This window comes from Lytechinus variegatus, chromosome 3 (genome assembly GCF_018143015.1).
Source record: "Lytechinus variegatus isolate NC3 chromosome 3, Lvar_3.0, whole genome shotgun sequence".
Lineage (NCBI taxonomy): Eukaryota > Metazoa > Echinodermata > Echinoidea > Temnopleuroida > Toxopneustidae > Lytechinus > Lytechinus variegatus.
Window position 1 is genome coordinate 12246417 of NC_054742.1, and position 127697 is coordinate 12374113.

Consider the following 127697-nt stretch of genomic DNA (forward strand, 5'->3'; position numbering starts at 1 on the left):
GAAAATCATTTACGGTATATGACAATATAGCGATCAGAAGAACATGACCTGCAACGTTGTTGCCCCATCAGATCATATGAAATGGTTTAATGTATTGATGATGTGCTGTTAGATCTAAAGACGTCAGTGCAGTACTATGAAAATGGTTTGCTCTTTATTTGCAGATTGTGCCTATTGTTGCCCGTCGGTGAGAGGAGGTCCATCTAATAATCCTAAGGTTTGTGGTTCCTTTGGTCCGCTGATGGCTAGTCACGCCAATCCGCGCCCTAAATAGTCTCTGGCATTCAGGCTCCGTAACACCAAAAATAGCAATCAATCGCTATATGGACTGACTAATCAAGATCAATATTAAACGCACATTTTGCTTCAAAACACTGATCAGAAGTGTTCTTTCACATTTGCTATTCATCACTAAGCTTTGTGTTACGGGACCCTTGTCTTCCTTACCTGTCTGCGTCGTGCTACCGATCTTACGAAGATTATTTGTAAGATATTACAATGTGTATAATTTATTCTCAATTTGTTATTGTTCCATTAAATCCTTTGGAAATGGTTGGTTCATGTTCGTGTTGTCGTAGAGGATCTTGAAAAGATTGTTTGCAGTTTCAACTATAGTCTATGTAGGATTTTAGCTAAGTATTGGTGTTGTGTTACCAGATAACGCGGGGTTGACTTAACAATGTTTTTGTGTTCTATCATAATCTTCTGAATATGTTTTGCAGTGCATCGGTTATTTACTATAATAATAATAATAACACAAATGATATTTATCAATATAATAATGATAATGATAAAGATGATGATGATAATTTTGATAAATATTGATTGTAATTATAATAATTATATAATGATAATGAAGTAGTAGTAGTAGTAGTAGTAGTAGTAGTAGTAGTAGTAGTAGTAGTAATGATATTAAATGTATTATGATAATTTTAATGAAAATATTAATATTTAATTGTCGTATCTTATGCACAAAATATTTGAAATGAAATATGAACTATAGCAATAAGTATATATGTGCAGGTCTCTCTCTCACTCTCTCCTCCCCATTTCGCCTCCCTCACCTCTTTCCAAAACACGAACTTGGTTTTGTTTTATGCTATCACTTAAAACCTTCACCTATCTCTACTCAAATTGATCTTAGTTCTAGAATTGTCTCATATAAAAGCTCATTACTTTACCAACCATTCTTACCCCGGCAATCTTATCATGATAATTATCTGTAATTGTGGCGAGAAATATTGCATTTGTAACGGTGATGATCAGGCTATTTCCTACCATAGTTTATAATCATGTCCCAGTCACCATCATCAAAGAAGATACGCTCGTTTCCTGCTCTTTGGGGAATATACGAGTTCACGGTACGATTTTTACTGTATTATCCTTTGAGTTGGTGTCTGTTCAGCAATGCCGTGACGCTTTCTCAAGGTGGTGTAATTAGGCCATACTGATTTATGCACAAAAACACACCATAATTTAGCTTTGATATCCTGCTGATTCTCTAATGAGGTATATCCCATGCGTGAGATTATGATGAGGTTTATTAACAAGACTTTAGAATGTTCATATAAGGAAGCTAATTTTTATACAGGACAAAGAAAACATGGTGGTAGTATTTTAAAGAATTAGTTAGCTGGAAAATGTTTGGTTTTAAACTTTCGAGAAATAGAATTGATAATTATTTAGCTTGCGTTATTTTAAGAGCCCTTACAAGGAATATTATTGTTAAACAAATAAAAATGTTAATAATGCTTAAAATATCTATCTGAACGTCTGTATTCAAATGCCTACTTTTTATCTTCCATGTATATTGCAACCTTTCTATTTACACTGTGAACAAAAGAAAGGGCGGGAGAGAGAACGAAAGAAAAAAGAAGTGGTAGATATTATTTGAGATGTATACTAGATGGGCTGGAAAAAGAAATAAAAAAATAAGTAAAGACACAACCGTGACAACTGCGAAAGAACGGTTGTGAACAACAAATAATTCCTTTTCATATCAATTCCTGTCGCCAATGAGTAAATATTGAAATATACAATTTTGTTGTCGACCTCCATATGTCATCCATCAACATATCAGATTACACAAAATAATCATGAATAAATATTTAATAAATTCATACGGATAATGGAACATGTAGGCAATAATGTACCCATTAATATATCAAAATATATGAAGACCTCGATCGATCAGTTTGTTTTCACTTTCAGATTCAGTTCTAACAAAATATATAGATTTCAGGATCTAGTATTCTTTGAGAGTGAAAATTTACATAGAGGAATAAAGTGTGTAAAACATTCTTACTCTCACAAGCAACCTACCGAAATCCATCTCAAGCGAATAATAAATGCACCAGTTTTAGATGTACGATAAGAACGATGAAGTTCAATAACATCTATCAAACTTTCTCAACTTTGATTCTCAAAGTCAGTTATAGTAACATGCAACTTTCTGAAGATGTTTATAATAAAGTTGATTATCCTAATTTAATTTAACCCTTTGTATGCAATTATAAGGAAAACGAATATGAACGTACAACGAGGAACGTCCCGAAATATTGAAAAATCGAACATCTTTACGGGTTTTTGGTCATAAAAAAATATGTTCCATATTAGTTTTTCATAAAAAAAGAACCGACGTAGAACACTTTCCTTAAACATTGATAGATAGACAGCATTAAAGGAAGAGAGTAAGATATAGAGAGAAGAGTCGAAATATACCTAGAAAAGGGGATGGGGGAAAGATGCCGACGAGTAAAAACAAAGGAAGTGAATTTCAGATCTTCGGGTGCATGATGGAGCAAGAAGGAAAATGGTTTTCTTGGAATGCTGAATGTAGGGGTCAGTTTGATTGTATATAAGAAAGACAAAAAGCGATTAGTGAAACAGGTATAAAGAGTGGGAATGAGTATGTGTGATGTGTGTTTGTGTGTGTATGTGAGCAAGGACACATTTTTTTGATTGCGGTAGATTTTGAAAAAGCTTTTGACTCTGTTTCTCATCAATACTTATTGAAAGCACTCAATTTGGGGGGTTTGGGGAGTCATTCTGTTCTTAGGTGAAAATACTATATAAGGATATAAGTAGTTGTGTTATGAATGTAGGGTATTCCACCTGTTACTTTAATGTAGAAAGGGGGATCAGACAAGGTGACCCAATGTCGCCCTACTTGTTTTTTTTTATTGCAATAGAATTACTGGCACATGAAATAAGAAGAGACAAAATCATTAAAGGGATCAGTTTTGGGGAGCATGAAATAAGACAGGTATTGTATACCGATGATATGAAAATTTGTTTTCAAAGACATACATGGATTCAATAAACGGTTGCATTATATTTTTAAAGAATTTGAAAAAGTCGGTGGCTTAAAGGTAAATAAGGACAAGACACATTTTATGTACATGGATAAGGAAATTGGAAAAACAAATGACCCTGTTTATTTTATTTATTTGGCAAATATGCTAGGGAGGTCAACATTTTAAGAGTTATCTTTTCAGTTGATTTTAGATTAAAAGATGATCTGAACTATAAAGAAATATTAAGTAAAATAAAAAAGCTCTTAGGTTGGTGGAAACAACAAGATTTTACTATTATGGGAAGAATACATTTATTGAAAGCATATGCATTGACAAAGTATGTTTCATCCATCCGTGTTGTCCCCTCATGGGTGCATATAAAAATCGAGAAATTATCATTTCATTTTATATGGGGAGGGAAAGATCGTATTAAAAGAAAAATTATGTATCAGAATTATAATTGTGGTGGGGTTAAAATGATAAATTTTGAAATATTTGTTAGAACGCAGCGTATAATGTGGGTACAAAGACTTTTGTATGGAGAAAGAAATCTGGGGTGGAAGTTATTTTTATTATTCCCTAAGTTCAGTTGGAGAAAGGTTAATTTTTCTATGTGATTATGAAATGAAAAAGATAAAAAGTAAGTTGAATATTCCATCTTATTATTTGGAAATGCTAGATGCTTGGCAAGAGATCGATAATTTATGACACTTCAATGGTTCTTAAAATCCAATCATTTTCAATAATAAGAATATTTGTATAGAAAATAAGATGATATTTGATAAAGATTTATTAGAACGAGTGCTAATTAAGGTGGGACATATCATTGACAATGGACATGTTAAACCAATCGCATACTTTTTTAACCTTGGTATGGGAACTGATCATTTGTTTACAATAGGTAAAATATATCATGCAATTCCAAGTGATTGGAGAAATGATTTAGGTTCGATACAATTTTGTGAGATAGACTTAATTACTTCTGTTGGGGAGGGAAATTAGCTTTAAGGAGGTACCATCAAGAAAAATATATGATTATTTTATTAAAGAATTGCAAAAGTCATATGATTTACAGATACGAGATGGACAAAATAATTATAATTATACAGAGAAAGAAATTGTTGAATGTTTTTTTAGAACAATAATAACATTATTGATTGGGAGACAGAAGGAATTTCAATTTAAGCTACTGCATGGGGCAATTTACACTAAAGTTAATTTGTTTAGAAATGGATTTGTTGAAGATAATCTCTGTTCGTACTGTAAACGGGAAACGGAAACATATTCACATATATTTTTGTCTTGCTTAAAGGTTAAACTGATATGGGAAACTATGATACAGCGATTTGAACTAGATTAAATAAAGGACTTGAATTGGCGGGATATATTTGTTGGTTTGTCAGGCAATACAAATAGAATAAAAAGTTGTAATACTATTATCTTTATGGTAAATATAAATATCATTTATATTTAGAAAGGAGGGGGTATTACCCAGTGGCGTAGCTACGGGGGGCCTGGGGGCACGTGCCCCCCCCCCCCACCCCGAGATTTGGTGTGCCCCCCCTGAAAAAATTGGCAGAGCAAAAAAAGGGAGAAAGAAAAAAACGAAAAAAGGAAAAGAAGAAGAAAGACAGAAGAAAAATTAGAGGAGGAAGACGAGTGAATGAAATAGTGTGAAGGGAAGACTTGCAAAAAAATAAAAAAAAATCTTTCATGTTACGATATAACATGTTTGCTTGCGCTTCGCGCCAAAATTGGCTGTTCGATGAGACTCATATCTTGCTCAATGAAGTCAATATACAAAACATATTTTAGCTCAGACATCGAGCTTTCATTTATTTTAATTTACAAATTTAAGTGCTCTGTAAAATGTCCATTTTATGGACTACAAATCAGCATTTTAAGCTCACGCTGCGCGGTCACATTGTTTGATTAGCCAAGTTACTATTGTCTACGTATATTCCATAATATTCCATTAAACAAATGTATTCAGAACGCCCAGATTAATAACTATATCTTATTCATGATTTATAAAATATGAATAGAGTGTCCTGATTTTAGGTCTAAAATCTCAATTTTCTTCCTCTCGGGCTTCGCGGTCGCATCAATTGTTTAGTTACATACCTATCCCATTTATTAATACAAAAAGTGTTTAGAATGACCATTTTTTAGGTCGGAATGTCAAAAAAGTTTGCTCGCGCTTCGCGCTCGCATTATTGAAATATATACCGTCTTCGTGGGTAACTGTAAGCAGTCCTTAACAGGTCCCTTTTCGATAATGCTAGAACTGTTAATAAAAATTTCTGCTCGCGCTTGGCGTTCGTAGTAGCCATCTAGTTACAAACCATCTTGTTCAGGATCACACATAACATTGCCCAAAATATTAATTTTTCAGGACAAAATACACGAAAGTTAAAAAAAATCGCTCACGCTTCGCGCTCGCACTTTTTATAAGGCTCATGAGATTATTTTATGTTTATGTTGTTTTATAAGAATAAAACTAAGAAGTGACTGATCGAGGAAAATTTCGGGCCCCGTCCCTTATTGGCGAAAGTCGGATCCGCCCTTGTGACACATACACACACACCGGAAAAATGGTGCCCCCCTGAAAAAGCAAGGACCCCCCAGGAAAAAAATCCTAGCTACGCCACTGGTATCACCAACCATTGACGATATACATAAACTTATTTTAGAATATAAGGATCAAGAAAAGAAAATAGCTATTAAAATGGGGAAATTAGGGCGGCACTTGCAAAAATGGGAAACAGTAAAATTAGGTTAAGTTTGTAAGTCTTTATTTACTTTTAATATATGTAATGCTTCTCCCGTGAGCTTGTTATATTCAAAATTGTTCATCGAATTGTTTTGTACTTATAAACATGATTTATACATAATGAGTGTGAGCAGATCTTCTTGACAGTTGTGTGTTGTGTATGTGTGCGTGTGTGTGCGCGTTTGTGTGTGTGTTGGGGCGGGGGGAAGTTTGGTGTTCAAGCATTTTTATAATAACTGATATGATTGTTTTCTTTTAAGATATATATGATTCATGATAATATCAAGTTAGTGAAAAAAGGTGAAAATATGAAATGTAAAGTATTATATGTGATTTGAAATGTTAAATTGAAATGTTATGTAATTATTTGTTCATGAAATCAGAATAAAAACAGTATTCAAAACAAAACAAAAAGTGAGTGAGCGTGATATGGGTAGAGGTGGTAGGGGAATCAGTCGTGCTTCCGACCATTCTGTAATTGCCTTTTCAAGTATTCTTTTTTATCTTAAATCTCTAAATTTATATTATACAAGCATGGAGCTAACGATGCAAGCGACAATTACTTTTTTTAAAAAGTAGCGTGCTGACCCTTGCTTTTCATTCAAACTCAGTTTCTTGCTGATGTTAATGTGAATAAGCGGTGGATGAATGAAAGGCGGGTAAAATGTGACCTTGAAGTTATAAAGCAAATTTAGAGAATTAGGTAATTTGTCTAAGAGCTTTTAATACTTATCTGCTCAATGGACAAATTTGCCAGTAATTATAACATAATCACTGAACTATGTCTAATTTATGGTCAAGGCTTGCAGTGATTGTATAAACGTTTGTTATCACTATATCACCATTTTAAAATCAAATTATTGCTATCATTATTTATTCATTCAATCATTATCATTATTACTTTCACTATTATTAATATCATCATTATTGTTATTATTATTCTAAATGTTTATAATTATTATTATCATTATTGTTGTTGTTATTATCATTATTATTATTATCATTATTATTTTATTATCATTTTTATTATCATTAAAATCATCAATTATTGGAGCATTTTATTTTTCATTTTTCATATTTTCCTGAATACACTTTTCGAACTTAATATGTATGTAAATACAATCTCTTAAATCAACACAGATGATTTTTTTGCAGTCTGAAAGGTGCCACACCTAAATAGCAGCTATTGCTTTCCTGTGGTCCCCTTTTACTAAAGATATTATTTTCTTGTTTGTACACCAATAAAATTGTCTTTGTATATTGTTTGGTAATAAATTTTCAACATTAATTTGAAATAAATTCATCGACATTTTAATTTTGTATGGTAAAATTATTCTGTGGGTCATGTCACATTCCATGTGCTTTCTTTGTGATCTTGTTTCACTGACTGAGTTATCATTGATGATAGGTTTGACATTAAAAGTACGTCAACACTCTTTTTAAGGGTGCTTTCATTCAATCAGCAGCAAAGCGTATTCGATCCATGGCCAATGCACCATTCTACAATCGACATATTATTCAAACTCATCTTGCGCTGATATTACATGCGACAGTTCGCTTCCCCTTTTTCTATTTTACCCCCATAAACTTGCTATCGGCGTTTTGATACGTGTCGGGTGAGAAACGGAGGCTTGTGCAATAAACGAACAAATTACTAACTTGTACTTTAATGGAAGTCCTGTCAAACTTAATGTCGTCATGAAAATTCATCAGAGGGTTGAGAGGATAAGAGCAACAAAGTGGTATGATAAAAATGTACGAGCGCTTGGAATCAAATTGTACTCGGGCGACATATTCGTCATTTGCTAACATCATGTACACATCAAGGTCTTATATCGAAACACCAAGGGAAAATCCACATATAATGAATTATGTAAATATTGTAAATCCCAATTCATTTTTCAATGCATTTCCATAACAGCATTTACTTTATGCAATGCATGATAAAACCTTGAAATTTTGCTCGTTCGATTTAACCACACTGCAATGATTGTGTTTTTATTCATGTTATTTAATATTTCTGAGTTCGAAGGATTATAAGCCTGGTTTCGTGTATTTTCATTTGTACTGGTAGGAGTTTATTATTGATTGTTGTTAAGTGTGGATTGCTTCTTGTAGCAGGGTTGCTGGAGGTAAAGAACAAAGTAATCGTCATTATTATTCTTTATAGTGATAATCACCCTCAGTATTATGGAATTCCTGATAATTATTGTGTTTTACAGGCAGCTATTATATAGGAATACATCTAATCTTCTCTTCACGACATATTCGATGGCAGAGACTGGACTGTTAAGGAAAACTTATTGTCGACTCTTTCGATAGCATTGACATTTAGAATGATGCACTGGTCCTCATTTTGCATTTTTGGCATTTGACATTTTTTTCACACCTTATTTCTTATATATTTCTAGATTGTTTGTTGACGTTTGGATACTTAGGTTAAGTGATGTTCTCCCATCCCCTTAATTGCCTGTTGTTGATTTGCCTATTTCATATGTTGACCATATTAACACCACCGCCGAGTTGACATACATCACCCATTACTAATTTTAAGAATGATCTGAACAAGCATGGGAAGGATAGACAGTCTTGTGGAACTCCTAATACCACTTCATTGACCATGTCTGCTCACACCAGGTAGTATGCTTTTTATAAGGTCAACAATAACTGTATCTACTCCAATTCACTTTAGGAAGGTGCTCAAATATAGGAGCCCGTCTCTAGATGAAGGTATTCAAGGTTCACTCTGAAAATTGAAGTGCTGAAATCAGCATACTTTTAAGAGCTTGTATATAGTAACTGTATCCCAGTGCAGTCAGTAAACAAGCCCAGAATGCAAGAATGTGATTGCATGATTGCATGTGTTTTATCCACGTTCAGCAGCACCAATTCCATCCTATCAGGGCATTCTCCCCTTTTTCTTTTTTCTTTTTTTTCTTCGGGGGGGGGGGGGTGGGGATATTTTAGGACGGGTTGTTTTGTCCTATACAAACTATATTTTTTTGATAACTTCGTATTTATTTTGTGAGTATTATTTATCATTTATTTATTTTTTTCTCATTTGATTACATATATCTGTATTTGTACTTTGTTATTGGTTGTGTTATCTTTTTTTGAGGGGCCACATTGTACAAGCATTGCTTTTTAGTGGGTCCCTCCATTTCCATCTTAATTTAATTTCTATTGAAAAATAGTATACTTAGTTAAAACCTCCAATGTGTTGCCCAAATTGTGTGTTTTTTCACAACGTGTGTATTATTATTTTTGTTTCTCTGCAACGGATACAAATACTTATGTTTATATATGGTATACAACTTGTTTTTGTTTGATGGAAGTGAAATAAATAGAATTGAATTGAATTGAATTTATAAAATGATTATTTTTCAATGTCAGATATCTAGAAACTGTCTGCATGAAATTGATTCTTTTGTTCTTTCTGGTTTCTTTTTTAAATCCATATAAACATTCTTATACTACAATACATGATTTGTTTTAATAAGACCCTTTTTTAAAACGAATGTCATCATATTGACTGAGTACAGGGACGGACTTAAGGGTTTTGAATAAGATTTTTTTTTTAATCCAAATCTAATTGATATGAACAAGTTGCGGAAGCCGAAACGCGTGATCGTATTGAAGACTGTATATGATCTCAGGGGAGGGGGAGAGATTCCCCAGCACAAACCAGTTTTATATTATACTCTTGCTAACAATATAAATGTGTGATGTGGTTTAAGGGGACCAAATGAATTTCTATGACGCTAAACATATTCAACCGTACCACTAGTTGCACTAGATAGAGTGTCGACTGAGTGCACTTTTTCAGAGAAATATATTTTCTTCTTTCCTAGAGAGAATTTGATAATGGCATCTTCTTTTCTCCATCCTGTCTCGCTCACAGATCAGTTTGATCCCTCCGGATTCTCCCATTTTCAAGCTTTCATGAACTCAGAATATTCAATAGTGAATTTACAGTGTGATGATTATTCAAGGTCCTGATATTCGCTTTCCGCTTGTGTGTCCCTTGATCAAGAATGACTATCATCTCACAAGGGGCATGAGCTAATGATAATCACAATGGAATGCCATCTTTTATCAAATTCAATCACTGCCGACTTAGTTGGTGCCTAATCCATGATTATACGTTTGGTTCATTGCAGAGTGAACCAAGGATATTATGAGGTTTGGTAGGTTAATATCTCCATGCTTAAACGGAAACTGTAATGGGTGATTATAAACATACCTATCTTTGGCCGAATCTCTCTTCCTCGTTTAATGGGGGTTTCGTTAGTTTTTTTTATTGTTATTAGCATTTGTGCTTTAATCATCATCATTTCTGTAATGAGTATATTGCCCATCGGCCATTAGTTTACTACAACTTTTCTGTACTATTAGCTTTACCTTTGTTGACAGGAACGAGGACAAGTGCCAACCTAAATATTTACATCTATACCTTACAGCTGAAATCCTAAAAATTTTACCTCATATTATAGAACATTAAGAAATGTTGTTTCAGAGGTACTAGATGATGGAACATTTCACTCTTTTGTTCTAAAACGAAACTACATACAAATTTATACTCCGTGTCTTTGGTAGATCAATTTCTTGAAATATGACGCCATTCAGTCGAGTCGAGGTAACGCTGTCCGATAAATATGAAAATACTTTTCAGGAGTATTTGATTCTTATTCGAAGTTGTACAAATATGATCTACTATACCAACCAATTTTCCATCAAAGTATTCGTCACAGGGATTCTCGCGTTTCATCGATCATGAGCGTCGTTAAATAAACTACGTGCTAACAAAGACCATAAGATGACGGACAATACATTCATCCTTGCGTGTGTGACTATTCAAATGTCTACAAAAGGAAGGAATTTGATTTGAATATAACTGTGTAGAAGGGTGCAGGTTTTATTTTCTATTCATTCACTCAACAGAATATTTGTTATGAATACCTTGTATGTTACCTTGGTTAGTTTAATTTGGCAGTTTTACTGTGAAAACTTTGTTGAATCCATAAAAGTACAGTGGTTGTAGGCCAAAATATAAAAACTCTTCAGAACAAGTCCCGGGACACAGTATACTGTAAATTGCTTTCATGCTGTTATCTTAAAATATTATATATGAATCTAATATGGGATCATCAATGCATTAAATTCCGCTACCAGTCAACCCCCCCCCCCCACACACACACACACAAAAGGGGTGGGAATGATGATAATGCAATCTATAATTACAACCAATCTGCCTCTCACGTCCCTGATTACAACAGTTCTCTGTTGCTTTACACTGTGGATTTTTCAAGCATACTAACTGCCTCTAGTTTAAAGGACAAGTCCACCCCACAAAATGTTGATTTAATAAAAGTAGAAAAATCTAAACAAAAAGGCATAACACTGAAAATTTCATCAAAATCGGATGTAACATAAGAGAGTTATGACCTTCTTAATTTTCGCTTAGTTTCACTAAACAGTTTTATTCATATCCTGGTCGGTGTGTAAATGATGGGATTGATGACATCACTCACTCACTCACTATTTCTTTTGTATATTATGTGATACATTAGATATTCAACCCCCCCCCCTTCCCCATTGTCTTGTGAAAAAGGAGTTTTTTTCATTACTGAACATGTGGTATTACCATTGTTTTATAATTTTATTTGTAAAAATTGAAAGGTATTTTAAAATTCACACATTAAAGCATTAAAGGGGGAGTGAACTGTGTGAGGTCTTTCATTGACTGTGTGACATAGTCTTAAAATATACATTTTCAGATATCTACTCATATTACAGAGAATAGATTGACCTATAATTGTTTTGTAAAGAGAAACTTAAATGTTTTGAGAGGAAAAGTAATTGTTTTGCTACTTGGTGACATAATTATTGCGGTATAATATTGAGAAGTTAATTAGTATGTTACCATTCAAGTGGGTCTATATTTCGAGACTACACTAGCATTAAGTGTCAGGAAACTGGCCAGGAATGAGTAGTTGAGGACTCGAGATGGCGCTATTGGTTCGTATCTGCTTTAAAAATCAAAGGAATTAGTGAGTGAGGGACATCATAGACTCTCTCATTTGAAAGCCACTGGGCTGTGCATATATAACTGTTTTTTTTAAATAAGCGAAACTTTATAGTGTCGTAACGTTCTTATTTCACATCCGATTTTGATAAAATTTCAGTGTTATACTAATTTTGTTTGAGTTTCTCTATTGATTAAAATCAACATTTTCTCGTGTGGACTTGACCTTTAATGGTAGAGTATGTATACACGTAATATACACGTAGGCTTTTACGTTTCATTCATCTACTTGTTTTGTTGGCATCCCCCCCCCCCCCCCCCCGATGATTTGGGGGTAATTTGATAATCGAGCTGCCGAATTAGAATATTGGCGATTTTGCCAAATCAACAGCCCTAATATCCAACTTAGTTCAATTCAAACTCAATTCAAGTTTCATTATTCACTGATATACTTTTTGATACTTGGACCCTTTATTGTTCTGTAAAGTTTGGATCTGATTATTTTTCTCCTGAGATATTGAAATGCTTAGGCTTGCTGGGGAAGTTTGTTTGTATCTCGAATTTCCTTGAAAAAAAAAACATATTGTGGGGACAAAATGATCTATATGTTTTGACTCCCTATTTTTATAGACCTAAAATGTAGCAGAACTGTCAACAAAAATAGGCCTTACGTTCTCCTTCCTTTTCAAATATTCATTCAGTGTATATGCCTTTAGTTTGCTTGTTCAGTCACGTTTGAACCTCGCCACACCCTTTCCCTGCCCTGTCGGTTCGCTGCCTAGCAAAGGACATTCAGCATCGATTTACCTAAAAATACGAATTCAAATTAACACCCAAGCCTTTGAAATTGAAATGGTATTGATAAAATATCACCCGTTTCTTAATTCAAGGTTACTAGGTGGTATTACGAAACCACATACCACAGAGTTATTATTTATGTCAGGTCTTTCAGAAATGATATTTCACAAATTATTTTCATCAGAGTGTAACCAAGGTCATTTCCATTTCAACTTTTGTTTGTTCTCTTCGGGAGACTATTCTTAGTTTTGAAAGAACTCATATTACAAGATTTTTTTTTCTTTTGGATTTCACTATATTTATCCCTTTTTAGTTTCATCTTGAAGATACCACTTCAAATTCATTAGTAAAGGCCACCGCACATTACGACTGGTCCGCGATCTGATTTTGGAACAAATCGCATTTCGCTCATTTTCTGAAAATGTGAATGAAAAGAATCTTTTTATTTGAGCTTAAAAATAATTGAAACAATAACACATGTGAATGATTACCAGCCTTTATTTTGGAACAAAGGCCAAATTAGTTTCAAATCGTAGACAATCGTACGATTACTATGACCTCATCAGGGACCGCGGAACGGTTTTCAAAGGGGGGGGGGGGGCTGACCATGCTAAAAATTACAATCATATGGTCATTTTTACGTTTTTGTACACGGTTCCGCGGCCCCTGCTCATTACGAATGTTAAATGCGCTTTTTTTATAAAAATGATAGTCACAGATTTAAACATTGGTATTCGTATTAGCATTATTACATTTTATTCACAAATAGGGTCGCAGACAAATCGTAAGGTGTGCGGTGGCTGGCCTAGTGCTAAATTCACACCGGTTAAACTTCGTAATTCCGAAAAACGTAAATTGCCTATACCTCGATGTTCGTTAATCCGAAAACGTAAAAGGGTTCGTTAATCCGAAAACGAAATAAGGTTCGATGTTCCGAAGGTTCGTTAATCCTAAAACGAAATAAGGTTCGTTGTTCCGAAGGGTCGTTAGTCCGAAAACGAAATAAGGTTAGTTAATCATTTAGTTTTCGGACTAACGAACCTTCGGAATTACGAACCTTCGAAAATACGGACCTTCGGAATAACGAACCTTCGGAATATCCGAACCTTCGGAATAACGAAGCTTCTGAATTATGAATGTATGCGTTCACACCCACCGCCAAGAATACTTTTGTTTCTGAATAACATGCTTTTAATCAACACAGAAAGACGTGAAAAAAGTAAATGATCTGCCGATAAATGAATACAAGTAAACATGTACCGAGGCTGGATAATTCAGAAGGGAAATTCCATTGTGATACCGATTTTTATTTTTATTTATTTAGTTATTCATTTATTTTTTGGGGATACTCATTTCTGTACTGCCTATTCTAAAGATCAGTACTTTAATTCAAAGTTAGCCAATTTACATTGCTCATGAGGAAATACAAGAGAACCGCATATACTAGAATTTGGAACAGGCATTTTAATAGCTCCATGTTAGCAAGCATTTATACTAGGTAGATTTCTTTTTAAATAGTCATTTTCTTATCTGCGCACTGAAAAGGTTGAAGCTAACAGAATTTTAAGTATTTCCATAATCAATTACTTCGATTACAACAATACCCGAAAACTATTTCGGGAAGGCCTATCATAATTTTCTTACTTCTATTAAACCACTTTACTTATGACATTATAATTTACTTGTTATATTCGCTTTCTCTGGAATATTTTCTAACCAAAAGATGAACAACTTCAGAAGCTTCAGAATAGGGCGGGAATAATTATTCTTATTGATAAGAGTCAACCCTAAATCAGCTCATCTCATCCACCATAATTGAGGTGGGAAACTCTAAAGTCTCGTCGTAAGGAGACACATGTACACATTGTTTAAAACATTCTATGGGTCAATACCCGATTTTTTATGACTGACAAATTTGTTTTTAATGAAGTATTATGTGGGCTAAAATCAAATTCAAACCTACTTCTTCCCAAACGAAGATCATATCAATGTAAACGTACATTCTGATATCGCGGATCTGTATTATACAGTGAACTACCACTCAAGCTACGCCAGCTGGACACACTTAAAGGACAATTCCACCTCAACAAAAAGTTGGTCTGAATAAAAAAAAATCAGACAAGCATAACGCTGAAAATTTCATGAGAATCTGATGTAAAATCACAAAGTTATGACATTTTAAAGATTCACATCCTGGTAAGTATGCAAATAAGGGGTCTGATGACATCATCCACTCACTATTTCTTTTGTATTTCATTACATAGAATGAAATATTCTAATTTTTTCCTCATTGTCTTGTGAAACAAAGTTTTATTTTTCCCTGAACATGTGTAATTATCATTATTTTAACATTTTGTGGTTCAAACTAGAGGGTCCATAATGTCAAATCTGTGAAAATTGAAATATTGTATAATTCGAACCATAAAACAAAAGAAATAGTGAATGAGGGACATCATCGACTCTGCCATTTGCACATCACCGAGTTGTGCATAGAATTGCTTGGAAAAATATAAGCAAAATTTGAAATTTCATAACTTTCTTATTTTACATCCAATTTTGATGAAATTTTCAGTGTTGTGCTTCTTTGATTTTTCTCTTCAAATTAATATTTTCAAGAGTGGACTTGACTTTTGATATATTCAATAAACACGTTCAGATTTTGTTTTTATTATTTTGATATTTGAAATCCGCAATCCCTCATTCACTGCCATACAACAGTCAGGAATCAGTGTAATAACAGACCTGTATTTAGTACAGTTAGGGCACTTCATGTATAGTTATGTTAATAATGCACTTCCCCATATTTTTGATGCCATATTCACTAAAAATCAATTTTATCATAACTACACTACGAGACACTCTGACGAACTTCATATACCACTTTACAGAACTTTTATACTGGCCAAAATACATTCCTATTCAACGGTCCTAAATTCTGGAACTCACTATCATTCAAAAGTAAACTCAAACTTATCCTGCTTCATTCCTAGAATTCTTCGCAACATTACTAACACTTCATTATCTTTATTGTTTTATCTTTTTTTCATCTTATATCATCTTTTGTTATTTCACCAGATCAAGCTGGTTTGTGGTCAGCCCTTCCCCATTCTGACTTTTCCTCCTTTTTAAAATAAATTACTTATGATGTTATTATCTTGTCTTGTACTGTTCCGTCTCTTTGTTTTGTCTTGTCTTCTACGTCTTGTCATTCCCTCTCTCTTTCTGCGTTTTCTTCCATTGCGCAACATATCCTTCACAGCGAAGACCTCTTTGTGTGAATAGCTTTGCATTAGTTCAGTAATTACGTTTACATCAATGTGATTTCGACCTTTTAGTTCCTTCTCTTTTTTTCTTTCCTGTATACATACGCATACATATAAATAAGTCGACTATATTTTCTTCATTTCTAAGGGGGATCCACACCTTATAAGCTTTGCTTTTTAGTGGACCCCCCCCCCCCACATTTATTGCACTATACAGTCTGGTTTTCTATCCCCTTTCCTTTCGAGGCCTCCATCATTTTCAAGCTCCAAGCTTAAGATGGAGGTCTCCCACATTTCTAGAAATATATATATGTTCAGTAATTAAAGAAAAATGTACGTATAGATATAATTTTCACAGTACAGTTGATATTTTATGATTTATGTACATTATTCATTATGTTTGAAAAAAATATTTGCCTGTTTCGTAATATTGAAAAAATTATACTTATATATACATTGCTTATGTTTTGAAATGTGGAAATAAAATAAATCAAATCAAATAAAAAAAATTCCATTTATGTTCAATATTATACTGTTTGTTTTTTTGTTTTTTGAAGTAAGAATGCTCGTCTGTAAAATTGTACTTGATTTGTATTACTTTATATTACTTTGTATTTTGTTTTGAATGGATGGAATAAAGAATTGAATTTAATTGAATTGAACAGACTATTTTTTAATCGTAATGTAGTTTCAGTTTGAAATCTTATGTTATGTAATAAATACGTTGTGTTTTTTTTAGGGCTGGGTGGGATGGGATGATTGTCTTTGCATTTTCTTTCTTGTAATGTATTCAACTAAGTATTGTGTGTATGTTTTTTTTTTGGTAATTATACAGTACGTCCCACAAAAAACAAAACCGAGATTTATCGATGATTTTTCATAACTTCATCACAGATACAATAGACAAATGACCTACCATTGTAAAGCTTAGAATCTCCATTTGACGAGGGGATACCAAAAAGTCATTTGGCGGGCTGTATCTGGGTTTCAAAAAGAAAACAACATTCTTAAAAAGTTCAATATCTGCTCTTTAATTTGATACCTCAATTACAGAAAATGGTCAAGAAATAACAAAGTTCTGGTTATTTGAAATAAGGCTTGAATTTTAATAATTTCATAAAATGAAGAGGTTCTATAGCGTTCAAACTCACTTGACACTCGTTTTGCTGACGATCAGCCATGCATTAAATATTTTGTTAACCATGCAATAGCTTCTGTGGGGAACCGGTGAAAACACCTTTATTCAATGATATTATGGTTCGAGGGAACATAATATTTTATTTTTTTGATCATCTATGTGATTAAGGAATCACATAAAAGTGCAGATATTGAACTTTTTAGGCATGTGATTTTCTTTTTGGAATTCAGATACCCCCCGCCAAATGAGTTTTTGGTATCCTTTCTTCAAATTGTTTTTGCTCACTCATGCGTGAATGGGGAATAATCTAAGTAATATCAGATGAAAGAGGAGATTTTAAGCTTTACATTGGTTGGTCATTTGTCAATTTTATTTGTGATTAAGTTATGATAAATCATCGCTTAATCTCGGTTTCTTTTTTTTCTGGGACGCACTGTATATATTTGTTTAGATGCATGTATTTACGCTGTAAAGGACCCCATGGAAGAATCGTGTTGTTCTGTTAATACAGCTGAAATGGGCCATCCTCCATATTTTATGTGATTTACATACGATTTTTTGAATTTGATAATGTATGTATTTAATTATTTTATATGGAAATAAATACAAACAAACAAACATATAAGTTTTGAGTGAACTCCGTGAAGCACAAAACAGAGGAAACAAAGCCCTTCATTTATCGATTAGGTACAATAAGTATAGCGCCATCTAATGTTCATCTATCGATCAATTCAAAAATTCATATTCACTGGAAAGTCCATTCCCAAGTGATGATCATCTAATTCCGATACACATTAAACCCCTCGCATCCACCAAAATACCATCATCACCATTAACCAGGGGCGGATCCAGCCTTCGCCAATAGGGGGGGGGGGCCGGAATTTTTTCAGCCATATTTTCCCCGATCGGCCGCTCGAATATGATTTTTGCCGGGATTTTTTGAAGGGGTAGTCCTAATGGTCACTTTTTAGCTTTATTCTTATGAAACATAAATGTATAATACCATAACCCTTATTTATATAATGCGAGCGCGAAGCGCGAACTAAATGTTTTGGAAATCTTATGTACTTTTTCCTAAAATTTTGAACATTCTGGGAAATGTTTGTCTTCCTAAAAAAAAGATGTGTATGCAAGTTAATAATTACTACGAACGTAAAGAGTGAGCAGAAATGAAGTGATGGAAAAGGTACTGTTAAGTACTTGCTTGCAATTAGCCATGAAGACGTTACACATTTTTAAAAATCAAATAATGCGAGCGCGAAGCGCGAGCCGAAATTTTTTGACATTTTTACCTAAGAAATGGAAATTCTTATCACGTTTTGTTTAACAGAATAGGTATATAATTAAACATGCGAGCACGAAGCGTGAGCAAAAAATTCGAGATTTAGACCTACTGAACAAGACACTCTATTCAAATAGTTTTGTAAATCATGAAAAGGATGAGTAAGTGGGGATCTTCCTTACATTAATAATGCGAGCGCAGAGCGCGAGCAGAAAATTTTTGTATACGTTTTGAACTGCTCGAAATTGTACCTGTTATGGACTGCTTGCATTTAGCCATGAAGACGTTACATATTTCAACATTCAAATATTGCGAGCGCGAAGCGCGAGCTGAAAAAATTGGACCTTTTTACCTGAATAATGGAAATGCTAAGCACTTTATGTAATCTTGGAAGGTATATAAACTAAACTTTATTGATGCGAGCACGAAGCGCGAGCGGAAAAATTCTGGACACTCTATTCATGTTTTGTAAATCATGAAAATGATAAGTTATTTATCCGCGAGCAGACACTAGTCTTTTTGATATTGTGATCTGAAACTGGATAATGATTTGAATAAAGAACAATCTGCGTATCTGAATTAATGTGTGTTTTAGATTTCGACCTAGAATTTGGGTATTCTAAGTACCATTCTTATCATGAAAATCAATAAAGCGAGCGCAAAGCGCGAGCTAAAAGATGATATTCCGATCTAACAAAGGGTCAATTTAAGCTCTGTATTGCAAACACTTTGTGGGAAAATTGTGAATCGCGATGGATGACAGTTATAAAAGAGCTGATGTATTTTATTATTATTACTTTGAGTTTTTACATAGGACCGGGACATTCTATAAGGGCATTTTGTCATCATAAGAAAATGATGACTATCTTCCTAAGCATGAGAGCGCGAAATCTGTTAATACTATTACTGTTAATACTTATCTTATCACTAGAGTGACGTCTTATACCAGTACCGATCTCATTCTCATTTTTTTATTGCAGAAAAAAAAAACATTTATCTTGTTACAATAGGAATGAACTTTGAGAACCACACTATAGGAATAAAATCTCTCTTAATCCTTTTTTCTCATCTTCGTACCCACCCTCCATAATTAATACTTACTATTAAACAATAATACCATAATTATTATTATTTGCCTTCACATGTCAATTTTTATAAATATATAAGGGAGATAGAATTATCTATTCTCTACCATACTTAAATCGCTCTTACCCCCATCATCACAATCATTATCCATTCCTAAATATCATCCATCATCAAGACTGCAATCATATTCACATTACCATCACCATCAGAATCAGATTTTCATCATCACTGTCATTTTCACCCCTCACCACAACCATTATCGTCAGCAGCAACATCATCTTGATGGTGGTAAAGATGATGATGAGGCAACTCACTATCATCATATCTATCCCCATCATCTCCTCCACCATCACCACTACCACCCCCACTTACCAGCAAATAGCACCCCTAGCACTACCACTGTCATCATCAATAATGATGAAGAACATGTAAAGTCCACCTCTGTCTACTAAAGGATACATCTATTAATATCACATCTGTCCCCTCAACCACTTAACACAAAGAAAATAGCTGAGTAGTTTATTCAAAAATTTTTTTTACTTCTATCGATTTTATTTCAAACAGTGAAAAAGCACCTCAAATACAAAAAATCATGAAATTTATAAACAATTATCCAATAAATTATTAATGTAAAGTACATGATTCATCATTTGTTTTAATGGCACCACGCTTGTATTTCTATTCATATAATTATGTACAATACTTAGATCCATAAATAGTCAGCATATTACCTTTCTGACTATATACATATATCTATCATCCATGCTTATAACTATTGTGATAAATTTATATCAATATTCCTTCCAAGCTAATTGTGAAAATCAAAGTTAAGTTTAAGTCACATTTGTACAGGTATTACAACTTCAAGAGCTCTAATCTTTATCATAACACCAGAAGGAAGAAAAAATATCATTTATTTATATTGAAATGGAATGCTGGCAAGTCATTAAAATCTTAGTTTAACTATGGCAAAAACAAGTTCAGGCAAATAAACTTAAAGGGGAAGTTCAACCTGAAATAAAGTTTATTGTAAAAATAGCAGGAAAAATAGTAACAAATATTGCTGAAGGTTTGAGAAAATCCAAAGCATTAAAAAGTAATTAGAATTTTAATTACACGATTTGTGACGTCATATGCGAGCAGCAGTCCTACATAGAAAATGGTAAAAAATCAATGATACGTCATTTTCTCAGAAAATTGAAAATGGTGTTTACTGTATCTTTTGTATGTCAATAGACAAATCCTTTCATACCCAAACATGAAAAGAAAACAAAAATAAGTCATCAGGAACAATTAAAAAATGAAATTCATGCATTTTATATTACATAACATATGAGGCAGCTGCTCGTTTATGACGTCACAAATCCAAAATTTATTTTCTAATAACTTTTTTAATCTTTAATCTGGATTTTCCTCAACCCTTCACCAATATATATTTTTTTTCTAGCTGCTATTTTTTCCAACAAACTTTTCTTTAGGGTGAAATTCCACTTTAAATATCTTGTGTGAACATTCTACACTCATTTTTATGAGGTTACTTACCATTTGAAAGTTATTACTCATCTATATCACTATATGACATATAAAGAATAATAACAAGGAAGAATCATATGACAAATACCATTGCAGAAGAAAGTGTAATAGATGTCGACATATAATGGGCATCCTTCTTTAAATGAAAACAATTTTTTAAATTTATTATTATTCATACTTGTTTTATCTCTATTCATGCATAAATTACCATAACAATATGGTCCAATTTTAACAATGGCCATAATCAACTTTCATTTTGTAATTTGCTTCGTTATCATTTTTCCTCAAACAAAATTTAGTGAACAAAAATTTTACTTTCATATATTTCACCTAATGTAAACTTTCTTCTGATACCCCCCCCCCAAAAAAAAAAATACTCCTTTGACTTCTATAATATGAAAAAATAAATGATATAGTCATCACTAACTACTTATATTACCAGTAAAATTGCACAAATTTGATCACAAGACAGGGTGTCTTATTAACATGGCTATTATAGTGTACTTCTTGATTGCACCATCTTGAAGTCTACAAAAATAATTAATTGATGGTTAAATATTGTGTAAGCATTGGAATATTATGAACAAGAGATGGCAGTATGCATAAATCTGAAGCAGAGCCATTAAGAAATAGTGTGATATGGTTGGTTATACACATAGCCATAGAATACCAAAGCAATGTTAGTTATAGAGTGTATTTGAGTGGGCTGGCTAAACCATTCTTATCAATATGAATATCTCTGATCCAAATTGAATTTAGAGCCTTAAGTTGCACTCACACACGCTACAGCAATACCAGTAGTTGGATTGCTTAGGTCTTTTGATGGCAGTACCTTGAACATTGTGGACCATTATACAATTGTACTATGTCATAGATACGACTAAATATTAGCCATTCTAAGTAATAAAGTAAGGGACATCCTAGAAAGCCACCAACCATCAATGACTAACAAATATTTAATAGATCTTAAAATCAACATGATTCTGAGAGGATTTCAAAGAAATAAATATCACAAATTTAGTTTTATGATTTGACAGAAAATTTCCTAATAGAATCAACAACATAGTTGATGCAAGTAGCCAAGTAGTACTGTTTTTAGCATCATAGACAGTTTAAACTCATTTAAACTCAAGAAGTAATTAGATATAAGAGAACAAACAAAGGTTCAAGCGGAAGGTAAAGGATAGATTGGAATAGAAAGATCAAAGGAAAACATGGTACTCTTTGAGCATGAATGACATACACAAGGGGTAAAGGGAAAAGAAGGTTGTAAAAAAAATAATACGATGGCAAATAAACTAATTGTTGCTGTAGTTATCGCAAAATAATTTGTGACTATTCAAATTTATTTCAACTAGATTTCAGTTAAGTATCAATAATTTTAATATATACTTATCATTACTTTGGAAACATTTGAAGATCCTGCCAAGTTTCCATAATATATAGAGAAAATTAGCCATGTGATTCAAATGTACAGTATCTAAAAATAAATGGTGATATTTTACATTTAATATTAATAGTTGTGCAAGAAAATGACATGCTACAAATTATATCAAGAACAATACATATAAAGATACTGAATGACTAATTTGTAATCTGTAATAAATGTATTAATAAATGCTTTTAATGTCATTCTAGTCACAGTTTTAGTGAGAAATCAGCTATTGTGCACTTTTGACTGCGACTGAGAAAATATTCATATACTAGTAATCATGATGATAATAGAAAACGTGACACAACAATGCATCTTGAAACATGTTTTAGTTAGAATCATGATTGATGGGTCGGTTATACCCAAACAACATCTCAATTATGATTATGCAATACTTCCTCATAGTTGGCTTTTAATGGATCATGTGTACAAAGTTGAACAAGCCCAAAGTGAGTGACATCAAAGAGATTATAATATTCAGCACAAATCATTTTGATGAAAATTGCATGAATAATCTCATGAAGGTAAGTAAATTTAAGTCATGCCTTTGTTTCTGTTTTCACTCTATTTTTTTTTTACTGAAACAAAATTTAAAAAGATGTTTCTCCTGCAGGCAGATCAATTACATGATGAAAAAAACAAATCTTGAATTCACTTTATGGATTAATGAGGCCTGATGAAACTAATGATATTGAAACACGACAATTTCTGAAAAAATGGCAAGATGAAAAAAAAACAAGTAGTTTATTATTATTGAATTGAACATTCATACAAAGAATTAATGCTGCTTAATTTGAATCTGAGTCTCACCAAGGCTAGCTCCCTCTTGTGTTCTAGTTTGGAACAGGTTTGACCTGATTTGGGCACTTATTGTCGACAGCTTAGGAAAATGTCTTGGTAAACTGATTTCATGTGTCATGAAACAATAACATGAAAAGGAAGACATACCATGAGCATGAATGCTTGTAAGCAAGCAACCAGAGGACAGACAGCTTAAAGTCCTCTCTGAGGGACCTGGTAATGAGGATAAATGCCTTACCAAAGGGCTAATATCCAAAACCCCTGCTCTACTGACTGAGCTATAGCACCTCCTCTTCATTGACTTTCCATTGGGTATTAAGACAGTAGAATGAGAGGTAGTCTCTTATTTGCTATCTATTATCAGTCCAGGTTCTCTTTCCATGAATATTAGCAGTGATAATACATTTGTTATCAATTGCAACTTCCACAACACCTTGAATGTGATCGACTGTTTGAGTGCTACCATGGTATTAGATAGTAATGACAGAGTTGTCACTAATGGTGGACTTATATCTCTATAAGGCAATGAAATATCTATCCCATTACAAAAATTGTAATCCCTGTAAGCCTTGCTGGATATACATGTATATAACTCTCATTGTAAACAGCACAAAAATATAAACTTTGGCCTTACACGGACACCCCCCCCCTTTTCCATGAAACAAGACCTTATAAAAATCTCACTCAGTTTCTTCTCAAACATTCCTCCAATGTGCTTCTACTGTCATATTTACTTGTGTTTTTATTGCTAATGATTAAAGTGCATAGAACTGCGGGCTTTTATTCTGTTTGACATAATGCATCCTTCTTCAAGGATGACAATGAAAGGTTCAGAGAACATCATTTCATGTCTTGTTAGCAGCAATGGTCTAGGAGAAGACCCTCTGAGAACCCTGACAGAATGCATTCACCCAGGATGGCAATGTGAGGCTTAGGAGAACATCACCTCAGATGCTGTCATAGTGATGTCTTGTCAGCAGCAAATGTGTAGGAGAAGCCTCTCTTGATGATATTAAGAAGGCGCTTGAGAACCCTGACAGAATGCATTCTTCTTCCAGGTTGGCCTTCAAAAACACACTCATAGAGGAGATCACTTAGCATAGAATCAACTTCATAGGGAGCATCATGAAGCAAACCACCTGCAAGATATAATAAAAACATGGATGGATCAATGTCTCTACAAAATCATCATAATCTTAAAGATAGGTATATGTAAGAAATTGTCAGCCTTGGAAATTGGAAACTTATCTTCTCTTTGTAAGCTATGTAATCAATATCAAAACTTTGAGGAACACAATAGAAATAATTTATCAATAATAGTATGTAAAACCCAATACATTTTCTTGAGACTTTTTAGTAATGATGACTTGATTGTATTAAAGCGAATATCATACAGGTACAAAAAAACTATTTTCAAATGTATGAAGACAGGAAACATCATAACAGACACCAAGCATATGCAACAATGCCTGTAAACTTTCAACAGGAAATACAATGTAGAATGAATTCTTATTTTGTACACTTAACACATCAGTTTTTTCAATGAAGGAGAGATCCATGATTCACACAATTAGTTTGACAGGATTTTCCAAATAAGGTCTTGTTGGCACCTAAGCTATCCTTAATGTATCTGGCAAAGCATGTATTTGTCTGTTAATCTGATTTTTACTAGCTTGGCACACTGTTTCTGAAGTGTTCTAATGGAAAGATATTTACGTCTTCTCGAGGTACATTTAGGTAATTCAATAATCAACTTCAAATTCTGGTAACCTCATGTAATAAAGCACATCTTTGTGTTGTGTTGAATGGAGCAAGTTACACTCATGAATAATATATGGGGAAAGCAATTGAGGGTCCAGTATAGGTGCAGGAAAAGCGATAACCAAAATAAGATATTTAGGTAAATATATATAAAAAAAGACAATGGAAAGGAAGGGATGTTGTAAAGGGATATTTGACCAGAGATGAGATGAGGAGAGTGCAAGATAGGTGACAGAGAGAGACTAGAGAGAAAGACAAAGAAACAGATGGAGAGAAAGAAATGGAGAAAAAGGGACTGAGAGTGATAAATTAATACTGTATACAAATCTGAAAACAGATGTGAATATCAATATCTAAAACTTAATTAAAGAAGACATCCTATTTACAGAATAAATGCATCCATATATAATCATCTTATATTGAACATGTTGAATGAACCCGAAGAGAATGTTGAGAAAACAGGAAAGGGATTTTCAGAAAATGGACTTAGTTCTTTAGGAAATCTCATTCTTGTCAAAATAAATCAGTGTTATACCTAAATCAGTGAATACTTCCTATTCTAGTTCAAGGTTAGAGCCAATGTTTAGATCTCAGTGGTGTTGTGAAACTCAACTTGGGGATTCAACCATAAAACATGGCATCAATCATCTAAATTCTCTAGTGATGGATATAGGGAAGGGGAGGATCATAGTGGGGTAGGGTAGGGATGAATTGATAAATAGGAGTGAAGCTCAGAAGGAGTGGAACCAAATTAGGTGGGTAGCGGGATATCATATGGACCTGTGAAATTCACAGATGGAGAACCAAATTAATAAGAGAATGTGGTGAAATAAGGGGAGTATCAGAATGTTTAGAGTTGGATTGAGGAGAAGGTAAAACAGGGAATCATTATACACCAAAAGGATGAAAATACAATAATCTATTGGCTAATTAAGTTGGGATGGAGCAAGATAAGAAAAGAAGGAACGATGTGTCAGTTTAAGATTTGTAGTTTGGTAAGGTGAAGGGAGATTCTATTCAGATTGATCAAGGAGGGGGTGGGGGGGGGGCATGTATATAGATCAGCCATGTGGGTCCAGGTGAGTACAAGAAATCAGTAATGAAGAGATATTGAAATGGAGAGTAGGCCTATGTATTGATGTCTTGGGATTAAAAAACTCTTTTCCACAGCAGTTAGGGTCAATATTATCACCAGGTTGTGATGATTTACATATCACTCATTTCTTCACACAAGATTAGAAGGAAATGTTCAACATCTTCATGTAGGCTAGGGAGGAACAGATGTACCTTTATTTGATGATCAAAGAGATTTATTGTCTAAACATGAATACCTACATATGTCCAATTCAATAAATCTATTTTCTTCTTCACAATTTGAATTTAAACTGCTTACATCTTGAGTAATTTTCCTCTTTTGTTAGCCCCTTATTATCCCACTCACTTTGAAAATTTAGTGCCATGCCATTTTATATTCATAAAACTTGTTATGATAACAAATTTGCAATAACAGTTAAAAGCTACTAAAGTCCTCCAATCTGATTGGCTGATAGTAAATTTGTTGCAGAAGTATAAATGCATTTGTTATTATAACAAGTCTTTTTTTTTAATTATGTGTATTATAACAAGTCTTTATGAATAGAGACCCAGGTTAGAACGTTCTCAAACTATCCAACCTTTTGGGGTCATATTGATGTACTTGTTGGCAGGAGACTTTAGAAGAAAAATGCCTGAACAATTATGCCTTTTCAATATCAAAACCAAATATTGTATAAATAGCCCTAATAGAGCAGGTATTTAACTAGCAATACAGAAAAATGAAAAAAAAAAATCAGTGATTAAATTAGAACTGTCAGTTTATAATATTTCAAAGAAATAAAAGTTAACTTTGCATGAGCATTTTCTAAGTTACATATGCTCATGCTTCAGACTTATTTCTTCATATTTAATGATTGTACAATGAATATGTTCTCCTCTTTTTTCTCTCCTATTTTCCATTATTACTAGTGAATGTAAAACTGCTACTTTCCATTCTAAGGACCAAACTAGCTCTCTAATCCTTGCCTTCATCCCCATTTACTCAACACTTAACAAGTGTAGTTTACATCACTCCAATGTAATATTTCATGTACAATCAAACTACCTATGATCCACAATTTTGACCAACTATCAAGTTCTCCATCCTGGATTATGAGACATTTATCCTCAGCTGTGTGGGAGATGATGGAGTAGAAATATGGAAACAGATTTTCATTTGTTTTCTTTCCATTGCAATAGGATCAGAGCACAGCAGACTGAACAATGAAGAAATTCTGCCTGACAATCTTCAATACTGGGACTAATGTCACTGTAATTTGATTCTCCCACCCATATGTATCAAGGAACTAACAATTTTCCCTCAAATTTGTTTTTCAGACACACTCACCATTCCTCTACATCAAAAGTAAAAATGTATAATAAAGACATCAAGTTATACTTTTATTTCAATGTTACTTGAAAATGAATTATACTGGTGCAAAGTGTACAGATAACAGCATAAACATCTCATGGTTTTTATAGAAAAATCATGTCTTATCTCAGACAACAAAGAGGGTTTAAAAGTTTGAAAATGATAAAAGAGATAAGGGGGTAATGTGCACTTCACCTTATCAACTGCCAATGATTCACATGCATATGAAAAGATTTATATATATGGATTTACAACTTGACAAATGAAGAGAACTTTCACACCCAGCTGGCACTGACATGACAAATAGCTGTCTAAATAGGAAGACAAATATCTCAATGGCATAAATCAACTGGCGGCAATGTCTAAAAGCAGCCTTTTCAATATGATACTCTAGGGTAGATAGTCTACTGAAGAGTTGCCATAGAAACAGAATGAGTATTCCTAACTACATGTAGCACTGAACCAAGATCATATCAGCTTGATCAGTTACTCTTGGTGTACTAAGAGGATCTATGTTTTAAAACTTTGAGAACCAGTGATTTGGGTAATATTTTTTTAGTTAAAAAAAATCATTTTGGATACCTGAAAATGGTGTAAAAACTATACAGTTTATCTATTATTATTATCATGAAGTCTTATATCCCTAGGAATTCTATTCAGTCGTGAAAAATCTGACCCCTTTTTTTTATATCATTGCAGTTCTTGTAAAGGTTATTTTGATTTCCTTGTTAGATATGTTTAAAAAAATTGTAATAATCAATTTGCTGGTTGACATACATGTATGTAATCTGTTTCATGGACAGTAGGTGTTGGTTTCTGCTCAAAAGGTATGCTTTTTCTTACTTATGAAAAATTTGCTTTCAGAAGTATGATGAAAAAAAATATATCACCTTTTATGACACTTGTTATTTATGGTACAGGAAATAGAAATTGTGTTTAAAAACATGAGGCAAAAATGACATCTTGATTTCCTTGCAAATATCAACTCATAACCGCCTCCTCATATTTTGTATGCCCCTTGTTTGATTTACCAATGAAAGCAATGTTATGAATAATTGAATCCATTTGGGATCACATAACAAATATAATTTTCTCCATTGTTATCAAACGTCTACAAATAGAGCTCTGGTGCTCAACACAATAAAAGAGAGAAGGGAAAAAATAGAAGTTTTCAAATCAAACAGAAATTTGGTGTTTGAACTTGAAGCTCCCTGGAATTGAATGAGCCAAGAAATCATGATGTAACTCTAGAGTAAAGGTTGTAATGCAATCATCATTACAATAAAAGTAATTCAAAATTAAGATAGCAAACAGAAATGAACTTCTTGCATACTCTTGCAAAAGACATTACAACTGCAAGAAGAAAATCCAATCTTTTTCATATTATGAATCCCCATGCACAATCAATATGCATGAACACATGGTCCATGGAGCTAACAGAGATAGCTCTATGCATGGTCCACTTTCATAAAATGCAGTGATATTACAAAGAATGAAAAGAACTGGATAGGATAATTCTCTATTTAGTTTTTACTGGAATCTAGGTCAGCATCAATCTCAAGGAATGATGTTTGCATGGCACACATACTACAATAGTTGTCATGGTTACAAACTTTTCCTTTGGAGTGATTTATGACACTATTGCAGCAATTTGAATGCAAGAGGAGAAAGTTACAGACAAAAAGGAAACATAAAATGAAGACTTTGCCCTAAAACCACAGACGAATTCAAAGAGGAAAAGTGACTTTTACCCACTAAGCTGAATATGTGACATAATGACAGATGGCATTTAAGAGTATTACCATGGTTACAAGCACTAAGACACGATTTAAAAGTCACTTAGCTCTAGGTTATTAAATTCTTTCAAGAAATTAATGGGTAATACGTGATAAAGCCAACAAGAATCAGGTCAAAGTGGTAAGATTATCTCAAGCCTCTACAAACATACTCTAAAATGTTCGAAAAAACTTGTCAACGTAAGTATTTTTCCCCTATCACTGGCACCATAGGGTAAATAGCCTACATAGCTTTAAGTAAATGGCTGTTTGCCTCTATTTCACTTTATTTCACAACTAACAAGAAATATCATGCTTATGAATGAATAAATGTGCATAAACTATATGCTTTTTTGATTAGCTTGAAGGGGAAGATGAACCTGATGTCATGTTAGTTTTAATAAAAACATAAAAAACGAGATATCAATTTAATGAATGTTTGGTGAAACCCCATAAAAGAAAACCAAATGTATGAACTCTTATTCTAATTTTCTAATGTCACATGCAATAAAATCTGCCAAAACTCACATTATAAAAATATAAAATACTTCCAAATTTTCTGAGAAAAATGAAAATTTATTTGATTTATATCAAATGCTAGCAAGTAAAATTTACAATTTGAGAATTTATAGCTCTATTACTCTAAATATGCATATTGATGAATAGATTTTTGGCCTATTTTAGTGTTTGCATCTAAATAAATATTGATCTGAAACTGACTAAATATAGTGTTAGATTGTCTGCCTTGAATGAGTGCACTTGTTCATCCGATATTCTACTAAAGACTGCTGGAGGATTTCAATCCTGGTATTTCTTGCAAGAGCTATGGTAAGGTGATGTCTGTCTTGCTGTCATGCAATGTACATGGTGATTTGTTCAGTTATATAAAGATTTATGTTTCAATAACATATCCATGGCTGATTTATTTCACAGATGGATCATGGATGCAAGTTCTAATGTTGTATCTGTGTTAGTGATGACAGGTATTCTACTCCTTTGTTTATATCATTTTGAGGAGAAAATTCACAGTATCCAATTTTTACCCTTGAATTACTCCTGAAAATGAAAAACTGTGTTTGGTAAGTGTGTCTCAGTCAGAATAGTATTTTCAGTCACTTTTACCTGCTGATAACTAAATGTTAACGACATATTTTTGTTTCTAATAAAGCTTATACCCTTTTTATAAACCTAGCCGCCTAAGAGTAATGCGGATAATTCAATAAAAATTGCGTTCACAAACTCCGAAAATAAGCCGCATTATTTTTACGAGCGCCCATCCTGAAAAAGGCGGATAATCGTCATGACAACTGGACACGCCCCCTCCGATGCGGTTGTGTTGGAAAAGGGTGACCTTGTGACCGCACCATGGCAATTATCCGCATTATTTTGAAATGCGTTCATAAACTCAAAATCTTGTCCCGATGCTGCTACTTTGTTATGCGGATAATAGCAGCATCAGAGTAATGCGGAAAACTCTTGTCCTCCTCCAATTTTACGACCAAATTATGCTGCTATTAGCCGCATAATTGGGTTTATGAAAGGGGTATTAGTTGGAATAGTCTATAAATGTAATGTTATCATTAGAGAAAAATACATTACTTTTTCCAATCTTGTGCCATTATACTACTGAAATGCTTAAGAATAATCAAAGTATATAAACAACTAACTTTCTATCTGCTTGACTCTTATTTTGAATTATAATGCTAGAATGTTCTCTTCTAAAAAAAAAAAAAGCGTAACATATTTACAGGATCTTGCATTCTTTGCAATCCCCTTAGGTCTAACCCTAATCGCCAGATCCTATACAGCTCTCATTTTCCATCTTTAATAATATCTTTTCACACATATCCTCGTCTCTGTGTGGGTGTCCTTTTATCTAAACCATCCTCTATGGAACATAAGAATGACTGGTTTACAAATAATATCCTGCAACAATCTTAGATTTTGAGAACCAAAAGTGCATGTGCCATTTTGATAATGCCACATGCTTTGTTTGGAAAATGAAAACCAGATGACCTATTGCGTTTATGACAACCAGCTATTAGTGTATTAATATGTTCTGAAGTAGAAAGGGAAATCAGAACCAAGAATTTTCACAAGGCATTGCATTTTTGAAGCATGGATCTTTGGTATACTTTCACTCCATAAGCTCACTAATCTGTTCGCTGATGGAAGGTGGATGTTCTTAGACCCTATTCTCATCTTCTTTCTTAAACCAATTTAGCTGAAACTTAGGGCTGAGTTGGCATTATCATGCATGCTTGTGTTATGGTTTCAAAGATTATAGAGAAACATTTGACTCTACAGGGAATCAGGTAAAAGATGGTGATGAGAACACTCATGAGAACACTCAGCAATTTTTAAACCTGATTTCTTCAAACCAGTTCAAGAAAGTAGATAAGGATGGGGTTTTATAGACAACTCACAAGGATTTTTAAATGATTTCAGAAGAATTTATCAGACATCTAAGAAGAAACAATTTAAGGAAGAGCACTTGTCTCTGTGTGATTGCGATCTGTCACAAAATAATAGGAAAATTTCAAATTTTTGTTCAAAGAACCGTAACAAACTTGTTAATATAATTAATTCAAATGAAAAAAGGTTATTTTGAGGACAGAACAGATTAAAATCATGTAATCTGTGAAAGATGAAGTAACAAACCTGGATGATGTTTTCTTGGAGTATCTAGAGGTTGAAAGAATCGTTCATATTTAGTTGTCATGAGATCAGAGAGTAAAGAATGACATGCCATCATATACATGAACTCAACATGTCTTGGGACTTCTCTACAGTGAGTATCTGGTTCCGTCTGCAGCTGCTTCACAAATGTGTTTAGGCAATCCTCGTTACAAACGTCTGTCCGATTGTTAAGATGTGGGTTCATGTCAGGTGCTGGAATGGAGAAAAATAATACAAATATTGATAAAAATATTACAAAACAAAGAATTGATAAATCCTCTTGCTCTAAAATGACTTTCTTGGGACATATTTCTTGCTAGTTTATGGTATGCTTGGTCAAACAGGAAATGGTGTCAGATCTTAACGTCATATCGGAAAAAAAAATTGTGCTGACTTATATTTGGGTAAATATATTTTTGCTATGACATTTTTATCTTCATCATCCATAACTGATATCTTTAGAATAAGTCAACGGCGTAGGCTTTCATTGCCAACCTTATCCTATTTATCTACTTATGAATAAACAATATCATAATGGACAGCCTGAATATTATTAGCTAATATAAAAAAAATAGCTTGGTCAGAACATCTTAATAGGCTTTGTAAATTAAGTGTTCTCTATGTATATTCATGATTAAGAAAGTAGGATAGTTGAAGATAAGAGTTTCAGAGGTATTAGGCAGTGCTGCACCAGCCTGAGTTTGCTTAATCTCGAGATTTTTAGCCCGATCGGATCAAGATTCAACAAACCCCATCTCCACCATCGCAAGAAGAGCGATTCCTGCTCGGGCGAGGTATTGATGCATTATGGTCTGACACCATGAAAATATAATCCTGAGTGCATCTGCACTTGCGAATTAGCGGGATAATTTGTAAAATAGCGCGATATTTTGCAAATAATCCCATGTTGACTTGGGATTGCAATATCAAGATTAATCCTGTAAAGTAAACTAGCATGATAATTGCGTCTCCATTACAAATAATCTCGAGATTGTTCAGATTGGGATAATTTGCCGGATCAGAAATAGCATGCTAAATTTGAAAACTCGGGCTGGTGCATACAGCCTTATTGATATACCATCCACTGGTGCAACCTTTATTACCTCATTATCTGGCTCAAAGAATGCTATCTAATGCATCATCTGACCTCTTCACTCTGTCATTACTACTGACATGTAGATTAATTCATTTCATCACTTCCACATCAAATTCATATTTCAATACTCTCTTTACATTAATCAATGTTGTCTGTCTGAAAACCCCCAAAACATCAGAGTATCTCCTTTCATATAATGGAATGCATGTTACATTTATCTTATTGTTTGAAAATTTCTAATCTGCTAGTGTCAATGACAAAATTATTTCCATTTTTTAAATCATTTTTCGCAATGACACACATCCATGAAAGAAATCTTTTTGATTGTCTGAAATTATTGGCCTACAATAGAATAAGAATAACAGAGATATGGTGTGAAAAAAATACAAGAGCTGTAAGTATTATCATGCACCTACTAGGTCCATGGTTGTATAGATAAACAAATCAAGGAGTGAAAGGAAGTGATTGTGATGCTACAGTGAACAAATAAAACCTAAACAAGATGTGCTTGGACAACTTTATTTTCTTCTCAAGGACCATCAATCAGCCTGAGAAAGAATGATGTCTAGTTTCCATTATTCAGACCATGTTCAGATAATATGAGTTTGAACAAAACCAAAGTAAGACAAAAACATAAGTCTGTCTGGGTGTAGATTGATGAATGTATATTCCAGCCTTGACAGATGTAATATTACACCATCCCACTCATAACATCCATTGCCATAGCGATTCACTTTGATTCAAAGTCAATTAAGTATCTGTATCAAGATCAAGTACCAAAATTTTTTGGCCTCAATGATCATGGGGAATGCAATATGCCAAACTAATGTTAAACAAAATATATTTCATTTCTCGACAGACATATAAAAAAGAAAAGCAGCTAATATCATAGATGGGGAGGGGGCACATATTGCAGTCAAAGAGGTTTCAGCATCATAACAAGAACATTGGAAGAAAATAAAGAGAATGAAAATAGTGTTTCAAACATTCATGGTTGACTTGTATAAAATCCAGGCATGTGAGTCTAGCTAAGAGTAGAAATTGATGTTTGAAAAAGATGGTAGAATTATCATAGAGCAAACTATCTTAAACATTTATATGCTTCAAATTGCTTGAGTAAGGGTGTGTATGGCTTATAAATCAGCACACTGCTAAAGTAATTCAAGTTTAAACTTTTTCTGAGCTCAATGACTTCCCTTGTGAGGGTTTTCAGTCATCATGTCATCTTGAACTTCCACACTATTAACTTGGATAAAATCACCCTGGTATCTAGATATATTCACTTTAATCAGGTAGACATCTTGCAAGAAACTTTCCTCTCATGAGGAAAAGGTAATCACTAAATAACATTCATTATAACAACAGGAAACGCATTATGAAATAGGAGGCATCAATGGATTTAACTTAATATATTTCTCAACAAATTACATGATTTATCCTAATTTCTTTTTCTATTTACAGCATCCTCAAAATCAAAGCAGAACATGAGCCAAATGAGGCTTTACAAATAAGCCAATCATGTTCAAGCAAAGTATATTGAGCCTAGCTGATGCAGAAAAGCAGAATAGAGTTATGTCTCAACAAAACTTGCAAAAGGACTATTCTTGGTCACATATGTGATCGAAATTATGATAAATCTCGACTTCAATTAGTTATTTCATGAATCTAAAAATTTTAGAGATTTATAACTAATAATGAAATTAAACTTTCAAAATCATGCTTTTGTGTTAAATCATACATGTGACCCACTTCTTTTGACCTCTGACCTTGAACCTGCATATTGAAGACAGCAAAATATATTTCCAAATGATAGCTGACTAAACATGTTAATGTTACATAACCTTTTAATCTCCAAAATTTGTAGATTTACAATGAATTTTTGTCATGCACGTGACTAATGGCCCAAAAGTAAAAACCCCATGTAAAAATTAATCTTATACTGCTGATATAGCACTCAGGTCAAAATGGGGGAAAAAAGAACAGCTTAAATATTTCAAAAAGAAATCATTGTAAGTGCCCTTTTCCATGCAAAGTACAGGAAGTTTATGGAGCCAATGTATTAAATGACATGAAGACATTTTGCATTTGATGTTGATATGAAAATCAGCTTTGTTTAGTCTGATGTCGGTTAGATCACTGACCTAAATAGACAGGTTTCTAATAAGATGCAATTTCCTTAAGGAAATGAGTTCTTGTTCATGGGGCCATCATGGCGATGAAGGCACCATTCCAGTGTTAGAAGGGAATAAGCCTATTTAGTTGAAGACTCATGGATCTTTAACAAATTTTACAAAGCTGTTGAGATGTAGGCCTATATTAGGCACCACAACATCTAAAACTCTAAATGAAATGATCAATGCATTAGCAGGACCAGCTGAGCTGGACCCCTGAGAGACTTCTGTATATGTATTAGGGTGCGTTTATTCGACACTTTTTTACCCTAGAATCATGATTAGAATCATGATTCAAATCACGATTCTGCAGAATCACAGTTGCGTTTAGTCGAAAGTGGAAATAAACGTCTTTCAAATCACAAACATGAAACACGGAAAAAGGGGCGTTTTGAAAGATGTTTCTGTAGAATCACGAACGAAAAAGGTCGTATGAACGATATCGTGATTTGAATCATGATTCTATGACATCATTGTGTCGTGCTTCTTCCGGGTTCGACTCAAAGGCGCGCGCTGTGTTTTGTGCAGGTTAATTTTCGTGGAGCAGTATTGCCAGTGTAGTACCGGTATATGCCAATTGTCACGTGCATTTAGGAATTATCATTCTGTGTATTGTACCCCCGGGGTTGTACTGTAGCATCGTTTGTATATTTCATTGTTTTCATCAATCTTGTCTTCAAGTTCCAAAGGCAACTATACTTCCTGTGTCAAACTGCGCACTGTGATGCGCACTGGATTGGCCCGAATTCAGGGAGAAACAGCGTTAGAGAGATGGTCGTATAAACGCTAATTCTGTCGGATCGTGATTCATGTTGCTGTTTTGAATCATGATTCAAATCGTGATTCAAATCATGATTCTGGGTTGAGGTCGCATAAACGCTGCCTCAATTATAACACAAAACAGTTGCAATGAAACAAAGAAAACATGGGAGCCATACTAAAAAACCCCAGACTACCCTCCTTACTATCAAAATGTTTATGCTGAGTTTTATACGTTAAATAGTAGTGTTCCCAAGTGCACTTGGTGATTAAAGCAGTCAAGTCCAATGGTATGGACCATGAGTCTCAAATTATAAACAGGCATCTGACTTTAAGCAGATGGGTTGGTAACACCTAACTTATCTCAAGGGTATTACTTGCTAGGATTTACTATCATCAAGCATTCTTCATTCTTCCTGAATACTTACAAAAGTCCTCTATCAAATGAAATGTCTTCTCGCATTCCAAAAATGCCTTTTTTAGTAAAGTAAGTTATGTTGTCCGAATATCAGATATCTCTATTGTTGTCAGAAGTATTTTTGTTATTTTCCTTAAACATTAAATATTTCAAAGTAAACAGAAAAACAGTAGAATTTTTACTTCACAACTTGGTTCTACTTTAAATTAGAAAGAAGATAAAATGAAACACCAGCTGCATGGTCTGCATCACAGTGCTCACTATATAAATACATCATTCACAAGATCACTTGATAAAAAATACCTGAAATAATAGAATTGCAAATGGTGACTGCTTCAATGGTTATAATAAATAACAAAAATATGTATGATTCCAGAAGAAAACATATCAAACTCTCAGATCTTACGATGAAAACACACGAACAGTGTGAACAAAATAAAGTTATTTGTCAGCATGTGTAACAAACACTTCTATCAATACAGCTGATCAAAAAGCTCAAGCTATTACTAACAGATGACGGGGAGAGATAGGATTTATAAAAACCTCTCTTTATATGAGCCAAAGTGTTGACAACACGATTCTAATCTAAGAATACATGTTTTTAGATTCTTTCTGGCCAGTTCAGAATTATGATTTAAACCATAGATGAAATAGCTACAGCATGGTGCTTGCTTGAAATATCCCAGAAGACTTGGGCTTATATGGAAGGGTAACCCTATTTGTAATCCTATTTCCAAATCTTATCACAAAGGTCTGGAAGATTGAAAGAATATTTTTTTCTGTATATCGAAATCAGAAACATTCTGGTAACACTAAAGACTGTGAGAGATTCCATGGATGGAGACATACTCGAAGAAGAGAGCCTTCACTCTAGGATTCCTAATCTACCCCCTTCTACTCAAATATTCTCTTGATTTGCAGGTTGCAAATTCATGTTAAGTTAAATCACAGAATCCTAGGTCATTTAGGTACTGACTAAATTTGTTGTGACCTTTTATTCATCCCATCTGCCCTTGTATCCATGTTACAAATTACTGTCGGCATAAACACTTCATTAGATACAGCTGCTTAGCCTTCAATCAAGACCTTGCTTTAAATCTCAAACTTCAATTGGTCCCTTGGATCCCATCAAGGCTCAGGATTGTACTTGAATTTCCGGCTACCTTAGAAATATGGCCACCACATGTCAATGAAAGCTATCTACACCATATACAAAGTACTCAAAGTCACAGCTAATACTGGCTGTTTGTAGTGTAAGATACAGTGAGGGAAAATGTAGCAAATGTCAAACATACAAGTTGACATGTTATAAATATGTTTTTAAGCCTCTTGAAATTACAGACAGAAATAACAAGGGATACATCATAATGGCAGACAATGGATTGGTTCATGCTTTTGATAAGGCAAATGAGCTAATGAATCTAAAAAAGAAAAATTCACTGACTACTATCATTCAGTAACATTCATAGAAATCTCAATGCATTCCACCTTTTAGAAGTGTATAACACTGTATGTTTTCTTCAGTGTTAAAATGTTCCAACAGACTACATGGCCACAATCAAACATAGAAAATATAATACAGCCAAACTGTTGGCATGTTCTCATGGGAATATCAGTCACAGATTAAAGGTGTGTCCTTCTCGGAATCTTGTTCAGGTGTATCCAAGCCTTAATGTCAAGAGACAGGGTCAAAACAAGGTGTCTGTGACACATTACCAGGGTCCTTTCAAACTAAACATGTCACAGGATTTATCCTACAGAGGTGTTACTTCCTCCTCATCTTAAGTTAGGTCAGATTTGAAAAGCTCCATACATCACCCTTCAGATAGGCTTTACATACATGTATACACTTGATCAAGGGCCAGTTTAGTTGATTCTTGTGGAGCGGTAACAAGTTAGGTCACACAGAGATGACAATTATATTTGTTTGGAAGAATCAGATTTTCACTTCAGTAATACAATTTGTATTCACTACAGCCCAAGATGATGAAAGACCAGGACACAGTTGTTTAATATTGTCTACTAATGGAAGTGTAGAAGATATTAACTTAATATCAAATATAAAATGAAACATATATATATACATTTTAATTTATATTTAATATTAAGGTAATGTACAAGCCTTGAAGCTATAATGTGAACCTATCTACCCCTCATAACTTTGGGTCTGCCAATGTCCATTCACTTTGTTTTCATTCAGATAACTGATAGACATAATGGATCTGGGATAAACATTGGAGTGATAAGATCCACTCAAACTTCTCCCTAAGGATGGCCTCCCACTGTTACAAACTCACGAAATAGCATGCTCTATGATTTTATATTTAAGCTTTGAATATAGAATGGGTGACTTGACAATTAATGTGTAGGTTTAATACAATTATAGGAAAAAAAATCTTATTTAGGCTTGTAGAAAACTTCCTTTGAACCATGGTTAGAGACTTAAATAAATATATGAGATTATGAATATAACAAGGGACCTTTTTGATAATGAAACATGTTTTGATATAGCATATTTCAATTGGTTTCAGAACAGTTTGATTTCTCTACCTTTCCCATATGATCACCATACATCTATCTACTTCTGTACTGCGTTGGACATCTCAATAACAGATGGGTCAATGTCTTCCATTTCAATTGGTCTTTAAAAGCACGACTGTCCACTAAACCAAGGTATCATTGGATCTTATCAGACAAACTAAACAAGATAATTTCTGAATACCATTCTTAGTGGATATCACCTCTCCTGAAACCATTTAGATCTATTCATTCAATATTTGTTGAGCAGTTGTTATCTTGTGAAAAAGTAAATGATGAGTACTGTGTTCATGATCAAAGCAAAATGTTGCCTTTCTTCTTCCTGTGTTTTAGAATGTAAATAAATATTATGTCATCTTGATTGAAGATGGTTGATCATTAACTGTGAAACACTGCTCTTGTTGTCAAATGTAAAAAAAAACCATGATGAAGACACAATATATACTACACGTTTTGTAAACTACAATGAATCGGTTGCATCTGAATAATATGTAATGCATGATGAACATCAAGATAATTTTGTGTGGATTTTATTTTGCAAGAATATAACCAGCGATGAATTCGTTCCACAAATATGAATGAGAGTCAACGTTAAAAAAAAAAGAATTTCCTCACTGTTGCAGGAATCTAACAATTTGTACATTCAGTCAGGTGTTTTCATTTTAAAATGTTTTTTCACTTTAAAGTTATAACATAAATAGGTATATGAATTTCTGGCAAACAAGCTCCCAGTAATATTGACACAATATATCTGCCACTGGTATTAAACTTTGCTGGTAAGAATTAAACAGTACTTACTTGTAGAGGTCTGATCCTTATCGACAATCACTATACCGCTAAGGTTCACGACCTTCAGCTGACCTTCGGAGGTCAACACAAAGTTTTCATAAGTAAAGTCTAGAAGTAAGACAAGCCACTTGTCACTAGAATTATGAAAGTCTTCGATCATTTTGAGAATCTTGAGAGAGATGTCAACCCTGTGTTTCCATGATGCCTTGAGGTAGCTGACGAGAGGTTTACCGCTAGGTTCGGTCAATATGACTCTGCCACATTCTCCAAGGTACTCACTGAAGTACGGTTGAAGAGGTGGAATATGCCTGAAAAACTGAACATAATCAACAAGAAAAAATATATTTACATCTACTGAAGATAGAATAGTGACTATTTTCTGTAAAAAAAGGCTTACCACATAAGCAATACATCACAGAAGTTTGTATACTGAAATTGTATTTCCCAATTCGGTCGTCAATATGACACATAAATGATTATGTTTTCATAAACCTTTCCTTATCTCTATTCTGATTTCCTGCATTTTGATATCCACATAATGAAATTACATATTTAAGCCTTGGAATTAGGATAGCGATACAATCAATTGCATTTTCATTATAGGTACAACTGATTGTACTATTACTCGGCCCTAGAATTATGTGCTATCCTCAATTCGAGGTAATCCAAATTTCAGCACTATACCTTGAGTAAAGCTGGTTCTGGATCAAGAGCTAAAGTTGCAGCAAGAATGGCCATCTCTGTTGATGCGATTCCTGTTCTCCATCTACTCACTCCATAAAGTTGTTTTAAATCATCATAGAAATCTGGACTTGCACAGGTAGTTGCACTGTCAAAGATACAAAATATATGGATCTATTGAAGGAATGTAGTTTTGTCAATTTCACTTCTGGAGCTTGCTAAGCATTAAAATAGTCATGTTAGTATGACACATTGGGGCTTTTTTGGGGGTTAAGTATTTCAGTTAATGAATGGTAACTAGCATGGATCAGATTTCAGAGCCTGTTTTTCTTATCTTGGATTCCTGTACTGGATCTTATAACATTTGCTTCAGCAACTAATGCTCTGATGGAAAATATGCACATCAAGCTACTCATAATCTAATCTTTACTCTACATGTAGTACTAATCAATGATAGAAAAACCCTATCACAACCCTGAACCAATGTCTTCATAGTTTTCAAGCAAGTGCAACTGTCACAGGACTCATGTCATGTCTCCAAAAACTTGCTCCCGTTGCACCAAAAATATATAAGCAATTTCACCATTAAAGAAAACTTTCATGAAGTTGGTTGTTGATAATGGTTAGAATAGTTACCACGTTAAGTTTTAACAGGTCGTTATTCTACAGAATATGATTTTTTGAAACCTACCTATCATGACCTCTGCCTACATCAAAACGAAGGCAGTGGATGGTGAGAAAAAAAAGAAAAAGAAGGAAAAATAGAATGCCACAGATAAAATGTATTCATGAGAGCATGATTGTAACACCTACTCAATGACAAATGAATAAAAAGATATTATTTAAAGAAACCAGGAAAAATCAATCATATTCAAACTTTTAATACACCCACCCAAACAAACTATAATGACTCTAGTATATAAAAAGTATCTCAATGACCTCCAGAGAGTGACAAAGTATACAGCAAGTGAACACTTATTTAGAGAACCACGATTCTACCCTTTTTACGTCTATGAGAAATATGGAACAGTATACACATCAAATATTGACATGCTAAGAAAGAGTTCACAAGTTCACCTCACCCCTCTTCAAATTTAGGCAGAAACCTTCTTATCTTATTGTTTGATTTGAGAAAATACCAGAGACCACTCGAAGGACTATATGCAATTTATATGTAGAATGTAGATCATGCTTTACCCTCAAACTAATGTTACTACATGGATAGAGCAAAGCAACCTCATTACAAGATGAAAGAACACAGAGACGAACACCTAACCTCAATTTCAGTTTTTGGTTGATGGAAAATGGAACGGGATATATCAACTCATTTTTCAAGCTTTCCACATAATTCAAGCAACAAAAGAATATCAACAAGGGACAGAATGAACTTGAACCATGAAAAGAAATCTGACCCACAATCTTAACAAACCAAACATCCATCAACCTTGAACAGTCCTAAAAAAGAAGGGGTGGGGCTAAGCATAACTATTCATCAAATGAACAATAACTAGTCAGGGTACTATGAGAATCAAATCTTATGCAAGAACGCTCTCTAAAAAACTTTATTTCAACCTTTTGAAGTGTTGTCAAATTTCCTCTTTTGTTTGCTGTCTTTTTGAAATCAGTAAAAATGGGCTTGTTTGACTGAGAGTAAAGGGTGTTAAAGTGCATGAAACTTATATTATGAGAGCAGTGTTATAATCACACATTGCAAACACTCTTCAAGAAAAATACTTCCCATTTAAAGGTTTAAAATCAGTATTTCATTATAGTCATGGTCATAGGCAGTGGGGTTGGGGCAGGGAGGCAGTTGACCCCTTCACACAGAAATTTTGCAAACGTACATTTTTTATCTGAAATATTTTATAAAAAATCCCTCAAAGTCCCTTAATATCACTTTAGAAAGAGCATAAGCTCAGTTGCTTTGCTCCCTTGCTTTAGAGTTTCTTTAAAAAAAAACAAGTGTCTTGCACCCCCCCCCCCCCCCTTTGAGAAAACTCTGCATATAGTCATTTCTATATCATCTAGTCTTTCCTTTTATTTATTTGCTTCATAATGTTCATCTATCAACAAATTTTGTGAGAATTTATTTACAACAGCTAAAACCAATAAGAATAAAAGAATGGTGAGAAAATACTCAGGTAAAAACACAAAAACAAATCAAAATCGGGTCTATATTGAATTTTTCAATAAAGAAAACAAATTTTGTTTTTATATTTTGTTTCATATGGGGATCAACATAAACATCATTTTATAACAGTTAACATAATTCATCAGTTTTTGAAGTGGAAAGTTGCTCAGTCACAAACAAAATTGAGTATAATTCCCTGATTCAGCTGCTCAAGAGTGATAGGCACCGCTTTTCCATCAGTGCTTATGGCAATACTACAAACATGAAGTATTAACTCATATTTTTATTTTTCAAATCTTCAAAAGCAATTTGAGAATGGTGCACTTGTCACTCAATTAACTCTTTTCTAAGAATCCTATGTTTCAAATGGTTGAATTTAAAAAATATCTTTATATTCAGATGATCTTTGTAGGTTTGCATGGTGGAGTTTATAACGTGGAGAGGGTTTACGGTTCACCATGTGTAATATGAAGACGGACGGTCAACTTGCCCGAAACGTCAAGTAACCTCTCCTCACTTCAACCTGCTACTACTCAAACCATCGGTACTGAAGCCATATTCAGCTCATCTCATCTGGTTTACAGTCCTTTTCAGGACTTCTCTCACTTTCAGTTCTCTTTTCATCCTATCTCTTCTTTCCATTTCAATCTTTCTGCCTGAAATTTCTTCCCTTCTTGATATTACACACAGTGAACCATAAACCTTCTCCATGTTATCTTTAAATTCTTCTTTTAAATTTCCCCATGATTATGGAAAAAGGATTGCATCAAAAGCTAATTAGGGAGTTCGAAAAGTAATGTTCAACAAATTTGCTTCGGAGCAAAGAATCATAATGGATAATTCTGAAATGGAGAGAGTAGATCAATATACCTACCTTGAGCAACACGTCAAAATGGATCATGAACAACTGGAAGAAGTTAAAAGGAGGACAAGAGCTGGATAAATCGCTTTGGGGAATTTCAATGACGTTATGAAGAGCAATATGCCAATTTGCCTTAAAAGAAAAGTCTTTAATCAATGTGTTATACCGGCAATGACCTATGGTTCTGAAACCTGGTCTGTAACAAAGAAAATGGAACAGAAATTAAAAACCACTCAACATGACAGGAAAACCATACAATGGATTAGGAACCAGACTATAGTAATAGACATAAAGCGATTAAAACATTGAAATGGAGATGGGCTGGCCACCTTGCAAAATAACATGATAAAAGGTAGATCAAACGCATCACAGAATGGAGACCATGGCTAGGATCACAAAATCGGGGTAGACAAAAATTGAGATGGAGTGATAAGCTCACAAAATTCATTGGCATAAATTGGATTGCATCGGCATAAATTGGATTGCATCGGCACAAGACAAGCACCTTTTGCACCAACTTGAGGCCTTCGCCTTGCAGTGGGCTGAACATGGCTGATATGATGATGGTGAAAACATACAAAATTTTATTGTAGATAACAGGGCTCTATTACATTGTATAAAAGTAAACAAATGTCTTTCTATCTTTAACTTTTCTTTGACTTGGAACTTGTTTCTGTAACAGCTCCTGGCAGGCAGAGCAAATGCGCTTTGGCACATCACTTAATCAGGAACCAATTTCAGGTCATCTGTTACCCATCAACATCTTCTCATTTCAAACCCTGCTTGGCGTCATGGTTTGCAAATTCAGGGCAATGTCCAGAGGTGCAACAAACTTCTTCTGTATGAACTTCACGGTATTTTGCTTTGATGTAGTTGTAAAGCTTTTTTTGTTGTTTCGAACAAGTAATAGGGGAGGAGAGGGGTTGTTGATTACTGTATCATGAAATGGAATCACATAAAACCATGTCATCATTGTTTGAAATTATATACTGAAATCATTCTTTGACAGAAAGTACTAATCATCAAAAGATAGTTTGCTGGATTAATCTCGAGATTGCAATCCTAAGTCAACTTGGGATAATTTGAGCGGTATTTATGAAATATCACACTAATTCGCAGGTGAAGAGGCACTCTAGATTCGATTTGGGATTTATCATTCAAAGTGTCAAACCATAATGCATTGATGCCTTTCACGTTAATAACGCTCTGTATGGTAAAATCATCCATATTCATGAGCCGAGGGATAGTCTGGGGTTGAGGCATTAACCCCGGCTGAGCAGATAGTATGGGGCTAAAAAAGACAGTGTAAATTAAAAAAAAGGATAGTCCGGGGTTAAGGATAGTATGGGGTACAGGAAATGCAGTGTGAAAAGCATATTAATGTGTTACTATTAATGGTTTTATCTGTTTAATACGGATTTTTTATGTTTATTGACTTGAAGTTGTGAACAAATCAAATTTCCAATATAGTATGGATAAATAAAGACGAACTTGAACTTGCCTCGCTAGAGCACGAATTGCTCTACTTGCGCTGGTGGAGATGGGGTTTCTTGAATCTCAAAATTAATCATGAAGAGGGCTGATCTGGCTAAAATCTTGAGACTGAGCAAACTCGGGCTGGTGCAGCACCGCCTAATATGAAAGGGGCTATCTTTGTTTTACCAATTCAGCATGATTGTGTCCTTATTTCACCTAGATCACTCATCAAATCTCTGTAGATGTAAGCTATAAAGACTCTACATGTATAATGACATCAATTATATCATGTAACTTACTAAATGACCACACCTGTAGCAGACCAACCTAGTCCCTCAACGGATATTCAATCTGTCTTTACCTGGCAAAGAACAAAACTAGTTATTTTCATATCTAATACAATTTTTGTACAGGACTTTAAACAGCCTGACCCTCACTGGCAAGTAAGTATTAGGGATTACAAATTGTTCTCCAACTGATCGGATATGACCTACAAATTATGGCAGAAGGCTCATAAAACCTTAAGTTTGCTAGACTTAATAAAATGTTTTCCAAGAGATTTTCTCATTAGTGTAGAATGATGATAGAAGCATAAATACTTAATGCTTATAAAGTTGTATTGTCATTAAAGTTATTTGTGCTGAAAGTGAGTATGAAAAACAATATTTTCATTGATTTTCAACATCGTTATAAGCATTTTTCAATTCAAAAGAAAAAATATGTACGTATGATTTTTTGAATGAAATTAAATGAATAGGCTTAATTCTACCTCATTAGATCAAATGTAATAGGCAAAAGAGAATTGATACATTTTAATCCTAAGAAATTTGCACTTTGTTAATGAGCTGACTCAGAAATGTATCATCCAAATTTCAAAATACTAGCATCAAATCAAAAACAAGAAATGAACTTATACAAGCGTACTTGAAGCAATATCAATGCCATGGGACAATGAACTATTATTACAGGAAGTTTAAAATGAAATGATACAGGGAAGAGGGGAGGAGGGGTATGTGAATGAGGCTGGAGTTCTGTTTTGTACTATACATAATCCATTAAGTGGAAAAATTGGAGGTTAGCCCATACTTGTCATCAGCAAATCAAATGGAACATCCTCATAATTGAAGACATCTTTCAGAGTAACCTGGATGATAATTATGGCTTTCCTTAAAACTGATAAGAGATGGATTAGTAAGGGATATTACAGTCACTTTCAGGGAAAGCCTGTTGCATTGGGGAAGGTCACAAATTGGAAATAAATTGACTAGACTTTTAAGAAGAAAACAAGTATGTCACTCCTGTCCTTCTTGATTGTCATTTTCTCTGTTTATGGGTTCTAACAGCAGAGAACTGTGGTATTCAAAATACCCATGGGAATCAGTAAATGAGTCACTAATCCTATCAATGCTCAATTATGTCACATTTTACAATCACTCCAGCAGATTACAAACAAAAATCACATTACTATTGGAATATAAATTTTCCTTCATGAAAGAAAACACATAAAACTTAATAATTGATATATTTTTTGCATTTGAAATACAGAAGTCATCAATTATTTTGTAACATCTTCCTGGCTTAACAAAGAATTAATGTATAATTCGTCAGCATAGATGCTATTTGTTCAAATCTGATTTACTACTTATAGGACGATTGCAATAGATTGTGAAATTGTCATTTTTTTGTAGTATTAATATTCTTAGAAGTATCATTCTTTATTATGTATCTTTAGAATTAGCATTCTTTATTATGTACCTTTTCTTGTACACTTTCATGTTACAGTAGTTGCAGGAGCAAGAACCTACTGTAAATCTAAACAGTCATATGTTCTTTACACTCAATAAATTATCTTGGAAATTTATTTGGAAATGTGGAGAGAAAAAGATTACTTTAAATTCATTCATTTATAAATCAATTATAAAATACAATTACAAAAGAGTAAACATTTTCTTAAATTTTAGTTAAATTGGTATTTATTAATATTTCAAATATTTTTTCTAGAGGTTTAATTTCTTTTACCCGATATGAAAGCATCCAGAGGGATAACTGATTTTGCTCGTCTCAGTAGGACCTGGTATTGGTGGCCTACCTGTATCGTCTAAAAACACAGTCGTGCCTTGAATTGATTTTGAACCTGGGTTACTATAATTTCATGGGACAATACTGCTCCACCTACAAACCATCACTCAAATCAGGTATTACCATGCAAAATTGTTTCTCTTTTTAAAATGAATTTCACATATTCTGCTTCTGTCAACACATTCCAGTGACCTGATCATGATATGATACAGTTCATGATAACAATCCCTTGTGTTAATAAGGGAGGGGAGAAAATAAAACAGGATGTATTTCTTCACAGGGAAGAAAATTTTACATCTCTTAATTCAAAGCATATTCTAACCCCCCCCCCATTAAAAAAAAAGAAATTTGATTTGTTTTTTAGTATAAAATAAAGTTTTAATGGTCTGAGGATGATATGATTCCTATTCTATGGCCCATGGACATCAACCTATTAGCCTACTTATTAAAGTTTATCAGTGCTCTAGATCTTTATGCATAACATCAAGTAATATATGAATGTTATAGAAACTGGAGTATTCATATGGATATCAAAGCATGCTAGGGAAATGCTATCTGACAAAAATACCCCATAGACTCAAGTTTGGTTTTCTCAAATATCTCAGAAAATTTGTTCAGAATTCCAGTGGAAATCACTGAAACATTTTTTAAAACTTTGTAAACTGACTAATACTATCATAAGCTTTTCACACTGCACTTTTTTCCTAAGACCCCCCAGCCCCACCAATATCCCAGGGTTAAGCTTATAGCCCACTTTGGTTTTACACTACATTTTAGCAAAATGGTACCCCTTTCAGTAACTCGCTGGCCCGGGCCAGGCCCGGGCTAAGTCGTAAAATTTTGAGATTATGAATGGCGCGGGCCAAAATAGCCCACGCCAGGCCCGGGCTATTTTGGTGCTGCTTTTATCAGCACCAGACCAGCGCCAGGCCTGCACCAGGCGCCGACCAAAGAGTTTATGAACGGATAGCAGCACCAGGCCCCGGCCAAAATTCCTCACACGGTCAAAGGTCACACAATTCTGGCCGCGCCTCCGCATCGCGTGTACATCAAATTTACCGCGCGAATATTCAGCGAATACGGAGTACTTCCGCTCTGTATATGGCGTGTTCAGTTACCGTGACAGTTTGCCCTTACGTGCCCGAGTTTTTGAATGGGAGATCGTAAAAGTGGCGCGGCTCTGCTATAGTTACTGAAAGCATTTTTATCGCTTGGTGCGGACTACTTTAGCGTGGGCCTGGTACGGACCAAAAAATCATGAGTTACTGAAAACGGTATGGGCTAGCTTGGTCTGGCCCTGCTTAAGAGCAGGGTCAGCTAGATTATTGTGGTGCAAAGAGATGCAGTGTGAAACGAAACCGGGCTAAGCATTAGCCAATCACGTGAGTCAAAATTGCATGTTAATCACACGCTGTGTGACAAAATCATCAATATTCAAAAGCTGTGCAATAGTCCGGGGGTTAAGCCAGGTGTTGAGGAAAGTATGGGGTTAAGAAAATGCCGTGTGAAAAGCACATCAGAGTACAATGCCTCATGCCTTAACTAATTTTGCTCCTTTCCCTACAGATGCAATATGGTTTATTATTCTATAAGGTGTTTTCAATCTCATTTTTTAACAACAGTGTAGACTATCTCTTAACTTCCCCCAAATAAAATTTTAATCAGAGTAAACAGGCAATCTAAGCCAAAATATTTTTCATATGAAGTACCATTACTTATATCATCTTCCCTCATCATAATGAAATATTTTGTGAATTTGCAAGATACAATGTTGATTATACAGCGTTCTGAGTGCATTGAAGGGTCCCGTCTTACAAAGAGTTACGAATGATCCAATCAATCTATAAACTGTATGGAAATCCATCAATGTCATAATTTTTTGTTCAGAAAAAATTTGCACAAAGTCCTTTGCAAACAAAGAGAAGCACACTAAATTTTCAAGAAAACAATGAATGTATGAGTACATACAGCATAGCTAGGAAATATTTTGAACAATCATGCATTTTAGATGTTAACATTGCTGGCTTTCCAGGGGTCCGTTGCAGAAAGAGTTGCGTTTAAAAGCAAGTAAAAAAAAATCACTCGCAAGTCAAAAAAAAATATGCGCTGTTGAAAATCAAGTTGCGCATGGTTTTAAGAGTTGCGATTGATTGCAACTCTTTCTGCAACGGGCCCCTGATGCGGATGATTGGATCAATCGCAAATCTTTGTAAGACAGGACCAAGGATTTGAACGCAGATCATCAAAGTTTCTTCCTCTTCTCCCCTTTAAATGTTAAATTGCCAAGGTGACAAAAATTTATAGTAATCCTATGAATGAATATTGCTGAAATATATAGGTCACATGAGGATTGATCAAAATCATAGCTGAAACAGCTCTCTCATAAACCAAGGATGATTCACCAACAACCAGGGACTCATAAAATGCAGAGTTAGGCAAAGGATAATACAGAACTGTTAAGGGGCCCAGTTGAAAAAAAAATAGTTCAAATTTACTTTACAAATCACTCTAGATTTTCTACGAATTATGATGCTTGAATTCAGTGGGGGGGGGTAAGTATTTTCTGTTCAAAACAAAGCATGTGTTCTCAAGCCATCTACAATTTCATACAAAAATTAGAATTGTAAATGTACTATATTTTCTGTAAGATTTCAAAAAGAAGTATAATTGTGCAAATATAAGTGGAAGAGCCGTGGCGTAGTGGTTCTGACTCTCGCCTTGTAAACAGAGGGTCGTGTGTTCGAATCCCACCGCGGTCTAGCATCCTTTGGCAAGGTGTTAATTCACACTTTGCCACTCTCGACCCAGGTGCTAAATGGGTACCCGGTAGGATGCAAAAGATATTGTATGTTTGAATTTGCCAGCACCCCGATAAATGCAAGGACTGCTCCCCAGGGAGTGGAAATCGTGCACTTTTCGTGCGGGACTGAAATGAATCCAATGACCTGGGTAAATATGCTGTAACGCGCTTTGAACCATTCTGGGAAAAGCACTATATAAAAATTGGCTATTATTATTATAATTTATTATCATAATAATGAGAAACTGGCCCCTGATCTCCATGTTCATATGCATACTCATTCCCTGCCATCAATCTAACAATACAGCCAATATCTATCACTCAATCTTCTAATCATGTTCTTATACAGGAAATGATTGTGCAGATCATGTTACATTCTTTGAAGATTGCATGGATAATGTAGGTATCTCTTTACATTTTAATATGTTCATCTATTTCTTTATTGAGTCATCCAAATCAAACACTGTATAAGCTGTTATTTTTGGGATGTCACAAATTGCTGATCGGCTGTGGGTTTAATAACCCTTTTAGTAAATGGTGCCAATGTCCCAACAGCAAAACTTTGCTATTGCAAACATCCTGTTTGGTGAATATGGAGATAAGCACCTACATGTACAAGCAAATAAGGTTGAAAAGGTACAGTTAGTTATTCAAAAAATTAATTCTCAAAAAAAATCAGAGCCTAAATTATTTCCTGACATATGTTTATCAATATTTATTCACTCACTGCAATATTATAATGCATTTTCCATAAAATAATTTGATTTTATTGTCATCTGGTTGACTCTATACACATGTATTGGCAGCTATTTGCATACTCATTAATATTCATGTCGCATAATTATAGGTTTTGATGGTGCAAGATTTTCTTCACAAAATAAAACATTTTTGCACTGAAACCAACATTTAAAAAATGAATCTAACAAAACACAACTTCCAAATATTACTCTTACAGATCAAACTGTGACATGATGAATTTTCAGATCTAAGGTACAAAAAATTGAAATTGAAGCCTCTTTCATCACACTTTGTAACTGTTTTTTACAGGGACATATTTATTTACAAAACACACGTCAGCATGGGTGTTAGATGAGCATACTTTTACACCATTGTTACTTCTGAAATACTGTGAAAATGTTCGGTACATCTTCTTGATTGTGAATTCAACAACCAGCAAAAATGTCGGACCCCTGCGATTCAGAAAAATTATCTTACATAAAAAAGCATCCATGAACCATGAATGAGAAATAGTACATGTTTTCTATCCAAGAACTCTTGAAAAAAATAAATACTTTTTTAACATCCTCAGTTCCTCCCAAGTGATTAGAATGTAAAATTTTTAGAATAGCTTCAACTAAAAGCGTTAAAATGACTAAATAAAATAGGAAGGGACAGATTACCAAAGATTCTGATGCTCATATTGTGATTATAATCCCAAGATCTGATTAGCAGGGATTGGGATAAAATCAAATAAATGGATTGAAGGACACTTCTATTATACTGATATGTCGATATTAAGGTGACATTATATAGACAAAGTAACTACTGTTCTCATCATCTCAGTACATCTAAGAGAGTTTGACCAATTTCATTCAATTCATTGTGTCAGACCAACATATAATCTTTCTATAAACTGATAAAAGCAAGATTTCAGTTTGTAAGTGTAAGTACAGGGGGAGGGTCTTCCTCTTGTTTAAAAGCAGATCCTCCTCTATCTTCTCCTCTTAGTGACAGGGCCAAAGAAAGAGATAATAAAATGAAAGAGATAATAAAATGAAATCAGATAACCTCTATCTCCTGCACAAAGTCTTAGAATTTATACAGATTACATCAACCATTTATCTTATACAGATAAAAATCTAGTGTTATATGTTGTATCACAATTTTTTTAACAATGTAGCTCTGGAAACTTTTAACAAACTACATGATGTATCAGTGATTACACAGAAATAGAAAATAGAAAGAGGGGAAAAGTAGTAGAGGAAACATGAATTGTGATACAAATCCTCTATCATTTTACCAGCCAAAGGTCCCATCCATTTTGCCTGAATTACTGGCACTTCACAAAATAATGATAAGGAGAAGGAAACCATTTTTTATATGTTCTGATTTCAATGAAGATTCCCATGATTCAAGAGAAGTAAACTACTTACTACAAGGAGAGACATGTTAGTAAACAGACTGGTTCAGTGCTAAAAAAAATTGGTAAGAACTTGGTGATCATGGGAATTACATTTCTTAATACTATAACTTTGTCATTACAGTAATTACCATGGAAATGGGATCTACAGCCAATAAAAATGTTTCCATGGAAGTTAACATATAAATGGTAACAATATGCCTGTGGTGTTTACTTGAGCTATGCTAATTCAATTATAGCATTTGTCATTTTATTTAAAAGGAACATTAACTTCTTGTTTTAATCTTGTTTTTCTCACATGGAATGAAATGCCCAAATATCAAGACTTCTCTTAAATGTATCAAGTTGATTCCTTTGAAATAATGAGGAATTCTATAACTGATTTATTGGATTCAATATGCAATGAACCAATAAACTAATTTTAAAGAAATGAAAATAAAGAGGAGCATTTTATGGGGGTGAAACAGTCACCAAATATGACAAAGGTAATAGATTGTGGTTGCAATACCCAATTGGGCATCAAATTGTGTATGATGCTGCAATAAACAGGATTTGAAAGCTTACATGTAGATGTTAGATTATTTTCTAACATCAAATTAAAACCAAAAGCTGGTGATGGAAAACTAAGCTCTACACCAATGAAAAACAAGGGAAAAGAAATAACTCACAGGCGAGTCACAGCAGACTTTTACAAGGCAAGATCACCATTTTAATTTTGTTAATGTGGGGAGGAGACACAATTTTCCCTTTACTTTTTGTATGAAACATCAATTGCTTCAACAAGAAAATTACTCACTTTCTGCATATTTGATCCAGAATAGCATGGGTCATTGCCCTGGCAGACACATTACCTGGGGATAACAATCCTAATGCAACAACAATCCTTTCAAATAGGTCGGCACTCCAAAAGGATCTTCATTATTTGCTAATCACAGCCCTTGTTCACACACTCTCAACAATCACGCCTCTTTACGATTCAATTTGTCTGACTCTTGATTACTCATTGGAGACTTTGGGCTGGATGTATTTACTCTTGTGAAAAACAACATTAGCTGCATGAATTATGCCTATAATAGATTTCCATTTGAAATAGCTTTAAAGTCAGATAGGTATTTTTTTCTTCGAAGTTATATAGATCAATACTAAAGAAGACGTCTCAACCCCCCATGTCAAGATGGTTGGTGCAGATACAATTTGGAAACCAAGATAAACATATTTAGAGCACTCAGGTTCTATACGGTTACATGACTAAAATACCATGAATTATTGTTTTAATGAATCACAATGACCAAAATAATTTTGCATTAAGGCATTTATAAATTATTCAGTCTGATAATGTTCTGAAAATCAATTTTCTGAAAATATGGCATTATGTGAAATATATATCACATGACATATGAGGAAGCAGCTCACATGTGATCTCACAAAATCAAAACTGTAAAAAATTAATAACCTGTTCTTTAATAGATTTTCTCAAGCATTATAATTGACATGTTTCACTCGTATTCTGTTTTTAATAGAAAACAACATCAATGTGAGCTTTCTCTTTAAATGTAGGCTATATGTCTGCATTTTTAGCTGCATTTTGTTAAGTTTGAATTATATATTTTCTTAAATCTAATTTTGACAGATGTAGGCCAAATGTCAGGTCTTTACCATGAAATACAATAGAGTAGAAAGTTTTTTTATTAGAAAGACCAATAGCTTAACATGATCAGGTTACATGGGTCCCTCAAACATCTTCTTGTATGAATGTGACTGTTCGTGTGAAAATCATGTATTTGGATGTTGATCTGTTCATAAATATGTTACCAAAGGGTAAATAAGTCAACCAATCAATGCATTAATCTCATTAATAAATGATGATCAATTCTCATACAAATGTATTGTGGGGAGTGGTATACTTCATCCACTCTTAGTATTATGGAAAATAATTCAATATGTGAAGAATTCTGTCTCAACAATAAGCTTTTCAATTAATCAAGCATGCAAATAACAATACTGACACCAGTAGTTTACTGACAGTAGAATGAATTTTTTGTCCATCTAAAATGAATAGAATACCTTCAGGGTATTCGGCATCAATTCATAACATGCATTGATTTTTCAAGTATAGAGTACCGGGTTGATGAGAATTCATCAATTTCTTCTGTGTGTGGTTTTTGTCCATTTTCTTACTGTCAAATTGGCATCAAAATCTGAAATTGATCACCTGAAAACATCAAGTATTTTTAAAGATTGAAGTGAAAGACATATTAAATGTATTTGAATCTAAATGATTGATAATCAATTGACATGTAATTTTTCTAATACATGTATAAGACTTAGAAAGAACTTTTTCATTGAACTTTGCTTTAGGTTCAGCAGTTTTTGTCACAGATACACAAAGGTCACTGATAATCATGTAGGCCTAATAATCAATCAAAGAGATAATTGAAGATATTGCCCTCAACTAACTAGGGGAAAATCAGAATTTATTTATCAAAATAATATACTCCTTGGTCATACTATAAGAAAATGGGTCACCCAAATGAATTCCCTATCCCCCTTGTCTTATTCACACTTTATTTTATCCTCAATATTTTTACAGATAGTTCTCTATTTCGGGGGGGGGGGGGGGGAGGGGTCCCGAGTTTGGGGCACTCAACTATAAAAATCCTAGTATGTACACATGTGCAAACAGACTTTTTCATAACACTCTCAAACAGGTGAAATGATACACTATTCAAACATTTCCATGTGCACTGTATAAACATCATTTAAGATTTAAAGCATCTTGTATAAGACCATTACTGTAACAACTAGTGTTTGAACTTTTTTTAACAGCAATTTAGAAGGTTAAACAATGGTTCAACTGACAGGCTTAAACAAAAAGCTTGAAATTTTAAACAGCAATTTCACAGTGTACCTTTTTTTCTTTGAATTTTTTTCTTTGAAAAAAAACAAAACAGGGGAATAGAACATGCCGCCTATATGATTGAATATATTTTCCAAATAAACCTTATCCTCATTTTTTGTGTGCCTCTCTGTTTAAAACATAATCCTTTTTCTCGTTTTGGGGGGCGTTTTTAAACCTTACACATACCAAGAATGTGTCTGATCCAGAGGACATATGTTTCTGCATTTTTCTGGTCATGCATGTCTACGACTAATCATCTTTTCCCTGGTGGATGTAAAGTCAATGTCCCAATGCAGCTGGATCATTCCTTATGAGACTACCATGATGAGTGAATTTATGGAGCAGCAAATCACAGGAAACACTGTGAAATTGAAACTGGCTTTGTGGTAAACAATGACCTACACTCTTCATGACCAAGGTTCTAAAATGGAAACACAAATCTATCATAATGATTCACTGAATTTCTTCTGTAAGAAAAAAACATGATCTGTTGCTGCATGATATAACAAATAAGTGGCATTAAAAAAATAGTCACGACAGAAGCCAATTACCTGTACTACTCAGGGACTACTCATCCATGAAACACTGTATTACTGTGTGGAGTAAGTGGGAATTTGTGTCATAAAAATCTTATTAGTTTTTAGAAATCATTATTGTATTCCTTCAGCATAATATTACTAATCTATAAAAAAATGTATATATATGACCAACTTTTCCTAATCTCCATGCATTACCAAGTGATGCTATCAGTTACTTTGCTTTCCTTTCAAATTTTCAGAGTGAACATGATCCCCAAAACTCAGCTCCCTCCATTTCTCTTTCTTGCCTCATATTATCATAGAAAAAATTTGTGCATTGTAACTGATCTTAAATTATTTTGCAGATTTCTTAAACAATTGCCACTTTAACTTGGTAAAGGTAGATGACCCTCTAAGGAAACACTTCTCATACAACTAGGATGATTCTGATTATAAAGGACATCAGTTTACCTCTCCACAAAGCAGAGTAAAACACTCCAGTGATATGAAAGGACTGAAGTTGTCATGACTTTATTACCACCATAGACCACAAAACCACATAATATAAAGAGGTTACACAGATTCATTTGAAGGGGAATGATACCGTTGGAACATGTGGACTTGTGTGGATAAAGACAGATCAGACAAATAATATGAAAGTTATTTGCGATCACCAATGCTATGGAGATCCTCCTAAAGCAATGCGACAAAGATGCGTGATGTCTTATGGTAATACTTGATACAGACTCTTTATCCATAAATCATCTGAAAATTTGTATTACCATGGACCTATGGTATTACATGCCCTCCTATAAACAGAATACATGATCTACTGATAGATGTGATAAAAGAGGGAGTTTAATACCCCTTTCATAAACCCAATTATGCGGCTAATAGGAGCATAATTTGGTCGTAAAACTGGAGGAGGACCAGAGTTATCCGCATTATTTTGATGCTGCTATTATCCGCATAATAGCAGCATCAGGACAAGATTTTGAGTTTATGAACGCATTTCCAAATAATGCAGATAATTGCCATGGTGCGGTCACAAGGTCACCCTTTTCCAACACAACCGCATCGGAAGGGGCGTATCCAGTTGTCATGACGATTATCTGCCTTTTTCAGGACGGGCGCTCGTAAAAATAATGCGGCTTATTTTCGGAGTTTGTGAACGCAATTTTTATTGAATTATCCGCATTACTCTTAGGCAGCTAATTGGAGGATGGATTTATGAAAAGGGTATAAAGTACTGGGAGAGTTGTTTACAAGTGACATCAGTCACACATCTTTGCTGCATTACCAATAGGAGGATCTCCATAGCATTAGTGATCACAATATTAAAATGCTCACAACTATCTCACTATTTGTTCAAACTTTCGTTAATCCATTTCTTTGATTTTTCTGTTTTCACACAAGCTATCTTATTTCAAAGGTTTTATTTTCCTTTAATCTGCGGTAGCTAGGGTCCCCATTCAGCCCAGACAATATGATATCCAGGTAAGTGAACCACAACCCCACCCCCAATTATGATGGCTGACCCTAATACCCCTTTCATAAACCTATACTCCAATAAGCCGCCTAAGAGTAATGCGGATAATTCAATAAAATTGCGTTCATAAACTCCGAAAATATAAATCCGCACTATTTTTACGAGTGCCCATCCTGAAAAAGGAGGATAATCGTAATGGCAACCGCACACACCCCCTCCGATGCGGTTGCGTTGGAAAAGGGTGACCTTGTGACCGGTCCATGGCAATTATCCGCATTAATTTCGAAACGCGTTCATAAATTCAAAATCTGGTCCCGATGCTGCTATTATGCGGATAATAGCAGCATCAAAATAATGAAGATAACTCTGGTCCTCCTCCGATTTTACGACCAAATTATGCTGCTATTAGCCGCATAATTGGGTTTATGAAAGGGGTATTAGATGTTAGCATCATGGACCCTACGTTAGCCTGAACACCCTTTGTGAACCAATGTCCCATTATGTTCAAATGCATCATTATCCTAAATGAGCAATATGAAATAAAAATGCTTCATCTTGTTTTGCAGGGAGCAGATGAAAGGTAGATTTAGTAAATATAAAATTTATAATTTGTAATAAGTACATATGCTAATAATTTCTTTTACAAGATTTGTGTCATGTCTATCCTTGTTTTCAATAAACTTAATTGTATATATTACAGGCAGCCTTCAACCCCCATATCATAACCCCCATAACCAAATGATGCCAATTCCTTAAAATGTCAAAAACATGGACTTGGGCTAAAGTTTGCTACATTTTAGTTTTATTACAACAACATGGCCTAAGCTCAAGATGCATGTCTATTGCCAAAACAAATATGAAAAATATTATGATGAAAATGGTAATAAGCTTAGCACACAATTGAGCAATCCATTTATCTGAACTACATGTAGACAATGTGACTAAGCTAACTTCCTTCCCTAATTCACTTAGAATCCTTTTAAGTATAGCCTACCACTCACTCTGTTCTATTATGGTCGATTGTCATGGTATGATCTTCACAGACAATTCCATCAATAATATCATATCAATCAATATATAGCGTCAACAAAGTGAATTACTTTTATATTCCATTCAGGGCAAAAGATGTTTAATATCAAGTAACAATATGGGAGAACAAATAGATGTCTGTCACACAAAAGTCTACTGTCCTTTGTAACTTACACTTAAGAAATTCTAATACTAGGCCAATGTAAACAATAGATTGATCTCCTGATAAAGAAAGCATTTTTTGTGTGTTTTCAAATAATTTTTTAAGAGGTATCTCATACCTCTTCTGAATAGACTCAAGATTACTGAAAATGGTCAATAAAAGTTTCAATGGTGGAGTGAAAATGCAGGAATTTGACATAAAAATGTTGATGTGACCTTGGAATGTTCACCAAGACAGTCATTCTGTATGAGCCATGTTCTATTATTTCAATAACAGGTCTATATAGCATCCTCATTTCCATCTGATAATCATTGAATGGGTCATCATGATATTTGACTCAAGTACTATAACATCATGGGTGGCAATGCTAGCAACTCCTAAAAAATATGAGTCAATTTTACTTGGAAAGTTTCACTGCATGGGATGGTTTGTGATATCAACAAATGATTCCAGGTCAAGATAAGTACATTCCATTCTGTTTTTAGAACTTTTAGGAATAAAAGGCACTTTCAACTTGAAAGCAAACCAGTTTATAAAAGTGGCAGTAACATGAAAGAAAAAAGAAAGTTTGGAAGATATACATGTCTGATTTGAGTAAATTTCCATCTAAAATCATAGAATTCTTACTGAATGAGAGTTATCTACTGTAAGAGCTATAAAATATACAATAAATCAACAAAAATAATCAACAAAACATCTATGCCTTACAGCTAAACTTAGTAGAGCATTGCTTACATACAATAGCTGAATAATGATATGATAGCCCCCATCACCCAAAAATTAATAATAAATAAATCCATGTGTAAATAAAATAAATGAATAAAATCTCATTACATGTATATCAATAGATGCCTATGTCTCTCTCAAATGTCCATATTCTATAATTATATATTGATATGTTTATTTTTCTGAAAAATTGTATAATTATCTATCATTTACTTTTCCATGAATTCAGAGGTACCAGGTTCAGTAATTTATTTGCTGGAATACTTTTACTGTCTACTTTTGCCCACAATCCAGTTGTGGTTACGGCTACAACATGACTAAAAGAAAAAATTACCACCCAAAATAATTTGTAAAAAGTATTTGTAAATTTGTGTACAACAAAATGATTCTGGTAGAAAATATGTATCTGCTAAGAAATAACAAAAGAAAATAATTATTCATGTCATAGCTAAATATCAATTTCATGTTTTTCTTTCATGTCCTGTTGTTGTTTTTGTTATTTCTTCCTAACGGAATGGTGTTTTTTTTTAAATTCTATTACTAGTCATTAGCCTGCTTTTTTCAATACCATATTGGCAATCTTACTGGTGCATGAAATGGGACACAAAGCTTCCATAATCCAATGCAGCCTTTTTTTCTTTCTCTTCTTTTTAACACCTTTCTTTTTAACTAAAATCCTCTTAAATTGGAACCAGACATAAATGCCTTCTGCACCATTCCATATTTTTTACATGAATGACAGGTCCTAATTGGTCGACAATAACCCGGGTGGTTTAACCCATCCAAATTGGGGTCAATGGGCCTATTGAAGGGGGACTTGGACCACTTATGGAGGGCCTCATGGGAAAGGGTCCACCTAAGGTAAACAAGGACTGGTTGCGGCTTTCTCAGAAGCTACATGTACTCTGCACCATTGGTATGCTCACTAAGCTAAGTGAATTTACCAGAGATTCCCTTTTTACTTCAATGAATTGACAATTTAAGGAAAATACAAACACCTGCAATGGACAGTTTTCCATATAAATAGACTATGATAATAAAGCGATAATTTGGGTGGTATCGATCAAGATGCAAACCAAATATCCAGCCAGACTTTTGATATTGTTGCCTGTATTTAGGTCCCTCATGAAGAAAGAACCTATGAAGTGTTGTAAATGGTTGCAGGATCAGTATCTTGAAGATGGAAATTAATAAAAGAGTATAAAGGTCTAGAAAGTAGGGAACATCTGTACAGGAATGGACAAATGCTTAATAATAGCAAATCTCTTGTTCTCTTCATGTACCCACATGTATCCAATCAGAAGGTAGCCAAACCTCTCATTGATCAATAAAAATATGAATTAAAGGATCAGAATCTTCCCTTGTCACATTTGTCCCTTAGACCAAGCTACAACACAAAACAAACAGCAAACATCATATTCCATTGCTTCATACCCTCAATTTGGAACAGCCTTAAAGCCTGTGTTTTGGTAAAGGGTCAATAATGTGATTGATAATCGAATATCATCTAATATGACAGTCTTACTGAAGCGTAGAGACCGTTAGATATTTTTACAACTGCACTTCTCTGAGAAAATTTCAAATATTCAAATCTTGGATATATAGCGCCCTCTCTCGGCGATGCTTGTTTTAAATTTAAAAAAATGGGCATTAAGGCACTTATCTTATAAATTAAGTGATTAGATATCCAAAAGTTACAGACAAAGAACATATCTTGAAAGTTTCAGCCCATTCCATGATTTGGAATAGGATTTAATTGAAAGACAAAAACACACAGATATTTTAATTTGATCGGGTGACCCGATCAAGTTAAATTTCCATGTAAAATATCGCAAAATTTATCATGTAAAACACATTTTCATTTCATACCCTCCACATCATAACTGTTATTGGGCATATCCATTCATATTAGCTAGCAATGAATTGGAATAGTGATAGGTGCATTTTGGTGGATTTACCAAAACTATACACAAGCTTTAACTTGCCTAACATACTGGTAGATTGTACTGGCCGCCCTCTGACTGAGCCAAACAACACTGAGTCACTGAATTTTTCATTCAAGTTCAAGACAAAAGCTTGTCCTCTATGAGGGATGTTTTGTCAATAAAGTGACACAGATGGGTCTCCTATCGCTCACTGAACTATATTCAATGCATACGTTATTCTTGAATCATTATTATTCATAAATAGAATATGGTTCCCATGCATGAAACATCATCTATAAGTTATACTGCCTGATAAAAGTCATTTTACAATCAGGGTATACTTCCTTTATAAAAAGGCATCATAAAATTATATATATGTGGACTGTACATGTAATTTCAAATCTACCTTCTGGGAATCATTTAAGTGACTAGCAAAGAGGAAAGAAAATTATTGAAAGATATATCTATTGCTTGAAAGCATTCATGCCTTCTTAGCATTCAGGTGAAAAAAAAAGAAAAATCAACACTATTAATAGGTAAAATTGACCAAATCTGGTATTTTACAAGTTGTAGGCCAAAATTGCTATCTCAATTTGTATATTTTTCAAATTGTTGGTCTATACATCTCTAACATTAGCAATCATCAGGTAGTGTTCAGCAATCAGAATTATTTACAGGAGATTATCTGAAATTCCCAAAGCAACTGACAATTATTTCTAGTGACTTTTAACCAAGTTAACATAGGGTGCAAATTCTGTCCAAAAGTGCCTTCTTCGAATGTGGTATATTTACTTAGTTAGACATTACTGGATTGATAATGTTTTTACTTGTATATATGCAACAAACTTGTTCACTTTGCCCACATCCACTTATTTTTCAGACAGTACATGTTCCAATCTTGTCAAATGCATTAGACATTGGACCACATACATGATGCACTCAAATTTGCTTATTTTCCACTTGCTAGGTAGGTCCTACATTTATTACATGGTTGTGAGATTGCAACTACCCATTTAATGTATATAAACCAAAGATGGGCAGTGATCGGGGGGGGGGGGGGGGGGTCCCTCTCCTGACTGTCATCAAGGAGAAGTTCACTCTAATTCAAATATGTTATTTGGTGGTAGTTGTCATTCCAAGAAAAGACAAGTTTAAAAATACAAAACTTTGATATTCTTATGATACTAACCTAATTGCAATAAGATGATTTTCATAAACTTCTTGGTGAAGTTTGTGTACCCTGTTGAGAGCAAAACCCTTCGACATCCAGCTATTGGTAGCTGCAGCATTGACCTCACATGACTTCTTTACATCCACCTGAGACTGGTTACAAATGATCTTCTCCAATCTCTGAAACATCTCTCTTGAGACCAACCTCTTCCCAACAATCCTCCGGTCTCCCCATGTACCTTTGATGGCATGAGGCTCACTCAAGTTCACACTTCCAACATGGAAGGAGATATTACCAGCATAGATCTGGTCACAATTGGTGGTTCCATAACATAACGGACACTTCTCCTCTTCCAGCAGTGATGGAAACATATTCTCAAACTGGAGTTTTGTTGTCATGGCAACTGTTACATTTCTAATTCCCTGAAATGCATCTTGTTTCAGGGAAGTCTCATCACCTAACCTTGGGTGTCCTTTGATATCATCTGCTGTTCTGATATCTTGTAAGGTTCTTCTGGTATCTTTACTATCAAAACCAATCTCTTCCTTTCCCTGTTTGCTGGCATGAAGCAAGTTTCTCTTATGATCTCCTTTGGATGGAACAAAAGTTCTGAACTTTCCATTAGTACTGGGCAAGGCAATGTTAGTGAACTTCATAGAGTCCTCATCATCTCTCAAAATATTGAAACCTGTCAGCTGAATTGTGAAGATAGTAAAGAGAATAGAGCTCCCTACAATGAGGATCTTCTTGCGTAACTTTGGACCCATCTTGAGCACTTTCTTTTTTTTTCATCAAATCAAAGCACTTCAATTATATTTCACTTCCAGCTGTCAATCCATAATCTTCATCTTATGTAGCCTGGAGAAAAAATAAAAATAAAACAAGAGTTAAATAACTACTATACATTTTTACATGTACTTCAATCACAGTTGAATGAAATTTGTCAATAATAGAAGCAAAGAAATTCTCAAGAAGTTCTGATATTACCAGAGAGCAAATATAATGCCCTGTGATAATCTATTCTTTCATACTTCCCCTCTTTGATAATCAAATATTGATTTTACCTTGTCGAACACCAAATGATCAAAACATCTTTGTAAAGACTTACTGCCGGAAATATGTCATGTAAATACATTTTCAAAATCAGTTCACCCATGAAATATCTTTGGCGTTATATTTTTTTCAAAGAGTGGTTTAATTAGAGTTCAGTCATTTTCAAGGTGGAATTTAAACTTTTAAAAGAATACTGGAAACACCCCAAGATGATCTTACAATGTGCAAGTTCAAGCGAACAAAATAAGCTACATGTAATAGTAAACATTTACTTCCATGGAAGGAAGCTGAATTTGTGCTAATACATGAGATCTACTAAGTTTCAGAGCAAGGTCACTGCTAAATCATTACTTATGTGATTAATGTACATAATTTTCCATAGCTAAAACTCCACATGACCCCGTTCTCATTACGCTTTCTAAAACTAGTTTACTGGAAACCGGTTCAGGAAACCAGTTTGGGGAATAGCTTTGCTAGCGTTCCCATTTGATCACCCGAAAGTGGTTTTCACAATCACTTCACGTAAAGCGATCTTGTTGCTATGGGATCACTGTCAGTAAGGCGACACGTTCCACATGAAATTCCTAACCGTATCATAGGCATTCTACACACAGTGTGTAGAGAAGCGCGCTCAAAATGTGCGAAGATCGCTTCCCGAAGAATGGTTGTGTCCTCAATTACTCTAAAACCAGTTTAACAAGGCGAAGCGATCTTGAAAACTACACTGCGAGGTGGTTTTATGAACCGCTTTGGAAGATCGCTTCCAAGATTGCTTTGACCATTCTCATTACTTGTTAAAATGGTTTCCATTCAACTAGTTTTAGGAAGGTAGTAAGAAAGGTGTTTATCATACCCCTTACATAAACCCAATTATGCGGCTAATAGCAGCATAATTTGGTCGTAAAATCAGAGGAGGACCAACGTTATCCGCATTATTATGATGCTGCTATTATCCGCATAATAGCAGCATCGGGACCAGATTTTGGCTTTATGAACGCATTTTCAAATAATGCGGATAATTGCCATGGTGCGGTCACAAGGTCACACTTTTCCAACACAACCGCATCGGAGGGGGCGTGTCCAGTTGTCATGATGATTATCTGCCTTTTTTTAGGACTGGCGCTCGTAAAAATAGTGCGGATTATTTTCGGAGTTTGTGAACGCAATTTTTATTGAATTATCCGCATTACTCTTAGGCGGCTAATTGGAGGATGGGTTTATGAAAAGGGTATCACAGTTTCTCAGATATTTAACTTGGACCGTGCACCCATTGCACCCATTCTGTCACCACCAGACTGTGAAATCTTCTGGAGAAATAAATAAAATATTTCAAACTTCCCAATTCAGTGAGGAAGTGAGAAGATGCTCCAGCCAGGGACCTAGATGAACGGATTCAACATGGACATTCAATCAGCAGACATGATGTGCTCCACTTAAAATACCAGAAGTATCTGAGCTGGTATAGGGTTGGAAGCAAGGGATGAAGGAAGCGTAAGATAATTTGATGACAGATAACTAAGTAACATAAGTTGGAGCAAACTCAGAATAGGATGGGTATCCCTTACTAAAAAAAATCTATGCATTGACTTTGAATGAAGTCCTGAATTTTAAAATTGCCTTCAAAATCTGTGGTTCTAATCTTGTTAGTGGTTTGTAAACCATCAATAGCACGAATAACATACAAAACATCAAAGTAGGAGCGAAACACATCATTATTTGTTAATTGTTGCATATAGGCCTAATGAAACACTCTACAAACTTCAACTTTTCAGCTTGTCTATTTTCCATTTCAGCTTTATAAAGCAGCATAATTTACACACTTTTTACACATCTTTGAATAAATGCAAGTATAAGAGTGACTCACTGATGCTTTCAAGGGAGCTGAACCAAGAAAAAAAATCACAAAGAAGCACCTATCAAGAGACATAGGATACCAAAGCTGATTATCTCACCTAAGATCCATCCGTTTCTTTGAGGAAGGGTAAAGTAAGTGCAAAAGGGTTGACCATCTCTATTCTTCTTTTAACCAACCAACCTGAGTAAGGCAGCTTACTACATATATAGTCAATAGATTGCTTTTGTTAAGATTGTTCTCTTTTATTCTATTACTGACCCTTCCTCTAGGGCTCCTAACCACAGAGTGCAACCAACCTTCCTATCAGCTCAATTCTAATAAGTCTTAATCTCAAGCAGTAGCAAAGATTCAAGAGATGTTGACACAAGGAATAGAATTTCATATGGAGATATATGCTGTTTACTTTTTTCTATAAGATTCTATAAAGCACTTTCCATCTTAATAAGAAGTGCAAGGTGCTTCAGAGCAAATTAGAGAAGAAAAAAAATATACATTACAGGTTGAAAATTTTAATAAATAACAAATTAATTTCCGGGGACTACGTTTGACAACCTCATATATCTGCAACATTGGATCAGAAGCTACATTGCAGTGAATGATGATTTGAGTTTTTATTTTCGATTGGGGGGGGGGGTGCCCTGAGCACACTCTCTGCACCTGCCTCATCAATATTCTTGCTCCAAAAGACTGATTTACCAATAATACACTGATGTTCTGTCAAGTAGGCCAAAGAAGGATGGACCTACCATCTCTGACAAGCCACAATCGAAACAAATGGAAATCTTATGCGTGGTGACAACCTAACAATAAGTTATAATACTGCATACCACATCCTGTCAAAAGTTTTCACCATCCTTTGTCTTTTGTATGTTAGCATGGCAAACAAGGAATTCCACCAGACAATATCATAACAAAACTGACCAAAGCACAGACTACATGTATAACAACCACGAATAAACTGTTATTTGATTACATAAATGAAACAAAATGAAACATAATAATGCAGATATGTTTTCATTTCATACTCGCTGCATAACATGGATTCTTACATAAAATAACCAAGTACTTGTAATAAATGTGTACGTGATATAATCATGTGTGCTTGGTACAAATTGCCGAGCCTACAGAATCATGGGAATACATTGAAATGAACAGTGATAACAAAGCACATACTAATTTAACACTAGCAAGTCCTATTTGGCAAATCAAATATCATCAAGCAAAAATTCAATGGGGACAGAGAAAATTTTATCACCTGTGTACTCTTGCTCTAAAAAGCCATCATAAAACACTCCAAAGCAGTTTGGACAAAAGGTGATTCAATATGTAGATTTAGACTTGGAGCTTAGTACAGTAAGACAAACAGCACTATCTTTATACATACTTAAAATAAGAATAAAGAAAAAAGTCTAGATTATCCCTTCTTTTCAAAGGATTCTTAAAATAGAAATGATGCCTTCAAAATCACTTATTTGAATGAACTGTATTAAAAGTAATTCTCAAATGCTTTATGTACTTAAGTACACAAAAAGAAAATTTTTTTCAATGAACAAAGATACCAACTTCATCATTACATTATTACGAATAGAAATTGACTAAGGCTTCCATGGACAGACATGATCAAACCAATAAATCTGGTTTACATACATTGATTATTCTGGGAACAAATCATTGTCAAAACAGACTACATACAAAAGAGACACAAATAGGTAAACAAGCGAGGATAACAATTTCTTTCATGTGTAATGGTCCTTTTCATATTTTGAAAACTATTCTTCGGTCCACCTTAAATCTATTCAATATGACAGACAAATATATGCAAGCGCATGATAAGCCAAGCAAGTTCAACCTGCTACATTGTAGATATATACATGTAATAACATATGATGCTCGATATCTTTATATGAATATTTAAATTATGCACATGTAGGTAACATCTTCAAAAGTTCATCAAGGCTTTGTAATGTACATGATTGTGTTCAATCACACTATTGTGCAGTCACATTTTCCCTATAGCAGCTGTACGGTGAGTGGATAACGGCCATTTTAATATTTTGTACCAGCTACATTACAATGAACAAAACTGCTGTTTCCTTCTTGTAGGGACACCGGAGGGGAAAATGGGACTGCAGCATTACCAGAAACCCATACAGAATTGTACATTCATGTTCTTACCAATCTTTATGAATTATATTTGTTGTGGGGATTAAAAAAAAATACAAATACCTGAATACTTTATTATATTATATGATATATCTTACCTATTTTCTTTCTTTCTTCTCAAATTCTATATGTTTGGCTCTTCTTTCTCTAATGATTTTTTTTTCATTTGTTTCTCATTGGCATGTTTCAATAATCCCTTGCTCTAGCTTCACTTAATCCATTACCTATTTCTGCTTCAATGTCTTCTACTCCAAACCAATACAAAAAAATGTCTGAGCTAGTGAAAGATGATATAAAGCTGATTTCCAAATCATTCCTCACTACTGCACAGACTTCCTGAAAGTATTATCCATCACAAAAGAACACAATCCTCTAAAATAACACACATCACAAAAGCTTTAGGCGATCAAACTTGCCGACACAAAGACTACTGGTACTAACTAATGATACAGAAATAATCCTTTCATTGAGCAGACATCAAGATTGAATACCACTAGAGCCAGAAAAACATGGATTAGTGATAGCCTCTTCAAAAAATTCATTCTTTTCTTTGTGACTTTTTTTACCTGGAAACTACTGCATGTAACGGTTCAGTTGCACCAATGTAACTTAACCATAATGTATTTATATATGACAAGGTATTAAAGTTATGGATCATTATCTATTATATCCCTTACTTAAGATTGTTGTATTGAGAGTGTACACAAGGAGAAAAACAATAGTTTTACTACGATAAACGTTTGCCGTGATATAGTTCATTTTCCTTGCTGACGTCACGCATAGTCCAGTTTTTCCCTAGGGAAAAAGTGAACTATACGTTTTTTTGACCCCCCCTACCTCGCGATACGCGAGGTGTGCGGTGCGATGCATGCGAGCAGAGCGCTACTCAGCCAAACGGTACTCTCCACTGCATGCCACGGGAAACTTTCGGCGAGCTGCACTAACCAGGTGCGCTCGCTGAACAGACGATCCATTATTATTTTGTCAACTTCTCGACGATTGTTCTATATCAACTTATTAAAAATCGTTTCGCTGTAAATGGTATAAGTGGAAGGGATATAAAACAAATATACAATGACATATTCTCGGAACCGGCTAAAAGTATTCGCACTCAGGAACATCACATAGTACTATTCTCCCTCGGGCCGATGGCCCTCGGGAGAATAGTACTATGTGATGTTCCTTCGATGCGAATAGTTTTAGCCAGATCCTCGAGTGTCATTGCATATTTGTATAATATTCAAGGATCACTCTGTGTTATCAAATTTTCAAATCATAAATAGGATGAAATTTCAGTTTTCAGTCAAGCTGACAAACATTTGTAAGGTCATCAACCAATACTTTAACAAAAGCTTGTGGTGCCAGATTGATCCTGCCATTCAGCTACTGAAGTTGCTGTATGGATCAACAAAGATCGGTTTCAACTTTCATGCCCAAACTACCTTAACATAATACATGTAAATGGTATGATCCAAATTCAGCATATATCTAATGCTCAGTTCAATGAATGCTTCCCAAAAGAATAAATTTTCTGGTTGCATTGATCATTTAAAAAATCTTTCCTAGTACTACCTGATATAAAAACCAAAGTGTTAATCAATATTTCAATATTGCTGAAGACAATCAATGTTGTTAAAATAATGACTTTTTATCTGTTGGATCAAATGTTATAACTCTAGTTACCAAATTAACAAAATATTATCATTCTTTAATGTGGTCGGTCATTCATATGCCCTTTGAAATGCAGATCAAACATTTGAGCCTTTATGTTTTAAAGTCTACCAATACATATTGCAAACGTATTATTACACATGCTATTGCCGGGGGAATGCCGGCCCCAGACCCCCAGACAGAGTCAGATCGCTTGAGTTGCACGGTCTCTGAGCTCTGCTACGTTATATGGAAACAAATTTAGACCTAAATAGAATTTAATTTGAAAAGTAAGTTATCACGTACCGGTACTGAAATGTTTTCTTAGTTAAATCATGCTTTTTACTATTTCATCCTATAAACGCGCTGTTTTAACTACCATTACAATGGAAGCGTCACTGTAGTCCCAAACGTACGCATACGTGCTGTTTTGACCACGTATTCAGTGTTGCCATTTGGGGATCTCCATCCCCAAATTTTCAATATTTGGGGATTTTGAGAAGCCTTTGGGGATGAAAAAAATTATTTGGGATTAAAAGAAATTTGGGGATTTTTCATGCAGTTTAGGGGATTTTTGAAGGTTTTGATGAAAAGCACCGATTCGTTATTTTTCAGTAATATGATGCTAAAATACATGAGATATATCACTCTCTTATGCTAAAATATGTAGATCATCCGCAATTCAACCGATGAATTCATTTTACATTGAACTTCATTGGTTGAAAATATGCGGTAAATGGTACGTGGGGTTGCCAATCTACTTTGAATCGAAACCTAAAAAAAAAGAAAAAAATCTGCTGTGTGTTGTATGAACACATCAACTAATTTGGGGCAATATCCATGATAAATATCCTCACTTTTTCATAAATTATTGTGATTTAAATAATTTGGGGATTTAGGTTCCAATTTGGGGATTTTTCGAGTGCCATTTGGGGATTTTATTCAGCTCGGACCGAGTACTGGCAACATCACGGTATTCAGCGTTCGCGGGACACGGCTTTTGACTATCGTCACGTATAGGCCGCACCCCGACTTTGCTTCTTTTTCTCATCAAAAAATAGTGCTGCCTATACTATAGACGCTGGCAAATACGGTAGTTCATGATTAAAATGCGATACCAAAGACAGTCCTTTCAAAGACCCTCTCGTGCATTTGCCCCCTGAATGGGTATTATTCCATAGTACTTTGCAAGGTTCCTTCGCGAGAGATGTACGTACAGTACAGCGGCACGTTCGTGCCCGCGGCCAGAGATTTACTTGACGGAGTGCGTCATAGAGACAGTCGATGGTCAGTCAAAATCCAGCACTGGTGCGTCATATTTTTTCGTCCAGGCACAGTCATCGTAAGAAAAGGTCCGTCACAGTCGAGACACACAGGTGCGTCATGGTACATGAAAATCCGACTCACATCTGACAAGTGACGCACCATCCCCGGGGGGTCGAGGGGTGCGTCTTACAATTGATAGGTGTATTAGAGTCAAAGCCTGTCAAAAGTAAAGGTTGACTTTAATATGAGAATCATATTGTAGTATCCATCATGTCATATTCTATGAATGGATACATTTTCTTTGTCTCATTTTATATTGAGAAACTCCTAGTCCTACCAGTAATTACATGTATTAAAAATTTGTAGAATCATCTCAGTTTAATGGTATGTCATATTGTAGTATTTTACATAAAATATAAATATTTTTACCAGTGCTGAATCACTTTAAAAATGCAGAACAAATCATTAATTTAAAAAAAGCAAGAAGAAAATAAGTATAATTATAAACACATTTAGAAATTCAAAGAGTTTTCTACATTTTTAAATGACAAATCAATTTTTGTCATCAAAACATGAAAACACCAAAATAAAAACTAAGTAAAAATATTAGTTTGATGATATACCTGATGGTTCAGCATTCTTTCTTTGAAAAGAGATGTATCAAAAGTTGGCCAAATTGAAGGAAAGACAGCTAGAATCCCAAGATTATTTCCACAAAGTCCAGTGTGATTATTTATCCTGGCTCAAACTGTCTGTAACAGCCCACACCAACCAAGTGACAGACATTATACACAAATTGGTAGCCAGCTTCATGTTTCTCCCCGTTTCAAGCATACCCTTTCAATACACACCACAGAGTATATATGGCAGGTGCACATGCCTACTGGGCTGAATGAAGCTTTCCTATTGGTTCTTAGTCACACACTCAGAGAGCAGATTTGACCAATAGGGGTGAGATTGGGAGTGTCCTCTTCTTTTCTGTGCATGCAGTCCTGAGCCAGAAACCTTCACACAAATACAACAGAACTGGTGACAATTTATTGTGGTAAATACACCAAAATGTTCATTGGCAATGGCTTAGCGAGTAAGAAATGTTCACCAGTCCCTCTTAACTTACAAACAGCTTTATGAAACGCCCACCTGGGAAGGACTCATTGGCATACCACATGGCCTCGCATGGCCTCTGGCCTCGCAAAGTTCCATGATCAGGAGAAAAATAACAAAAGGAAACAAGAGTAAATGTGAAGAGGGTGATAATATATTGTGGTATCATTTGTTGAATATTATATCACAATTACAACAAACTGTAAATAACATTTGAAAAAGGCCCCACAGCAAAAAAAAATCAATATTTTGATACATGTATGGTCAAAGAAACTGAGATATATGGAAATAAACATCCTATTCCTACTTCACCCCTACAGCCTATAGAAATATTTATTCTGAAAATAGTATATATTTCTCTTGTCTTTCCTTGGGAGGTAGGCACAACAAAGGGAAGGTCATATGGAGTGAATATAAGCAGTCCATGATATGAGCTAAAAGGTAACTTTCAATCAACAAATAAAAGGTGTAAGATAATCCACCTAATGGTGTAAACCATCTATTGTTTGACCTCTAATCATGGTCAGTTGTAAGCTCCAAAGGAAGTCACATTAATGGACCTACTAGGTCCATGCATGTATACAACATATCTGTAGTATGTTCATAAAAATGTTTGTTCTCTCTATACTACAGGAAGGCCAATGCACAATGCAATATATAGTCATAATGAATTTTATTTCTATTCACAAAAGCAATATGTAACTTTGCCCTCACAGTACATTGAATCTATTGGGACCATAAAAATAGGTTCAAATTAAAAGAAATGTATTAACACACGTTTTCAATAATCTGCTCTGAAAATGCCTTGACTTTAGGTGAATATTCAACTTATTTAAGGTTGACTTATAAATGCAAGTTAATGACTATTTCTAGAAATGGAAGATACTGGGATCTTTGAGATAATGAGGTTTACTCCAGGTTGACAATTACACAATTTATAAAATGGAATCAAATTAAACAAAATATGGGTATTTCACTAAAATCAGATGAATATGAAACATTTTTGTATAATAGCTGCATGCACAAAGTCATTGGAGATGAAATGGGTGAGCTGACAATATCCCACCCCCACTTCCTTTTTTTTCTAATTTCATCACACAAAATCTAAACATTTTCAATGCTTCAAAATTGTGAATGAAATTATCTCCAGTGTAACTAGAGGCCTTTTCACACATGAATCTTGAATATACAGTGCGTCCCAGAAAAAACGAAACCAAGATTTAGCGATGATTTATCATAACTTAATCATAAATAAAATAGACAATTGACCTACCAATGTAAAGCTTAGAATCTCCTCTTTCATCTGATATTACTTAGATGATTCCTCATTCATTCATGAGTGAGCAAAAACGATTTGAAGCAAGGATACCAAAAACTCATTTGGCGGGGGGTATCTGAATTTCAAAAAGAAAATCACATGACTAAAAAGTTCAATATCTGCTCTTTTCTTTGATACCTTAATCACAGAAAATGGTCAAGAAGTAAAAAAGTTATGATCCCTCGAAACGATGCTTGTATTTCCATAATTTCATTAAATAAACATGTTTTCACCGGTTTCCCACAGAAGCTATCGCATGGTAACAAAAGACTTAATGCATGGCTGATCGTCAACAAAACGGAATGTCGAGTGAGTTTGAACGCTAGCCTGTAAAACCTCTTCATTTTATGAAATTATTGAAATTCAAGCCTTATTTCAAATAACCAGAACTTTATTATTTTTTGACCATTTTCTGTAATTGAGGTATCAAATTACAGAGCAGATATTGAAGTTTTTAGTCATGTGGTTTTCTTTTTAAAACCCAGATACGGCCCACCAAATGAGTTTTTGGTATCCTTTCTTCAAATTGTTTTTGCTCACTCATGCGTGAATGAGGAATTATCTAAGTAATATCAGACGAAAGAGGAGAGTCTAAGCTTTACATTGGTAGGTCATTTGTCTATTTTATTTATGATAAATCATCGCTAAATCTTGGTTTCGTTTTTTGTGGGACGCACTGCATGATTGCAATTCATCTTGAGAATCATTTATTTATTATTTATTTAAAAACAGGGAAGCCCATTCAACAAAGTGTTGGTCTCCCATGGGGCTGTGTGACAGTGTACATATAGCATAACATATTATGCCAATTCATTTACAAAGCATCATCATAAGAGAGCCATAAATAAATAAGTACATGTGAAGAAAATAAGAAAATATACAATTAACAATATAAGTACAATTATTTAAAAAGCAACGTAAAAGTAATAAGACGTGAATTGCTACAATTACAATGAGCCAAAATCTGTAAATCATCAGACCTTTTCACACGCTCACTCAAAAACTGTGATTTGAATTTGAATTCCCAAGTGAAGGCGGTATGTGTCCTTGGTCAATCAAATCACTGCATCACAAATACAAACTACGATGAGTGAATGCATGACAATTACAAGTATACATGTATTATCTATGGAAGTGCTTGAAAGGTCATGTAAGCTCCGCCCTCGAAAGATGATTTGGAGGTCAAGCCTTTCACATGCAAAAAAACCTCTGGAGTAGAATTTGAATTTGTGATTGTGATTAGCGTTCATGATTCTTATGTTCTAGTTTGGTTTTACAAATGCTAGATATTTGTCATTAGCTTTATTTTTCACTGGAATCATCATTCAAATTATGACTTTTTTTTACTGTGTGAAAGTGTGGAAAATAAGTTGCAGAAATTACAAGTAAAACTAGTAATCAATCCTATTTTTACATTCTTGGAGAATAAACTTGTTGTAATTTTTTTTAAACAAAAGAACAAGAAAGGGAATGATACCATCAATGCACTGATTGCATGATGACATGTAAGCCATTTTCTGTTTGCGTGAAACAATGAAAAAAAAATGAAAATTTTGCTACCTGATTCCTAAGTAATTTTCAATGTTTTGCTTATTTAATTTACAATATACATCTAAACCATATGGTATGGTAGGCCTGAGGTACACATTTAATAATAGCTTTCCAGGTTGCTTATGAATGCCTTGCTGCAGTATGATCATTATGATTATGAACATGACAAAGGATTTAGGATAAAGAGAAGGTTGTTTGAAGAATAATATCAGTTATTTCTGCTCAAGTAAAGAAACACATTAAATGACCTTGCTCTATCAAAGAAAAGGATTCATGATTCTGTTAGCTCAGTTCATAAAATATATCAACTGGTTCTTTCATATGCAATAAAAAAAGTCCAACTTCTGTCAAAAAATAAGCCTAAGAATACAAATTCCTCAGGATTGTTTGATTTCATATGATGAATAATGGCTAAAGGCACTAGGTATACAAAGGAATATATTCACTAAAGCACAATGCTACCTGTAAAATAATTTTCTTTGGCTTCAAAACATGTTATTTCTCAATGTTATTGATAACAAATGATGACAAATAGCTAACAAAACAATGAAGATTTACTACCTGAACTCTGCCTTTGTAAAGAAGATAGATCATGGTCATAAATTTAGGGTTTCTGGTGGCAGATTGTCGGCAGATTGGAAATGATCCTAGAAAAAATATAATTAGGCCTATATAATGTCCTCACCTTGAATTACTAGCGAGTGATTTTTTCTTCATGACTTCACGAGACTGGTAGTAGCCGTACGTATCATTGATGAGGGCAATAATGATTTGTAAAACTGTAAATGTATCTCTGAAGGAAATAACCCAAGGTGGCAGGCAATTTTGGCCCTATTCAACCTAGATTACCCCTGAATATCTTTTAAAGGGATGCTCCAGGCTGAGAATATGATTTAAACAGATAAAGAAAACTCAGACAAACAAAACAGGACATGCATATAATTATTTTCACAAAATATTGCTAAATTTTAAAATTTTATAACTTCATTATTTGATATCCGATTTTGCTTTGTGAATTTTACTCTATTTATTTAGATATATTTTCAGAGCGGAGTACCCCTTAAAATGAATTATTTCAGTATTCCACCAAAACTGGTGCGTTGGCTCAGTTGGTAGAGCGTACGTCTCACAACCGGGAGGTCGGGGTTCAAACCCCGGCCGCGTCAGACCAAAAGACGTTAAAAGATGGGAGTTGCTGCTACCCTGTTTGGCGTTCAACAATTAAGGGATAGAGCCTCGTCGATCTGGCGCTGCACAGCGGCTGCCGGCCTACGATCAATTGGGCAAAACAAATTTTCAGAGTATTTCATTTCTGGTGTCTATTTCGAACAATAAAATATGGATTTTAAGATTTTAAGATTTTTAAGAAAAAGCATGTTCAAGAATTTTCATTCTACAATCATTTCTGTACTTCACATTTGCTATAGACCTAGTAGGAAAGTCAAATAAACATGTTGGTACAGCTACAACACGTTGCTCAAAGATCAATGTAATATGAAATCCCAGAGCTTAAAGAAGTAATAAATGTAGTAAAATGTGTGACAAAATTCATATTATTAATGACATTAAATTTACATGTAGGCCTACAGGTCTACATTTAAAAGAACCACCTTGCTGAGCTAGGGGATAGTGCACATGCTCTACTATGTATTATTATCATTCAACATATTAAATAGTGTCATAATACATGTACATCTAAAATAAGCTAATAGGAATAGAGGTTATAAGGGAACTAGGAAATTGTATAATTGAGAAAGAGAATAGACGTAGTGAGTGACGGCTCATAAATTCCTGATGGATGACTCTGTCATCTTCTACATCCTCTTTCTATGAACTCCAGTGAACTGAGAGGAATTCTACAGCAGCATCCAAACCATCTCCGCTGGATGTATGGACAGACTTGTGAAAATAGTCACGTCATGGGTCTATGGTTACATGGTTAGCAAGTATATCCAGGGTAAAATCATCAAAACTTCAACTTTTCATGGGTGGTCTCGGAAAAGAATGGTTTTGAGATGGTTATATCTGTCAAGAGACATTTAGATATGACCCCCCCCCCCCTCTGCATGCATAATAAAAACATAGTTAATAGCTCTATGCTTAGACTTTGCAATAGCATTATAAAGCAGCTTATAGAACTCTTAGTATATGTCTTAAAACCATTGAATGTCTATAAAGTAAATAACTTAGACTCCTTTTGTCCTTCATATGAATTAAATCTAATATGCCTGCATAGAAAAGCAAGAAACTGGATGCAAAATCTAACCAGGGACTCCAGTGAGCATGTAGGCTGTAATATATGGTTTATGAATTTCAAACGCGAAATGATATAAAATATGCAACCATTCTTTTTAAAAGGGGAAAATTGAGAGGGGGAAGAGATTTGGAGTCTACATTAAGTACATTTTGTTTTGGTATATTGTTTTTAATCAAATACTAATTTAGGGAGACTAGCCTAATCTCAGTGTGCAATTCATCAGATCCAACATGTCCAATGGCTGTACAAGGAAAGGACATAATTATCATGGATACATGGTCATATCTTGCTTTTCAGATTTGATGTGTATGGGTATATAGCTGATTTCCTGGAGTGGTTTTGAAGGGGCATGATATCGATAATCTCTTGCTGGTATAATACTGGTGGACCTCATCAAGTAAGTTCTATACAAATTGATTTCTTCAATTCAGGACTCTCATTAACACCAAACTACCAATCTTCTCCATACTTAATTGATAATCAATAATATCCAAATTTCAAAGGCTTGAGTGAAGTTCATGGGATTGGGTAAACCTCTAGCTAACACAAAGCTGATAATCTTCATCATTTGTGTAACACACAGGTGAAGAGTATCACACAGGACTTATACTAATTACTTTACTTCATCAATCAGCTTTAGGTTAGTTAACTCTTCTTCACACCAAACTACCAAACTTCTCTGAATTTTTATTGTATTCATTGAAGACCACAGCTTCATTTTGTAATCTTTATTCATTCAATCTAAATATGGCAGTGTCAATGTATTTTGGTGTATAGGTTTTGACTCTTGCCTTGTAATCAGAGGGTCATGTGTATGAATCCCACTAAGGCACCAATGTCCTTTGGTAAGGCCTCGATTAACACTTGGCCTATCTTTACCAAGGTATCAAAACGTAAAATCTGAATATCAATGTTGTTGGCTTAGCAAATGTAGTGTCTAGACTGCTCAAAGGAATACTATAGGGAGTGGATATTGTACAAACACCATATGTGGACAAGCCAGAATCCAATAACTTAAATATTCCATGACTTGCTGATTTGTTATACATTGTATAGCTACTATTGTAATTGGTGAAATCAATAAATACATTTAAAAACAAGAACATATATATCTGTAAAGAAAAGCGCATAATAAATTGAGTATTAATGTTATTATTTATTAAATGTACATTGTTATTCATGCTTGTAATTCATTGTCTATTTCATATATTTTATCTGATCTCTTGAAGAGAAATAAATGAAGCTTGAAATTTGAAACATTAACAGTCTGTGCTGTTAAATGTAAGTGTTGCATGTAAACAGGGAAAATTCATACAGTGGTGCTTAAAAGTTATTGAACCTGAATACTTTAAATATGTTCTTTTTTTTTTTTTGGGGGGGGGGTTCACTAACTTTTGGGCACCACTAGGGAATGATACAACAGAATGAGTAAAAACATGTATGTAAGACTTGACCTTTATATACAAAGAACTATTAACCATAGTCCATCTCAGAGTGGCACTTGAGCTACTCTTGGAAATGAAATAGACCATAAAAACATTTGTGAGAGAAAGGTTAGGTACAACAAGGTCCATGGGTACAAGGACTACAAAACTGTGAAAGGAGGGAGTTTTCACACAGCAAATATAAGAACAAATTGTATTGAAATTGACTAGTCAACTGGAACAGCAGTTTCATCCTATGTTTCTGAGCTGACAAAAAATCGCGAATTTGTTGTTTGTCCAGAACTCAAGAAGAAACTGCTGCTTCGATTCACCAATTTTTCGGTAAAGACTTCTTGGTTGCTTTTTGTCATGAAGAGTATTTGACAATACATTTTCTATGTTTTTGAAAGTGTTCTGTGCCACGGTGCGAAAACTCCTTACCCCAAACTTGACCGCTATTTCCCTAGGACAAGCTTTAATATTTAACAACCTTTCTTTAATCATCCCCTCCCTAATTCTCCCCTCTGCAAATCTCCTTTAATGATCAATGGGGGATCAATACTCCTTTCAAATCCACTGCCAAGACCACTTCAAATTCCAAATTCCTTGGAGTCAAATTCAACAGTTTCACAAGATTAAGTTACAATGGAGAGGTAACAACATGGCAAGGTACTTCAAAGCAATTGCCTGCTATTGTAACAAATACAGAATAGCATTTGTAAAAGGCTTTGGATGGCAAATCAAGGGTACTTGTGAACAGTTAAAAGAAAGTTTACTTTATCATGGATTGACTGAAGACTGTCAACATGAACACATAAATACTGAAGATGCATAATGATATATCATAATTATGCAGAGTGTTTTTAACTACATGTACAGTAAGCAGGCATGCAATTGTCATTGTTTGCTATCTACTTGTATAATGAAGAAAAATTTTGACACAAATTTGTTTCGTAATAAAAACATGTTGTTACTAACAAAGTAGGAAGACTCTTTTTCACATATACAGTGAAAGTGTTTCTTACAAATAACAAAATTCACTAATCACAGTCTAATAAGAGACTACATGTATATCACCTCTCAGTTGCTGAATTTAAATTATATGAGCTAAAACCACCTGCTAGCTTCACCAATGTATGACATTTCCACTTGATTTCCTTACTAGAAAACTAGAGCATAGTTGATGGTCTACAGATCCTAGTTATTTCATGGGTTTGATATAGAACAATAGATTGTACATTCACAGCATGTTGAATTCTAAATGTCATCTTTGTAAATAGAGAACCCCAAATTATACACAAAAAGTTGTGGTTTATGGGGATTTATTTTTTAATGGAAATCTAGTTGATTACATGATAAGTTCTTTCAAAACTTTTCTACCCTTTGATTTAAATGAATTATCTTTTGGTTTGATTATTTTCCATAACTTCTATAACATGATCCTCTCCAATGAAATTCGCATGTGACCCATTATCCATTATTCTTTCCATTTTCCGTATATGCTGTGGGACAATTGGAAACATCGCAGTATATTTTGGACAATACACTCCTTCAATGTCTTTTATATGAATCCCAATTTTTCTGAATGTTTTTAAACAAACATTTCTTGAATGAATTGTACATGGCCTAGATCTGTCAAATCAAATGTAAATGTCACATAGGATCGATTCACAACATCGAAAATACATACAATTCATTGATTATTCCATCTACTGAGTACTCGAGGAGTATCAGTCATGCTGATAAAATCATGCAGGGAAGTGGGACATTCCACTGGTTTATGCACCCAACATTGCTACATATTGTCAGTGATTTTACGAACAGGCTTTAGATTTTAGATTTTTTTTTTGCATATTCTGAAAGCCCATGATTCACTATATTGATTTGCCAAATTTCAGATCAAAATTTGTATTATTTGTAGAATACGAGCATATCAAAAAAATTCTTACAAACCGGCTCAACTCCCTACTTTGATTTTACGAACTGGCTCACACCATTTTTTTTGTACTATAATAAAGTCCCCGGAATGGCATGCACAGATCAAAGACCAGACCTTGATGCAGCGCGTAAGTAGTACGTACATGATTGTTGTTTGTGCCTCTAAAAAACAGCATGAATGATTTTATAAACTGGCTCAAACCCCTCGTTTTTTTTGTAAAAATTAGCAGTTTCTAAAATGCATACATGTTCAAATATTGAAAGAATGAATACAAATTGCACACAAAATTTTGTATATTATAAAAGAATAGAATGCATGCTTTGAATTTGTATGCTTAATCTGCTTTCTTTCAAAGCACAAACTTATGAGCGTCCGAAAACATTTAAACTTTGAACGCAATTATCTCGAAATCATGTTTTGGAGACCAGCCAAGGTTTGTGCCAGTTCGTGAAATCACTGACAATATCATGGCAGCTCTCAAAAACTGTTATATTAAAAAAAATATGGCTAGTTGTCTAGTCTTCATTGTAATTATATCATGTTCATAAATATAGAGAGATTCCAAGGGATCATCACTCAAGTTTCTATTCATCTAGGATTTAGGTTAAAATAGCCTTTTTCAGGATGCAGCTGCATGCCTAGGCTTCAAATATATTCATGAGTAGGTCATCTCTTCTAAATAAAACTGTCTACACTGACCAGAGACAAATCCTATTATTTATGTAAAGGCAATGACTAGAAGAGGATTTGGCTTTTTCTCAATGAAGCGAAATCTGACTTACCTTTATGACCACTATTTATATGTTCGATTTCCCAAACAGAAACTAATCCAAAGAGATGTTAAGCATCACTTGATAGTGTCATGGTAAAAGTACCACCCCCCCCCCCCCCTTATCAACTCTCAACATGATCAATAATGGAAAGGGAACTTTTAAAGAGGAATAACTTTTTGTATCACCTCAAATATGATTGAACATTTTCTCTAACCGTAGTGACTACTGTTAGAGGAGCAAAAAAAGACTAAAATGGTTTATGTCTTGTCAAGATGAATACATGTTCATGTAAACAATCAAGAAACAAGAATATGGCATACATGTATTTTAAGTATTTGAAAAATCATAGGAGCAATCAAACGTTTCGCCCATGAGCACTGAAAAAATTGCAATTCTATTAGTCAAGTATGCAGGCAACTCATCCTCCTTTCTAATTGATTGACAATGGAGTTAAAATACAAAATATTTACTTAGTTTACAAACTTAGCAATTAATGTGTCCAAACATGTATCAATAAACATATTTGGACACATCAATGAAAGCTAATGAACATCAATAAAAGCTTTAAATGGGTTTAATGCACTATCTGACTGTTAACTACATACATACCTTCATGACAATTCATCTTTGCTCATCTGAGAAGGAAAGCCTTCTAATTCGGATTTGACATACTACAAATCATTATACAAACTTTTTAAAATACCTTTTCAGTCCATTTATTCAATTTTACAGAATGAAATGAAATAGTATAAAAATGCAAACCTGAAAACATTGAGAAAAGGGGAAAAATCATTTCATGTCCAGAGGAAATTTTAAATCACTCTTGTTTACTCTAAATCACTTCAAATAAGTCTTCCTTTCACTAGAGATATATACACGTAGGTGCACAAACAGAGTGGATATGAGGAGACACACATCTTGTTCTTTGAAAGCACTATGTCCCAGTAAATTATTCACTTGAGAATCATAATTACAAGGATCTCATTTCCTCTCCAAAGAAATCACAATTCACTGTTTGTACAAATACATATTGGACAGAAAACTCCACTTTAGCTTTCAAAAATAACCAACTTAACATCACTGGCAATGATTGGAAGGCTTCATAAAAGATTGTCCAAATTGGTTGACAGTATAGAGTTAAATGGGAGGAATCTATGACTTGTATGTATTCTATGTCAATAAATGCACTATTGTGCTGAAATTTGTAGAATTCCTTTTGTAGTGCAAAGACCCCAATAATGGCCCCAACTTCTCGATATTGTCAATTATAGCTGTTTGACTCAATTGTACTTGGTTAAAAAAAATGATCACAGGGAGTTCATGGATACCTACATAAGATAGCAGTTCCATTAACAAATCTTAAAATTGCATATCCCCCCACCAGGAAAAAAAGGCTCCTAAAGTTTCCTCTCTGAAAAGATTTCAAGTAGATCTAATGTAAGAAACACATCCTTGTATGGGCAATACACTGAAATCACCTTGAAAGTTGAAAGTGAATTTGTTGTAGTACCATGCTGCAGTAGAACTGATCACAAATGAGATCAGAATATTCACACTATTACTCACTTGATTGCTTTACTAAACAAGGGAAAAGCCACACAACATATGAAAATAAGCAAGCCTGCTCTCATAATAACGACCATTATACCACATATTTCAGATCTCAAATAAATACAAACCTGCATATTAAGACCACCTGACTACCTGCAATGTCCAATATATTTCATGTCTCCAATGAGTGGTTCGTTGCAGAATACAGCAAACATCATGGCGTCATGTAAGAAGCCTGATGAATCTAGATGATTGATTGTTTCTAAGTCACTTGTAACAAATCGATAACACAACAATGTAACAAAAAGACTGGAACGGTATCTAAATGACAGTGTAATCGTCTTACGCCCTCCTCAATTCAAGCATGGACCTCCCGCCATAAGAATTGGATAATGGATTAACGATCAATACAAAGAGAATAATCCAATATCCTTCCAAAGATCTTGCCAAGAAAAGTGCCAAAAGAGAGTATTACAAATTCTGATCATTTCAAGATAATCAAACAGACTTACTAATCCAGTACTATTGTATCTTCTATTACCTTTTTGATCATATTATGCTCACAGACTTTAAGACAGGTCCATCCCAAACAAAAAGTTGATTTGCATCATCATCAGCAATTTATGGAAGTCCTGTGTGTCTCCTGGTCACTTCTTCTTTGGAAATTACAGACAATACAACTATTAGGGCAAGCTATAGAGTTGGATCATGTGCTACATGATGGCTAACGATCTTTTAAAGATACCCAAACTCGGTGCAGTGACCACTGACTCAGGAAGATTGTTTTAGTTGTTGACATCTCTTGGGCTGAAAGAGTGCCCTCTGAGGATGAGTCTGTATTGTTGCTTGGTGCATCATGAAAAACTTATCAACTTGAAAAAAATTTATACCATGTAGAAATTGATACATTTGTATTGTATAATGTCGCCCAATTTTCTTCTGCATATGAGTGAATTATATCATCACTGGAGACCTTCAAATCTTAACGGAAGTCTTATCTTTTTTAACAGTATTAGTTATTGGCACTTTGACACTCATCTGAACTCTCATTCTTTCTTTTCTTGTGCACCTCTGAATACAATACTACTAGAAGATGGTGCTATATAAATGCCTATTATTTAACTTCAGATGTTTCAGTCTTTCTTCATATGGTTTATTGGCTAAGATAGGCAGTAATTTAGTAGCATGTCTCTGGACTCTTTCGAGTTTTAATATCAATGCCTATAATAAAATCTAGGATGCCAGACACTATTCCTATACTTCAGATGGGGTCTGACGAGTGTTTTGACATGAAGTGTCATTTAAATATATTTGTTTTACAATACCAAGCATCTGATTAGCTTTATTTATTGCAAGAGATATATGCTTGTGAAATTATATTTTTAAAAAGAGAAAAATCCAACAAACATAAAACTAAAAATTGTATCAAAATCAGATGTGAATAAGAAAGTTATATTTCTAATTTTTATTTAATTTCACAAAACAGTTAAATATGCAAATATTTGTCATATGCAAATGAGGGGATTGATGACGTTACTCATTATTTCTCTTGTATTCTATTATATAAAATAGGAAATATCATCATTTTCTCTTCATTGTCAAAAACAATGTGAATCAAAGTATCATTCCTCCCTGTACATGTGGAATTATCATTTTTTTAACATTTTCTTGTTCAGTCCAAGTCTAAGATTGGAAAAAGATGACATCTTAATCATTTTCAAAGCAAATGGAAGAGCACTTCACTCCCTACATTACAATGAAACCATACTTTTGGTCAAATTAAAATCTTCATAGATGATTACAGTTCTTTTAAAACATTCATATCTTACTTATAGATTGTCTAATTGTGTTCAAAATATGGATCTAACCTTCTTATGTTTTATCTATTCCTTAGAAAAACTGTTAATATGGGTTGAAATATGTTTTAATAATGTATCTCGCTCTTATACGAATATATTCCTATGACTATCATCAAGTACACAATATTGAATTCATAAATGTGATCATTCTTTTATTTTTGTATGAGTAAATTGGTTAACTCACCTGCATGAATAACATGCTGTGTTTACTCAGTCCTTCTGCACACCTCTGCTTCAGCATCACAATATTTTGATTCCCCAATCTGATGAATTCTTTAACAGATACAGAAATGTCCATTCTTTTGCCTGAAGGCTGAACATTAATCCTGTTACAATCCCTCCGAATATTCAATGTAACTTCCTTATTAATGAATAGTAGAGACTTAACTGTTTTCTCCTCTCTGTCCTTCCCCTGTGATGTAAAGAAGAATTAGGTAAAAGTAGTGTTTTGAGCCACTCTCCTAGTCTGTTACTCTTCACCACCCATGGTGAGGGTATTGTTACTGGACACAGAAGCATACAATAGTACTGTTAACACGCTCACAATAGCTAGCTGTTCTTAAATACATCTTTTCTCAGTATGTACCCCAGTCCTATTATTCTTATTCCCTCACCAAGGCTTCAGTTCTCTCTGTGTGATCAACTATTAAAGGTCTTAGGAGTATCTCTGAGAGAGAAGCTGTAGATGATATAATAAGTGATAAACAGTGGAGGACTGTTCCTAATGATTGTCCTTTGATTTCTCATTTGTATGGTATTCAACAATTGATGGCAATTTTTACTTTCAAGTAACTTCAGATATTTCCTGCAATAATGAAACAATATTACTTTTTTAAACAAACAATATCTTGCACATTTATAGTTGTAATTGATTGTATAAGATTTCAAGAACACAAAATAAAATTAAAATCATGGGTAAAACAAACCAGACACCAGTGTACCTATCAGATCTTCTGAAGATGAAAAAATCATGTAGACCCGGTCTTCATTCAGTAAATGTTGACCAGTTCCAAGAAGTCTGAGAGAAGAGGTCCTGGGGTGACAGATCACTCTCTGTTGCAGGCCCCTGTTTGTGGAATTCACTCCTATATTGGACATCAAGACTTGCAAATCAGCAGAACTTTTCCACAACAAACTAAAGACTCACCTTCTGAAGCAATCATTTGCCTAATTGCCCGGGGGGGGGGGGGGGGCCACTTACATTGGCAAGTGGATATCATGCGTGACCAAAAAACCACGTAAACAGGATGTCTTTTTCAAGATAGGGCACATTATACGTACATGTGTACGTAATGTAACAAGGGTGTCAATAACACTAAAATAATGAAAAAAGGGTATCTATTTTCGCTAGGAAAGCTACGTGTTTAGGGTGTAAAAAAATTAAGACTAAAATGTTTTATAAGGGATGTACTTTTTGCCCCAAGAGTCAACACTACATGTTAAGAGTATGATTTTGCGCGAGATGTGGGAGGTGCATGGACTGTACTAAACCCAATCAGTGCCATAACAATAAAAATATTGCTGTACTTGTTTAGGGGTTCAATTCAGGGGATATTTGTCAAGGGTATCGTTTTGTTTCCAAAACTTGCTAAGGGGTGTATTTTCAGAATATGGAAAATATGTGTTTAGGGTGCTTTTCGATACCTCATGGTCGCGTATGGTCCACTTATCAATGGAAGTGGCCCCCCGGGCCTTACTATTGTGGGATAACCGGATTAGTTGTTACTTTTGATTTCCAACCTAAACTGATTGTGTATTTTTTTGTTCTATTTCTATGTATTCATTGATTTCATTTTCTGTATTGTATAAGTAGTTGTATGTTAATTGTGGTCCTTGAGTGTCATTATCGACAGATGTGTGCACTATGTAAATCTTAAATTATTATTATTAACATATATATCACAAGTCTCAGGAATAATAACAACCTGTCAATAAATAATGCAGACATTGCTTATAATCCATTGTCAACAAAGGCGATCTATTTGTGATATGTTGGTATTCTAAATTCAGAATATATGTCAGGCTGCCCTACAAAATATTTTTTTTTTGCATATCAAGGACCAAAGGCACTATGATTATTAGATGACGGGGGGGGGGGGGGGGGGGTTGGTCCATGGAGGGTAATTTTTTTTAATTTGTCAATATTGTCCATTGTAGAATTACATCCCTTTTAAGAAAAATAACAAATTTGTCAAATTAAACAGGGCCCCATTAACTGCATTCTTGGATAACTTGTTCTTATTTCACTTAAAGGTCAAGTCCACCTCAGAAAAATGTTGATTTGAATCAATAGAGAAAAATCAGTCAAGCACAATGCTGAAAATGTCATCAAAATCGGATGCAAAAAAAGAAAGTTATGACAATTCAAACTTTTGCTTATTTTCAACAAAATAGTTATATGAACGAGCCAGTTACATCCAATGAGAGAGTCGATGATGTCACTCACTCACTATTTCTTTTGTTTTTCATTGTTTGAATTATACAATATTTTAATTTTTACGAATTTGACGATTAGGACCTCCTTGCCTGAAGCACAAAATGTTAAAATAATGGAATTCCACGTGTTCAGGGAGGAATGAAACTTATTTCACATGACAATGACGAGAAAATAAAAATATATCATATTTCCTATAATAAAATACAAAAGAAATAGTGAGTGAGTGATGTCATCAACTCTCTCATTTGGATGTAACTGGCTCGTTCATATAACTATTTTGTTGACAAGAAGCGAAACTTTAAAATGCCATATCTTTCTTATTTTACATCCGATTTTGATGAAATTTTCAGTGTTATGCTTGTTGAATTTTTCTCTTTTTATTCAAATCAAGTTTTTGTTAGGGTGGACTTGTCCTTTAAGATATTTTGAATGCCTTTGTGAGTGGACTTCACTCTAAATACATGATATAAGGCCGAATATGCAGAGAGCCACACAACATTTTTAAACTTGCATGCACATGTGATGAGAAAGGGTTTTTTTATCAAATAAATCCTACAAAATTTAGAGTAAACCACATGATTTTGGCTCACATGAAAAATTGTATAAAACAGTTGGTGTGTGGACAATATGCTATTCTTCAATCTGAGAAGAATACAGATCTTGGCCTGTGAGCCAAATTTGTTTACCTGGATGTTCAATTTTACACTTATGGTAGTCACCATCTGGGGGGGTACCTAATACATTAGGAACATCAGGCAGAAATGCATGCATGAAATTATTTTATGAGGCTTTCCTTATAAGCTTCAAAACACACATAGACGGCTAAACTGGCCAATATTTTCTTTTTCTTCAGAATCTTGATAAGTGAATAAGAATATGTTGATCTAGCATTTACAAACGCCTACTCTGTTGAGTGTGTATATTCAATAACCATTGGAGCGCCTTTTGCAGTCTCTCCTGTATTGTGCAAGCAATATAGCAGCAGTGCTGACTTTGAAAACTGCTATTAAATAATCATTCACAGTACACCATTCATATAATGATACAATACTACGTTCATTGACCCTAAATAATATTTGACCTTGATCATGTGACCTAATACCCTTTTCATAAACCTATCCTCCAATTAGCCGCCTAAGAGTAATGCGGATAATTCAATAAAAATTGCGTTCATAAACTCCGAAAATAAGCCGCATTATTTTTACGAGCGCCCGTCCTGAAAAAGGGGGATAATCGCCATGACAACTGGACACGCCCCCTCCGATGCGGTTGTGTTGGAAAAGGGTGACCTTGTGACCGCACCATGGCAATTATCCGCATAATTTGGAAATGCGTTCATAAACTCAAAATCTTGTCCCGATGCTGCTATTATGCGGATAATAGCAGCATCAGAGTAATGCGGATAACTCTTGTCCTCCTCCAATTTTACGACCAAATTATGCTGCTATTAGCCGCCTAATTCATTTTAATGGGGTTTATGAAAGGGGTATAAGACTTGCCAGTGATACTTGATTACCCCTGTGTCCACATTTCATAAACTATTCCATAAACTTTGAAGGTATGACAGCAATTTAATAATTACCTCCAACATGGCCAAAGTTCATTGACCTAAATGACCTTTGACTTTAATCATGTGACCTGAAACTCGCACAAGATGTTCAGTGATACTTGATTACTCTGTCCAAGTTTTACGAACTAGATCCATACACTTTCAGGGTTATGATATTCAACAAATACCCCGACATGGCCAAAGTTCATTAACCTTAAATGACCTATGATCTTGGTCATGTGACCTCAAACCCAGGCAGGATCTTCAGTGATACCATGGATCCTACTAGTTCTAGTAGGATCCATGGTGATACTTGATTACTCTTATGTCCAAGTTTTATGAACTACAACAATACACTTTCAGAGTTATGATGGTACATGTAATTTACTAAATACCCCAACATTGTCAATGTTCACTGACCTTAAATGACCTTCTTCATGAGACCTAAAACCCAGGCAGGATGTTAAGTAATACTTGATTAACCTTATGTCCAAGTTTCATGAACTAGGTCTATATTCTTTCAATGTTATGCTGTCATTTCAAAAACTTAAACTTTTGATTGAGATTTGATGTTGACGCCCCCGTCGAAAAAGCGGCGCCTATAGTCCCACTCTGCTATATGCAGGTGAGACAAAATGAAGAATTTATGTTCTATCTCAAAATGAGAATAGCTCAGAATAACACTGATATAATTTCTTACTGACAAAAAAAAATCTTCTTTTTTTTATTTACCAATGGCGGCACCAGGATTTTCAAAGTGGGGGGGCAAATGGGGGGCAAAAGAAAATATTGGGGGGGCAAGGGCAGTCAAAAATTTTTTTTGCATGTGTGGAAAAATCGAGCGCGAAGCGCGAGTTTTAGTGGCCCCAATAAACATTTTTTTGTTACACTTGATATAAACAGAAATTTTTGTAAAATCAGGTAATGCTTAATGGAGCAAAGTTATTGATCAAAACTAGATCATGAACTGAACATTTACATATATGTAATCTTAAGGCGTAGACCTATTCTACTTTTACATTTTTGTATCACATCAGAAAAAATGCACAATATTCCATGAAATTTCAACGCATTCTCTGGCTGCCATCTTCAGTAGATAGTCAATACGTAAACACTGACACGTACAGCCACGTGTGTAGTTTAGCCACATTTCACTCTTGACTAGCCTTCATCACAAACTGTATGTACCATTGAAGAATGCTGATCGCATTGTAAAAGACTTCAATATTTAATTTCTGTTCTCTTTTTCATATCTTATTTTTTTCATACATAGGCCTAATAATTTTCTTCCGAAGACAGGAAAGTTTTTAATACACAGGGTAAAGTTTATTTTCAAATATACTATAGTTGGGTGTCTTGTTATGAGAATATAGCCTAATAGATACAGACATTCCCCTCGTGGAAAGGTCGAAAATTTAAGAGGGAGGGGACAGAACACCCATCGCAGATTGCACATCTTTACATAGCCTATTTACTTTTTCACTAAAAACCATGACGGTGACAAATTATGAACGAAGAGTTCAAGCATTCTTATTTGTTAATGAAGCAAATCGATGAGTTTAATCCAAATTTTACATGAGTAGATGCATATTTATTTCAAGGAAGGGGGCAGACTTTGAGTATTTGTCCTCCACGCCCCCCCCAAAGAATAAACATTGCTGACGACAGAATACACGCCATGTACTGTAGTTTAACACTTACATTAGCTTGTGTATCACACATTGAAATGTCTGCCTTAATGCAAGATATAACAAGCGATATAAACTTATTACAAACTAATAGTGTGCGAGGAAGCCAACAGCGACTAAGTGAGAAAATTTTCAAGTTTTGAAGAGCAGAAAATGGTATTTTAGAGCACTTCACAGCTGAGCTTGAATATGTAGTACGACAGCATCTACTTATTTACAAATTACTGTATAATTTTCTTTTAAGTCCTCAAAATTTCTGGGGGGGCAACTGGGGGGGCAAAGCTTCTGAGTGGGGGGGCAAATGCCCCCCCATGCCCCCCCTTGGTGCCGCCACTGTTTACCAAGCAATGGAACAGTTTTCTGTCCTTCATAAACTTATGCTGGTCTCCGATGTTACTTATTGGGACATTCTATGTAAATGTACAGGCAAGAATTGATCTCACTCCAGAAAGACACCAATATTTTATTATTTTTTAAACATGGTTCTGGGAGTGCTGCTGTTTATGCTTAACTTTTCATATAGATAAATATGAAATATAGATATAAAAGTTGCTTTATTATACCAAAAATGCAATTTTTCTTGCCGGTGGCTTTTAAACACGATATTTTTTTTTTATTTAGTGTCGAAATACAGAGAGGGGATGGAGTAATTCGGAGGGCTCCCGTGGACGTAGGCTTAAATAAACAAAAAAAACTATCTTCAGGAAACATGTTAACTGATATCTCATACATCTGTCTTTTCCAAGTCTATAATGCAAGACAAACTGGTTTTGTAAAGTAGTGGGAGTGCTGCGAGGAATGCAGTTTTGCCACTTCGGGGTCTCCAAAAGACATATATTTTAACAAGGTTAAAATATGGATTGAGGTGGGTACATTCATCATGATTCATGTGCCAGAGCTTCATTTAAGCAGTAACCTGCAAAGCAATGTCTCCTGTAAATTTTCTAAGAGAAACAAATTAGAAACAAAACAAAATTAATAGTGTTTTACCGATACCGAAATGCATTTTGCCCGTATGTATCATAGATTACGGTGTGGCAGACACACCAACAAAAGCGATACGAGAAGCCGATGGAAGCTATTGTGTTGAGATTGTGTTATCTCGAATGACATACCATTGATCGCTTTATTGTCCGATTCGTGAGTGTGATTGTGACATAGAGGTTGTTTTGGTCTCGTTTTAGCGCAATATCACGTCATACATTTTGACATATTTGCCCTCTTTCTAAGCAAATTAAGACACTAATACTGTCATGAAGCATATCGATGTTTTCACTAATGTATTCTCTTTCATTTAGAATGTTGACATTTTGTATTAATTGCTGTTATTTATAAAACAATTCAGGATTCTTGAAAAAATACTCTGTTTTAAATTATAATTTGCATAATTTATGTAAATTAGGTAATAATAAACAAGGATATCCCAAATATTTTATGACAATTTTCTTCCCTGTCTTACCCTAAGTCTTTATTTCCAATTTTAGGTCAGTTCTGGTGAAATATAAACCCCTCAAAAAAAGTTTTGCAACTCAGTTTTGGGGGATGATATCTTTTTGGTTCGTGAAGTATAAAAGATGAAACTGGTGTCATTGAAAAGCTGAATTATTCTTCTTTACAATGACATACCATTTGCTGTGATTATGTAATCATGGAATATGCAATCATCCTGAACATTGAGAAAAGTCAGAAGTAAAATGTTGCAAAATGCATTGATTTCTAACAAGAGTCTCCATTTCTATAGAATTTCCACCATGTAGTTGACAGTGAATGCACTCGGTACATCCTCGAAACAATTGGAAATTCGCTATTGGAAATGACACATTTTGCAACATTTAATTTCTTACATTGCTGCGTATTATCATGTCTGTGTATTTCATGATAACACTAGCATTACAAATGACACATGATTGTAAAGAAAAATAATCATGCTTTCTAGAGATATCACTTTCACACATGATGATGGTACATTAAGAAATTTATTAGCACTCAAACTTGCAGTTTGAGTTGCAGAACTCAAACATGACATGTTTATCATGTCTGTGTATTTCATGATAACACTAGCATTACAAATGACACATGATCGTAATAAGAATAATCATACTTTTCAATGATACCACTTTTACATATTATGATGGCACACTAAGAAATTTATTAGCACTCAATCTTGAGTTGCAGAACTTTTTTTGAGGGGTTTATATTCTGAATTACTTGTTTTTAATTTTTAATTTTCAATTTTGTTTCCTGCCTTCCCCCCCAAAAAAATTTTTTTGTTCCCCCCTAAAATTTTGGTTGATTACCATTTTTATTTATTTTGCATGTCCAATTTTTTACCTGTGTCCATCCAAAAATGTCAGGTGGACCCCCCCTAAATTTTTTGGCTTCCGCCGCCAATGATACCAGCCCAGGTCCATGCAGACCCAGTATCAAACTGAAAGATTATGCCACTGAAATTCAAATTTTGTAGGAGACTTAATTTAACACTCAGATATAACAGATATACTGACTTATGACTCAAGTCACTCAACCAGACAAAAGTGTCACCTATATCTATATAAAGAAATACTTAGGGAGAGCAGACCAATTTACAGCCTACTGATAAATCTGAGTTTTCACAATAAAAATGGTTGAATCTCATATCAAGTGTCTAAAATCCTCAACTGATGAAAGCAACCGTCATGATTATATGCAGATAGCACAGATTATTTGATGCGAGTAAAGGCATAAACATTGCCTTTTCAAACAGACAATTAAGGTCATAAAATGGGATTCCTGATCCCTTAACATATCAGGAGTCAACAACTTCTGAAAAGATCTAAAGCAATAACATTCACACAGGGGTGAAGAAAGTCATCCTCCACTCACCTTGAAATGGCAATTCTATTTCTTACATCTCTTTAGAGAAAAAAAATTCAAAAAGGGATGTTCACTATGCTGCATTGCAAAACTGCAATGAACATTAGTTGTTCCTCTTTTTAACCAAATTGTTACACATACCAGTGATAATGCAACATATGTCAGGTCTTAGATGGATTTAAAAGTACACAGGCCTTTATATCTGAAATATATATATTCGTCAATATTTTCAGGCACCAAATTTAAACTGATATTAGGCAAAAAAAATATATAAACCGACCATCCCTATCATTTTAGGCACAGTAGATCATCCATGGTATGGGGAAATAAACGCTAACTGCCTTTTTCTTTATCTCTGTTACAGGCAATACAGCAAACATTTGAAGTCCTGAACTAACTATTAAACTGTGTATCACATAACACCAATCTCATCTGGAAATCAGAACCTAAAAAGAATGAGAGTACCCTCAAATTCACAGAACTCTGCACAAGGAACAACAGAAACTAATTCTCTTTGAATTCATTTACAGTAATTGTGGTCTTTGATCTTTATTAAGCAAATAATCACCGTTGGTGAAAGTGATGGAAAACTTTAACTTACCAGGTAAGCTCGATGTAGCTATCTTTCCAAAGCGAAGCTGAAGAAAGATAGCAAGTACATGCGCATCCAGCTTGCCAAAAAAGTGATAGTTTGCCTCTTCACCAGAAATCAAGAGGTGATTATATGCTTTATATTCCGCATCGAGAACCACTATAAACGACGAAACAAATATCAATACGTCTCTTTAATAGGTCTATGACCAATACTATACCAAGATTTTTAGTATGCGGAATATAAAGAATTATATTCTACTCTCAATAATTTCATCAATTAGTTTAGATCATACAAGGTCCAGGCTACAAATTACAAATGATCTAGACAAGGGTTTTAGATGGCTGGGTCTTAGCTTTTCTTTCATAACAAAGAATCAAACCCATCATTATCACGATTATAGATTACATCACTTGAATATCAATCAGGATTAACTGAATTACAATAGCTGGCTATCATATACCCTTTCATAAACCCATCCTCCAATTAGCCGCCTAAGAGTAATGCGGATAATTCAATAAAAATTGCGTTCACAAACTCCGAAAATAAGTCGCTTTCTTTTTACGAGCGCCCGTCCTGAAAAAGGCGGATAAGCGTCATGACAACTGGACACGCCCCCTCCGATGCGGTTGCGTTGGAAAAGGGTGACCTTGTGACCGCACTATGGCAATTATCCGCATTATTTGGAAATGCGTTCATAAACTCAAAATCTTGTCCCGATGCTGTTATTATGCGGATAATAGCAGCATCAAAATAATGCGGATAACTCTGGTCCTCCTCCAATTTTACGACCAAATTATGCTGCTATTAGCCGCATAATTGGGTTTATGAAAGGGGTATTATGTGAGTATATTTTCTAATATGCATTGAAAATATATAATCCATACAATTCCTGGCTCTTGTGATTTTAGTACTTGACAGGACAGTAGCATAAACAGGGAGGCACAGATAAATGTATGGGCGAGCAAAAACAGCTCTAAATTTCTTGCTAGGTCACACCCTTGGACATTTTAACCCCCTCAAAGTAATGTTTTATTCTATGCCTACATGTAGGTCTACATGTGTACCTGTTGTGAGTACTCAATGCTTCAGACTTTCATTGGGGAAATGCAAAAAATGGCAATATGACCTAGATGCGTGGCACAGGCACGTAGCCAGGGGGGCGGTGGGGGCAGTTGCCCCCCCAAAAAAAAACGCCCCTAAAAAGAAGGGAAAAAGGAGAAAAAGAAAAAGTGTAGAGAAAGGAAGAGCTTGTTTTTGTTTTCCTTCTCTTTGGGGTCAAAAGAATAACAAGTGGAATGCCTCTGGCCGTCTCACCTGCATCACGCGGTTCAATATAGCAGCAGTGCTGACTTTGAATACTACTCTAACTCGCACAAGATGTTCAGTGATACATGGTTACTCTTATGTCCACTTTTTATGAACTAGACCAATAAACTTACAGAGATATGATGGTTATTCAACAAAAAACCCCAACATGGCCAAAGTTCATTGACCTTACATGACCTTTGACCTTGATCATGTGACCTGAAACTCGAACAGGATGTTCAGTGATACTTGATTACTCTTATGTACAAGTTTCATGAATCAGATCCATAAACTTTCAAAGTTATGATGGTAATTCAACAGATACACCCGATTCGGCCAAAGTTCATTGACCTTTGACCTTGGTCATGTGACCTGAAATGCGCACAGGATGTTCAGTGATACTTGATTACTCTAATGTCCAAGTTTAATGAACTAGACCAATAAACTTTCAAAGTTATGATGGTAATTCAACAGATACCCCCGATTCGGCCAAAGTTCATTGACCCTAAATGACCTTTGACCTTAATCATGAGACCTGAAACTTGCACAAAATTTTCAGTGATGCTTGATTACTATTATGTCCAAGTTTCATGAATCAGATCCATAAACTTTCAAAGTTATGATGGGAATTCAACAGAAATCCCCAATTCGGCCAAAGTTCATTGACCCTAAATGACCTTTGACCTTGGTCATGTGACGTGAAACTCATGCAGGATATTCAGTGATACTTGATTAACCTTATGTCCAAGTTTCATGAACTAGGTCCATATATTTTCTAAGTTATGATGACATTTCAAAAACTTAACCTCAGGTTAAGATTTCGATGTTGATTCCTCCAACATGGTCTAAGTTCATTGACCCTAAATGACCTTTGACCTTGGTCATGTGACATGAAACTCTAATAGGATGTTTAGTAATACTTGATTAACCTTATGGCCAAGTTTTATTAACTAGGTCCATATACTTTTTAAGTTATGACGTCATTTCAAAAACTTAACCTCAGGTTAAGATTTGATGTTGACGCCGCCGCCGCCACCGCCGCCGCCGTCGCCGTCGCCGCCGCCGTCGGAAAAGCGGCACCTATAGTCTCACTTTGCTTCGCAGGTGAGACAAAAACCTAAATGAGACGTTCTTCTCTGTTCATACAATTTTTTTCTTTCGCACTCCTAGCGGGAAAACTACTAAAATTACCATTCCCTTTTGTTTCTCATACCTTTTTCTCCATTTTTACCCTTCCTGGCTGTGGGAATCGTCTATTCTTTTTTATAATGTATACATGGGTGTAAACTGTAAAGAGTATGAAAAGTTTTTTTTTCATATCGCATTGACACAAAATATTGGCTATTCTGTTCAGAGCAGGTATTACCCGTCACTCCCCGAATCCCCAAATGCTATTTTCTTCCGCTTTTCAGCAAGTAATTTTTGGCAAAGTATCTGCTAAAAGGGGGTGCATAAAATTCCTGCCGCGCTATATGCAAAATTATGTACGATATTAAACTTTATTCTATATCGCTGCTCATCCATCTCCTGTCTTGTTTTGCGCCAGTGATTTGACATTTTATCACTGAAGTTTCTTAAACAAAAGGAAGCACTTAATATGAGCGAAATTACACAATTTGTTTTTCTTTCAAAATCAATCACAGAGGTTTCCGTATATCGCAAGCATGGGTAAGGAAAAGTCCCTCTTCTAGCTTGCACCATCCCTTTCACATTTTGAGCTCATTTTTCGTCTTAATAGAATTATATATAACCTAAAAAATATCAAAATTAGAACAGGTTAAAGTTTTAGAGAAATTTTTAAAATTCAGAGCTTCAATGCCATTCGCAGTAACGAATAGGGCCTATTTCCTTTTTTTATGACCGTCTTCTACTCTGTTTTGCGACATGAGTTAACGAAATTTAATGTGGATAAACTTTTCACAATCAAATCTGATGTGACCAATGTAGGCACAATTGTAGGCCTATTATCTCTGTTCTCTATTTCAATAAAACGTTTTAAGCTTCCGCACTTTGCACGGTAAGAGGAATTATTTCAAATTATTCAATCTTTTCCCCCTTTTGGGGCACTCATAATTTCTTTTAGAAAACTATTTTTTCATCAGAGCAAGTCAATATTCTAGTTGATAAAGGTACTACAGATGCAAGAAATGCCTTCTTTTTATTTGAATTTGATGGGATATCAAACCCCCCCCTCTCTGCACCCTCCCCCTAGGGAGCGTGCAAAGCGCGCTCTGTAAGTGTTTGCACGCTTCGCATGCACTTACCGCCCCCTCCAAAATTAATTCCTGGCTATGCGGTTGGCGTGGCAAACCCCACAAAATGTCACCAGAAATAAATTTTCACTTAGATATCTCCACTGAAAGAAGATTAGAATTTTAGCTTTAAAATGACATATGTGTCACTACTATTTGATGTTCCCAACACTTATAACAAAGACAACATTGACTACCACAGAATGTTACTATTGAGATAACAGGGATTAGAGTTTACTAGTTACTTGAAGTACATTTACCCTCACACTATTGTGCAAGGTGACAAAAAGAGTATTAAACTAAGCTCATTCAAATTATCCTAGAATTAGGGTTATCAAATTAGCTCAAATTTGTCACACTCACAAGTCCTGTTCTTGTTTGCACTGAAGCATCAATGAAAGATCCTAAAGTCTCATTCTGCTATGCAGGTGAGACAAAAAAAATCATACTCAGATATACTGTATATATATACACTAAAAAAATAGAATTCTCATATATACAAATATATAGAGGGATCCATCATTGTTTTATATTCAGATCAACTATTAAGAGTAATAATTTAAACAGAAACCATAAAAAGACAAAGTGTTCTATCTCCTCTGGGCTAAAGGAGAGGGAGTGCAAAAATATTTTGTATCAAGAGGTCACCACATCAGCCAAATATGTATTGTCAGATACTTAAAAAGTTACAATTTTCCTCAATATTTCAATAATTTGTTGCCTTAGGGTAATCAGAATTTTAGCTGCATGAAGCTGTCTATATCAATAATACAGAAAACCTTGGGTGAAATATATCCCTCTTAATCCTGTGTTATATCAATGGTTGAATATAAATACAAACCCTAGAGCTGGGTTTACCCCCCTTTGGTTGTTGCAGACAGAATTGTAGATTGTTGGTGACCCCTGAGAGAGGGTTTGTGGTTTGGATCCCAGGGTGATGCAGGATAGACAGAAAATAATACCCCTTTCATACTGCGCTTTCCCAGGTGTACTTCGCCGGCAAAGTTTGCCAGCGAAGGGGGAGTCTCCAGTATGAAAAGTACACAGGAAAACTTCCTCGGCGAACTTCACCACCTCTCGAGACTGTGGGGAACTTCCCCGGCGAAGTTCACTGGTGAAACGGCCCGCATGAAAGCTAACCGGAGAACTTCTCCTCTTATTTGACATTAGATGCCATTTTTTTCCAGAAATCCCCTAAACTGAGATTCCGTGCACTAGCTAGCAATTATTTCCGTGGCTAAATACGGGAAGGCCACGCTTTATGAGCGATTTGATTATTCCAGAGTTAAATACACTCAAACATACAGTTTTTTTTTCACTAACGATATTTATTATAAAAGCGTCATTTTACATGCTGAAAATGCGCTTAAAATATCAAAATGCTTCAACTCTTTATTGTTTTGCTTCTAATATTTCTGAAATATGTTGCAATTAAGATTTTTTTACACCTTTTTTAATCAGTATGAAGCAATGTTTACAAAAATTTTCTTTTTGTTCGATATAATCCTGCACGCAAATGCCGAGAGAGCTGATCAGCAGAGAAGTGTTTACCAGCCGTCATCTCCAAAATTTCAGCGATAAAATTAATTAGGTATCTGCAATTAATAAGGAAAGGGTACAATTAAAATTCAAATAAAAAAAAGCCAGCGCTTTCATTGACACCGGGTCTGCAATTACTTCCGCCAAAGTAAATCACACCCGTCGACTTTCGCTGGGAAAAAGATGTCAGTGCGAAAGATGACATTTTTTTCTTCGCCAAGAAGTGAGGAATGCTTGCCAGAGAAGTTCGCCGGGGATAAATGCAGAGGCTAATGTGAAAGGGGTAATCGATTTGCTTTGCTTTTCATACAGGCAATCTTAGAATGGTTAACTATTAAAGAAGACAGCAAATTCAACAGAATGAAATGAATTAACATATCACCTTCTTCAGCTTTATACTATAGGGCCGTCTGCACCATCCCGAGTTTTCAAATTAGCGCGCTATTTCTGTTCCGGCAAATTATCCCGATCTGAAAAATCTAAAAAAATTTTGTAATGCAGACGCAATTATCGCGCTAGTTCGTAGGATTAATCTCGAGATTGCAATCCCAAGTCAACTCGGGTTTATTTGCAAAATAGCGCGCTATTTACAAATTATCGCGCTAATTCGTAGGTGCAGACGGACTCGGGTTTGGACTCGGGTTAATTTATTCATGACCTTCAGTCCATAATGCAATTCGCATTCCATTTCCGCCTTGGTCAAAACATAAACACATCGCGATTGTACCGAACGCATGCGAAAGTCAACTTTATCGCGAATAGCGTTCATCAATTCCCCAATCAGCAACGATGGTGTCCAGCCCCCCAGTGAATGGATTTTGGGAGAGACCAGACAGGTGGGGGAGGCGCTCATTATTGACGATGGTCATAGTCAATAACAATACTGACAGCAGTGTCGACTTATATACCTTCACAAAATGTGAGCAAATAGCATTTCTTTCCTCCTCTCTCCCTCTCCCCCCTCATGCCTCCTCCGCCATCATATTAAACGAAGAATACTTCACTCGCTTATAATTATAGCGCGGCTGAGCGGAGAGGATTGTTGCATAACAACGGTCGAATTCGGCGAAAGTGCTAGTGAAAAGAATACATGTACTTGATTGCATATCGCGGGAAGTTATTCAAAAGCGCGGGCCGTTGAAACTCCAAGATCGAAAGTGCGCATGCTCGGAATATCAGGCTTGTTGCCTCGCTCGAGCAAGAATCGCTCTTCTTGCGATGGTGGCAGGGGCCGCGGAACGGTTTTCAAAGTGGGGGGGGGGCTGAACCAAAAGTGGGGGGGCTGACCATGCTAAAAATCACAATCATATGGTCAATTTTACGTTTTTGTACATGGTTTTGGAAAAAAGTGGGGGGGCTGAAGCCCCCCCCAGCCCCCCCCCCCCCCGGTTCCGCGGCCCCTGGGTTGAGACGGGGTTTCTTGAATCTCGAGATTAATCGCGAAGAGGGCTGATCGGGCTAAAATCTCGAGATTGAGCAAACTCGGGATGGTGCAGCACCGCCTTATGTACTTACCATAACATGTACTTTAGTCCCATTCTTGTGTCTTTCTCTCTTGCCATTCTCTTCCTGCCATATTTTCTGATACTTCATCCATCCTATCATCTAGATAAATGAAAAAAAATGCATTTCTTAACTTTTGAGCTTTTTAAAGCAGGTCTTATCCAAAAACAAAACAAAAAAATTATTCCATCCCCTCAGATAACTTCAAGAGAGAGGTCGAGAGAACGAAAGAGAAGGAGAAAGAAGAGGTAGAGAGGCCTATTAAGGGGTTAGCCATGGGCACATCACTGTCAATGACCCTTGTCATGTGGTGAGATGGGGCAATGACTCCAAAGAACAGTGCAATGTATCAGTTTGATAGATCACATCCACAAAAATAAGTAATCACTAATCATCCTGGAAGCTGTAAAGAAAATTAATGTGATTTTATTTGGTTCCAGGAGAAATATCATCCATAGAATGGATTGTTCGGGATAAGAATTACTGCATGATAAAATCTTGTTTTTTGGCAATCGTAAAATATTCCATGGCCAATACAATATAAAGAAATTATTTTCCATGATTTACTTTGTCTCTGAGTTAATGGAATGTAAACATAATCATGCAATGTAATACTTTTCAATGATTATTGAGAATTGAGATCATGAACTCAATATTCCATACATCCTTACCAAATGAAAACATGATGAGCTAAAATAATTAGAAGTTATACTCAGTATCTTTCCAGCTTTCAACCTGAATCGCTCCTTCCTTGATAATGCCCGATCCATTTTGAAGTCCTTTGAAAATGACAGAAATGAGATCTCTGATAAGAATTCCAGACATGGAAAGTACCATGAAAGTAATATCACAAAAATATTGACATAAACCCATGTCTTGGTATATTATCATACACCTCCAAATAGAAAGGAATATCATGTATATGAATATACCCTATATAAGGGCAATGAAGTGACCATAGCAACACAGAAAAAATACCATATTCACTGAAAACAAATGACCCATCACTCACTGTACCTCATACTGACTTGTTTAGAATCTATTCCTTTCTTACATGGCATCATGCCTTGATTTGTGCTTCATTTTACAGTCATTGTTTACAATGAAAATATTATTTTTTGTCTAATTCTGTTTAAAAAGCCCCAAAGCAAGTGACAAAAAAATGTATGAAGCTTTGTGAAGGTTCAAACAGTGTTAGATAGCTCCATGGTCAATCATGTGAATTTGTTGGACTATCATTCTCACATTTCAAAATCTCTATGGTTTACGGTATTAAGAGCCCTTTAAACTGTGAAGCTATTAATTTTCTATTAATAAAGGCCAATGATTGCCACATCAGGTTTTTTTTATGCGATTTAATGAAAACTTTCATAATTAAATCATATTACGATTAACCAACATAAGGTTTTGCAGAGAGTCCAGAGAGGTCAAGAGGGTTCAAGAAAGCTCTTGTAAACCTTCTTTCTCCCTCCTTCATTCTCTAGCCAATTTAATTAAGCAACAACTTTATCAACCATAATGCAGAGTTTTGCTAATTTGACCGGGCAGTTTCTATTGATATTTGCATGAAAAAAGATGCACACGTTATCAACCATAATGCCGACTTTTAACTTGACCGGGCAGTTTCTATTGATATTTGCATAAAAAAGGTGCCCACTTTATTAACCATAATGTCGACTTTTACTAATTTGACCGGGCAATTTCTATTGATATTTGTATAAAAAAAGGTGCACACTTTATCAACCATAATGCAGAATTTTGCTTATTTGACCGGGCAGTTTCTATTGATATTTGCATGAAAAAAGATGCACACGGTATCAACCATAATGCCAACTTTTAACTTGACCGGGCAGTTTTTATTGATATTTGCATAAAAAAGGTGCCCACTTTATTAACCACAATGCTGACTTTTACTAATTTGACCGGGCAATTTCTATAGTATTGATATTTGTATTAAAAAAAGGTGCACACTTTATCAACCATAATGCCGACTTTTGCTAATTTGACCGGGCAGCTAGCTAGTTTCTATTGATATTTGCATGAAAAAAGATGCACACTTTGAGCCAAGACAGAAATAATTGTGCACAAACATGTTTTCAAGTTATTTATGAAAGAATGCTAAAATATTGTTCTGAAATAATGTTGAAATAAATCTATTACAAAATAATGCATGACAAAGAAATACCTGGATAATAGGAAAAGCCTGAATTGTAAAAACTGTTAAACATGCCTTTATTATTTCCAACAAAACCTTTTCTAAAGTGACTAAGAGGGTAATTTGTAGTGTAATAGCAATTTTTGGATTTATAAAAGTCCTCATCATTCAAGTGAGTAGACTTGTATCCACCTTCTCTATTCACTGTTTTCCTTGTCAACATTGACACATGTACTTATGCATTCCAGTATTAGACCAGACTTTTGATGTTAGCCGTTCTCAGTAAGATATGTTTGCAAAAGAAAGGGGGAAAATAGTGATTGGCTCCAGATAAATGGATTTTGTTTTGGTCATGTCTCTTTCTTCTATACCATTGTTATGGTCGTAATCAAGATTTCACATATTCATGCAATATGGTAGAATAATATTTGAAGAAAAATCACACAAAATCATACAACCACACACACATAATGGTAGGAACATGAAAATATTATTTTGAATCAAGGCATATGATTTTTCATGCTTTACTGTGCATATTCCTATATCAACAGTTATGCTGTGAACATTAAGAGGATGAAATCTTTCTTGATTTATACCATTTCAACTTATTCTCCAAAATGCAATTAACATCTGGATATGGAATAACTTGGATTCATACTGGATTATGCACATGTATATATTATTTCCAGGGGTTATCAATTACCATAAATTTGTTTGTGTATACAATTTATTCAGATTCATTTCAATTCCTTTCCAGTGAATTTTACAATAAAATATCACAACATGAAAAAGGTAAATAAGAGGAAACCAATCTGTCATGGTACACAGATAATCCTTATCTTTCACAGTTCTAGAGCACAATTCATCTAACAAGAGCTTACAAACTTTGATTTTTGTCATGTGTTATATATAAGAATAATTGTAGAAGAATTGTAAAAGCAGTTACATTAACCTATTAGTTATTTCCCTTTAAGGATAGCCAAGAATTGTAAAGAACATTCTAGAATGTCTTTTTATTATGCAGGCCTTGCCTATTTAAAGGCCAAGGAAAAGCCAAACAATAGAATTGTATTGGTAGTGGAAATGAACAATAGGCTTAGCTATGTTATTGACACATGTTGATTTCAATGAGGTCATTCAAGAATGTTTTAGAAATGAAGAAGGCTCCTGAAAGAGGAAGAATATTCTTTTGGAAGGCAATGCTAGAACTTTCCATTATAGTGAATGATCTAGAATACTTGTAATTAGTATATAAGGCTGGCAGATTTTCCAAGGATCATCACATCATATGAGAGCAGGAGATTACATCACATCATATGAGATCACTTCACCAGATCAGATCAGAGCAGTTTATTTCCACCTGGAATATCTATATTGTGTGGAATTATTTGCCCACCATCAATGAACTCTTTGCAGTTATTTTGAGAGAGAAATTATCAGTGCTCATCAAGATCATCAACATCATCAACCTGTTCAATGAACACGCTTCAACCCATGGATTGCTGAAATTGACTGTTAATCGTCGTCAACATCGTCTTCACGGACATTTCAACTCGTTACAGTGACTCTTATTATTCATCGTCCTTCAACATCAGTTTCATCATCGCCATCATTAATAAGGAATCTTCCCAGCCTACCTGGAATCTATATCGGACTACCATAACAGTGAACTATAACCCTGGATTGTACATCAGACACTTCAAGAGATTTATGTAAGATCATTATTTGTTTTATTTATGTATAATTATTTCCTGTAATAAAAAAAAAGGAAATTTAAATTAAATCTTGTTTGTTATTTGTTGCAGTATCGTAACACATGGGACTAAACAAAATCTATAATAATGAATCCTTCAGCCATGAATATGACCGCAGTCTTCAATAACTTCTACATAGTTTACCTCCATTTCCTGTGTGCATTCTGGTAGGTATTCGGAGACTGCATACAACCCCAAATTGAAATTGGTGTACAGTATTTTACCTCCCATACTTTATCTCCCGGGGGATGGGGAAGGGGAGTCAAATAAATTACTCGTTCTTAAAGGGGTGTCTTTTTTTCAGTTTTGGAAGCGGACAACGTCAAAAACATATATTTTTTTAAAAGGTGGTTTTGAAAGACTGGTCAATGGTCAATCACAGGGTCAAACCTAGAGACTGTTCTTAATTACTACCTTCCTAAAACTAGTTTGCTGGAAACTAGTTTAGTGGAAACTAGATTAACATGTATGAGAACGATCAAAGATATCTAAGAAGCGATCTTCCAAACCGATTCATAAAACCACCTCACGATGTATTTTTGAATATCGCTTTGCCTCATTAAACTGGTTTTAGCATAAGTAAGGACACAACCGTTCTACAGGAAGTGATCTTCGCACATTTTGAGCTTGCTACTCCACACACTGTGTGTAAAATGCCTACGCTGCGTGCGGTATTGAATTTTGCGCGAAACATTTAAGTCACCCAACTGAGAGCGTTCCCATAGCAACATCTCTTTTTGTGAAGTGATTTTGAAACCCACTTTCAGGTGATCTAATGGGCCAAAATGTGTAAATAAAGCCTGCGAAAAACTCTTAAGTTAATAATTAAGTCATGCATGTGTACAGCAAAACATTTGACTTCATCCCCACCCCATCCCCCCCCCCCCGGATTTATCTGAACATGACGAAAACCTCCTTTTGAGAACAGTATACCCCAATTTCCCTCAATCAATTCTCTTTTCCAAGTACAACAAACCCACTGCCCAAGTTTAAGTATCAAAACAACTGTTTCTTGACCTCAGTCCAAAGATAACACAACAGCCCGAGTGCAGAGCATGCCGCCATTTCTTTTACTTACTTAGCTTATTTTGAGGTCAATTTTCTTCGTTCAAAATTGAAAATGGACTAACATTGGATTTCTGAATACAATATGCCCTTGAAATCGTGATTAAATATCGAATACAATAATTTCATTCCGAAGGTCCTACTACAGGCAGAGAAGTCTTACGTAATAGCACAGCTGTTGTTTATTATTTTGTCCTTGGCTTAACGCTCATTTACTGGCCTGTGGAGGTGAAATTGAGACAACGGGGATTACCTGGCCAAGAAGGGTTTATCGGGCTTGGAAATGTCATTGAGATTTTCAAATGAAAATTGGGGTAAAGAACCGCAGTTTGCAATCTGAACTGCGGCATTTCTCCAAACGGGGGTTTGACGTAATGATGCCTGGCCAATACACTGCTGTTTTACCATTCTCCTGCATGGATCTCTCTTTTATCCAGAGCTTAATTTCTCTCTTTTTGGAGGAGGTTTATAGGTGTCAATGCAGCACAGAAATAAGCAAAATAAGCGCGGATTTGGTCACTTCCGTCGGGTCTTTATTCCAGCAATAGTAATACACTGTCCCATGTGTGCTTATCCATGACGAAAATCTTGCTTTGAAGAGCAGTATACCCCAGTTTCCCTTATCATCAAATCTCTTCTCCCAGTTCTACAAACCCTATTGCCCTCAAGCATGAAATTTAAGTATAGAAACACCTGTTTCTTGACCTCGGTCCGAAGATAATACACCCCAGCATCAACGGTCACAGCAGGGGGCCACACACGATGGATTGCAATGTGTGTAGTTCTGGTGAGTGCATGGAGTTCCATATACACGCGTTGATAGAAACTTTTTTCTTCCTTTCTTTCTTTCTTTTTTTTTCCCCTTAATTTCCTTATTTCGAGGTCCATTTTCTACGTTCGAAATTGAAAATGGACTGGTATTGGATGTCTGAATGTAATATGCCTTTGAAAACGTGATTAATATCGAATACAACAATTTCATTCCGAAGATCCTTCTACAGGCAGACATGTCTTACGTAATAGCACAGCTGTTGTTTATCATTTCGTCCTTGGCTCAACGCTCGTTTGGCTGGCCCGTGGTGGTGAAATTGAGACAAGGGGATTACCTGGCCAAGATGGGTTTATCGGGGTTGGAAATGTTGTTTGAGATTTTCCAAACGAAAAATGGGGTATACGACCGCAGTTTGCAGTCCGAAGTGCGGTCGAGAATCAAACGGGAAATTTTCGTTAATGTCTGTGTTGGCAATCTTCAGTGTGATCATATTTCAGCTTAGATTTTATGATTTCACAAAGTTCAGTTTATGTAACTGTACCAGATCTAGATCCACGATGATATAGTCATATACTTAACCTTGGTTTTTACAGACTTTCTCATGAAATAAGCGTTTTACTGCAACTACTTTCATTTACCTTTAAACGCTACTGACTAATCACAACTGCATTATCTACATGTACCTAAATCTTTATTTTTCATTGCTGGTGGGAACTTAGATATAGCTTCAGAAAATCAAATCTAGAGAATTTTAACAGCAGGGTCTCACAGATTTCAGGAAATTCAGGTCAGGATCCCCAAACATCTGACCATGGACCACCAAACACAAAGCTGCATGGGCCTAAAGCAAGAGATATTCATTCGAGCCAACCCATTGCTATTTTTTTTTTATATGGCTGATTGACAAAGTGTATGCATATGATTGTCCATCTAACGCTGATTCTATTTTTGGTAATTACTGAACTTCCTTTTCCAAAATTCAGATTCAGATATTTTTATTGTCCAATTGCAATCAAGTACAAATGGAAATTCAATTTGTTCGCACAAAATAATTCAGAAGATTACACGATACATATATTAAACATTATTATACAAATCAACAAGCAAAGATAAGAGAAAGTAAGATAAAGGCAGTGCAGGGTAACATAATTTCTATTAAATGCACGAATTGAAACTGGAACAAAAGAATTTACGAAGCGTGAGGTTCTGCCGGGGAAGGGATCTCAGACGTTTGCCTGACCTCATCAAATTATATTTATGAAGGGCATGGTTCTCATCAAATTGGGAAGAAATATTACCAATTACCAATTTTTGACTATATTTTGACTGGCGGAAGGATTAGGGCTAAATGTATTTTGCTGTTTGAGGTGATTAATATGCTCCCCCCGACGATGTCTTCAAACACGCCAATTTATTTTTAAAATGAGACGGTCGAGGGACCCTTTTCTGGTCAGATATGGATTGCCAGATATATATCCTATCCACTGGTAATAAACATTTGACCCCCGAATTTCATCCTTATTTTTTATGAATTTTTTAAAGTGCCAATTTAACAACCAAGTCTATGGGGAATGAATTAGTCCTGTGATACCACAAGGAACACTATCTAACCAGTCATTCAATACTTTTATAATCATCAACAGAGGGCTGCGGCATACATGTGGTGTTATCTCAAGTATCGTGTAAAGTCTCTCTTGCAATAAAAACAATTTCAGCTCTCAATCCCAATAAAACATACTTACTAATAAGTTATACATGAACATGTCCTTTCCATTTTCTGTTCTATTGACCATGATATCATTAAAAAGTATTTAGGCTAGCTTACCAAATAAATTAGCACTAAACGAACACCTAGACAAAGGAAATTGTATGTTATTGTTATGCAGCGAGTGGCATGAACCAAATCAAAAATTTATTAAAGAAATTGTGTACTTTGGGGAAAATTTGAGAGAAAGTACAGAGAGTGAGCTATAAAATTCATAATTTTTACATTCTTAATAAATTTTCAATTCAATTTCAATTCAATTCAAGTCCATAAAGTAATTTGTTTTGGGATTTACAATAAATTGCAATATTAAACAGGTAAAATACCAAAGGACATTGAATGAAATAAAATTGAAATTTATGATGTTCAAAATAAAATCCAACTACTTCTTGCCAAAAATGTATCTACTGTTGCAATTTTGGGGATGGGGCAGCAACGCCCCCCCCCCCCCCACTTTAGTAGTATGCCATTGTAATGTGCAGTAAAGTCTTCTAACCAAGATGGACCTTATATAATGTACAATCTGAGATTAATATGAAATGTCTCACCAATTATTTTATTTTGAAAATGAAAAACTAAATAAGAAAAGCTAGTCAGGAATAAATATGAATCATTCTTTCATAAATTGTTTCCTATTGTGGCAGAGAGGAAAATTGAAGATGAAATACGACACTGAACTAGTTCCATTCATGACAATGTGGTAAAAATTATAGATCTATAGAATTTGTCTTCTTCAATGCTTTCAAAAAATTCACAGAAGCAGGCAATCAAGCATTAAAAGTTAGAACTATTCACATAAATTTAGAATTGCAATATTTCATGAAGCAATGAGATGGCCATCAATCTCAAATAATGTAACAATCAATCAACAACCCTTCTGCTTCAAATTCAGCAATTTCTGAAGCAAAGCGAATCAGATGTTATTGATCACATCCGTGAATAAATGCTAACAAGGAATATTGTATAATGTAAAGATCTGTGGGAAAATAATGAAAATGCCAGATTTAGGAAGAGAACTTATAATACTTAACAGCTCATTAAAGGTCAAGTCAACCCCAGAAAAATGGAGATCTGAATACATAAAGAAAAATCAAACTAGCATAACACCAAAAATTTCATCAAAATCGGACATAAAATAAGAAAGTTATGAAATCATAAAGTTTCGCTTATTTTTCACTAAACAGTGATATGCACAACTCAGTGACAGGCAAATGAGACAGTCGATGATGTCCCTCACTCACTATTTTTGGTTTTTATTGTTTGAATTTTACAATATTCAATTTTTTACGATTTGACAATATGGACCAACTTGATTGAACCATATAGTCAATGTTAATTCCACATGTTCAGGGAGGAATTAATGTTGGTTCACTTGATAATAAGAAAATTAGAATATTCCATATTTCATATAATAAAATACAAAAGAAATACCAAAGTGAGTGGATGAAGTCATCAGTCTGCTCATTTGCATACCGACCAGGATAAGCATATAACTATTTTGTGAAATTAAGCAAAACTTTAAAACATCATAACTTTCTTATTCTACATCTGATAATTTCAATGAAATTTTCAGTGTTGTGGTTGTTGGATTTTTCTCTTTTTATTCAGATATACTTTATGTCGGGGTGGACTTGTCCTTTAAGATGGAGAAACAATGATGGAGAATGGTGGTACTATTTTGGGGAGTGCACTTTTTTAATCTGTACAAACCTAGTGATAATGTAACTCATATTTTATACTGATATTAATTCTCAAAGCTAAAATTTTCTTTGCAGTAGGAGAGGTGAAAAGTATTGTATATGACCCCTAACTGAAATGAGATTACAATAAGTTTATTACATTTGAAAATACAAAGCCAGGTGATTTTGTGAACTAATGTGTATTTCATGCCCAATTGCCAACTCCAATATATTTTGATTATATGATCTGCTGCAGCAATCTCTTGAATGGAACACACAAATTTTATTGAATGGGATTGCATTCTGAAATGTAAATGATTTTGTTCACTAATATTGGTCTTGTGAAAATGATACACATGATTAATGCTGATTTTTGGAACCTCAATTTTATACCTCCCCCCCCCCCCTCCTTCCCCAAAAGAGAGTATTTTACTCAAATTGAATATCCTGCATTAGATGGGTCAATATACAACCGCGTAGCCAGGATTTCATTTTGGAGGGGGCGGTAAATGCACGTGAAGCGTGCCAACACTTACAGAGCGCGCAAAGCGCGCTCCCTAGGGGGTGGGTGCAGGGAGGGGGAGTTTCCCCCTCCCGCGCAAAGCGCGAAGCTTTTAGTGCTTCATAAATTAAAATGAAAAGGAGCCGTTTCTCTTGTCTCTAGTACTTCCAATTCGGTTGACTATATTGCGATTTTGAACCTTGTTTTCAAATGATTGTGAATGCACAAAAGAGGTATACAATGGAGGAAAATAAAATGATAATAAATCCGCGCAAAGCGCGGAAGCTAAAGCGTTTTATCAATTTTTCTTGCCATAAAAGGGTCCCGAGAAAAGGGTTTTCTCAAAGATATATTGAATACTTTCTTTGGAAAGATCAGATCATTGATTACAAACAATTTAGCAACAGTGCATATTTTTAACTCGCAAAACAGAGGAGAAGATTGGTAGAGGAAGATATTCCTCCCCGTGCAGAGCAATGAAACTCTGAAATTTCAAAGGGCGAACGTTTCATCAAATGTAGATGAATATCCAATCGGCTCTAATTCAATTGATTTTCTAAGATTATTGAACTTCATTACAAGGAATATAGTGCGCAAAAAGTTGAAACTTCTGCGATTTATTGAAACTATCTATCTATATAAAAAAAAAAAGGATGCCTTTTGACTTATCCTGAAGCGCTTCATTTTGAATTTAAAGAAACTTAAGTGTCATTCAAAATTTCAAACTGAGGGCGCAAAACAGGACAGGAGATGAATGTATACAGGGAAATGACATAATAATAATAATAGGTCCATTTATATAGCGCAGCTACTATGTGCATATACTCTACTGCGCTTTTGATAATTGGTATCATATTATTACCCCGGCTGTAGCTGAGCCGCCATATTAATAGGCGCTAAAGCGTTCAAGGAAAAATCCTACCGGGTACCCATTCACCTCACCTGGGTCGAGTGCAGCACAATGTGGATAAATTTCTTGCTGAAGGGAATTACGCCATGGCTGGGATTCGAACCCACGACCCTCTGTTTCAAAGTCCGAAGACTAATCCACTGGGCCACAACGCTCCACATATGACATGAAGTTTAATACAATTTGATAAAAAATATTGTACTTTATTAATACGACACGAACGAAATTAGGAACCTGTTTGCCCCAAAATTATGGTTGTTTAGTATAATGAGCTGAAAAGCGGGAGAAGTTGACTTTATGTAGGTGACGGCAGAAACTGATACAAAGATTTTACCCTCCCGGAGCCGACCAGACCAGAAGTTGCGCGATCAATTGAAAAAAAAGATAACTTCATATATTTACTTCGGTCTAACCTTACTCAAATTCATACCCTAATGTATACAATTTTAACTTTAACTGGCAAGAAGCACATAGCTGAGGTGGAAAAACAGGGTTAGAGAAAAGGTGGGGAAACAATGGAGAACTTCAATATTGTCATCTACCCGCGCGCAGCGCGGAAGCAAAATTCATATATAAATTTACAGCAAGAAGAGTGAAGGAGTTTCTCTTTTGAGAAACAAATGAATAAAAAAAAAACACAAAGCTACCTTCCTTTCTTCCCTTTCCTCCCTTCCCTTTTCCTTTTCTCCTCTCTTTTTTTTCCTTTTTTTTCTTTTTGGGGACGTTTTGGGGGGGGCGACCGCCCCTGGCTACGCGCCTGTCAATATATGGTTTGACCCGGAAAAAATTGCAACAAATGATTTTTCAACTGTTTCAGGTAGTATTTGACTTCAGGAATAACATACAGAAAATCTACCAAAATCCGCATATGGGATATTAGTTATTTTTAAGAAGGTGTCCAAAATGGCCGCCATTCACTGAAAAAGGATAACTCACTCATCATCCACCCAGGAATAATATTTGGGTTCATATTCCATGGTTCAGTGGGTAAAATAATTTATTGATACAAGTTAGAGTGAATATTGTCACTCTACGGTACCAGGCAATTCCAAGATGGTGCCCAAAATGGCTGCCGTAGGCTAAGAAATCAAAAAATCATTTATTACTTACTCAAGTGGCTTTAATTTGGTTTTTTATTCGATGGCTTTAATGGTGAAGTAGTGCATCAGGACAAAGCTCATGACATATCCACCTGGGAGGTCTGATTTTGGTGTCTAGACCATGGTTTCAATGGTCAAATAATACATTGGGACAAGTGACAAGGACAGTCGGTGGTATAGTATGTTAAAAAATCAAAGAAGACTTCCAAAAATGGAGTAAAAAATGCTGTTGCTTCTAAAAAAAAAAAACAATAGTTTGTTCAGTATTGGGGAATATGATTTTTGTGCCTATACCATGGTCTAGTGGGTCAAATGATACATCAGGGATAAGTTACAAGGACGATGGGTGGTCAAGTATGTCCAAAAGACCACAGTGGCTGTAGTTTAAAAAATAGTATAAATTAGCTGCTAGTATTTACAAATGGACATCGTTCATGTAATATCAGACAAGGGCATGTGATTTTTTATGTTTATACCATGGTTTTAATAGTAAGAAAATTAGTTACAAGGACAGTCAGTGTTCCAGTACGTCGAAAATCTTAGATTGCTTCCAAAAAATCAGAGTCTAATGACTGCTGTTACTTTAAAAATTAACATACTTCATTTAAAATCCACCAAGGAGATATGATTTCGGTGTCCACACTATGGTTAATATAATGCTTTTGGACTTGCTACATTGATAAGCAGTTGTCCAGTTTGTCTAAATATCCACCAGGGTTTTCAAAAAAGGATCTAAAACGACTCATATCACTCAATAATGGCCAGAGTTCTATGATATCTATCTGTAAGAAATAATGTTGATGTTTAAGTGGTATGAAGGGTCAAAGAATACATTCGGACAAGTGACAAGGATAGTTAGTATTCCATTTTGTCAAAAAACAAATCCATGGCGGATTCTAAAATTTCATCAAATGGGTGCTGTTACCAACTCATGAAACAATATGATAAGTCTTATCCTCATGCATTAAATTGTAGGCACCAAAATTACTTCTCACAGGTTGATATTGTATGAACTGTGTCCATTTTTAAGTAACAAGTCCAATTTTTTAAAGCCAATTTAGATTTTGAGACAAAATGGATAACTGCATATCATGGTAACCAGTCCCAGAGTATTTTTTGACCCTTGAAATCCTAGTGTAGACACCAAATAGTATCCCCAGAGGTGTATTTATACTGTTCTATATCCACTTTTAAGCAACAATAGTCATTTAAGACCCCCATTTTTGAAGCCATCTTCAATTTTTGGACACCTGACCCCGACTGTCCTTTCAACTTAACCCAATGTATTACTTGACCCTTTAAACTCTAGTGTTAACAGCAGAATCATACTTTTAAGTAACAAAAGTCAATTTACACCCCACCTTTTTTTTAAGTCATCTTGGATTTTTTAACATACAGACAACTGACTAGTCTTGTAACTTACCTTATAGTGTATCACTTAACCCTTTAAACCATGGGTTAGTCACCAAACTCTTATTCCCCAGACATATATTGAACAAACTATGTCCTTTCATGAGTAAGCTCACACATTTTCTTACTCCATTTTTGGAAGCCATCTTGGAATTTTGGACATAAAAGATCACTGATCGTCATTGCAACCATGTCCTAATATATAATTTGACCACTGAAACCATAGTTTAGACACTGAAATCATATCTCACAAGCAGATGTAACATGAGCTATGCCACTTTTGAGCATCAGTAGACATTTTAGAATCAATATTTGGAAGCCTTATTGGATTTTTGGTCATATCAGATCACTTTATGTCCTTGTCACTTATCCCAAAATATTTGACCCTTGAAACCAGTGGTTTAGACATCAAAATCACATCTCCCAGGCAAAAATGGAATGAGCTATGTCCGCTATAAGTATTAGTAGCCATTTCAGAATGAATTTTTGGAATCCATCGCGGATTTTTGCACATACCAGACCACTGACTTTCCTTGTAACTTGCCCTATTGCATTAATTGACCCTTGAAATCACATCTCCCAGCTGATATGAAATAAGCTATATCCACTTCAAGTATCAGCAGCCAATTTTTAAGATCAATTTTTGGAAGCCATCTTCCATTTTTGGACATATCAGATCACTTACTGCCCTTGTCACTTATCCTAAAATAATATTTTACCCTTGAAACCAGTGGTTTAGACATCAAAATCACATCTCCCAGGCCAAAATGGAATGAGCTATATCCGCTTTAAGTATGAGCAGCCATTTAAGAATGAATTTTTGGAATCCATCGCGGATTTTTGCACATTATACCAGACCACTGATTCCTTGTAACTTGTCCCAATGTATTATTTGAGCCATTTAACCATGGTATAGACACACAAAAAACATATTTCTGGATATTGAGAAAACTGTGTCAGGGCTTTTTTAAAATAGCAACAGCAATTTTAGACTCCATTTTTGGAAGCCATCTTGGATTTTTTAACATACTGGACCACTGACTGTCCTTGTAACTTATCCCAATGTCTCAGTTATTTAAGACACCATAATCATTATGTCCAAGGCGGATATGAAATGAACTGTGTCCATTTTAATTATCAACAGCCATTTCAAACTCCATTTTTTTAAAGCCATTTTTTATTTTTTGACACCACCTTGGATTTTGGACACACCAGACCATTGTCTGTCCTTGTAACTTGTTCCAATGTACTACTTCACTCTTTAAACCAATGAATAGATCCAAATTAAAGCCACTTAGATGAATTGTGGATTTTCAGCCTATGGCCGCCATTTTGGCCGCCATCTTGGAATTGCCATGTACAATGGAGGGCTTATAATAATAATAATAATAATAGGTCCATTTATATAGCGCAGCTACTATGTGCATATACTCTACTGCGCTTTGATAATTGGTATCATATTATTACCCCGGCTGTAGCTGAGCCGCCATATTAATAGGCGCTAAAGCGTTCAAGGAAAAATCCTACCGGGTACCCATTCACCTCACCTCACCTGATAATTCACTCTAGCCTGAATTATCAATTTTGTTACCCCCTAGACCATGGAATATGAGCCATAATAGGATTCTAGGGAGGATAATGATTCAGTTGTATCCATTTTTTCAGTGAATAGCAGCCATCTTGAAAATAACCACTTCCCGGATGCAGATTTTGGTAGATTTTTAGTATGTTATTCCTGAGGTCAAATAGTACAAAAAACCATTGAAAAATCATTTGTTGCAATTTGTTCCGGGCAAGGGTATTTTTGGTCGTATATTGACCCTTCTACATTGTCAATCACATGCACTTTGTGGCAGAGATTAACAAATTGTTAAATAGTTAACAAAAAGAGAAAAAACTAACAGGCAATTAACACTGAAAATTTCATCAAAATCGGATATAAAATAATAAAGTTATGACATCTTAAAGTTTTCGCTTAACTTCACATAACAGTGAAATGCACATCCTGGTTGGTATGCAAATGAGGACAATGATGACATCTTCCACTCTCTATTTCTTTTGTATTTTATTATATGAAATATTCTAATTTTCTACTCATTGTCAAGTGAAACATCAATCAATTCCTCCCTGAACATGTGGAAATATTATGATTCGGTCAACTTGGTCCTTATTGTCAAATCTGTAAAAAAATCTTTGCATAAAAAAAAAGTGAGGGACATCATCGACTGTCTAATTTGCATGTCATTGAGTTGTGCATATCAATGTTTTGTGAAAAATATGCGAAACTTTAAAATGTCAAAACTTTCTTATTTCACGTATATTTTGATCAAATTTTTAGTGTTATGCTGATTTAATTTTTCACTATTTATTCAAATAAACATTTTTCTGGGATGGACTTGACTTTTAAAAGAGGAAAGAAAAATATCTTACAAACCTGTAGGCTGTTAACATCACTTCATTTATTTTCTCTGTTGATGGTTTGTTAAATCATTCTCCAAGAAAGTTTTAACACGTTAAAGGACAAGCCCACCCCAGAAAAAAAAAGAAGCACATCACAAACTCCGATGAATATAAAGTAACGTTAACGTTAAAGTAAAGTTCGGATCTGATGAAGTGATCTGGTATGATATGATGTCCTTGAAGAATCTGCCAGCTTGATATATTAATTACAACTATTCTAGATCTTTCTAGTATTATCTTTTAAAACGACATTGTCCTTCTTTCTGGAGCATTCTACATTTCTAAAACATTCTTGAATGACCCCAGTGAAATCACAACAATGTCAATTAAATAGCTAAGCCTATTGTTCACTGGAATGTAGCAATCTATTGTTTGGCTTTTCCCTATTCAACAATAAAACTCCTTGGCCTTTAAATAGGCAAGGCCTGCATAACAAAAAGCTTTTACAAAGACATTCTGGAATGTTCCTTAACATAAATGAATGTAATTGCTCTTACAATTCTTCTTACATATAACAGTGTGTCCATTTCTTAACTACACAGTCTTTGGCAGAGAAATGCTGAAAATTGACCTAATTTCATTCTTCTTTTTTGCAGCCAATAATCAGATTTTTTTCAAAAATGTTACATTTCTGTCAGTCTGAAGATCATTTCCCTTCAAATTCACAAAGAAAATGTGATATGTTCTTGAAATAAGAAAAATATTTTTTTCTCTAGACACCCTTCTTAAAGTAAGGTAGGCCAAGTGTAACTTAGAGCTGTTACGTAAACAACCTAAAGTTAGGCCTACCGTAGGCATAATAGAGCTAGACCCTACCGGTAATAAGAATACACGTGAGAACTTTTTTACATTGAGAATCTGCAACCTATGGAATAGTCTAGCTTCCTGAGCTTGTAGTATACCCTGCTAGTTGCTGTGTGTCTAGATAGGTTGTGTGTCCGGACGATCAATTTTAGAAAGTCATTTGGAAAAATTTACAAGCAAAGTTTCATCAATTTTTAGGTATGGTCAGCAGTGGCATAGCTAGGATTTTATTCCCGGGGGGGGGGGGGGCACTGGGGGGGTCCTTGCTTTTTCAGGGGGGGGGGGCACCGGCCATTTTTCCGGTGTGTGTGTTATGTGTCACAAGGGCGGATCCAACTTTCACCAATAGAGGATGGGGCCCGAAATTATCTTCACCTATATTTTCTCTGATCAGTCACTTCTTAGTTTTATTCTTATAAAACAACATGAACATGAAATAATCTCATAAGCCTTATAAAAAGGGCAAGCGCGAAGCTCGAGCAATTCTTTCTTTTTACTTTCATGTATTTTTTCCTGAAAATTTAATTTTCTGGGTAATGTTAGGTGTGATCCTGAACAAGATTTGTATGTAACTAGAATGGTTACTGCGAACGCCAATATATTTCAATAATGCGAGCGCGAAGCGCGAGCAATTTTTTTTTACATTCCGACCTAAAAATGGGTCATTCTAATTTTTGTATTAATAAATGGGATAGGTATGTAACTAAACAATTGATGCGCGAGCTAAGCGCGAGAGGAAAAAAAATGAGATTTTAGACCTAAAGAGGGACACTCTATTTATATTTTGTAAATCATAAATAGGATATAGTCAATTGGGTATCATTAATAATGCTATCGTGAAGCGTGAGCAGACACTTATTGATATTCTGATAAATAAAGAACATGCAGGCTATATCGCGCATGTTTTAGATTTAGACCTATAAATCTGGGCATTCTGAATACATTTGTTTAATGGAACATTATAGAATATACGTAGACAATATGAACTTGGCAAATCAAGCTGTGACCATGCAGCGTGAGCTTAAAATGCTGATTTACAGAGCACTTAAATTTGTGCATGAAAAAAAAATAATGAAAGCTCGATGTCCGAGCTAAAATATGTTTTGTATATTGATTTCAAAACTTGCTCCATATCAGTATTATCAGCATATTGAGCAAAATATGAATCTCATCGAACAGGAAATTCTGGCGCGAAGCGCAAGCAAAAATTTTATATAGTAACATGAAAGATTTGTTTTTTGATTGCAAGTCTTCATATTGAGCAAAATATGAATCTCATCGAACAGGCAATTCTGGCGCGAAGCGCAAGCAAAAATTTTATATAGTAACATAAAAGATTTTATTCACTCGTCTTCCTCCTCTTTTTTCCTCTTCTTTTTTTCTTCTGTCTTTCTTCTTTTCTTTTTCCTTTTCTTCTTTCTCCCTTTTTTCTTTTTTTTTTGTTCTGCCAATTTTTTCTGGGGGGGGGCACGTGCCCCCATGTCTGCGCGGTCTCCCAACAAGACCCAAGTCTGTGCACCCGTGTATCTGCATGATTCTAGTAAAGAAGATACGCAACGAGCACGAACTTTACACACATATGCCATATAGCAGGTATTCATAAAAAATCCGACAAAGGGCATTTCATGTGACAGCCTCAAAATGCAGCCTTTGTCATCAAAATCCCTGAATCGTGTGCAAAGTGAATCTGAAAATGACTGCCCGAGGTTTTTTCAAGAAAATCCTATATTTTCTTTCATTTTTCAATGAGAAATTTGGTACACTTATTCTTAATAATTTAAGGAACATTATTAACCAAAAGATTTTGTAAAATAAGAAGAAATTCATGTTAAATCTTAATTCAAATTGTTAGGTGTGCTGACTTGGGGCCAGGGTGACCAGACGTCTCGTATTTCCTGGGATTGTCCCGTATTTTTCTCCTTTGTCCCGGCGTCCCGACAAACCCTTCCCGGGACGCCCGTTTGTCCCGTATTTCAGAATATTGAACAAAATGTAGTTTATACATTCAAAAGTGACGAATTTTTATTAAATAATTAACCAACAGATGACGAAGCAGAGACAACAATTTAATCGATAACTGTAAATTTTGCAAGTTCTGCTGTGATTTTCTTGTTAACCCATTACACTGCAAACGAAGTGGCCTCGAATATGGCCTCCTGCCTGTGTGTGGCAGGCTACTAGATAGGCATGTAGGATAGGAGCAAATTCTCAATGGTGCAAACAATCTCACTTGATAAGCAATTTTTCAAACCAAAATAATCACAAAATCGGCGGGAAATTCTAATAATTATGTTAAGGATTCTCAGTTTAATTTTGGAGATGTAATTGGAGGAACAAATTATTGAGTTTTTGCTTGTTTGATTGAAATTTATTTCTGCGTTCAACATGTTCAACATAATACAACATAATCAATTATTACATAGATTTTACATATATATACATTTTAGACACACGTATCATTTACAATCTCTTTCTGAATATAAAAAAAAGCATATGAAAAATATTATTTAACTCAATTTCAGAACGCAGGAGACCGTCGTCATGAGCGACCTGCTTGATGTTGACGACGGCCTCAAGGTAAAAAAAGCGACATGTAAAACTTACACATTTTTTAACAAGAGGTCATGAGGGTGTAGTGCAAGTGCATGTGTAGTGCAAGTGCAAGTGTAGTGCAATTACATTAGAAGAGGAGGGGTCAAAATTTATCATTAAAAAAATACAAGTATAGTCAATGTGGCGGATTTGAATACAATGATATTAGGTTGCACTTCATAGTGGCTTTAAAGGAATAAAGTGAGGAACACATTTTTGTAGTTTCGGGTAAATTATTCCATAAGTCGGGGCCATGGTGTCTAATTGCTTTATGAGTTATTAATAACTTTGGGTTTGTTGGTGAAAATTTCCAGAAATACGGGTAGGGTATGTGTGAATTGTACTGTTTAGATTAAATAAATTTTGAAATGAGGAGGGAAGTTGGTGTTTTTTGTATTTGAACATAAAAACTGCAACTTGCATGACATTCAAATCAGAAACTTTCAATGTTTTGAGCTTACAGAATAGTGGATCAGAATGAGAAAAATAAGACGATCCTGTACAGATACGAAGAGCTCGCTTTTGTAAGGTGAGAATAGGGTTGAGTTTGGTAGTTCCACAATTGGCCCAAACAATATTACAATATGTTATGTAAGGAAGTACTAGTGTATTGTATAGTAAAAACAGAGTTACTCGTGGTAACATAAACTTTAACTTATTAATAATTCCCACGCCTCGAGAAATACATAGTGTAACATGATTTATGTGATTATTCCAAGTTAAATTCTCGTCAATAATGACACCCAGGAATTTCGAACTCTTCGTTTCTTCGATTGTATTGTTGTCAATGTTAATATTAATTGGATTATTATTCACATGGATATTGTTATGCTTGAAATGTATAAAATGGGTTTTCTGAATATTGAGAGAAAGTTTATTGCATTTGAACCATTTCGAAATTTGTATTAGTTCGGCATTCAAGATATTTTCTCGAGATTTAAGGCTCTTATGAGAATAAAATATGTTAGTGTCATCTGCAAATAGGACAAAAGATAACAGTGATGATGTATTGATTATGTCATTGACGTATAATAAAAACAGAAGTGGACCCAGGATAGATCCCTGGGGGACACCACATTTGATTGGAAGAGACCGTGAGTTAATACCATTAAAAGTCACATACTGTTTTCGATTGCTTAAATAACTTTTAAACCATACGAGCGCCGGGCCCCGAACACCAAAGGAATACAATTTCGAAAACAATATATCATGATTAAGAGTGTCGAACGCTTTACTAAGGTCTAAGAAAATACCAATAATGTGTTCTTTTTTGGCCATGGCTTCTGTAATTTTATCATATATCTGAACCAGAGCTAGATCCGTGGAATGATTTTTTCGAAAACCATACTGGTTTGGATTTAATATTTTATGGAAGTTTAGAAAATTATATAATCTATTATAAACAATTTTTTCTAAAATTTTTGATATAATAGGGAGAATGGAAATAGGACGGTAATTAGTGATTTCATGTTGGTCATCTTTTTTGAAAATTGGGGTTACTTTGGCTATTTTTAACAAGTCTGGGAAAATACCGGATTGTAAAGACTGGTTAAATATGTGTGTTAGTGGATCAGCAATGAAATGGATTATTTCCTTTAAAAGTGAAGTGTTAATGTTATCATGACCTTTGGATTTCGAAGAATTTAATGATTTAGCAATATTAATGATTTCATTCGGGTTTGTCGGTCTTAAAAATAAAGAGTCTTGAATCGGTTCTGAAAAGAATTCAGTAAAATGAGCATTATTCGGAGTAGCAATTTGGGTGGCAAGTTGAGGACCAATATTAGTGAAGAAAGAATTAAAGCTATCGGCATAGTTGTTAGAATCTGTGATTTTGTTACCATTGAAAGTAAGGTTATCTTTAGGTATAGTCTCGTTTTTTGTTCCCATAATTTCTTTTATAACTTTCCATGTAGCTCCTGAGTTGGATTTTACCTTTTGTAATTTGTTTGAGAAATGTAACTTGCGAGAAAAACGAATTAACTTTGTTAATTTGTTACGATACGTTTTGTACACAACTAGACTTGTATTCGTAGGGTTCTTTCAAATGTTGTTTATAAAGTCGGTTTCTTGTTTTTATAGATTTAAGTATACCTTTCGTTATCCATGGGTTTATGGGTGTATTACGTTTACGTTTATTTCTTACAAGTGGAATGTTTTTATTGTAATAGAATTGTAGCTTTGAATTAAAATTTTCATATGCAGTATTCACATCATTTGTATTTAGGATATCATTCCATAACAAGATCTAGTTGTTTCAGCTTTCGTTTTGAGTCTTGGTGTGTACAACATTTTACTTTCTAAAATTTTTTAAATACATTTAAACAAACACCAAATAACATGATTTTTGTTAGATAATTAGATTTTTTTTGTTTGTTTGAAGTTTGAATTTTTTTCCTCTTTCTTTTCTACCCTATCCTTCCTGCTTGTCCTTTTTTGTTCCATCTATCTTTATTTCCCATCTTTCTATCCTGAGCATTTCTCTCTCTCTCTGTTTATTTTTCTTTATTTCCCTCTTTCTCGTACTTTCCTTCTTTATCAAAATTTCCAGTTTTTATTTTCTTCATTCTTTCTTTCCTTAAAATTTCTGTGGCTTCCTTTTCCCTTCCTCTCCTGTTTCTTTTCGTTCCATCTCTCCTTTAATTATTTTCTCTGATTTCGTTCTCTCCTCCCTTCATTTTTCCCTCCCTCTCTTTCTTCTTTTCTTTATTTCATTTTTTCCTTATTCTTTTTCCTTATTCTTTCTTTCTTTCCCTTCCTTCCTGTTTTTCTTCTTTCTTCCAAAGAATGAAGGAAACATATTTCTTTCCTTCATTCTTTCTTTCCTCCTCCCTTTACATGTATTTACCTTTTCCCTTTGATTCTCTCCTTTATTTTGTCTTTCACACATTTATTCATCTTCCTTTACTTTCTTTTTCTTTCTGTCTTTCTTTCTATATTCATTTCAAAGAATGATGGAAATCTTTTTTTAATCTCTTTTATCCTTTCTTTCATCCTTTTATTCTAACTTTGTTTTTTCATATTTTTTCCTTCATTTTCTTTCCTTCTCAATTCATCTATTTTCTTTCTCTCCTTCATTCTTTCGTTCACCCTCCCTTCCAATATTTATATTGGAATTATATTTTATTTCACAAGTCTAAAGCTGTGTGTGGCCTTCTTTTTTGAAATATGTTTATCGATTGCCCCGTATTTCATTTTGTGAAATCTGGTCACCCTGCTTGGGGCCCACCATCAGAAAAAAATGTTAGGAAATATTATAAAGAACAAAATAGAAGATGATTACAAGTATTGATTATTGAATTTATTTTTTTAGTGTACCGTTATCTAATCCAAAGACAAAAAAGAAGGCTTTAAAAAGATAAGTGTCCAGACACCCGACCCCCCCCCCCCCATCCTAGAGTCTAAGGAAACATGAAACATGTTTTACAATTTGAAAAAAAGGATTGATTTTTAATTTTAGTGGCGTAATGCAGAATTTTAAATATGATTAGGCCTGTATACCCCCGGACCGCGATAATTCTTCAGACGTCACTGAAGATCCTGCGTCCAGAACTGAATATGTAAGTTAGGCTTAGGCTTTATAAGAATTCGGTCTTGACTTACTTTATCCAATTTTTGATCGATATTCTCTTGATGATTTCTGCTTTTCTGATCCCTCCCTAACGATCGTGATTGAATATGAAAATTTGATGAAAATCTTAACTAAGTACCGGTAATACCCAGTCGATTCGCGGCTGTCGCGCTCGTGTCGACATTGATTTTGAAGTAACAAAAGCAAAAGGCAGCAGGCGCCTGTACGGTGTACTGATTGCATGACGAGATCGTAGGAAAGTCCTAGGACCATTCTTCCGAGATAAGAAGATTGGCGACCAATAAGCGCTTTCCGTTTCACGAAGGCAATTTTGTCTTCCTGTCCCCGACATCGTTGATATCGATAGTATTGGAAAAATGTTTAGTCTTCACCTGAACCTTTTGTTTCGGAATGACAAAGGAGATCAAATAATGTTTTATTTATTACTGATTGTAGAATTGATGTATGGAGCTTACTTTAAATTATGAGGTAAAAAGAGAAAAAAAACTTTAAAGATTATAAGATTTATATAGCGCACTTTGACTAGATACCGGTACTCAAGGCGCTTCATCAGAGCAGATTCACAAACATATCTGAATAAAATCGAAATTTTCATTATTTCCCATATTTAGAACACGGTGTCCTTTGAGAGACACTTTTCCCGGGGGGGGGGCACTTCCATTCACGAGTGGATACCACAATGTGCTGCACTCAACCCAGGGGCCCGTTGCAGAAAGAGTTGCAATCAATCGCAACTCTAAAAATCATGCGAAATTTGATTATCAACCAATCAACAACGCGCATTTGGGACTTTCGCATGATTTTTAGAGTTGCGATTGATTGCAACTCTTTCTGCAACGGGCCCCTGGTGAGGTAAATGGGCCCGGTAAAGCCAGGGTAATTATGCTGCATATACTAGAGCACTTAGAGACTTCTGACAAAGTAAGTGCGGTTAAGCGCTATATAAGCAAGTATAATTATTATTATTACCATGCGCGACCATGGGGTCTCGAACTGAGCACCCTAAACACGAAATATAGAGTATATATATATATTCTATATTCCGAAAATGCACCCCTTAACAAGTATTGGCGTGTGAAACCCTACCCTTAACAAGTATTGGAAACAAAACGATACTCTTGACAAATATTCCCTGAAATGAACCCCAAAACAAGTACAGGAATGTTTTATTTTTACGGGTCCTTCGGTCGTCGGCTTTAGGTTACTTGGTTTAGTACGACCCATTAGAGATGTACTAATTACGTACTAGTATCTCTATGGTACGACCCCACCGACCCCACCTTCTACACCTCGTGCAAATCGGAATAAACACTGTTCAGTGTTGGGGCAAAAAAGGACATCCTTTACAAAACATTTTAATTTTGTTTTATCATCCCGCAAATTCGACCCTATACACGTAATTTTCCTAGCGAAATAGATACCATTTTTTTCATTATTTTTGTGTTTTCGACACCCTCATCACGTTACTTACGTAACGTGCCCTATCGTGAAAAAAAACATCCTTTTTACGTCTTTTTTGGAACGCACACGGTATATCCACTCGTCAATGTAAGTGCCCCCCCCCCCCACCCGGGTTGATATTTCAACAAAAGAGACCCATGTCCGATATAAAAATTGATTCAACTAAATAATTTCGACATTTTGTTATTAGTTAAATATTATGTACACTGTAAAAACTGCGGTGTTAAAACTGACACCATAGTATTGCTGTTATATAGAGGACCACAACCTGAGGTGTTACAATTACACCCTAGAGATTAAACATAACACCAAAGAGTGTAAATGTAACAACAAAAGGTGTTGCAATAACACCTTTAGGTGTAAAACTAACACCAGTAACTGGTGTGGTCCTCTATGTACACCGGTTAACACCACAGTTTTTGCTGTGTATATATATATATAATGATAATTTTGCAAATTACGCGTTAATATGTTATTTGTTGACCTCACAGGTTTGAATGGAGTAAACAAAATCAACAGTGTCTGATTGTATGAGACTAAAAAAGAAAATATGAGAGGCTGCGTGTAAAAAATCTAATTTATTTATTTTATTTGTCAGATATAACGCAAGAAATACAAATGTGAGTGTTTAGAGTATGGTATAAACATACATCAGTTGCATGATTAGTAACCGAAGACAAGGAAAATATGAACATTGCTGCAAACATGTCCAAGTGAATAAAGTATAGTGCTTTGCAATAATAATTAAAACATAGAAAAGGTCGTGCAATCCGCAAGGGAAACAATACTATTAACAGAAATAATGCTAAAAATTACAACGATCATAAACGTTGGTCATATTTAAAGTTGATCACTTAATTTATGGAAGTTAATAAGAATATAAGGTTTAAGAATATATACAAAATATATATGTTCAACATTTCAAATTTAAGGAGTAGAGACTAACCGTTCTTTTAACCTGACATAGGAACCGAAAGGGGCCTACCCTACGATTTAAAATGCGCCTCTTCTTATGGACTTTCCATAATCTTTTCTTCAATGAACTTTTCTTCATTTGTAATGATTTTGATAGATTCGTAAGCTAACTAAAGGCCTAAATTGTATCTTAAATTCAATTAGCTATTTTGTTACTGCAGATTTTTGTTTTGTTTCACATCTCAAGTTATCCCAAATCCAAGAATTAATTTTCATTGATTAAAATTAATCTCATCAAAAAAATAATAATCATAATGAAAATGATATAAGAATAAATAAATGATTTAGCATGTTAAACATCTTGGTTTTGTATTTTTTTTTTTGCTGAACGTTATAAACATGTTTTTTTCCTTGCATAATATCTTTTAAAGAAATTTGTTTTCATGTTGTTTGATTATCTATAATGAGCATGAGGGGTCAGAGAGATAGTGCCACCCATTTCGATAGTTCAAGTTTTTTGGTTTTTTTTATGGAAAAGAAGTGGGGATAGGACGGGGGGAGAATAAAAGAAAACATTTTTTTTTAATATGTGGGTTTATTATACCCCCGGAGAAGTTAAAATGACATCCGTTTTTGGTCGTCTTGTCGACCTGAAATTGATGACAACTAGCCCCCATATAAGAAATAACTTGGCACCATCCCAGATAAAACGCATCATCAACCCCCAAAAAGTATGTTTAGAGGACAAGTCCACCCCAACTAAAATATTGATTTGAATAAAAAGAGAAAAATTCAACAAGCATAACACTGAAAATTTCTCAAAATATGATGTAAAATAAGAAAGTTATGGCATTTTTAAAGTTTCGCTTCATTTCACAAAACAGTTATTTGCAAATCTCGGTCGGTATGCAAATGAGGAACTGATGACATCACTCACTATTTCTTTTGTATTTTATTATATGAAATATTTTTATTTTCTCATCATTGTCATGTGAAATGAAGTTTGAACACGTGGAATTCCATTATTTTAACATTTTGTGCTACAGGCAAGGAGGTCCTAATCGTCAAATTCGTAAAAATTGAAATATTGTATAATTCAAACAATAAAAAACAAAAGAAATTGTGAGTGAGTGACATCATCGACTCTCTCATTTGGATGAAAATGGCCCGTTCATAATATTTTGCTAAAAATAAGCAAAACTTTGAAATGTAATAACTTTCTGATTTTACATCCGATTTTGATGAAATTTTCAGCATTGTGCTTGTCTGATTTTTCTCTATTGGTTCAAATCAAAATTTTTCTGAGGTGGACTAGCTTGACCTTTAAAGGTGATATGTCAGTGTGGCTTGCAGTAAACGCATTTTCTCTCAATGCCGACTGTGGCGGGCGGTGTGCAAAAAAGATTATGCCTACGAGGACATGTCTGGACTCTGGAGGTGTCTTTCCCCTCCTAAAATTTTTGGCTTCCGCCACCAATGGGGGCACTTACATTGACGAGTGCATGAGTTGCGCGACCAAAAAACACGTAAAAAGAATGTCTTTTTCAAGATATAGGGCACGTTACGTACGTACGTACGGGCGTACGTAACGTGATAAGGGTGTCAAAAACACAAAAATAATTAAAAAGGGTATCTGTTTCGGGAAAGTTATGTGCTTAGGGTCAAACAAAATTAGAATAATGGATATCTTTTGGGGGTATTTTTGCCCCAACAGTCAACAACTACGTGTTTAGAGTCCGATTTGCGTGAGGTGTGGAATTAAGGTGGGGTCGTACTCCAAACCAAATTATGTTTAAATGTAAAACCGACGATCGAAGGACCCGTGACATAATCAGTGAAATATGGCTGTAGGGGAAGGCGGGGTATAAGTTGAGCATAGGGGCAAGTTGAGCCACCACCCCCAGGCCAATAATGAATGAGTCAGACATTATGGTGGTGTCATGTATTGATGACCCATGACATAACCCTTGACCCCACCACATTGTTTTCAACTTTGAAACAAAAAGTACTTTTTTAGAGGGGAAAATACCAATTTCAGCCAAAAAAGTAAAAAAGGGTGTAAAATAGATAAGTGCTTTTTACCCACACACGTCTTTGAATATAGAAACAATAGCAATATTGTTAGTCCAGGTATAGATTCTCATTCTTGTCGTGGTCTTTTACAAGACGGATGCATAAAAAATGTGTGGATGTCAATTGCATTAAGGTCGGAATGGGGCAAGTTGTGCCAAACAACACGGGGCAAGTTGAGCCAGGCTAATTTTAATGTATAATAAGAAAAACAAAAACATTGATATGCAGGCAGAAAGGAGCAAATTCACATGACAGTTCTTTTACTTATAGAGGATGTTAGTATTTACGGCGAATTGGCAAGTGAAAAGACTTAAAATAAAAAAATTACATGCTGGTTCTTCCCGCATAGATTTGGTACATATTTTTGTGGCTCAGCTTACCCCAGAGGGGGGGGGGGGTGCACAACTTACCCCATATATGGGGCAAGTTGAGCCATTTGACATCTTTTTTTTTCAAAGGTCACATTGACTTTAAATGTGGGGATAAAAACTTATATATAGGTGAAAAAATATTTCCTAAGACTCAAATTTAAAGGCAAGGTACTTATTATTATTGGTCATATCAATTCTAAAATGCAAAATGCAAAAAGTGTCACAACTTACCCCGCCTTCCCCTACTTATTAGGGGTTCATTTCAGGGATATACTTGCCAAGAGTATCGTTTTGTTTCCAATACTTGTTAAGGGTAGGGTTTTACACGACAATACTTGTTAAGGGGTGCATTTTTAATATATGGAAAATACGTACGTATTGGTGCTTTTCAAGACCCCATGGTCGCGCATGGTGACTCTTAAATGGAAGTGCCCCCCGCGCCCCCGGGGGGGGGGTCTCTCCAAGGACCATTCTCTATATCGCCCTAATCATGCTAATCGGCTTTGTGAAACAGTTGAGCGATATCTCGTTCTTACGTAGAACGGTTCTACAAAAGACCATTTCATGAACAGGCCCCAGGGGCCGATTGCACGAAAGGGTCTTTGCAAGGACCGTCTTTTGTGTCGCCCATTTTTTATGATGCGCCATGTGATGTATTTTAAATAAATCATCTGCAAACATATTTTATTCGTCCGTTAAAATAAACAAAATATTTTTTTATAAAATGATGTGATATATTATGAAATTGTATAAAATTTGATTTAAAAGCAAGCTAACGAATCTTATTCTTTATCATAAATTTCAGAATCACCCCGCTCATAGCGTATCATAAAAGATGGGCGACACGAAAGACGGTCCTTGAAAAGACCCTTTCGTGCAATCGGC

The 127697-nt window shown here is 34.8% G+C and overlaps 1 protein-coding gene and 1 long non-coding RNA gene across 4 annotated transcripts; both read right to left on the reverse strand.

The window, feature by feature from the left end:
* Window positions 1-22493: 22493 nt before the first annotated feature.
* Window positions 22494-84120, reverse strand: LOC121410233 (divergent protein kinase domain 2A-like). 3 transcript variants are annotated; one of them, XM_041602175.1, is made up of 6 exons: window positions 83896-84120; window positions 61967-62806; window positions 40544-40688; window positions 39869-40175; window positions 32071-32301; window positions 22494-24566 (listed from the first exon to the last, which is right to left on the reverse strand). In XM_041602175.1, exons 2-6 carry the CDS (start codon window positions 62713-62715, stop codon window positions 24385-24387), a joined length of 1614 nt encoding a protein of 537 aa, XP_041458109.1. In that variant the 5' UTR covers window positions 62716-62806; window positions 83896-84120; the 3' UTR covers window positions 22494-24384. The 3 variants fall into 3 exon arrangements, with proteins under 3 accessions (XP_041458109.1, XP_041458108.1, XP_041458106.1); XM_041602174.1 differs by lacking the exon at window positions 83896-84120 and adding an exon at window positions 81981-82124; XM_041602172.1 differs by lacking the exon at window positions 83896-84120 and adding an exon at window positions 70559-70910.
* A 15317-nt stretch (window positions 84121-99437) lies between these two features.
* Window positions 99438-122192, reverse strand: LOC121410234. Its single transcript, XR_005969298.1, has 3 exons — window positions 122004-122192; window positions 100104-100211; window positions 99438-99534 (listed from the first exon to the last, which is right to left on the reverse strand). It is a non-coding gene; the product is annotated as an uncharacterized LOC121410234 (long non-coding RNA).
* Window positions 122193-127697: the final 5505 nt, after the last annotated feature.

Coding starts and splice junctions, on each gene's coding strand:
- LOC121410233 (XM_041602175.1), bottom strand. CDS start 62,715: ATGGGTCCAAAGTTACGCAAGAAGATCCTCATTGTAGGGAGCTCTATT. Junction 40,176..40,543: donor CAGAACCAGCTTTACTCAAG/GTATAGTGCTGA, acceptor GATTATGTTCAG/TTTTTCAGGCATATTCCACC. Junction 32,302..39,868: donor TAAGGATCAGACCTCTACAA/GTAAGTACTGTT, acceptor TCTCCATTCCAG/CACCTGACATGAACCCACAT.